The sequence below is a fragment of the Furipterus horrens genome, unplaced genomic scaffold (assembly GCF_987537825.1).
Source record: "Furipterus horrens unplaced genomic scaffold, mFurHor1.1.pri manual_scaffold_7, whole genome shotgun sequence".
Taxonomy (NCBI): Eukaryota; Metazoa; Chordata; class Mammalia; order Chiroptera; family Furipteridae; genus Furipterus; species Furipterus horrens.
Window position 1 is genome coordinate 92,357,572 of NW_028327177.1, and position 120,959 is coordinate 92,478,530.

A 120,959-nucleotide genomic window follows, 5' to 3' on the forward strand; every position below is an offset into this window, starting at 1 on the left:
GTCACCCTTTCATGGGTACATTTCTACAGAGGGCTGACAGTGTGGCGGGCACTTTGTTAAGCTCTGTGGCCAGAGAAGGATAATGACATGCTCACTTTGAGGTGTCAGTGAGATCAGGGAGAGTAGGCACCAGCTCACACTGGCTCACAAAAGCCAATTGTTAAATTTTCAGTAATCAGGATCCAGCTGATAAACACAGCCATTATTAAAAGTTAAATTATTTAATCTTAAAAATTAAATAAATTATATTAAAAAAAGATAATAATACTCAAAACTCATCAAGCCCTAATTATTTTTCTATGTTTTCCTATTATTAATGCTCTTGAAGTTATATACATACATTGTATAGGTATGGTGAAAACTTATACCATTAGTAATTTCACAATGGTAGCTTGAAATCAGCCATAGTGTGTCCATTTACACTGCAGAAGTTGGCAAACACTACAAATATAAGCTTGATTTAGTGCTTTGTTGATTGTATAGACTTAAGAAATGTGATCAAGAAATGTTAATAATGCAGTAAACACAAAATTGTGTCATGTATGTAGCTGATATACTTAAATTAAACAAAAATTAAGGAAATATTTTTCCAGTACTCAAAAACTCTTGTCTGATTCAGCAAAGAAGTCACTCATGTTATTGATGATCGAGTTTTGACATACATTTTCAATGTTTCACTTTAATTTTATTTATTAGCATAAATGAAAATATCAACCACCTTTTATGACAGAACTACACTTGCTCATTCAATGACCTGAAAGGCTTCTTTGCTGAATGAAAAAGAATTAAGTATGTGTCCATAGTCTAATTTTGTCAAATCATAGTTAAATCACAACCATAAATTAGCTAATACAAAATGTCAGCCAAAATGAGTGAAAGCATTCTGTTAGAGTCAGTGACTATATAAAATTTACTATAGAGACTATTGTGTTTTTTATTATTATTTAAATAACAAAGTGTGTTTCATACACATCCTTTACACCAGCAAAATGTAATACACTTATGTATAATAGACATGCACACATTTTTTTTCTGAAGAGTCGGCTGTGAACGTTTGTCAGCACACCACTGGTGGGACAGATGTAGGCGGCTATCAGTGAGTTTACAACAATCATCAAAGTGTGTAGAAAGTAATGAGGCAGGAGTGAGGAGTCATTTTTCTCTCTAACTAAAAGGGTTTGATGGGGTCCCAATTTCTGACCCAGGTCACTGCTCTCAACTAGGTTGGAGAGGGTGTGGCTCTACAGGCTGAGGTAAGCACCAACTTCCCGTAGCACCTTCCCCCCAACCTGGGACAGGCTGCCCCGCACTAGGCCTCCTTCCAGCTCGATAAGGAAAGAGGCATTTGGAAAGCTGCTCCCATTCTAAGTCCTGGTTCCCGTGCTCCCCACATCCTCGGAGATGGGGCCACTCTGCCTGAGGTAGCAAACCCTCAGCATCTGTCAGAGCCTCCTGCAAAGGAGGAGGCAGTGGAATCAAGGAGTTCACCAAAAAGGACATCGCTTGTCAGGGAGGAAGCCTCCTGCTCTAAGCCAGGCTCCGTGCTGTGAGTTTTACCTGCATGACTCATTTAATCCTCATGACAACACGGTGAGGCCATCTCTTACCAACCTCAGCTTACAGAGGAGGAGGCTCGGGGAGAGGAAGTGATTTGGCTGAGCTGGCTCACACTTCTGGTCAGTGCTGGAGTCAGGATTTGATCCCAGGTAAATGGACCACATGCATGCTAAAGCAATGGGTGAGGTCAGATCATTCCCAGTCATCTTGGTGAAGACGAAACGTGCACAAGACAGGACGGCATAGCAACAGAAGGCCTCATCCATAGCCATTACCATGACAGTGGTGATGGCAATGATGATGATGATGAAGTATCTAGAAGAAGCAAGAACAAAATTCTTCCATATCATTTGATTTTCAAATTTCTTTGCTGTTATATTGTTTCCTCTCACTAATAGGAAACAAATTTTTCATTCTCTTCAATATATTCTATGGATGGGAATCACAGTAAAGAACAAGACAGACAAGAAGAAACAAATGACAGAGCCCCTTTGATGACATTGCACACCAGACTATGTCAGGAAGCATGTCTATTTTTTTTAGTCCTCACCCAAAGATATGTTTATTGATTTGAGAGAGAGAGGAAGGACAGAGAGAGAGAGAGAAACACCAATGTTAGAGAGAAACATCAATTGGCTGCCTTCCGTACACTACTCAACTGGAGATCGAACCTACAACCTAGGTATATGCCCTGACCCCCTGACCAAGGATTGAAACACACCTTTTGGTGCATGGAATGACACTCCAACCAACTGAGCCACCTGGCCAGGGCACACATCTATTTTTGCTTTTCATTGTACCCAGGGATCACAGCCAGGTGTCTAGCCCAGAGAAGGTATTCATTAAATATTTGTTGATGAACAGCTGATTTGCATAAGGGTTGATCATACCTGAGTACAGCCTTCCATTCCCCTCTCCAAAGGTGAAAAAGCTCCCACATGTGCTCAGTGTCTCCCTTCCCTAGGTCGCCGGTGGGAGAAGATCCACCAGCTCACATCCTGCCTGACCCACCCACTCAGAGCCCAGCCCCTGAGAAGGAAGCTCTGGGTCACCCACCTTACTCCAGAGCTCCCTGAACCTCTGCTTGCTCCCTCAGTCATGGGAGAAGCCAGACCCCACTGCAGGAGGGAATATTCCAGCCAGTATGGTTGCCTGGAGGCTGGACCGGGTGAGCCCTCCCCTCTGGAATGGAAAGACAATAGCTGTGAGCCCCAATTAAAAAGCTATGAGGTGACCATAGAAACCAGGTTCTTCCTCTCCAGACCACCAAACTCCCAATTCCACCTGAGCCCCATGGCCTAGGAAAGCAGTGACGCCTCCAGTTCACATTCCAAGCATTTGTCTGTGTTGTTAAACCTGTGCCCACAGCCAAAGAGGACACTGTGGTCCTGGGGCACGGGGTGTGCCGCTGAAAGGGAAGGCTGGTGGACACATACAATATTGATAATGATATTTATTGTAATGGTTATAAAAGAGATATCTGTTAACTGTAGAAACTGTAGGGGGGAAGAAGAACTGTGTCAAGAAGAAAATTAAAATCGCCATAACCCACTTCCAAGAGACAGCCCCGTTGGTACTGGCTATGTTTCTCGCAGTCTTCCGTCTACATGCCTGTTTCTTACATTGTGTTAACTGGACTCCTTCACAGAATACTGTTTAGAAATCTGTGCTATGTGGAAAGATAGGGAGATGCCAGATCCTGTTTTCACAACATCACAAATCGTCTCCCACTCCCAGTTTTTGGCAACCAGGAGGATGAAGGGAGCTCCTGAATTTTGGTTGGTGCTGAAGTTGAATTATGGTTGATACTAAAGTTCTCACCACCCTGACAAGCGGAGGTTTGGAGTGAGATTTAACTTGATTTAGAAAAATAAAGAAATATGGCATTTCTTATACCCATGGTATGGAGTAAAATTTATTCCACCTAAATGGATGGGTGGATTGACAGATGGCTGCTTGGATAGCAGGCAAGAGAGAGAGAAACAGAGAAAGGCATAGAACAGGAAAGAGACAGAAACAGAGAACAAGAGTGACACATATATATGTTTTGTATGTGCATAGAAAATTTTAGAAGGATACTTAAAAATTATAAACAGTGGTTCCATCCTGAAGAATAGATAAAACTGGACATTTGAATTGTTATTTCATATAGCTCTGCACTGTTCTGAATATTTTATCATGAACAAGCATTACTTTTATAATTCTTAGAACATTTAAAATGATTTTCCCACTTCAAATATTATAAATATGTTAGGTTTCATGGCAAGGGGAATTAAGGCTGTAGCTGGAATTAAATTTGCTAATCAGCTAACCCTCAAATAGGGAGATGAACTTGAGGTATTTGGATGGGCCCACAGTAATAACAAGTGTCCTCACAAGTGGAAGAGGAAAACAGAAGAGGGTCAGAGAAAGATGTGTAACGAAAGAAGGGTCGTAAAGATGTGACACCGCTGGCTTCGAGGATGGAGGAAGGGGAAATAGCCAAGAAATGGGAGTGGCCTCTTGAAACTGGAAAAGGAAAGAAAACAAATTTTCCCCTGGAGCCTCCAAAAGGGGATGCAGCCCCACAACATCTTGATTTTATCTCAGTGAGTCTCATGTCAGACTTCTGACCGGATACAACCGCACTATCCCTGTCCTCACCCAGAGCAACAGACTCACACTGGGGACAGTTTGCCCGGGTTTCTGGTGATCCACGCCTCCGAGCCCAAGAGCCTCTGCCTGGCTGCCTGCTCCAGTCCTGGCATCAAGGGAAGACTTCCATTCCCACTGTTCATTGTTGCTGTTGTTCAAAGGGACAGCAGGAGCACCGAGAGAAATAACCGGAGGAATGAATTATTAATGCTTGCAGAAGAAATTTCTAACTCTATTTGTATTCTACTCTGTGTCTCTCATGCCAAGGCACTGATTTCATTACACAGCAGATCAAGGTACAAGGTACATGTGACCACATTGGATTTGGTCAATTAACAAGGGTAAAAAGGACTATAAACTGTGGGTAGTTTATTAATGGTGCCACTCTGCATAGTGATGCTTTGTGCCTTTCTCCCCTGGCCTTGGCATACACCCCACTTCTTTTGTGATCAAGGCCCGTGGTTGCTGTGAAAAATGCTGCTGATGTGATGCTGAAGGTTGTATAAAGAAATCCCTGCATAGGTCCTGGTCCAGTTTCTTCTCAAAGATTAGAACTAGAAAATCGATGTGATAGACATTTATCTCATTAGTAAACTAACTCTTTTGTCTGTGGGCCCCCAGAAGGTCAAATCCAGCTCCACACTTAGATACACACACATGCACTGATGCTGCTCTGCCCCCTTGTCTCAGACATGCCAGCAGCGGGTCTGTTCCTCCGAGCTTTTTCCTCTGAGTGAAGAATTCTAATTCAAAAACTACCCTAGCTCTGGGGAAATAATCTTTAGATTAGTTTGTCTACCAACCAGAAATATGCTCAATTTTTAAAAGCACCTTATTTCAAGAAATGCTGGGGACCCTAGGTATCCTGAAGCTGTGGGGGAGTGCTCTTGTGGGATTTCAGAGCCTCTCTTGCTGACTGCAGCTCTCAGAGATGAGTGTGTGTGCCCTGCCTCAAATTCCTGCTTGCTAGCTGTGTCATCATAGGAAAATTGCTTAGCCTCCCTGTGCCTCAGTTTCCTCATTTGTAGATAATAATAATACTTCCCTTGGAGGGTTGTTGTTAGAATGAAATCAGATTATGCACGTGCCTTGTTTACCAGAGCACCAGGCAGATACTAAATGTTCCATAAATGCTGCCGCTGCTATTATTCCAGGTCCCGCACTCACCTAATCTCTCAACCATTTAGAAACTCACACACATGAACACACACCCCAAAGAGGTGGTGCTTGAAGAGGCAGCGATTGAGATCTGGCCTTCTATCTGGACAGCTCTTTTCCTTACGGTTTTGAAAGCACCTTGATATCCATTTTCTCTCTTTTGCCTCATAAAACCTTGTGTCGTAGGAAGGCTGGCATTATTGGTTCTTTTTTTTTTTTTTAAGGGAGGAAATAAAGGTGCACAAAGATCACAAGATATGCCTGCAAAAAATCATTGCAGCACATTTACACACACACACATACTCGCATGCACACACATATGCACACACATGGAAATGCCCAGCAGCCTCGGAGGGTAAATGAAGATGGTGCTTTGTAATATGATCATGTGCGGTCATTAAAAAAATCACATCTATTAGTTTTCCAGGATGTGGGGGACATCTCGTCTATGATGATAACGTGAACAGAGAAGGGTCCAAGTTGGGTGGGTGTTCAGGAAGACTTCCGTTATACAACCTGAGGGAGAAATAGGCCAAAATACTAACCTCATTCCCAGTGGGAGATTATACTTGCCTGATTTCTTTTCCTTTATATTGTCCAGTCTTTTACAAAATTTCCATGATAGGACTGTATTGTTTTTATATTTAAATAAGAGAAACAAGCTACTGAGTCACAATTACTCCCCTGAGTGCTTGCAGCAGCCTGGTGGTAGAGCCATGCCCTGAGTCTGTCAGCAGCGGAAGGGATGGCGACCATTCCCACCACCTCCTGGCCACCAGGCCGACCTTCGGCACCAACACTCCCCAAGGAAATGAATCAACTATCCAATGCCAATAACTGCACTTTCAAGACCTCCTCCAAACTTGACTTGACACTGACCCCAAGTCTTTCGGTGTCATTGTCCAAGAGAGAAGAGAAGGCATCCTTGCCTTTTTCAAAATCAGAGTCAAAAACACAGTCAGAAATTTTTGAGCATCTTCCATGGTGCCCATATTCTCCACCCACAGAGCAGGCTGGTGGAGGGGGAGGGATCTGCTGGCACAAGATGCAGCTGGTTCCCCTCTGAGTGAATACTGAGGAGAATGTTCCCTTGGGTGCCCGCTCAGGTTGAGTGCTTCTGTGAGGCCTTTGCCAAGGAAAGGAAAACCAAGGGATGATCTCACAATGGTAATTAGCTTCTCCAAGACTGAAGCCCTTGGGAGACTGCCATGGGCCTTCCCTTCCTCCCAGGGCTGTTGTGAGGATGCCAGACCACAGGGTCACACAGCTGCTCAGGGTAAAGTGAGGGGTCACAGCTCCTGGCTCCCAGACCAGTGCTGTCTGTATTGACCAATGCAGAAATGAGGCAGCTTTCATTCATTCATTCATTCAGCAAACTGTACTTGAGCACCTGCTGAGTAAGTACCAGGCACTGTTCTAGTGAGCAGCACCAATGAGGCCTCTGCCCTCAAAAGACGCACTTTCCAGTAGAGCAAGGTAGATAACAAATGAGCCAATATTCAGGAAATGTCATTTCAGGCTGTTGAAAGTGCTGTAAAGAGAATAAAACAGGGTTGCATTTGTAATTAGCAGAATAATGGCCCTCAAAGATGCTCAATCCTAAAACACAGAGCCTGTGAAAATGTAATGTTAATTAGATGGCAAAAGGGAATTAAAGTTGCAGGTGGAATTAAGGTTGCTTATCTGCTGACTTTAAGCCAAGGAGAGTGTCTAGGGCCCAGTGTATGCAGAGGGTCCTTGAGACCTGTGAAGAGTTAGAAGATATGAGGACAGAAGAGGGTCAAAGAGTTGCAACACTGCTGGCTTTGAACACGGAGGAGGGGCCCTGAGCCAAGGAACGTGGAAGGCCTCAGGAAGCTGAAAAAGGTAAGGAACATTCTCCCTCAAGCCTCCAGAAGGAAGACAGTCCGGCCAACACCTGGATTTTAGGCTCTTGAGACCTATGTCAGACCTCTGACCTGCAGAACTTGCACTGTTTAAAGCCACTGTTACAGCAAAGCTGGGCACTGGCAGAGCCCCAAAGCTCCCCACCAGAGAGGCTTCCCTGACCACCTACTGAATGAAGAAAGTTCTGCTGTTCGCTGTCACAGGTTCCTTCACAGAACTTATCAGGATTTTAATTCAATGGTCCCATTGCTTATTGACTTTAACAGTAAAGGTGTCAGATATGAATGATGAGAAGTACCAGCCCTGAGCAGAACTGTCCAGGCCGGCAAGAGGAGAGGAGAGGAGGGGAGGGGAGGGGAGAGGAGGGAAAGGGAGGCAAGAGCAGACAGAAACCGGGCCCAAAACCAGTCAGGGTGAAAGAAAGCATGGCCTGTCCCTGGATATGCCTCCAGGGGCCCATTTCCCCTCCCCAGGGACCAGTCGGGCAGCCAGAATACAGGCCTGGGGGCCACATCAGTCCCCAGGAGCCTCATCCTCCCACTAGCTCCTAGGTACTCCGTTTTATTTTATTTTATTTTATTTTTTAATCCTCACCTCAAGGATATTTTTTCATTGCTTTTAGAGGGAGCAGAAGGAGCAAGCAGGTGGAAGAGGAGGAGGAGGAGGAGGAGGAGGAGGAGGAGGAGAGAGAAGAAACACTGATCAGTTGCCTCCCATACTCTAACTGGGGATCAAACCCGCAACCTTTCGGTTTATAGGACAGTGCTCCAACCAACTGAGCCACACCAGCCAGGGCTCATCTTTATTTTCTGAGCAGCTATTTGACCTCATGTCCCTGGATATTCATTTTAAGCAAGCCACACATCCTTTCTGAAGCAATCAGGGTAGAAATCACCAAGTGCAGGAGCATTCCCTGCCAGCAAACAAGTGAGACAGGCCCACAGCAGCCCACAGGGAACTCGGTGCCTCCTGGGAAAGAACTCATCCTAAGGGGGGAATGTCCTCAGTAATAAGAATCATGAATAGTGAGCGACAAGTCTGGGAGGTTGGGTCATGAGCAGGGGACACTGAGTCCCTTTAACTGCACCTGGAGTCCTAGGCAAAGAGAGGCATTAAACACAGCATTCAGTGTTGCACTGAAATTCTATCACATACTGGCCCTTCTCTGTTCTTCCTCCCTCTCTCACCAGCTGTAATTCTAACGCCATGTACCCACACACCAAATACAGAACCTTTTCCCCAAACCACTTCCTCTCCCTATTTTCCTCACTCCTGATCAAGGGGGCCCCCTTTCCATCATCCAGGCTCACAGTCTGCAGTCGCCTTTCCTGGGCCTTCTTTGCCTCCCCACTCCGGCCCACAGTCTGAGCCTCCGCCCCCAGGCTCCCCTCTTCCCTGCTCCCTCCAGCAGCAGCTACCCTGTCCCAGGGCCTCAGAGCAAGTGAAGGCACCTTCACTAACTCACTCTACCCCCACTTTATCCCCCAGGGCCTGGGGAGGTTGTCAGCTTGGGATTGGTTTGGGGAGGAAGGATGCAGTGCTTTGTTGTGTTTTATTTTGTATTTTCAGGCAGCGACTGTGGTCTCTCATTCCTGATTGAGTTGCTCAAATTACCACCCAAACTTCCTCTGCCAAGGCCAAGAGAACTCTGAGGAAGAGAGACTCACAGCCTGAGCCCTAACCAGGGCTCCAGGGGGCTCCTCAGCCACATAAGATTTTAGACTCATTTCCTGCCAGTGAGCCCTTAGATTAACTTCCTCCTTCCTGGTGAGATTGTTTGAAAGGGCAGGGAGAGTTTATGCCAGGCCTCTCTCTAGGAGGGCAGAGTCCAAGCAGGGCCAGGAGGACCTGGCCACGCGAGGTGATCCGTGAGACACTTTGTCCTCCCTCCAGGCCTGCTGCATCTACAGGGCCGCCTGGGAGGCCCCAGCCCCTCTGGGACCAGGAGGCCAGACTCTTAACAGGGTGGTGGTTGGCTGGCTCAGGGATCCAAGACAGCAGCTGGACCCTCTCGCCTTCTCCACTGACGGAAGCAGGGAAGTGGGAGCCTTGAGCCCTCAGGTATGTTTTTACCAGGATGCAGAGGGCAATACCTCCAGGTCCACTTTATTGAGAAAGGAAAATGAAGGTGGGGTAAAAGAAAACAAGGACTGAAAGAGCCTGAGAGAGAAAGATGAGAGGAGAGGAAGAAAGAAACCACATCACGAAAGAGATTTCTGAGACGGGACTGGGGAAGGCAGATTTTATCTGAAGGGCCAAGTCTGGTTAGTTAATGGTGCGCTGTGATGAGGGTTCTGAGGCTGGGTTCAGACTCAGTGCAAAAGTAGCTGTGATTGATTAGTTACATCTGCCATGGGCACAAGAGTGAGGTGGCGTATGCAAGCCAGGGATTTGATAGCCCACATGGAGGCTTTTTTCTTAACCAGAGCAGCCTCTTCATTCATTCACTCATCTATTCATTCAAAAACTACATTTGACCATCAACTATGAGTCACACAAATATTTGAAGAATTGAGTAAAGAAGGAAGGAATGTTGTTCTTTGGCCCCAAATCTCATTTTTCTCAGAAAAAAAGTTCTGAAAAGTTACAACAAAGGTTCATGGTCTTGAGAGACTTTCTAGCTATGCAATGTCAGACTGACCCCTTCCTTTGACTAAGACTCAATTTTCTCATCTGTAAAATGGAAGTGATCATCCAGATATCCCCCCTTATCCCTGTAGTTCTCACTCTCTAGCTTCAAGAATAATAATCACTAAAATGCATACAGTAGCACCTATACTAAGTGTCAGGCTCTGTGCTAAGTACTTTGTATAATTACACATTTAATCTTCCTACCACCTCTAGGAGGAAGGCACCATTACTACTCCCATTTTGTGGGTGGGAACCAAGGCATAGAAAGGTTAAGCCACTCGCCCAGGCGGTGTGGCTTCATATCTGTGTTCCCCACCACCATGCAGCGCTGTCTCTATGATGCAGTTGATTCTAAGTTCGTGGCTGGAAGAGAGCTGGTGCAACAGTATCTTTCCAGGTGATTCCTTCCATGAGCCTGTGAACCTGCATGTCAGATAAAAAGGAGTCAATAATTAGCAAGACAGGATAGTAAAGCAGATATGGTCCTAGCCAGGAAGTAAGAAAACAACTTGCACAGAGTCATTTTTAAACAGTTTTGCATGTTCCATAAAGGAGATAGCCCAGAAGTCAGGACAGACTTCTCTGAGATTAAATCTGCAGAGGAATGCTAGCAGGGTTAGAAGGGCAGAGTTGGTAAGCATGTGGTCCACAGCAGAGCAGGGAGAGGGGGGGAAGTTCTGCTCAGAAAGGGCAGGAGCTGGTGGTGGGAGGCAAGGCACAAGGTGGTCACCCCCAGACCAAGCACCACTGTAGAGGAGCTGGGCTTTTCCCAGGGTTGGCTCCAGTTTGTCTGTCTGTCTGCTCTAGTGCATCTGCCAGCCCCCACTTCCCCAGTCAGGCTGTCCACCGCCCACGTCAAGCCACACCAGGCCAGCTAGTATGAGACAGGCTGGTCTTGTCTGAGCAGGAGAAGCTGCCCCTTGGGTTCTGTGTTATGGTCATCCTCTACACACTTTCTGAGCCCAGCTCCATGTTCACACACAGGCCCAGCAATTCCGTTCTAATAGGAATTTGGGGCCTACGGAGCCAAGGGGCCATTCCAAGGGAGGAGGGGATGCTCAAAGCCATGGTTTGCCAACATGTTGGGCTGGGCAGCTCCTCCTCAGATGGGACCAACCCGTCTTATTTTGGTGAGCCCAGCAGGGCTCTCATTGGGCGGTGGCCAGCCAGTATGAGGGGTGGCAGCCCAACCTAGCCTGGAGTCCCACAGGGCAGGCCCCATGTCAGGTAGGCCTAAGCCACAAGGCCACCCCTAGAGCCAGAAATGGGGCCAGCCCTACATAACTGCATGATGGCGTGAGGGCAATAATTAGAAAGGAGAATGGGTGCTGGACAGATGACCAAAGCAGTAGATGTCCATTACACCCTGGCTCCAACCATCCCTGCTTCACTTAACTAGTTACTAAAGTAATGGGTAGAAACACTGCTAAAGTCATTGTACTTGTATAAGTCACTTTCTACCCGGGCACGTCACTTAGTCTCTCTCAACCCCAACTTCCTCATGGATACAATGCAGTTAGTAAAAGAATCTGCTTCACAAGATTGTTGGGGAGGTTAAATGAAAGGGCACAGGATCCACAATGGGCAGACTAACAAAAATAATACTTATTAGAATCATTATTATGATTATTAGTAAGATTCTTTCTCCTTCAGAGATCTCTGGATCCTGCACCTCCCCAAGGAAGACTTATCTCCCAATGTCTTCCCAAGATCCCACTGACTTCATTGTGAAGGCTGCCATCTTGGTTAGTCAAAGAGGCCAAGCCCCAGCCGCCTCTGTCAGAAAGGAATAATTACCCACTGGGTCAGAGGGGAATTTCCTCATGCTTGACCTGCTAAGGTGATTCAGACAGGCCAAGAGCAGGCCTGCCACAGTCAGGGGTGGAACCCAGATGCTCCAGGCAGCCCCTCCCCAATCCAATTAGTCCTCTCTGGTGACTCACAGCCAGGCAGGCTCTCAGCAAACAGGTACAAACTGGCCTTTTGGGTTCATGTACCCAAAGATGCCCAGCAGCCTCAGATTATCCCATCTTCCCCAGCGCCAGAGAGGAAGGGGCTGCATGTTTGACCAGACGACCTTCTCCTTTCTCCTGCTGCTCTGTCACAGCCTGGAGGAGCTCACTCCCCCTCTGAGCACACTTTTCTCTCCTCCTGAAGGGATTTCTACCTCCTTGGGAGGAAGGTGGAGGGCACAGGGTAGGGCCATCCCCACAGGAGAGAACAAGGGGCCTGCTTGCTTAACAACTGTCAGGAGCTCTTCCTCCCTACCATATTCCTTGGGTGCATTCTCTTATTAAGTCTTCCTAAATTAAAGATTCTCATGGCCATGTACAGACAAGGAAACTTAGGCTGAGAGAGGATTATGTCCACAGATCCATGGCGGAACCCAGATGGTGCTACAAAATCCCCATTCTTAACTGCCACGTCACACCCACTGGCAATTCCCAAGCCAGATGAGGCCTCTGCAAACCTGAGGTGCAAATATGGGTAGAGCTGCCATTTCCTGGGAGCCTCCTGGGGCCCAGGCACTGAGCAAAGAACCTTCAGGTGATAATCTAGCCAGGTGAACTGGGAGGGAAGTCCCCCTGAAAACCCACCTGAGGACAGAGGGTCAGCAGCTGAGCCCTGCAAATTAAGCAGGGGACTGGCTGCTGGATCCTCCCTGCAAGGAGGGCACCACGGGCAGGGAGGGAGGAGGGAGAGAGTATGAGGAACTCTCTCTAATCCCATGTGGCTTTCCCTCGCCACCACTGTGGCTGGCCACACCCAGGCAGACTGAAGCCCAGCAAAGGAAACAGCTGGGCTCAAGTCCACCCTGGGCTAACAGGGGCCACACCCAGAGCTGTGACCCACAAACTACAGCCCACAGCCAAATACGGACTGCCACCTGTTTTGACAAAGTGTTATTAGAACACAGCCACATTGATTCATTTATGCACTGTCCACAACTGCTTTCCTGCTACAATGGCAGAATTGAATAGTCGTAACTGAACACATACTGCCCAAAAAGGCCAAAATATCTCCTCTCTAGTCCTTTATAGAAAACTGTCAAGCCCGGGTCTAGAGAAGTATAACAGAGTGGTTAAGAATATGGGCTCCTGCCCTGGCTGGGTGGCTCAACTAGTTGGAGTGTCATCCTGTACACCAAAAGTTTGGGGGTTCAATTCCCAGTCAGGGCACATACGTAGGTTGCAGTTTCAATACCCATTTGGGGCACATACCAATCAATGTTTCTCTCTCTCTCCCCCTCACCCTATTCCTCTCTCTCTAAAATCAATATACACATCATCAGGTGAGTATCTGGGTTTCTCTCTGAGATTCTTTCTTCCTCTGACTCCTACCAGCTATGAAACCTGACTGCTCTATGCCTCAGTTTCCCCCAATCCTCATTGAGCTGTTTCGGGATTTAGTTACAATACAGCAGGGTCTCACGGCAGTGCCTGTTGTCTTCTTCTGAGAAACATTTCAGAAATGTGGAAGGCAAGAGCTCTGAGAACCCCGTGCCTCTTCTTATCTTCCTGCATCTCCTGCTGTGCGGCCCTGCGTGGCCAATTATTCTACCATTGGCCAGAACTGGAGAAAACCATTAAAATCAATAAATAAAATTAAAACAGGGCACAATGGAAATAATGGGCTTATTTCCTTCTGAAATAAATGTCACCGGGACAAATCATTGGAGCCACCAGCCTTACTGTTTATAGATTTATTCACTGTTTATGTCCCTCTGTATTAGTGACGTGGTCAATAATTGCCTATAGATACTGGGAGTTTACAAGAAGGACCATTTAGAGAATGAGAGGCACCCTCTGGTTACTTTGATTACCACACACAGGCCTGGGACACGATGGCTGGAAATTCAAGGCAAGAGAAAATTGGGTCTGGGCAGGGTTACACACACTCCTGGATCTAGGCCGGACTCAGCAACCCCTGACTCACAGGGGTGTGTGTGTGTGTGTGTGTGCGGGTGCGCGCATGTGCACATGTCTTTCACTTTCCTTCCCTTAGGGCCTTTTCTCTGTTGTTCTGTTCCTGTCTTAGTTTTCTCACTGAGCCGGTCTCCCTCAGACCCTGGCGCTCCCTCTGTGTCTGATGCCCCACACCCACACATGCGGGATTCTTCCCTTGCAATGACTCCATGCCCACGCCTATGCATGGCAGAGCAAAAAGCAGCCAATGGAAAAAGAGATAGTCCCCCTTCTCCCCCGCCTATGATGACATTTAAACCAGGGAATTTCCAGGGATGATGAGGAAAATGACCCAAGTTTGAATTTCCAGAAGAGGCTAGTTAGATTCTAAAGTCTGAGCAGGTCCTCTGGACAGAGTTCAGCTTTGGACAAAAATATTGGGCACCAGGTTAAAAGGAAGTAGCCATTTAGATGAAAGGAGGAGCTCTCATTTTGTCTGTTTGTTTGTCTTCCCTTATTTTCTTTTCCAAACAGAAAGCCACTCGCATCCCTCTAACAACAGTCACTGCACACCTACAATGTGCCTTGGTGCTATCACTAGGGACATGGATAAAGAAGGCACTGAGAGCTGCTTGCTGGAGGAGAAGCCAGCCCAAAAATCAGGGCTGCCCATGAAGCATGACAAGGCTTCTTAACAGAAGGATTCTCAGAGTGCCAGGGAAAGCTTCTTGAAGGAAGGGCTACCTCCTCCAAGCTGAGCTGAGGTTCCATCACTGGCCCTCTTTAATTCTTCCTTTGCTTCCTCACAGCCCTCAGAACAAAACACAAGACCATTCCCCCAGTCCTTAACACCCTAGTAATTCACTTTGGTCTCTACCATCAGAGTAACATGTTCTGTCTCCTCTGAGCCTTCACACAAGCTGCTCCCTCTTCCTGGAGCACCTTCCGGGAGAACTTCATTTGCTTAGATGTCACTTCCTCCAGGAAGTCTTCTCTGACCGCCCCCTAGGCCAGGAGGTCCCCTGAAGGAACCCCTACCAAAGCACGCATTACACCGTACCATAGCCATTCACATACCCCCCCCCCCACTGTGCACTTCTAATAGGAAAGAACCTTGTTGGTTCTCCACTCTGTCCCTGCCCCCCAGCACAGTGATCGCTCAGAGGAGATTCTCAGGAAATATTGTAGGATGAATAATAAAGTTGGATTGTTTTTTTTTAAAGGTGTCACAGAGATCCCCAAATAACTGCTGACCAAGCCGATTTGCAGGGCTCAGACCTGCTCAGGTCATGACTATGTGATGTCTCAGGCTTGTCTGTGAGAAGAGCGAGGTGTCAGGCACATCCACCATCTCTCCTCTGGTTCATGAAGGCCAACGCTGTGGAGGAGACCCGGTTCCAACTCCACGGGTACTATGTGCACACTAAGGAAGTCCCTCTCAGGATGACTGGTCTCTGCTTGCTTTACTGGGTCTGGCATGGGTGGGGTCGCAGAGTGGATGCTCCTATCTGCCATTCCTGCCCAAATGTTCATGCCCTCCGTGGTATTTAATCCTTGTCCTTGAGGTTAGGACAGTTCCTTGGTGTAGGATTATCCTTTGAGCTCCAATTACAAGACCTCTTTTTTCAAGAGTCAATCACGCCTACTCCTGGCACACAGACCTCCCTTGAGCCCATTCCCTTCCTCAGAGGGACATGGTGGGTGAGGTGAACCTGGGGCCTGCCAGATGCCCTGGCCCGTGTTTTCGTGCCCTGCTGTCTGTGGAGCATGGCTCAAACCCAGCTCTGCCGGCACAGCCAGGAGACCCAGGCATGTGGGGTCCCCCATGAGGCCTCAGCCTCCTCCTCTAGGAAGTGAAGGCAATGGGGAGTTGGCAAGATACGTTATGTCAGATTCTCAGCCTGATTCCAGGTATGCGGGAAACCCTCCATAAATGGTAGCTGTTTTTGTTATTTTATTTATAGTTTATTATTTTTATTATCAGTTAAGCAAGTCTTACTCAAGAGCTCACCAAGAAAAGTCTGGTTCCTCTGTCCTGACAGAAGTACAGGGAGGTTCCCAGGGCTTGGGGTTCAGACAAGAAGTTAGAGAAACAGGCCCCCTGGGAAGACACGGAGGGGCGGAGTGACAGGCTGTGGCCCCTAGCCAGAGGTAATGGGGACGGTGAGGAGGCTTCTGATCAGGCCAGGCAAGTTCTTCAGGAGAGCCCTTGGTCTGAAGTGGGGGGAAGAGTGGTGTCTATGGAAAGATGGGGTCTTGGACTGGGAAGCCCAAGGGGAGCAGAGAGAACAGACCGATTTTATGTTGCTTTGAGCTGGTTTCCTCAGAGGTAAACCCTAAGGAAAAGGTACAAGGGAGAGCAGTTTATTTGGGAAGTGACCCCAGATGGCACTGGCAGGGGATAAGGGAAGTATGACAGGGAAGGGCAGGACCTGATAAAGGGGGTGGTAGCCACGAAGCAACTGGGCGACTGAGGCCAGTTCCTCTGCGAGACTCTGGATGACAGCACAGGCCTCACCTCAGATCTGCCCCTGTGCTGGTCTGCTAGGGCTTCCAAACCGAGGGCCGCAGACTGGATGGCCTAAGACACAGAAACGAATTGTCTCATGGTTCTGGAGGCCGGAGGCCTGAGGTCACGGAATCATGGAGCCGTGCTCCCTCTGAAGGTGCTGGGGAAGGGGGCTCTCGGTTCCACGGCTGGTGGCAGTAACTCCATTCTTCCCACGGTGTCCTCTGTGTGTGTCTCTGTGTCCAAACTTCCCCCTTCTCCAAGCTCCATATCTGGGTCAAGTTCACAGCTCCTTAGAAATGACTGGTAAGCAGAGCAGGTTGAACCTGTGGCTGATGCCCAGGTCAGGGAAGACGCAGAGCCTGTTCACAGAGCTCAGTTTCCATCTCACCTGTGACTCAGGGCCAGTCTGACTGACTGTTGGCTGAACCTGGATCCTCACAATGAGCTACGGAACAGCTTCAGAGTTTTGTCTTTCCCACAGCAAAGGCATGCTGGGTAAGGACCTAGGACAAGAAAGTGTTGCCCAAGGGAAGGAGGCAGGGAAGGGCAGTCCAAGTGGAGAGAAGACCATATGCCAAGCTGTAGAAACAGTAACCCTCTACTCATCCATGTTGATTCTGTTTAGAGGGCTCCGAGAAACAGTAAGAAGCTGAGGTCCCAGCTCCTGTAGGCCCATTAAGAAATGTCGCACACAGTCAGGCAGAGAAATACCATGGTAGCATTTTGGTTCTGCAGAAAGAACATCCGCTTGGGAACCCTGCCATGTAGGTGCACTAGCAGGAAGCAGCAGGTGGCGGTGGCTGCCAGTGGGGAGGGGCGGGGTAGATGCCAGCTGGCCAGCAAACTCCTTCTAGACTGGTGGCCTCCCTGCCCCATACCCCTTTTAGGACAAGTAAATAGCATCGCCCCATTTTTTTTCTCTTTTTCTAGCATCACCCTAATTTTACAGAAAAGGAAGCCAAGGCCCGGAGAGGTGTGTCCCAAAACACACAACTAGTAAGTGGCAAACTCAGGTCAGTCTGATTGCATGTCCATCCTCTTTCCCAACATCACAGGCCTTTTACTGCCTGATTCTTTTAGGACCAAAGCCACACGTACCGCCCCCACTGCTCAGCCCCTGCTTTTGCACCTTCTGGTGGGACTTGTGTACAACAGCAGGTTGTGTGTTGTAATGGCTGAGAAAGGTACTCTAGCAGCCCCGACTTACAGATGTCAAGTTTAGCATCATCAGGAGAAAAGAGCTTCTCTTCCCAGTTTCCATAAATCCATCCAAGGAAAAACTCTGATTGGCCTTGCTTGGGTCACATGCTCCTTCCTGAACCAATCACAGGGAAAACAAAATGCTTTGATTGGTTGGCTCCTTAGGACAGGGTGGGGGTACCATGATGAATGTCCCCCAATCCAGAGCCACAGGTAAGTGTTTAACCTTGATTTGAATGGTCAGGGAAGACTTCCCAGAAGAAGTGACTTCTACACTGAGACCTGAAGGATGAGTAGGAGTGTCCCAGACAAAGAGGCAGAACAGTGTTCAGACAGAGAGCCTAGCAATGCAAAGGCCCAGGATGCTCAAAGGGTGTCTCACTCACATCAGTATCTCCCAAACCTAGTGCACAGCCTGCCTTCCCATGAGCACTCAGAGAATGCTTCAGGAATGCAATCCATAATCGGCTGTGTGGCCTTAGACAAGTCATTTGCCCTCTCTGAAGTTCAGCTTCCTCCACTAGCTGATGGCTTAATCATCCTAACCTTCCAGGAATATGCAAGAATCTAATTAATTCAGTCCCCAAATACTCAAGTACTTCCTCAATGCTCAACTTGCACTGGGCCTGCAAGAGACAAAGCTTGCCTGCCAAGGGACAAACAAAGGGCTTATACAGTTGGCCAGGTTTGAGAAGAGGTCCAGGGGAGGGGCAGGATAAAGAGGGAGGCTCAAGGACAGTGAGGGCAGACAATGGGCTCTCCAGTCAGGGAGACTCCCCACTCCCCACCCTCTCACCCAATCTACCAGTGATCACACACTACTCTGGAGCCACCAGATCTGTACCTGAGCCCACCAAGCAAACATGCAGGCAGGGCAGTAGGACATCTCTCCCTGTGCCCTTGCCCCAGAACTTCCTAACCTGCATAGCAGGTTGTGACAATCTCAGCAAGAACAAGGAGGAAAGAAACTTTTGTGTTTGGGCAGCTGAAGGGTGAATTCTTGCCCCACCCTGCCTGCATGCCTGTTCCAGGTCCCTTTCTCCCTCCCTCCCCAGCCCCAGCAGGCCAGCCCTGGGCTCCAAGTCCAGAACATCCACGGGCTGGCAGGGTGAGCCATCTGGGGACTCGGGAGAGCAGAGAGCCCCACAACTGTTGAGTGGGTTGTCAGGAACTTGGCCCGGAGGGATGTCAGGCTGAGAGAGCCCTCGCTGCCCCATCCCACCCCTGCCCCTGCTCTGAAACCAAAGTCCCTGCTTGGCATGGGTGTGATTGCAAGAGGCTAGCCCCCTGCCCAGGTATGTGCTCCCACCCTCTGTTTCCTCCTCCCATGTCTCTGCCATCTCCCACTCCCCCTTGTCCTCGTCTTTGTCTCGCTGATCTCTGTGCACTCCCCCTGGGAGTACCCATGTCTGTTCATTCGCCTGTCTATCCTCTTCTCCCTTCTGGGTGACCCTGTCCCTGTCCTTCCATCCAGTCTTCCCCCAGCTGTCCTAAATCCTCCATGTCGGGGGCACCCCGCAGAATGTGCTTCCAGCCTCACCCAGGGGCCTGGGCTCCTGGACTGTAGGTCACACCCAAGAACATTCAAGAGCATAATATCTTTTTATATCTGGAAAAAGAAAAGGTTGGTCATTTGAATTTCAGGAAGTTAAATCCTACAAAATCTCTGTGAGTGGACCAGGCAACAGCTGCTCAGCCTTTGCACCCAGAGGAGCGGGGCCAGGGCAGCTGGGAGGATGCTGTAACCCTCCAGCAGACATGGATTTGCATTTGCTGTTACTGTTGCTTCAATCACAGAGCCAGCCCAGCTGCCTCAGTACCCAGGCCCTGGCTCATATCTGGATCCTTGGCGGTTGGGATTTGGACACATGTCTGTTGAGATAGATTTTTAGGCTAAAGAAGATTCTGTATGGGGAGGGGACAGGCTGGGTGGTGGGAGCAAATCACTGCCATCAGAGACCCAGCAGAGACCCTCCAGCTGGCTGTGGAGTGCCTGAGCCCTGGGCCAGTTCCCCTGTATCTCCAGAGTCCTGCTGAGGGGTTTCAAAGCTGCCAAATCACAGGTAACTGCCCAGCCTTTGGGGGTTGGCACAAAGGAGAGGTAGGCCCAAGGATGACCCTATCCCTGCCCAGGATTCAACCAGGGAGGAAAGTTCGATATCAACTCTCCTCCGAGACAAAAAGCACTGGCAGTGGGACCCTGTAGGGACTGGGCAGCCAGAGACCTGCACCCAAATTCTGACTCTGACCCTTGCAAGCTGAATAACCCTGAGCTTAACCATGGTGGGTCTTAGCTTACTCACCCCTCAAATGCAGGGTTGTGAGGATTAAAGGAGATAATGCCTATACAGCACCCAGCACAAACTCACCTATAGTATGCAGGTCCTGATTGCTCTTCATTTTGCTACCTCAGCAAAGATCTCTTGAGTTCTGCTCCCTGGTGGTTTCAATGGGGCTAACTAGCTCAATGTCTCTCGGCTGACTGGTGGATGGATGAGCAGATGCACAAATGAATGGGTGGATGGATGGATGCATGTATGCATGGATAAATCAATTCTCCAAGAGACAGTGGCTAGCAAACTGCACCTGCCTCTGTAAAAGATATGTTGAATATAAAACTCCAGGGGCAAAAGTGAAGGAGAGGTGAGAACTGCTCCCCTGTTCTTCTGGCAGATGGTGAGGAACCGAACTGAAGGGATCATGACCTCAGTTAGAAGTACCCATTCCTAATCTTCAGTCTTGTTCACTTTCAAACCCCACGTACTGGTTTCCAATTCAATTTTCTTCTCTCCACAGGCTAACCCTGACCCCAAGTCACTGCTCGCCTGAACAGGATGAGAATATCAGGTAGGACCAGGAATGAGGGTTCTAAGGCCCAAAGTTGAGGTCCGAAATTGGTTTGGGAATCATTTTTCTGTCAGCAGAGTTCACCTGTCTTGGACTTGGAGGTCATTTGGTTGTATCTTCCTCAAATGGTCAGGCCGGAATTCCAGGAGGAAACCAATCCACGGTTAGCCTAGAGGAGTGGAAGAGGCGACTTTCTGCCTCTAGGCTGAAAGGCTGGAGAAACTTTGGCAAAGTGACCCCACTCAGCTGGGACCATGGGGGTTCCTTATTGTGGAAACACCTGACCCTGGTTGAAAATCAGGGACAAAATATTCACTTCAAGGTAGGCTCTTGTAGAATCCTCATATCAGAGGGCTGGGCATGAGGAGAAGCCTCTGCCTTTTAGTGTACACCTTCGTGCTGTACATCCCTTGTACATAGAGAGAAACTGAGGCACCAAATAGGAGATGAACATACAGTAGTTCATTGACATTCCCAAACAGCTGTCAGGGGGTTAAGAACACAAGTTTCAAAGTCAGCTTACCACCCTGGGTTCAAATCCCACCTCTGTCACTTACTAGCCAAGTCACCACCTCTCTGAGCCTCAGTTTCCTCATCTGTAAAATGGGAATGATCAGTAGAATCCAGCCCTGAGGGTTGCTGTGAGGATGAACTGCAATAATGTATGTAAAAGCTGTTGGCACGGTGCCTGGTACAAAATGAATGCTGTGGAATGTGATCCCCAATTGGATTTGTGGGTGCCTATGCCACACTGTGTCCTAGACGATGAGGGACCCCCACACAAACCTGAGCTCCACCCCATAGGATCCAGGGGGCCTTCTTGCCCATCCCAGGTAGCTTGAGGCCACAGAGCTGAATTCAGCACTAATGAGAAGGGCGATGCTGAGAGGGAGGACAGGTGAAGAGTAAGTAGGGAAGTTGCCTGATGGTTCGATTGGATTCAGGAGGCAGCAGCAGGCACCAGAGTCCCTAGGCGGGGAGGTGTGTTGGAGTCCACCTCCCGCCCTCATGGAAGAGTGAGGAAAGGCACCGGGAGCTCAGGGTGGTCCGTCCCATGCGTGGGGTTGCTCTCTAATGATGGCTGGGGGGGGCAGGGGGCAGGCAGCAATCTATCTGTGAGGCAGGGAGGGCCACTGCACAAGGCCAGTGTATATTCTTATCAAGAGCTTCATGTGGTTATTTTTCGTGGCTCTCAGGGGGAGTCAATAGAAAATGTGAGGACCAACCCCACTCCCCAAGCCACCTTGGAGGCTGCCTACCAGTGACGACTATCACATTTCTCCCCATAAGCCATGGGCTCAGTGGCAAGGGTGTTACCACGTCCACTCTGCAACTGAGAGACTCCATCTAAGAGGGGCCAAGCTCCTGTCCAAGGTCACACAGCAGTGGGTGGCTGCCTCAAGCACCAGACACAGCCTTCCTGCCTTCTGTTGCTCACTCCCAGGGCTGCCTACAGCAGAGCCTGCCTCCTGCCCACCTGCTGCAGGTTCCCAGGCCTCACCCCTAGAGATTCTCTCCCTGGGGGGCTCCAGGATGGTACATTTCTAACTTTCTCTCCTGCTGGTCCCACTGGGAGAATGTGGTCACGTCATCTTGCAGCAGGATCTCACCATTGTATCATCGCATGGTTCACACTGGTCTCACCTTGTGGGCCTGTGGACTGGTCCACAGTGCAGGTGTGGTGTGGACCTACAACATGGGGTCTTGTGACGTGGTTTTACTGTGGGGATCCAGCAAGGACTCACATGTGGTCACACTACATGGCCTTGTGATGTGGCCAGGCGCTGTGGTCTCATGCCGGTGTCTCCTTACTCTGCAGTACTGCTTCGTTTCCTGGCCCTCACCTTTGTCCTGATCACCTCGTGGATCATTATCCGCAGCTATAACAGCTTCAGCCTGAAAACCATCCGTCTGCCCCGCTGGCTGGGTGAGTGCAGCTCACTGCTGGGGGCGGGGCCTGTGGATCAGGGCTAAGGGCCAAGGATCCATTTTTCCCTCCATCTCCGGTGACCCCAGAGACACTGACAGGGTGTGGGCTTGCTTTTGGGACCCCAGCCATGGGGGGGTGGAAGGAGAGAGAAGATGTCCCAGGCTGTCAAAAACCTGGAGCCCATGGGGAACAGGGAAGTGTCCCAAGTCCCTGGCCAAAGTATATGCCTACATCAAAGGCTAGTTTGGAAACGTGACCTAAGAAGGAAGGACAGAAGGAGGATGAAAATAAAGGGAGAAGGGAAAGGCAAAACTTGTCTGTGCCCTGAGTGGCTTCCACCTGCACTTGCTGTTCCCTCTGCCTGGGACCCTCTTCAGGCAGATCTCCCTATGGCCAGCTCCTGTCAGCCTTCAGGTGTCTGCTCAAATGTTGCCCCCTCAGAGATGTCTTCCCTGACCACTCTAGCTCCAGCCACATCCCCTCCTCCTTCTACCTGAGCTTCTCTCATGTCAGCCTGTTTCCTTTAAAGCATGATCATCAATGACATTTATTTATTTGTTTACTGGATTGTTTTCTATCTCCACCCTCTGGAATGTGAATTTCCTGAAGGCAAGGATTTTATCTTGTGTATATCTATCTCTCTAGCACTCCATGCAGAGCTGATCTTAAAAAAGAAAAAAAAAAAAAACCAACATTTGATAAGTGAAAGAAAAGTGGATGGATAGATGGGTGATGGGTGGATGGATGAATGAGTGATGAATGGATGGGTGAACAGATGGATGGACGATGGACAGGTGACAGATGCCAGCTGCTTTACATGCATAGTCTCATTTAATCTGTACAAATGCCCTGTGGGGTGATCCACGGTGTGGTTGTGGAGTGGACTCATGCATGACCTCATGTTGTGGCTTTATGTGTGATTTGAGAAAACAGAAGCTGACTAAGGGAAATTAAGAAATTCACCCAAATTCCCCTTGTAGATGTCAGAATAAGAATGGGAACCCAAGATTCACAGATCCAAATCTTATCAAAGAAAGGAGAGAAAGGGAAGGAATTTACATCTCTGACTGTCCTCCTCAAAGACCAGGAACCACCTCCGATGACACAGTCAAACATAATAACCTCTAGTGGCCCAGGTAGCCTCACAGCAGTGGAAAGCCAGTCGCTCTGTTTTTAATACAAATTCCCCACAGCGGAGTTTCAGACATTCCTTACCTCATCCGCTTGTCAACCATGGTTCATACCCAGGTTGGGGTGATTCACACAGATGTAAAATGGCCCCCATGTCCCAGGCCCAGGGCGTGGCTATAATGGACCTGAGATTGACTGGCTGTGCTGATGGCCTTTGAGGAGATGGGCCCAGGTCAGTGATAGAAGCTCAGAGCAGGAGTGGAGATCAGGGGTGTCCTCTAGAGGAGAGAGCCCCAGGCAGAGGTGGGAGAGGGGGCAGTGTTCGAAAGGGGACCCCACAAATTATTTCCCTCTTAGAACTCAACTACCTGACATGTCAACACCTCCAAACAAAATCATCAAGCGCCTAGTCTACGTTAGGTCCCAGACCCTGAAATAAGGAACACGTGGCCCCAGTTGCCGGGGAGACAAACAGACTTGATTACAGAATATACAAAAACAAGAGTGTGTTAACAGGATCCAGAGCCTCGAGAAATGCTTACAGTGGCAGGAAATGTACCCAGTGGGAAAAGTGACAGTCAAAACCCATTAGTGTCCAGGCACAGGAAGAGGTGACTTTCATTTACTGCAGAAGTTCCTAACCTTGTTGCACAGACACCCACTTTGTAGTTTATATGTTAATATAGAAGCACATATATTACTATAGTACAAATTTATTTTAAAAATTTTACTATATATTGATATTTAGTTGGTTCTCTTTCCAATCCAATCTATTTTATTTATGATATAATAACTTGCAACCTGTTACAGTAGGAAGTACTAAGTGTCTCAAGAAATTGGGAATATATTTATTCATTGGCTTTCCCCAATCACCACAGGGGTCAAGAGCACAGAAACCAGGAGACGGAGAACTCCTGACTTACCTGGCAGATTAGGCAGGGTTCCTTCAGCTGGGAGTGACAAACCCAACTCTAACTGGTTTAAACACAATGGGTGCCCTCTGTCATATAATTGGGAAGGCCAAGGATATTGGGCTCCAGGTGTGGCTAGATCTAGGGGCCGCCACAAAGCCAGCAAATGTCCCTGAGTTCTGCTTGTTGATACTAAACCTCATTCCATGGGCATCTTTCTCTCTAAGCAAGTGTGCTGGCTACCACCTGTCCAGATACTCATCTTCAACTGAGCTGAAATTCACACCTCTCTCTCCCCGAGGGCTACATTTCACTCCCGGGAAGGGCTGTCTCCACAGGAATGTACTATTAGGACTGGTCCAGCCTGGGTCCCATCCTAGTCCTGAAGTCTTGGAGACAGGTAGTAGGGACACTCAGGATGAACAGCCCCCCTGATGACCAAATAGAAAGTGTTTCAGTGTGGAGGTGCCCCCAAAAAGGAGAGTTCCCACCCCAGAAGTTCTGTGGCCACTGGGGCCCTGTCCTCTAGGACTCACTGCCAGTGTAGTGGGAGGCCTAACACAGAACCACAGAAACAAGCAGGATACAGTGTGAATAAGGTATCAGGAGGTGAGCATGGGTCCTAAGGCCCAGTGCAGGCAGTCAGTGCTGGGGGACGTCAGGAAAGCAACACTGACATGGCTGACCAACACTGGGGCTGGGCACCGGGCGCTGGGCCGGGCCCTAACAGCTGGCCCTCACTGGGTCTTCTCCGTGCCTGCGAGGGGGTATATGACGGCCCTGCTGTGCAGTCAGGAGAGCTCACACCCATCCCACAGCCAGGATTAGGGCTCAGACTCCAGGGGGTCTCACAACAGAGCCTTGCTTCTTTTTAATGATAGTCACATGTCTGTGTGTTCATGTGTTCATGAGTGCACACATATGTTCTGTGTACATGTACATGCCTTGTGTGCATGTGTGCTTGTGTGGGGGGTGCTGTGCCTGCATTTGCATGTGTGTGCACATGTGTGTGCCTGTGTATGTGCTCGTGTGTGTGTGTGTGTCTGTCTGTCTGAAGGGATGTCAGTGGCAAGTGAGGAAAGACTCTGGATGAGATGGGACTTCTAGCTCATTTTGATACCCACTGTGAGAGGAGGGCTCTGCTCAGCCAGGCAACACCACTCAGAGTTCCCTTCTTCCTGCTTCCCAGCCCCCAGCCCCCAACCTCCACCCTGTAGCTAGGGCCCAAAGCACTTCTTCTCTAACCAGATTCTTCCGTCTTCTCTCCAGCAGGTTCACTCCCCAAGGAGAGCCGTAAGTATCTCCTCAGTACTCTCTTTGCCTTAGAGTGTGATGACCCAGGGTCTCTAGCCCCAGCCTCGCAGGTCCCAGAAAAACCTCCTTTTCCAGAACCTGTCCGGCTCTCTTCTCCCATAGTCCAACGTGTCTTCTGAAGCCCGAGCCCTGTGGCAGGGATGGCTCCTTCCCAGCCACTCACACTGATAGGAGCAGCTCAGCTGTCCCTGTTCCCAGTCCCCCCCACCTTGCAGCCTAGACTGTGGTCCTCTCTCTGACTACCCCCATCCAGCTGGGAGCCCTGAAGATGGAGGCTGTGCTTATTACCACCAATGCAATGACCCCAAGCTTGGTTCATGGTCCCTGCCTGCTTCCAAGTACCATCCAGCACCATATCAGGCACCACAGGCATTCCCAGGGGCAAACAGAAGGGAGTGCTGATTGTCTGTTGGGGTAGAAGTGCCAGTTGTGCCCAGAGAGATGGGGCAAATTGTTCTAGGCTACAGGAGAGCCACCCCTTCCAATGGGATGGGGTCAGGAAGGCATCAGAGAGAAGGTGACTCTTCAGCTGTGCCTTGTGGAGGTGGGAACGGCCCAGAGGTAGGAATGCTGGGGCTTCAGTGGAGACCTTGGCTGCAGAGTCGGGAGTGTGAGGAGTGGAGAGTGGAGAGAGCACAGGGGGGGCAGACACGCTGACACCTCAAATGCTGGACACTGCAGACGTCTGGACAGCAGAGGTGCAGAGGACGTGGAAGGGAGGACAGCCATGGTAACAATGATCGAGTGCCAAATGCATGCCAGACAGTGTATCCAGAACTTTACAGACATCTCATGAAATCCTCACCACAGGCCCATGTAGGTGCTGCAATTATTTATCCCCATTTCATAGATGAGGAAACTGAGGCTCAGAGAGGTGAACCCTCTTGGCCAAGGCAACGGAGCTGTAAGTTGCATAGTGGGAGTCAGCCTCCCCATATAGTCCAAAGTCCACCCTCTCAGCACCTCCTTACAAGGCAACACCACCAGGTCCCCCTCTCTCACCCCGACACGTTGGTGGCTGAGGAGGGAAGCAGCTCCAGGAAGGCGACACACCTGATTGAGAGGCTGGGAGGCCCAGAGGCCCAGGGCACTGTGGGATCACAGAGAGCAACGGCCGCAAGACTGGATACAAACCACACACCCTACACCCCAGCCCCACCTCCCTGAGGCCTCCTCAGTCATCTTCTGAAGTGCACACGGAGTCATAGCATCTTGGTGCTGAACACTCAGATGTCATCTGCTGGGAAGATGGCAGAGGCACACGCTGCCTCCCGCCTCGCCTGCTCCCGCAGTAGACGTCATCAGTCAGTCCCAGCACTCTTCCCTCCAAATCCACAAAGAGCCTCCAATAGTAATCCTTTGACATTAAGAGGAAGCCTGTTTCACAGCTCTCTAAACCAACTTCTTCATTGTACAGTTGGCAAAGGTAAAGGGAGAGATTTCTGGCAAGTCACACCGCCAGTTGCTGAAGAGCAGCCCAACCTTGCTGATGTGCCCCCTCTAGTGCTCAGTGTCGTGTCCTGAGCAGCAGCACTAGGAGCTCCCACAGGGGTGGGGCAGCTGGTGGGGCAGCCCCTAAGCCCAAACCCAGAGAGCAAATCCCCTGCCTCCCAGTGGCTGGGACCCCTGGGCACCGTCCTCTTCATCCCTCAGCTTGGCTGTGAAGGCTGGATGGTCAGAAAATCAATTCTGGGAAAGCCTGCTTAAGTCAACCTGTTGACATCAGGTTTACCAGACTTAGCTGCAGTTGATTAGGCTCTGCGCAAACTCTCAGGTGGTTCCTGGGGCCTAGGAAAACCCCTCCAGCATAGGTGAGACCCGCTGGTCTCAACAGCAAACTGGCCTCTCTGTGATGGGGCAGGTAGTCAGAGGTAGGGCTGCAAGGCTCTTAAAAGAACCCCGTCCCCAGCTATGTCCTCAGCCAGTCCTGCTGGCAGGGGCTGGGCCCCTCTGTGGAGGGTCCTTGTCCCCGTCTCCAGCCTTCTCCCTCCTGAGCCAGAGGCTTGGACACCCACTCTCTCCTGAACAGCCCCTCAGGGGTCTCTCCTCCCAGCCCTCACTCTGGCGATCATGTCCCAGTTGAGCTCTGGTTACACCCCTCAGGTGGGCATGCTGAAACTCAGGGTGAGGGGACAAACAGCCTAGGACAGGCATTCCACTCAGATCACCAGGTCTGCAAACTCAGCCAAGGGGACCAAAACCCAGCAGGGCAACCTGGCCTGGGCTGCATTCGCTCCTAGGAAGGGACACCTTTTCCTAGTCAGAGGTGGATGGGCTTGCCAAGCCTGGCACCAGTGGGCTGTGTCCCCTCAGAGGGGCCCTTCTTCCTGACTCACACAGAGACTTTCCACAAACTGACAAGGGCACTGGAGAGCTATTCATCCCGAGCACATCCTCCCTCCCGGCCTTGGGCTGTGTGTGGTCATCCAATGAACATTTACTGAGTGCTCACTCTGTGCCAGGCACAGGAGCTACTGAAATGACTTCACAAGATAATAAGTCGAAAGAATTTGCCCCCCGTGCCTAGCACACAGCAAGCCCTGGGCCTCTGCCAGCTTCTCCAAGGAAGCCTGTGGGTTTGCCCCGAGCACACACCACCGCAGCAGGGGCTGGAGGGGAGAGGCGCTGCCCAGGCGCCGCTTTCCCTTGGCAGGTGAATTTTCTCTAATGCCATGTTTACCAGTCCTCCCTCGTGTTACCGTCACAGCTTCAGCTGGTGTTAAAAACGCCCATTAGTATAAATTAGAACCTGCCAGGCTGAGGGCGAAAGCTGACAGCCCAGCTCACAGAAAGCCTGCCGAAGGCTGAGTGGCTCCACAGCTGTGTGTGGGGTCCCACCCACGCGTCCCGCCTTTCATGGGCCTCCCGGTCGGCCCTGTGAGGGCCATGTGGAGAGGACGCAGGTCTTAACAGAGGTGCCACACAGTGAGCCCTCAGTGGGTTCCAAGGACTGTGCTGGGCACTGAGTGGGAGGCCCAGCACTGCTACCTGTTCCCTGTGGTACCTTAGAGTCCAGCCCAGAGCAGGTGCTCAATAAGCGAGTGATGACTAGGTGACGATAAGAAGAATAGTCAGTAGTAACCTGTGCTCACTTCTTCCTCACAAGAACCCTGTGGGGAGCCACCACAGTTACCCCATTTCACAGACAAGGAGGTTGAGGTGCAAGGAGGTTAAAGGCTTGCCCAAGGGTGAGAGACGCACCCCCCCACCACCACCACCATGCTAGGCCCCCAGGAGGTGCTCAGCAGGGGCCTCTCTGGAGGAGAGGGAGCTCAAAGGCTGCAGTGGCCCCACAGAAATGTTCTCAAGAGAATCTCTTCTTCTCGGTGACTGTTATTACCACCACTCATTACTCCACATGCACTTACTAAGGGCCTGCGCTGAGCCAGGCACTGTGCCGGGGCTGGGGCTGCGACAGGAAGCCCAAAAACGAATTCAGGGCGGGGGGTCCAATGTACAACTGCTGCCACCAGGGCTGTCTGTTCCCTCCCCAGGGCCCGTGAAGACCAAGTGTAACCTCAGCAAGCCCTGCCCAAACAACGCCTTTGCATTTAAAATCCTTAGTGGGGCTGCCAACGTCGTGGGCCCCTCCATATGCTTCGAAGGCCACATGTAAGTACCAGAGGGATTCCTGTATTTTGTATGTTTTATTTCAGCCATTCATTTGTTCATTAACTCAGAGGCTTCAAGCGCAGGTGCTGAGACCAGCCTGGACCTTCCACATGCTTCCTTTCATTCTAGGTGGTTGAGTCACAAGTAACGATAACGCTAATGCTTTCCATGTCTGCCAGCACCTGGCTAAGTGCTTACAGCATCATCTCATTCAATTCCCCAGCACTCCCAGGGTGTGACCACCTTAATCCCCTTTGTAAAGTTGAGGATGTTTCGGCTCAGGCAGACTCGCCCAGCTAACTAATGGTAGAGTCAGGATTTGAACTCAGGTCTGTATGGCAGCCAAGCTCTGGGCTTCCTACGAAGGGGGATGCTTATGGGGAGTGGTCAAGATCAAGATCCAGGCACCAAAGTCTGAACCCAGGAGGCACCAGAACTTGCAGATGCAAGAGAAAGACCCAGGTAGTAAAGGCCATGGGACAGCAAGTTCATCCTACAGAAGTAGCCGGAGACGGGGGTTTTCATCAGGATTCTGAACCTAACTCCAAATCGCTTAGGCAAAGCAAGGAACTCAGTGGTCCTATGTGCCTAAAAGGCCAGAGACAGTGGGCTTTAGGACCAGCTGCATCCAGGGGTTCAAACAATGTCATCAGGGCTCCCTCTCATATCGTCCTCAGCTCTTCTTTCCTCTGTCATGAAATTGTTTTCTTTACTGAAAATAGGCTCCATCATGTGGAAAGAAGGGAGACCACAGCTGCATTGACACATTAGCCCAAGCTAGTGCCCCACAGGAAAGAGCTTTCCCATCTGAACTGTCCTTGTATAAGTCCCCAGACTGGGTCTCGTTGGCTGGCCTAGTCACTCCAGGGACACAGGAGGCGCTGCTGTCCAAGCCTGGAGAAGGGGTCAGTCCTGAGAACCACGTGGCCTGAGACAGAGAAGGACAGTTTGCCCAAGGAACACCAGAGGACTGGGCGGGCAGGGACATAGGCAGGCTCCACATGGGGCATCACAGACACTGGGGACAGCAGCGATGTTCTGAGTTCTGCCTTCCTCAAGGCCTGGGGGGGCGGGCTGGCACCTCAGAGCCCCAGGAAGGGCTCTTCCCCTTCTCTGAGCAGACCGTTTTGGTCCAGACAAGCCTTGAGTGACTCCTTGGAGAATCGAGCCCACTGTTCATTTCCAGGAGAAAACAGATGGCCCAAACTACTGTGTGTGCTTCCAGATGCTCCTGTATCGGGCCATGTGGGCCTCTGAGTTCCAGAGCCGCGGATGCAGAGGGCTCATTCAATACCCGGGGCTGACTGTGGTATTTTGCTTTGCTTTTCTTCTTCAGGATCATGAGCGCTGTGAAAGACAACGTGGGCAGGGGCCTGAACATCGCCCTGGTGAATGGTGAGTTGCTGATCCACCCGCCAGACAGCCTCCACTCTGGGGTGGGGTGGGGTGGGGGCTCGGAGAAGGCAGGTATGTGTTTATTCAACCGACACTGGCTCAGCTCCTTCCACAAGCCCCGGGTCACAGGTGGTATCAGGAGGGGAGGCTTGGCTGGCCTGTGGGATAGAAGACATGAAAGACCAGTTCCCACCACAGTCTTGGCCAGGCCGCTGCCCGTGTGCCTGTCCCAGAAAGACACACTTCTCCTTGAGGTTTCAACCAGCAACCATGAAACCACAAAGGACAACATGAGATCACAAGCTGAGTGCACACCTTCATTCATTTATTCCACCAACTTTGACAACAGCTACAGTGGGTCAGGCCCTGCCAGAGCACTAGGGGGTCAATTATGATCTAGAACAGGCCCTGGTTTCACAACCCCCTGGGGAGTCCACGAAGTTCACAAACTTCACAATGCAGTGAGCATCTATGAAGAAAGAAGCCCAGCTCTGGGGGCTGGGACACAGAGCAGGGGGCAGGGGCAGTCAGGGGGGGCGAGGGGAGGGTCAGCTGAGGCCTGACCATAGTAGAGGTGGCAGGAGAAAAGTGGGAGAGGCTTCTTCCAGGCAGGGGCAGCATGTGCTGGGAGCGGGAAAGCGAGGAGCGAGGAAAGGGCCGTGGGGTCCACACAGGTCTTTCTGGCGGCAACAGAGAAGCAGGCGGTGGTGAGAGGAGGCTGGAGAGGCCAGCAGGGCCAGAGGAGGAGGGGCTATGCGTCTGCTAAAAAGTGTGGGCTTGAAGCAGTGAACACTGAGGAGCCTCAGTAAGGCTTTGAGCCCAGCCCTGCATTCCAGTAGGGAGGCTAGAGGCCGGGAGGCCCAGGGGGAGGCCCCCAGCCCCACTAACCTGGCATCTCCAGCAGGCAATGAATTGGGAGGCCAACTGCAGGCCAAGGCTGAGACAGGGACGTGTTTCAGGAGGGGACGGGTTTACGGGGATCAAGTAAGGACCAGCTCTGCCCTCAGCTCTTAGATGGGGAACAAAGGCCATTTCCCTGGATCTAAGAGTCACTCCTGGGATGGAGGTCAGGAAAGATGGGAAAAGGGCACAGCGGATGCTCAGGAGGGAAAAGGTCAAGCTTGGGGGGGGCATGTGACCACACCACCACACTTAGGAAGTGTCAGGGCAGGACTTCAACCTCCTAGAGGAGCATTTTCCAGGAGCCTGCCAGAGCGGGGTCTGAGAGCAGCCCTGGACAACTTCCTGGGAGCTCAGGAAGGGTGGGGGCTGGGAGGGGTGGGAGGCCAGGAAGGGTGGGCCTCCTCCAAAGTCTGGAGGAGAGGAAGGCTTGTCTCACTCCAGTGGTGGCCGCCGTGCAAGGAGGGCTTGCTGGGCTGTCTCGGAGCAGCATTCAGGCATGTAGGCTGCAACCTGCTGGTGTTCTCTTCCCCCAAGTGCACCACTGCGGAGAAGACCTCTGGAATTCTGATGAGATGGGCTCTGACTGGGGCCTCCTTCCTCAGCCCTCACAAAGCCCAAAGATAAAACAACCATCAACAATACTAAAAGCTAACATGTATTGAGCATTTACTGTGAGCTAGCTAGTATTTCATTTAACCTCATCATCTTGCTAGAATGGACCATGCTCAGTATCCCCACATTCCAGGTAAGCAATAGAGCTCAGAGAGGTTAGGCAATTTGCCCAAGGTTACACAGCCAATAGAATCACTCACATTTTAACCCAGATCTGGCTGACTCCAGGTCTTAATCACTCCACTGAACTACATCCCTAGATTAGAAATGTCTCCAAACATTTATACAGCACCTACTGTATGCCAGCTCTGGGGAAGTCCAAGGAATCACTTCAACAAAAGGATTGTTAAAGATTGGTGGCTTTTAACCTTTAGGGGGCGGAGATTACTTTGAGAAACTGTTCAAACTACATCTCCTTCCCCTAATTCCAGAAAAATCCACAAATGCACATGATCTCAGCTTAACAGGTTCATATTCCCCCTTCCAATATCCCCAGATGAAATGTCCCAAGGGTTTGGACGTTAGTGGCTGGAAGAATCCGGGAGGGTTTGCAATGTGAGCTTCCACCCCCAACCCCGACACTCCAGGAATTCACAAACTATAGTAGGGGGGAGGGACCTTTGGTGAGATGTAGAACTGCCATCCCCTCTGCAACACCTCCATCTAGTGGCAGAGAGTAAGAACTGCAATTTTCCTCCAGAGCACCTGGCTCCCTTCTGGGTCTGGGACCATTTGCAAAACCCACAAAACACAATTGAGATTACTGAACTCAGGACACTGAGCACGATTCAACCCACTGAAAATCTCTTTCCCTTCAAGAGTCAGAGCACTCCAGTTGCAGATTTCCTATTTGGGTTGGAATAATGATGACTACTGTAGTTATTTTCATTACTATTTTGCCGCTAAAGTGTGTCTTGTATGCTATGTACTTTAAATACACCTCATTTAGTTCCCCCGGCCCATAGTTCAGATGCAAAAATTGAGGTTAAAATCCTGAGTCGTACATTAGGAAGTAGTAAGGCAGAACATAGACCCAGATTGGTCAAATTCGATTCATTCCAGAGACCTTCCTCCACTCGCTCTTGTACCTCTCGCATCAGCCCAGTAGTCATTGGGCACCTACTTAGTTCTGCATGCTTTCCACAGGACCTGATTTTATTCCATTATTTTTCTATCTCTAGACCTTAGACTAAAGAGTACTCATTTTCCACAAAATGACAAGCAGAATGACACATTAAAGCAAATAACCGTTCTGTTCTCTCATCCTTTAGGATCCACAGGAGTGGTGGTGAGACAGAGCTTTTTCGACATGTACTCTGGAGGTAGGCACCTCTGCTGGCCATGCGGCCGAATGTGGGCTGAGCTTGCTGTGGCGCGGGAGCTACCGGGGTGCCGGAGGGCTTGGCTCGTTTCCACAGGTGACAACCAGAAAGGCGTGTGGGGGCGTTCGCGCCGTCCTACCGCCTTTGCAACTCCTTTTTCCTGGCTCCTGGGCTCTCCAGGCACAGATCCCGAGACAAGGATTCAAGTGCAATGTTTTATGTGGGAGGAGGTGATCTCAGGAAATATCAGTGGAGAAGTGATACAGAGAGAGGAAAGCAGCCTGTACAGTGTGTTATCAAGTGATTGAACAGTGCAGGCAATTGGAACTCGGGAGCCAGTGTTGAACACCTGCCTCAGAGATATCCCGGAGGGGCAGGGGAACTGGGGGCTCCCACCCCTAATTCCGCAGTCTTCCCCAGGGTACAAAAATAGATATGGAAACCAAAGATCTTCAGGCAAAGAAATGCAGGTGCTGGCAGTTGGAGGCCAGGCATCTGTGCTACGGATGAGGTATACAGCCCAGTTTGCTCTGCTCAATAAAGGGAATTTTATTTTCAGACCTCAGAGGTCTTCAGTGGACCAAAGGACAGGAAAAGGCCTCCCAAGGCCCACAAAGGAAGCTGTGAGGCTCCAAGCTGTGTTTCTGCAGCTGTCTTTTCTTCTCTCTCCACACAAGCATGCTTTCTGAGCTTCCCTATGTACAGCTTACCCCGCAGGAAGCCACGGTCCTCCCTGCCCTGAGCAAAGCCAGGCGACAGGGCACTGACCTGCCTGGGCTGGAGGCAAGGACATCACAGCAGCTGAGGTGGGGCAGGACTCTGTCCCAACACTCCTGACATCCTCCAAAATGTGGTAGAATTAGTCCTGGGCCTCAGCAAGGAATGAAAGGCAGCAGGGTGGCCCTTTGCAGCTGGGCTGCAAGAGCTGGTTTCCATGGGAACAAATGAATTCAGCTCAGCCCACTTCTTGGAGCCCAGGCTGACTCAGTTTCCCTCCATGTCCCTTTGATCACCAGGCCAGCTCTGGGCTCAGACAGCACAGGGTGCCGAGCACATGACCACTTTTACCCCAGCTCCTCACACAGTGGAAGGATCCCTGCTGCCAATTACCCGAGTTCCTTCTCCCCTGAATCCCATCTTTGCCTCCACCTCCAGGGAAAACCTACCTTACTGCACCCACCTAAACACGTGAGCCCAAGAGGGTAGAAAGCCACCAGGCAGCAGAGAGCAGGAAGCCTCTGGTATTTGCGAACAGGGGAGGGGCTGAAATTTGGAAATAGGAACCTGCTGCCTGGAAGTAACAACTGGGGCCTGTTTGGAAGGTGATCTAGAGCAGCAGCCTTACAGACTGGCAGCTGGGACCATGCCCAGGCCCAGGGCTTCATAGAGTCCCACAGTGGCCCTCCCCCAGCTACATCCCACCTGGAGCCTGCCCTAGGGCCCACACAGATGTCTTCAGGCAAGCCCCCAGGACCGAGGGGCAGCTGTTGCTGAAGGGGTTAACATAGATGGAGCTTACATAGGAAGACTGGGGTGTCCACATGCAGGCATGCAAGGCCCCTTCTGGTGCAGGATGGAGCAGAGACAGGCGTGAGAAGCGTCAGGGGCTGGCCGTGGGCTGAGGGCCAGAGGTCTTCATTTGTTCTCTGTGTGGGACCCTGAAGATGCTCTGGGTAGCCTGGGGCCAGGTATATGGAAAAGGTCCAGTCTCTAGAGTCAGAGACTTCAGGCTGCATAACCTGAGGCAGGTGGCACCTCTTGCACCTCATCATCTATAAAATAGAGCTAACTACAGTGTCCACTTCATAAGATTGATGTGCGGATTAAATAACTTGCAATAATTGGTGCACATTCAAGAACATCCTGCTCAAGTTCCACCATATCCAGAGAGCCATCTGCATTATTAGTATTTTCCTTTAAATTGGCTCACTTTTATAACCAAATAAGTATTTCTTCAAAGGAAATTATATTGTTGCCCTAAGTAGAAACAAATTATTTCTTTTCTAGTCATAAAAATAAGCACAACAAAACTAATCAGTGCCCTAGAAGGGAGCAGGGAGCTGATGCTCCGCCCCCCTGTGTCTAGGCCAGCTCTCTGTCAGATGCAGATATTTCACAGAGCAGAACAGTGTCAAAGATGCAAATAGAGCCTTGTTCCATGTTGTAAGCTGGAGAGTTGTAGGAGCCTAACATTCTCTCTCAGTGACCCAGTTGCCTACAGCCCAGTGGATGTGCCCTCCAAAGAAATCCCAAAAGACATATGCACTGTTATGTTCATTGCAGCATTATTTACAGAAGCCAAGATATAGAAGCAACCCGGGTGTCCATCACTAGATGAATGAATAAAGAAGAGTGTGTGTGTGTGTGTGTGTGTGTGTGCGCGCGCACACATGCGCGTGCAGTGGAATATTACTCAGCCATAAAAAAGAATAAAATCTTACCATTTCTGACAAAATGGGTAGACCTACACGATATTATACTAAATGAAATAAGTCAGACAGAGAAATACAAATACAATATGATTTCACTTACATTTGTAATCTAAAAATCAAAAACAAAATAAACAAAACAAAACAGACTCAGGAACACTGAGAACAGACTGATGGCTGCCAGAGGGTGGGGGTAGGAGGATGGCTGAAGGTTCCAGGGAATAAGAAGTACAAACTTCCAGTTAAAAAATAAGTAAGTCACAGGAAGGTAATGTGCAGCACAGGGAACAGAGTCAATATATGATGATAACTTTGCACAGTGACAGATGATTACTAGACTTATTGTGGTCTAATGTGTATAAATGTCAGATCACTGTGTTATACACGTGAAATTAATATATGTTAACTATACTTTAATTAAAAAAATAAGTAAAGTCAATACAGACAAGCTAGGCTGGCTCTTAACCACTATAGAAGGAGGTAGCTGGGGTAGCCCACAGCTCTGAGAGAGAGACTGAGCTCTGTCCCCCGAGGAAAAGCCCCTCACAGCCCTTAGGTCAGCCGCTCTCACCCTGGCTGCACACCAGAATCCCTGAGGAGCTGTCAGACCCCAGCACCACCCCCAGACAACCTGAGCGAGGACGCCCTCACTCCTCAGGTGGGATACCACCTCCTGCTGGGCCCTGAGTGGCAGATGGAGCCTGGATCACTAGGGCACTAAGGGAGAACAAGAATGACTACCGGCCTCTCCCCTGAGTGACCAGCACCTTGCTTTCCTTCCTCCCCCAGATCCCATGCTCCTGGTGAAATTCCTTAAGGAAATTACAGAGGATATGTTGGTGTTAGTGGCCTCCTATGACGACCCGGGGACCAAGTAAGTGGGGGTCTCCACCCGCCAAGCTCGGCGCCAAAGGGAACCAAATGCTCCCAAACCTGCCATCCCTTTTCTAACTCCCCACCAGCCCCATCTTCTGGAAACTTCTTCCAAGGAAATAACCAGACAAGCACACAAAGAGAGGCTCTGGGAGGTTCATTACAGCCTTGGTTATGACAGTGAAAACGGGACACACTCTCCCGGTCTGATACAGCGGCCTCGCTGCAGAAACCATGCCATACCGCCGTATGTGCCTGAGAGCGTATGCTGCATCAAAAATGGTGACGTGGGAAATATTTAAGGACACAGAAGAATACTTCGGTATTTTTTATTTTATTTCTTATTACAATTTACATTCAACACTATTTTATATTAGTTTCAGGTGTTCATCCTTTAGTATTAAGTCAAAAAAAAAAAAAAACAGTAGGTAGCCCTGGTTGGGTGGTTCAGTTGGTTGGAGCATTGCCCTGTGCACCAAAAGGTTACAGATTTGATCCCTGAACATACCTAGGTTTTTGGTTCAATCCTCAGTCAGGGCACAGATGGGAAGCAACTAATCGATGTTTCTCTTACATATCTTTCTCTCTCTCTCTTGCTCTCGCTCTCTCTCTCTCTCCCCGCCTCTTCCTCCCTTTCTCTCTCCCTCCCTCTCTCTCTAGAATCAATGAATGTATCCTCAGGTGCGGATTTCTTTTTTAAAGCTGGTTATAAAAGAGTTGGTATGATCCCACGACACATGGGGGAAAAAGACATGAAGGAAATATATTAAAATTTTACAATGATTAATTATGTCAAGGGGGTGAGACTGTAATTTTTAGTTAATTTGTGATGATCAAAATTTTCCAAATGAACATGTATTACATTTGTAAATAGAAGCAAAACTGTCCTAACACCTCTCCAGCTCCCTTCTCGTGGCCTTCGGAGGCGAGTCCTGGCCCCTCCACCCTGTTTCTCCTGCGGTGACTCCACAGGCTTGTCGCACACGGTGAAGGGGCGTTGAGCCCTTGAGAAGCTTGCCCTTCTCCTGGCCACTGCCTGACTGTCCTCGCTTGTCCTCTGCAGAATGAACGATGAAATCAGGAAGCTCTTCTCCAACATGGGCAGCTCCTATGCAAAGCAACTGGGCTTCCGGGACAGCTGGGTCTTCTTAGGAGCAAGAGGCATCAAGAATAACAGCCCCTTTGAGCAGGTGGGTTCCTGGCAGCCTCCCTAACCCAGTGACAGGGGGTGGTGTCAGGGATGGATGATCAGGACTGGAGTGGCTTGGGAAGGACACACATGGCAGTGTGGGGAGGACCACACGGCTGTCGTCCACCCCAGAGGTCAGGGTGGCCTGACTGGCTAATCCCCCAGCAGGAAGTGGCCTTGACCATTTTGCAAGGAAATATATATATATAAATGCACAGATACTTAAGTACCAAAAGGAGGAAGAGGACAAAAGTGTAAAAAGAAAGTGAGGCGTGGAAAAAAGAGAAATGGATATAGAGGTGAAGCCTGCATCGGGGGGAAGGGAGCCCAGAGCAGGGGTCAGGAAGCCTGACTTCTGGTCCCACCTTAGCCACACCTCTCCTCCCCCAGGGCCTCAGCCTGCCCATCTGTAAAGAGGAGGGTTTGGACTAGGGGAGCCTGACGCCCCTTCTGAGCTCCCCATGGAGAGGCAAACTTACCCCAGGAAGGGAACAAGGAGAGGCTACCTGAGCATGCAGGAGTCAGGAGGGGTCCACAATATGGGGCTCACAGCCACTGCCCAGGGTGGACCGAGGAGAGGGGTCAGGGAGGGACCTGGAAGCGGAGTTTGAGGAGCACTCACAGGAGGAAGAGGGAGTTGACAGAGGGTTGGGGGCCCCCAAGGAAATGCTTCATCTTCTCCCCTGTCCTGGGCAGACCCCATATATGTATTCCCAGCTCAGAGCAATTCTTAAACCCAAGAGAACTGGCCAGGCCTTCCCCAGCATGGTGATGAGAAGGTTCAACTCTGCCCAGATCCAAGATGGGGAGCAAGGGGTCAATGATTCACACATGCAGGGCCACTGAGGGGCCTGGACCCTGTGCTGAAGGTGGTGGGGAGCCATGGGAAAAGAGGGAAAGTGACAAGAGCAGATTGATAATAAGAAAGCCTGGCATTCAGCAAATGCTTGCTCTGTGCAGGCACCAGAGAAAATTCCCCAAAGGGTTGTTTTTTTAAATCTTATTTGTGTTTTTTTTCATTATCATTTAGTCCTCTTATGCCCCTCTTTTGCCAGCAATCACCACACTGTTGTCTATGACCATGAGTTCTTTAAATTTTTTTTGCTAAATCCCTCTTCCCCTTAACCTCCCCTCACCCACTAGCTGTCAGCTTGGACTCTATCTATGAGTGTGTCTCCGTTTTGCTTATTAGTTCAGTTTGTTCATTAGATTCCACATATGAGTGAACTCATATGGTATTTGTCTTTCTCTGACAGGCTTATTTCACTTAGCATAATGTTCTCCAGTTCCATCCATAGTGTTGCAAAGGATAAATTTTTCTTCTTTTTATGGCTGAGTAGTATTCCATTGTATAAATGTTCCATAGTTGTTTTATCCACCCATCTATTGATGGACACTTGGGCCGCTTTGCACCCCTATGTTAATTGCGGCATTATTTACAATCCCCGAAGGGTCTTAGTTAATGCCCACCATGAAGTAGGCACAATTAGGATCCCATCTCACAGAGGAGGATCCTAAGCCTTGGAGACGTTTTAACCAGCTTGCTCAGGTCTCAGGGATGCGAATGGATTTCTCATTCAGGTGTACTGCCTCCACAAATGTTTCCTGTCCTGACTACTTTTAGAATAGCCACCCTGGCTGAGCAGGGGAGGAGGAGGTGCTGCAATGATCAGACACCTGGCCAGCAGCCCAGAGGGGCAGGGGCTGCAGGAGCAGAGCAGGGGCAGAGTCAGGAGGCCACATGCTGAAGACCAGGGAGCGGGACCATGATGGAACTGCAGGGGGTTTTGCCCTGTCTGGAAAATGTGGGCCTGGTTTGTATGCCTGTGTTTCTAAGAGAATGTATTCAGGTAATTAGAAATTACTTTAAAAAAAAAACAAAAAAAGAAATAATATGAAGTAGCTTGTGCTGGAAGCAAAAAGGAAAGGACCCTCTGTTTATACCTTCTGAGTAAAGAACTCAAGAGGCTGGGGCCAGGATCTCCAGAAGGTCCCTGTGGGAGGTCCCTGGGTGGGGCGTGGAGGGGTGAGCACAGGACTTTCTAGGAAGATGCAGGGCAGATGCCGCTCCTCCTTAAAGCACAGCTTCCAGACCGATCAAAGCTGGCCCGAGACAGCAAAGGGAAAGCACGGAGGTAGAGAAAAGTCAGCACCATCTTTCACCTGAATCTTATAATCAGCTGTCTGGGACCCATCACAGAAAAATGAACCAAAGATGGTGATGTGATTAAAACCATCGTGTAATGTGTTGCCACACAAGGGACACTAGGGGTGAGAAGCAGCATCTAGAATCTATTCTTTCTTCCTAAGGGTTAGCCACAGTTATTCCAGCTGCAGATATTGCCATTTACACTTTTGTCTCATAAACTAAGCCTGGGCATTTTATTTTATTTTTTGTAAGTATATTTTATTGATTATGTTGTTACAGTAGTCCTAATTTTTTTCCCTTTGCTCCCCTCTGCCCAGTACCCCCCTTCCCCCAGCAATCTCACTCCCCTTTAGTTCATGTCCATGGATTGTGCATATAAATTCTTTGGCTTCACCCTTTCCTATATTATTCTTAACTCCCCCTGTCTATTTTGTACCAACCAATTATGCTTCTTAATCCCTGTACCTTTTCCCCATTTCTCCTACTTCCCCCTCCCAGCTGATAACCTTCCAAATGATCCCCATACCTATGATTCTGTTCCTATTCTGGTTTGCTTAGTTGGATTTTGTTTTTATTTTTTAGATTCAGTTATTGATAGTTGTGAGTTTGTTGTCATTTTCATGGTCATAGTTTTGATCTTCTTTTTCTCAAATAAATCCCTTTAACATTTCATATAATAATGGCTTGGTGATAATAAACTCTTTTGCCTTGTCAGGAAGCACTTCATCTGCCCTTCCATTCTAAATGATAGCTTTGCTGGATAGAGTAATCTTGATTGTAGGTCCTTCCTTTTCATCACATTATATACTTCTGGCCAGTCCCTTCTTGCCTGCCAAGTTTCTATTGAGAAATCAGCTGATAGTCTTATAGGCACCCCTTTGGAGGTAACTCTCTGCCTTTCTCTTGCTGCATTTAAGGTTCTCACTATATCTTGAATGTTTGGCATTTTAATTATGATGTGTCTTGGTGTGGTTCTCTTTGGGTCTAGCTTGTTTGGGACTCTGTGCTTCCTGGACTTGTATGTCTATTTCTTTTGCCAAATTTGGGAAGTTTTCCTTCATTATTTTTTCACATAGGCTTTCAATTTCTTGCTCTTCCTCTTCTCCTTCTGGCACCCCTATGGTTCAGATGTTGGCATGTTTAAAATTGTCCCAGAGGTTCCTAAGCCTCTCCTCATTTTTTCCAATTCTTGTTTCCTCATTCTGTACTTGTTGACTGTTTATTTCTTCCTTATGTTCCAAATCATTGATTTGAACCCCAGCTTCCTTCCCTTTACCATTTGTTTTGTGTGGATTTTTCTTTGTTTCACTTAGCATAGCCTTCACTTCTTCCCTTATGCGTTTGCCATACTCAAGCATATCTGTCAAGCCTGTGAGCATCTTTTTCACCTGTGTTTTGAACTCTACATCTGTTAGGTTGGCTATCTCCTCGTCGCTTAGTTCTCCCACTGGAACCTTGATCCGTTCCGCCTTTTGGGCCATACTTCTCTGTCTTCTCATCTTGACAGGCTATGTTTGTTTGCCTCTGTGTTGCACCTGTTACATTGTGAGGGGTGGAGCCTTAGGTATTTGTCAGTATAGGGTGACCCATTTCACCACATTGTAAGCCTGGGCATCTTAAACACAATCTTAACTAATTTTATTTCCTTTATACATCATTTATATATATATATATATATATATATATATATATATATATATATATTATTATTATTAAACAATATTAGACAGTAGTTCCATTATGTGCATATCAGATGGGTGGCCAGAAGCAGGCCCCTTTGCCTCAGTTTCCCCATCTGTATAACAGGGTGATAATAGTATGCACTTCTTAGGGCTACTGTGGGAATTAAATACATAAAGTACCTTGTACCTGGCATAGAGCAAGCATTCAGTAATTGCTAAGATGCCTTTTTAATTGTTATTATGATCTAGAGTGGAGAATTTGGCAGAAAGGCTAAACTGTGCAGCCCCACCCCTATCCTTACTGTCCCCACTAGGCTCTGATCCCATCTCTGAAATCTTGGGCAAGTTTCATCCTCCCTGAACCTCGGTTTGCCCATCTGTGAAGTGGGCTAGTAATATCCAACACAGCTCCCGACGGGGCAGTGGTGAGAATAAAGTAAGTACAGGCACTTAGGTTTTAAAGCACAATGCAAAAGCAGGTGTGAGTCCCGAACAGCCTCCCCCATTGTCAATGTTTCTCCCTCTTCTCTCACTCTCCAGTTCTTAAAGAACAACCCCGAAACAAACAAATACGAGGGCTGGCCAGAGCTGCTAGAGCTGGAGGGCTGTGTGCCCCGGAAGATTGTCTAGGGCTGCTGCAGTTCCTTCTGTGTTGCCGCGAGCTGGACTGGCTGGAGCTGAAGGACAGCGGGGGACGAGGGACTGAGAGACCGGTCATAGCAACATGGAGGTGCTGAGGGTCCTTGCACTCTCTGTGCACCTCCCCTTTTCAGGAACAAAAGCGTCCCCTGGGCTGAGGCGGCTATCCTACCTGGAGGTAGCCAGCCTTGGAGGGTCCTTCCAGAGCTGCTGTCTGTGGAGAGAACAGGGGTGCTTTCCCTCAGAACTCTGACCGTTGCCCCCAAGGAAGGATGGGCTGCCCACACGGAGGCAGGATTAAATTATATTGTTGCTGGTATTGAATGAACTTTTTGAGAACTCAGTGTGCAGTGTTTCTTCCTTCGATCAAAAAGGCCTAGATTGGGATTACTTAGGCTACAAATTTGAACAGGCTGGTGACAGCTTCTGCACCTAGTTTGCAGCTGGAACAGTGGTCGATTTCATAGGGACTTCTGTTTAGGCATGAAAAAATCTGGTTCCCAGTACAGGGTGTAAGACCCACATGAACAAAGCCAAGGGCTGGACGCTGGACGCTGGACGCAGAGAACATCACACCTGCAGTTAGAATGAGAGCTGGAGGGGACAGGGAAGAAAGGGGTTCTGACAGAGGTGGGAGAGAGTAGCAGGCTGAAAGGCAGGCTTCAGGGAGAACATCCTAGCTGTCTTCATGAAGTTCCCCAGGAGAAGCCCCTAAGATTTATTTGAGAAGTGGTTCTAAAAAACCAATAGGAGCCTGGGGAAGTAAGACAGGAAAGAGGAAGGGCCAATAAAGGGTGTGCTGTGAGTGAGTGGACCTAATCCATGGGCACCCCTAGGAATCCATGGAGAGCACACACCCCAGAGATCTCTTAGTCAGGGTCAGGGTGCTGGGATCCTCATGTACTACCTCCCATCAGCCATTGTGGGAGGGTTGCTGGTGTTGGGGCCCACATGAATTCCTGGGCCCTTCTTGTCTGTGCTGTGTAGGGAAGAGTGGTCATCTGAGCTTCACAGAGAGGCCTTAGCCAAGAGGTGTTGATACCAGCCATCAGAGCCCACAGAAACAATGAGGCCCAAAGGATAAGTTGCTAAGACCCCACCTGGGGTCTCTGATGAGGGCCAGGGGGCCCTAGACCAAATCCTGGGAGCAGAAAGCACTAGCCCTCAGGCTCCTGAAGTGTGTGCCAGGAAGACTGCAAGGCTCATGGAGAAGATGTCCACGCCCCAATGCAAATGCCCCAAGCAGTAGAGCAGCAGAAGCTGAAGTCCTGTGCACTTCACTGGTGTGGGCTCACCATTTCCCAGCCCTGGGGACAGGCAGGGCTCCAAATGTGCCTAGGGGATCTGAGGTAGAGCAGGACAGAGCATGGGAAGCTTTGACAGGAGCCACGCAGGCTGGGACATGAGCTGCAGTTGCAATGAGCTCAAGATCAATGATAAAAGCTTGATGGGACGCATTGACCAGGCTTGGCTAAAGAAGGAGCCTGGCCAGCCACCTGGCCAGGCCCATGACCCCCTCCTGCCCCACCCACTTGCAGATCACGCCCAGAGATTAAAAGTGGGGGTTGCTGGCAGCCCCAACTACCCACTTACATGGACACCCACATAAGTATAACACTCGGCAGCTTTACATAAACAAACAAACCAGCTCCATTCCTCCCATTTTGTTCCAAGTGGCCAGGCCCTCCGCCCACACCAGACAGTAGGCGCTGACAAAGGGCTCCCACTAAACCCCAGCGCCTTCCTTCCTGACCCCCAGGACTAACTGAAAAAAGCTGCAGGAAGGGCTTCCAAGCCCTCCTTTTATGTCAGCTGACTCACTGCTGCTCTACCCAGTCATGACCCACCACAGGCCACGTGGCTGAACGGAAAGGCAGAGGGCCTGGCCCCGAGCGCTGGCCTGCCACTCGCTAACTGAGCCAGCACGCCGTGTCCCCTCTGTGAGCCACAGTGCCCCCTTGTAAATGGGAGATTATGTCAGTTTCTCAGGGGCTGGTGTGCATTAAATAGGATGAAATAGCCACATCACCAAAAGCTGTCAAAAAAGAGAAATAAATAAATAAAAACATCTGACCAGATACCCATTCTGGAATGAGGGTAGCAAGAAGTTCTTTTTATAAACATAAACTACCTCTGTACGGTTGATTTTTTTTTTTTCTTTACAACAAGCAAGAATACCTTATGAAATTTTAAAAAGACACCTTAAGGATTTCCAAGAAGAGTTCATGGCCAAGAACTAAGCAAAGCTCTCGGGACCCCAGTGTTTTTCTGAGTCTGCCTGCCTGCAAGCACTGGCCCAATGACATGTATGAGCAGGGGTTTGCAGTTTAGAAAGATGGGGAGCTTATGCTCTGAAGATAGGACTCCCCAATGGCGTGCAGGTTACAGGTTACATAGGGCAAAGTCACAAGACACTGTGGGATAGGGGCTTGGGGCCATGCTGGGAGCTGATTGATTAGAGGTGAGGTAAGGGTAATAAATCATTTCTTCAGGTCTTGAGGACAGTTTAGAGATCTTTTCCAGTGTCTCTCTGTCCAATCTACCTTAGGGCTCAGGAGCTGAAACATAATGTAGGTCAAGACATTATCTTTAGCCTATCAGAGGTCCAGACCCTGTGACCACTAGTCAGGTCTGGGCTCCTTCTTTCTGCTGCCTTGGGGGTTGCTGATTATCCAGGAAAAGGGCTAGGTCTCTGAAGGAGATAGGTAGGTAGGTAGATGATTTCTAGAGCTAGAATTGAAAGCTAAATTTAATTGAAGTCATAGGGACCATGGTTTCGGTAGCCACTATTTTAAAAGGACATGGGTGGCCACCTGGTTGTAAGAGAAACCACATAGTACTTTTCTAGACGCTACACTGCACAATGCCTCATGGGAGACTGAGAAAATGTTGGGATGAGGCAGTGGGCACGGCCCCCTGGATGGGACTGAGCGTGGGTCTGATCTAGGAGATAAGACCACTGGTCTGCAGGAATTGTTGGCATTAAAAGATCAGTTCTTGATGAGGAAAAGCTCAGAGCAAGGAGCCTGTGAGAGAGGCCACGTGCTGCTGCTCACTGGGGAACTCAAGGCAGAGATGGTGGGCCATGCGCCTCCCACCCAACCCCCGACCAGGGCCGGGCTCAGTGGATCAGCCTCCAGATGGGGTTATGGAAAAGGAGCCCAACAGACCATCAGCTATACCACCAAAGCCGCCAAGGAGACAGCGTTCCAGAGCCAGCCCCCTGGGCCCTCCTGAAATAGGCATCACAAGGTGGCCAACATCAGTCAGACCCTCCACATCATTTCCAGGGCACTATAGGGACCCCCAGCCCAGCTCAGCTCAGGATGGGGCAGGTCAGAGTCCCAGAAAAAGGCTGTAGAGAGTTGTCTATATCATTGAGACTATTATTACCTGTTAAGAGCCAGTTTCCTCACTCAACAGTTGTTATTCCTCGGCTACATGGCAGCGACTAGGTGGGCGCTGGAGATACTGTGGTGAGGAAAACCAGGCACAGCCCCCACTCATATGTTCATAGTCTGGGGGCCGGGCAGGGGGCGGTGCAGGTCAAGGAGCAGCATGCTTTGGTAAGGGCTTGCTGGGGAAAGGACTTCAGATTCAGGAAAGGCGTCCTGGAGGAAGCTTTGGGAATGCTAGGCATTGGCCAGGCAAAGAGGGGAAGAAGGAGTGTGCCAGGCCAGGGAGCAGCGTGAACAGGCCTGGGAGGGCAGAGGACAGGTGAGAAGGGTGGAGTGCACAGGAGTGAGACCTAAAAGGCCTTGTGGGCTGGGAAGAGGGGCTTGGACTTTGTCCAGGGTCCACGAGGACACACTGAGAGATTAAAGCAGGGCAGCAGCATGATCAGATTTGCAGTTTAAAAAAAATTTCCTCTGGCTGCTAAGTGAAGAAATCAGTAGAGGCAGGGAGGCCAGTGAGAAGGGTGGACTCATCCAGGGAGAGAGGATGGTGGCAGTGACCAGGAGATGGCGTGGGGACGGAAAAAATGGGACCAGTCCTAGGGACATTCAGAAAGTAAAGTTGACAAGACTTGGGGACTGATTTTCTCATCAGGGAGGACAAGACTTCAGGAATCACTGCAAGCTACTCACGGCCTCAGAATTTGGGGCTTGTATTTCCCTACCCTCTTCTGGTCAACATGTCTTTCTTTCCTCTCTCTCGGGGGAAGTGAAGATGGGCAATGAGGGGGGAGTTGGTCATCTGTTCGCTCAGTCACAGCACTCTTTCCAGTGGCTGTAATTCCAGCCCTTGCCAGTAGGTGGGAGCCCAAGATAGAAAGGGAAGAGCAGCCAGGTTTCCCAAGCCCACCCAGTTATTGGGAAAGATGCTGTGTTTAATGGATTCGTGACCCTGGACTTGCCGATGGGCTGTGTATTTCCCATCACCATTATTAACAGCATTGTAACAGCAGCACCTAACTTCTATGGAGAACTACTGTTGTCCAAAGATGCTCGGTGCAGAATGTTACATAAATTACCTCATTTCATCCTCACTGCCCCATGGGGTACGGGGGCCATTGTTATTCCCTTTTACACCTGAGGAAAATGAGGCTCAGAGAGGTCCAGTGACTTGTCCAAAGTCACACAGCTAAGAAGCCTGAGAATAAGGATCAGAATCCCAGTGGATCTTCATCACTAAAGGAGACAGGCTTTCCAGAAACACTAGCCCTAAAACTATCCTGAAAGATACAATGAGCCCACCACCACCTTCTCCTCCCCTCTCTCCTCCCCCTCCTCTTCCTCCTCCTCCCCCTCCACTTCCTCCTCTTCCTCCTGAATGCTTCTGAAGACATTTGAAAATTGCTCAGGACCTCTGAATCAATGTTCTCAATATCCACCATCATTGCTTGAGGAAAGGTAGAGAGGGAGTGAGTTTGAGAGACTTAGAACTCCTCTTCAAAACCTTCCCAAATTTTTCAAGCTTGCTTCCTTCTACAAGGTTACGGATCAAGAAGGAGAAGATGTTTATCCCCATTTTGCAGATGGAGAAAGTGGGGCTAAAAGCTGTGCCCAGGTCCCACAGTGAGACAGGGCAAAGCTGGACCTAGAACACCCACCTGGTCCCTGACCCTTCACCACCAACTGTCATTTCATAAATCGTGCGTCTGCATCTCAAGCACCTCCTCCGTGCAAGGCCCGAGGCTAGGGTACAAGACCACCACTCCCATCTTTCCTGCCCATAGCATGGGGTTCCAATGTTGCATTTTGGACCCACATCCTGCCAGGTGCCAGGTTTCAGACTTCCAGCCAGTCATGGACTCCAGTCAACCAGGCTTTCAATGCAGCTCATAAGTCATATTTCAGCAGGACTCCAAGCACATGGAGAAAAATTAATAAATGTATAAAATTCCTTTTATCTTCCCATCCCACCAAGAGCCAAGCTAGTGGACACTTTTGGGGTGGCTGCCAAAGGAGCTTGGTCTTCAGGGTTGACTTACGGCATTTTTACTGCGCTGGCTGACTGCCCATCTTGTCATTGCCCTTTACAACATGGGGGACACTCTTCCTATGGCAGAAAATCAGAAGCTGTGCCCCAGCTGTGGCTGGAAGAGAAAGAAAAGGAACAGGGAACAGCAGCAGCAGAGGCTAGACCCAGAAGAAGAGGCAGAAGGAAGAAGCCACGTCTGTGCTTGACTGGAGGGTGCATGGGTGTTGGGGAAAATATGACAACAACAGTACTAATAATTGTCCTGCAGGGAGCACTGGAGATGAGTCAGGGCTGTGTTAATTACTCTACATACTTACACTGTTTATTTAATTTTTCATTCATTCAGCATTATTTACTGAGTGACTGCAATGTGCCAAGCACTGTTCTGGACCCAGGCGTAACCTGATGAACAAGACAGACCAGGTCCCAGTGTTTGTGGAGCTGCCATTACTGGTGGGAAGACAATGAACACAGAAATGATATCATTTGAGTTGCTGATAAATTTTACAAAAAATAATAAACAGAAAGACTAGGATAGAACTTTGCATAGCAGGTTAGGAAAAGCTCTATGAGGAAGTGATAACTGAGCCTGAAGGATAGAAAGAATTATGTAATTTTCAATAAATGGAGTCAAGGGAGAGAGATGGGAAACATTCTAGGCAGAAAGGACAGGAAATGCAAAGGTCCTGAGGTGAGGAGAAATATGGTCAGATCCAGGAACTGTCAGGGAGATAGGTAAGAGGGAAGTGAGGTCCGAGTGGAAAGCAAGACTTGACAGATTATGTGTGAACCATGATCATCTTGTGAACCATGGGGGGGGCGCGGGGGGGGGGGCATTCCGTGGGCAAGTCGGATCTAGTATGCCTAACCCTTGACTCTTCACCACACTGCCATTTCCTAACTCTTCACGACCACCTCGGGCCAAGCACTGTGCCAGAAGAAAGGGAAAGGTGACTAGTTTTCCCCCTTGCAAAAGGGATTGTGCTTAATGGATTGGTTACCTGGGACTTGCCAACGGGCAGAGGGTTTATCAATAGTATAAACACCATCATAACAGCAGCACCGAACTTCTATGGAGAACTGCTGTTGTCCAAAGATGTGCGGTACAGTTCCACATAAATTACTTCATTTTGTCCTCACAGCCCCATGGGGTGGGGCCATTGTTCTCCCTCTCTGGTCAAGAGGAAGATTATAAAACAGGGAATGACATGACCTGATTTACACTTTAACAAAGCAATGACTTCAGCTACACACACCCTCCTGTTTCAGCCCTCAGAGCAACCCTGTGTGGTATGATTATCCGACCCCACACACAGACGATGAAATTGAGGCTCAGAGGTTAAATCACATGCCCTGGGTCACACAACTGTGAGGGACAGAGCTGTGGCCAGTGGGATCCCAGCCTTAATGTTGCCCCATGTTGGCAACAAAGAGGAGGAAAAGGCTGGAGAGTGAGGAGCAGGGGACTGCCAGGGGGGACTTTGAGAACTTGGCCCCTGGCCTGGAATCTGGCATCCAGATATTTTCCTGGCCTGAGCTCAGACCTGCCTGCCCGCCTGCCCTCCCCACCTGGCCTGCTGCTGCTTGAATGGAGTATTCTACTGTCAGAATCTGCCACAAGTTTCTTCAAAGACCTCTTATTAGTGGGCCACTCCAGCCTGAGGTTTGCATCCCCGCACATCCCTCCAGAGCCCGTGCCCCGGCCGCCCCACGCAGCCTCCGCTGTCCGGGCCCCATCTGCTGACCGGTGCCCAGCCTGGCAAGAAGGCCAAGTCCTGCCCGCTGGGCTGGCCAGATGTCACCTGCTGTGTCTGAGCTGCTGGCTGACTGCACAATGGAAGAATTGCTTTGCTTCTCCCCAATCCCAGCTGCCTTGGTTTCCCTTCTCGAGAGAGAGGCAGAGGTTTAAGAAGTGACGAGCCACAGAAACTCCAGGAGGGAGTGTGAGCCACCTGGGGACATCAGGCCCTTCTGTCAAGACCAATCACCCTAAGTCTGTCTGAGCAGCTCCAGGCTTAGGAGCAGCTGTGAAAGCCGCCTTTGTGCCTGAGGAGAATGTGCTGCAAGAGGATGGGGGGCGCTGGCCCAGGGAGCCCCTTGGGCCCTGGCTCCTGAGATCAGCACCAGCAGGAAGGACCCCCAACCTGGCCCCCGAGGCCCACCCAGGCCTGGTGCCCACTTCGTGTCATGGGAGCCACCCAGGGGAAAAAGGTAGGAGCCCCGGAGGGTCCTGTTGGGGTGCTGGACAGGGACAGGGAGACTGGATCTGCCAGGTGGGAGCCCTCACACACACCGGCCAGCTCCTTGGAGCCTCAGCCAGGCACTGCCCACCAGTCTCCCTCCCTGAGCTCACAGCCAAGATTTGCATCTAGAAACCTGGCTGGGGCTCAGGGCAAAGCCAGTGACTGATCTTTGCATCTCTGGAACAGACCTGGGGGCTGCCTGATCTCTCAGCTGCCCAGTCTTACACACATGGCTCTCTACCTGCCTGCGGGCAGGCTCCCTGGCCACCTCTCCCATGTGCCAGGGCAGTGTCGGCACAGGTGGATACAGGGGCAAAAAATAATAATAATACTAATTAATAATAATAATAATGGTCATTATAATGGAGTTAGCTAACTGGTTCTTACCAGATATAGGGCTGTGGGCAAGTTATTGGAGCTTTCCATAACTCATTTCCTCACCAGTAAAATGGGGACAATAGTGGTCTCTACCTCAGAGGCTTGTGGTGAGAATTAAATGAATTAAAATACGTTAAGTATTTGAAACAGTGCCTGGCAGATAGTGGACTAAGTGTTACATAACTATACTCTGTTATTATTAGAATGTTCTTCATACTAGTATCCAGAAGTTTCTAAGTTTGGGCTCTCAGTGGGGGATTTTAGAAAGCACAGCCGGTGCTATGTTTCTGAACATGTGGTCTGTGGGTGCCCTGTGCAGCACTGGGGATGGCGTATGGGAGGGGGCTGCTTCAAAGGTCACCTTCTCAGTCCGGCCGAGTGGCTCAGTTGGTTGGAGTGTCATCCTGTGTGCCAGAACCGTTGCAGGTTTGAGCCCTGGTCAGGGTGCGTAAGAGAGTCAACCGATTGGCACGTCTCTCTCACATCGATGTTTCTCCCCCTCTCTCTCTCTCTCTCTCTCTCTCTCTCTCAGATCAATATATATGTCCTTGGTGAGGATATTTTTTTTAAAAGGTCACCTTTTCGAGGCCCACACCAAGCCTTTGGGGACTGGAATTTATTCACCAGCTGTCCAGGAATTCTCGTGCATGCTCAGAGCCCACATGGGCCTGGGGATGTGACCCCAGCAGTGTGCGCAGGCTACCCAGGTCCCCTCTGGATCTCAACTCTGGCCGTGTAAAGTGGAGCTGGTACCCAGAGACCTCAGTAAGCAGGGGTTCTAATCCCCACACAACCCTTGGCGACCTAGTACATTAAAGCCAGGGAACAGCTAGTGGGCCGGGGGAGAAGGGCAGGCTTTTGGCCCCATTCTTCTGGAGGCCAAACTTTCTGCCAACCCAGCATATCCCACATTTTTAAAACTTAATGTAAAACACATCATGAACCCCATGAAGGAAGTTCTCTGGACCTCAGTTTCCTCATTTGCAAAATGAGGGTGGTCGTCCAGAAAACACCTAGGGCCTCCTAGCGCGGGGTCTGCTCCTGCTGCTTTCATTCCCCCACCTTCGTTTCCCTGAAGCTCACTGTCCTGGAGCCCTCGCTGTCACTGCCCGTCACAGTGCTCACTCCTGCCTCCAGGGGCCAGTGTGGGTCACCTGCAGCAGGGGCAGGTGGATTACATGACTCAGCCTCAAGGGAGTCCCAGAGCTGCCTTCCCGGCTGGGTGCCAGCCCTGGCCCCAACCAATCCACTCTTCCTGCTCCTCCCGTCTCCCAGGGGAGAATGAGCTCAGTCTCTAGATCCTGCCTCTGCTGAACATGAATGTGGGGAGACAGTCACCTTGGAGACCAGGTTCCTAGGCCCAGAAAAGACCCTACCAAGGTCTAACCCAGGAATAGCAAAATGTCTCCTGTACTGCCTCTCCCACTGCCCTCACCCATGGCAGACATCACAGATCAATCCCTGCACCTGTTCCCACTAAATCTAGACAGCCTCAGAATCCTCCTCAACACAGTATCTCAGGACTCTCCCCTCCCCCCATAAGTCAGTCAGAACTAGACCCCAGGTTGAAAGCCATGCCTGTCCTGGGCAGGTCCCTTCCCCTGCCATCAGGGAAAAGGCCCCTGGGGAGAAGGCAGCAGAGCACCATGGTTGAGGACATGGGCTTAGAGTCAGGCAGGCCCCTGAGTCAGTTCCTCCACACCCTCTGTGACCTTGGGCAAGCAGCTGCCCCTCTCCAAGCCTCAGATTCTGCTCAACAAGCTAAAGACAATAATCCTTATCAGAGTGTTGTAAGACCTAAATGACATCATGTCTGGGACAAAACACTCTCAGTCAATGTTGTCTTTCCCTGAATTTGATCCTTTCACACCTGCATCCTCTTTTGAGCTCACAACTATTCCTTTGAGCCACAAGGGCATCAATATCACCCCCAATGGCAGATGAAAAAGCTGAGGCTCAGCAGATGTGACTTCCTCCAACTGGTCAGTTGTGGAACTAGACTGGAAAAGGGCTGTGAGCATGCCAGGCCGGACCCCTCATGCTTCCTGACCTGTGAACCACCCCCACCCAACCCAACCCCCACAGGCCTCTCTCTCTCTCTCTCTCTCTCTCTCTCTCTCTCTCTCCTCTTCTCTCCTCTCTCTCTCTCCTCTCTCTCTCTCTCTCATCTCTCTCTCTCTCTCTCTCCTCTCTCTCTCTCTCTCTCTCTCTCTCTCTCTCTCTCTCTCTCTCTCTCTCTCTCTCTCTCTCTCTCTCTCTCTCTCTCTCTCTCTCTCTCTCTCTCTCTCTCGATTTCCAGAGGCAACAGCCCAGCTGGCCTCTGAGTGATCTGTGACAGGCCGGTTGTGTGGAATGGACTGCCCAGTATCCAATTATTTATTCTCCCACTAGCTCATCATATAAAGGTTACTGTACTGTCCTCAGACCCATCCCCACAATTACAGCTTAATCATAGTTATAAAATGAAAGCTCTGTAAAATCCTTGGCGATACGATCCAGTCCTCTCCCCTTTACACACTAGGAAGGCTGAGGCTCAGAGAGGGGAAGCACCTTCCCAGGGCCATGCAGCCAGGGCCAGGCTTTTCCACAAGGCCTGGCATCTCCAGGCAGAACTGCAGAGCGCACAGGAAGGCAGTGGTTCTCCTTCCCCAGCAGCGTGAAGGGCAGGGCCGAGCTGCCCCTTGGAGAGGACTCCTGCGGCACTCTCCTGGCACATTACTATCCACAGAATCCTCGTTTGCTCCTGCCCCAGCCTCACACAGAAAAAACTCACTGGGTCTGTGACACCCTGTACTGGGAGCTGGGCCAAGGGTGGAAAGCCATGGTCCCTGCCCTAGCGGCCTTCCGTGTTGGCTGGAGAGACTGATGCATACGAGTAACGGTAATCACAGTGGAGATGGGGGTGACTGGTCAGATGAGTGTTAGGATCATCTCTAGCTGCAATGTAGGGACCAGGTGTGAGGACTCCAGGTAGCAGACAGCTGCGGAAATCCCATAACTCAGATGTGTTATGTAAGATGTTGTCCACTGCAAAGAATGGAAACCCCAGCTCCAGCCAGTTTAAACAGTAAGAAAATGTATTGGGTTCTCTAAATGGAAGCCCAATGACTCAAAAATGTCTCCAGGACATTTCCCAGAAGCCCCCAGCTAAGGTTCTCTGGAATTTCATTGGCTCCAATTAAGTCCTGCTCTCATTCCTGACTTGTCCCTTGGGACATTGGTTTTGCCTGGAATCCTGAACTTGTCGCTGGCAAGGAATGGAAGTGGGTCGTGTGACCAGAGCCCCACTTGAAGCTGGAGATCAGCTCACAAGTGGCAAGGCTAGTGCTCAATGGGAGGGGTAGGAGGGATGCTGGACGTTTAATCATAATGCTCAGCCGTGAGGGAGAGGGGATAGTGTCTCTGACCACTGTGTAGACAGAGACAAAGGAAAGAACTTGAAAAGTTTGCACTGGGGTGGCACAAAGAGTCAAAACACAGACGTGGTTGCTTATATTCATCCTCAAGGACTTCCCTTAGACTTGGCACTTTTTAATCCGCAACATTGTTACCCTGGCCACTATCAGAATTTTTGTAAGAATCTAATGAAGGTATTCTCAGTACATGGAAACAATGTATCTGTTTGGAATATTTTAGAAGTTGCAGACATGAGCCAGTTCAGCATATGTTGATACGAGAGTGATGAGTGCAGGCAACATGTCCTGGATAGAGCCTTGTTTTAAGCCCTTCCGTTACATAATGAAGCCACAGTTCCTTGGGCAGCAATGGCTCTAGAAAAAGCAACTCCTATGACTTTGAACATTCACAGAGACCACACAGGGACTGGGCACCCCGTCCCCAGCCCCCACTCAGCAGCCAGTGTCTCTCCCCCAAGAAGGGGGCAGGCCCACAAACTTCTATAGGCTATTCCTATACAAGTTCAGCACCCCCAGGCAATGATCCTAACCCACCCTCACAGAGGTTGATACTAAAAAAAGACAGTGAGTGATACCCCAATACTAATATATGTGTGTGCATGCGTGTGTGTGTGTGTGTGTGTTATTGACAATGGCTCACATGCTTTTTGGCTTTTGCACTAATTCTGACTGAATTTTCCAATGGCTCTTGGAGGTGGGTACTTTTACTACCCAAACAACCCGAGGCTTGGAAACATTAATCAAGAGGCTTAGGGCCACCCAGCTAGAAGGTGGTGGAGGCAAGTTTTGAAGCAGGCAATTTAAAGAGCCTGACCTCTTGGCCAACAGACTTCAGTACGAGCGCTCATGGAAGTGAGCTCCAGAGCAGGCAGAACAGTGTTCAAATCCCACCTGGGACACCCTATCGGGGCAACTTGCTTAGCCTTTCTGAGTCTTACTCTTCTCATCTGTCAAATGGGACAATGACTTCACCTCCCACACTAGGGTGAGATGAAGTGCCTGGTATACAGCAGGTACCCGGGGAATGGTGGGTGAAACTGTTATTGTTGCTCTAGAAGCTGCAGGTAGCACTTCAGCAGAGAGGAGGCCAGCTGTGCCCCAAAATCCACAGTGTAACCCTTGAAGGCTTGGGCACTCAGCATTCTCTAAAACATTTCACCAAACTCAACACTATCCAGGCTTTTTACTTCCCTGAACAAATCCTGTTTTCGGACTGTTGATGTTTGCCAAGACATCCATCACTTTGCATCCAACTTCATTAGAAGAAAGTCTCCTTGGCTGAAACAAATGGAAAAAAATATGGGAGATATGGCCAAATTTGATAAATGGCCTAGAAGAGAGTGTTTGTTCTTACAGAGCTCAGAAAGCACGCACGTGGCTGGGCCCCACTGGCTCCAGGAACAATCACCCCGGCAGGTGATGGATGGGTCCTGCTGCAGCGCCCAGCTCTGCGGGGTGTGAGGACCTCGTTAGGAGGCTCCCCTTGTCCATGCCACGCCATGGCCTCCACTCCTCCCACTGCCTCAGACTGCTCCTCTAAGGAGTTCCAAGCACCCCATTCCTCAATGCCATGGGGAGTCCACAGCTGAGTTTCCAAAGGGCCCAGAATGGGAGGCTTGGGGACAAAAGGAGAAGGCTGTCAGGAGCCCACGGGGAATGAGGGAGAGAACACCCCCTCCTCCCCCACCCTCACCCCCAACAAAAGCAGAGCTCAGGCTCCTCGCTGAGCCCTGCCTCCCAGTATAACTCCAGCCTCCTGGCCTGAACTCACACCAGGTGCCCCCTGGACTGCCCTCCAAACCCCTCCCCACAACCCAGCCAGCCTCTGCATTCCGGGCCCAGCACCCGCCCACCTGCTCTTGTAAGTGCTCTTGGACAGGTGTGCACTGAGTTCTGGCCGTACACCTGACAGCTATTCCGTCACAAGGAGTGAGGGCAGATGAGGAGGGGGAGGGATGTCAGCTGCTGAGCAGACCCTGATCCTGCAGCCGCTGTGCGAAGTGCTTTCACACGCTGTCCCTCCAGCCATCTCCACGTGTGGTGGACAACGTTCGTGGGTGGGTTCCCCTGCCCTTCATGCCTGCTCTGGGCCTCAGTGCAGGTCCTGAGGCCTATGCCCCGCCTGATGCTGACCGGGACACTCCACCTGCTTTTCTCATATCACCCTCACAAATGCCACTTGAGGCAGCTACTGTTCTTACCCCCACTTTAAGACCAGGGCCCTGAGGCTCAGCGGTCACCAGCAAGGAAGTGGCGGGCTGAGGGTGCACTGACATCTGCCCAGCCGAGTGGCGCTCACTCAGGCCAGGCACACAGCATCCTTATCTCAAACCCTGCCAGCGCCCATGACACAGAGGAGGCAGCTGAGGCCCACGCGTCAGCTTCAGTGTTCTTTGGAAAGTGCGTGGCCAGGGCAACAGAGGGCAGGCATCAAGGTGAGGCTCTGGCATGCCCTCACCGGGTGACCGCCCAGCCTCGAATTCTTACGGTGTAAGGATTAAGTGAGGAAGCACCTGAAACATCTCAAACACATTCTTTTATCTTTGGGTCTCAGTTTCCCCATATGGGAACTAAGGGGTTGAGTCAAATGATTCCCACTGCTCCTCCCAACCATGGCAAACATGACAAACTCCAATTCATTTTTGGGAGGGGTTGGGCACCTTTCCAGATCTTTCAGCTGGAGCCCAGAGACGGAGTTCAGGGCACTGACCTCGTCAGTTCATCCTTAACAGGAACCCAGTGTGAAATGAAAATATGGGGCCCCCTGTTTAAAAATTAATACGAATCATAAGACAGTGACAACAGAGGACTAATCCAAGCATGGGATCCTTCTGAGGGCATTTGTGACTGCACAGGTCACATGCCCAGAAAGCCAGCTCTGGTCATTAGTACCAGGCAGGGGATGTCCGTGCATGGAAGGTCACATTCTTGGGGTTCTGGGATTAGGCACAAGCACACAGCTGGCATTGTGAGCACAACTTTCCAAACCTGGACTTTGTCTCTCCGTCCCGGGCTCCCCTTCAACTACATCTGCTCACCCCATGGATTTGAAAGCCCCTGAATGTTTTCCTCCCTGGCCTGAGCAGATTGGTGAACACACTGTTTTTCCCTTTGCTGGGAACTGTCTTCCCCACCTCACTCACTCCACCCTCAGAAAGGCCCGGCCAGAAACCCTCGGGAAAGCTGGAGCTGAAATTTCTTCCCCGGGGAAGCGTAGGGACAGGGTGGGGTTGGAGACTTGCAGGGGGTGCACTGGCAGCAGCTGAAAGGGGCATTTGAAGGCAGGAGGAGTGACATTTGGAAGTAGGGAAAGGGCAATTTTCCTGTCCCCCAAGGCCACCCAATGGGGCTTTCATTCTCTCCTGCCCTTGGCTTCCCCAAGCGTTGTTCAGGAGTTGAATGCCCAGGGCTGCCTCAAACAGATGGACAGGCCGGGCACTGCACAAAGGCAGTGAGCGGGTGGGTTAGCAGGGTAGAAACCCTTGGGCCCTCCACCAGTGGAGCCTTGTTCCCAGGCACTGGATGGCTCTGCCCAGGGGAAGAGATGTTACAATACTTTGTAAGGATACTGTGAGATCGCTTGGAGTCCTGCAATCGCCTCTTCAAGGTTAAAACTTACTCTCCATCCTCATGGCTGGAAGCCCAGCTTGGGAGGGAAAAAAAATCAAAGAAGGGAAAGGAAGACAGCAGCCAGCTCTGCCGACACTTCTAGGAAGTCTTCCCTGAGTGGATCTCAAATATCTGCACAGGGTGAGGGGCTTAGGTAAGAGGGGAGGGGGGACAAGCTTGTCTCAGACCTGCCCTGCATAGCTAGGCCTCAGCTGTTACTAAACCTGGAGGATGATCATGGGTAGCAGGGAAGGAAGGGGCCAGAAAGATTAGAGATTAGAGATAAGAAGTTTCCCCCAGGGACTCCATGGCACAAGCACTCACACCGAGTTCCCCAGATAAGGACAAATCCCACTCTGACCTCAACAGTCTCTACCACTCTGACCACAGTTGTAACTTCCTGCTTAATTCTGTGATTTATCCATGAGGGAAGAGAGACCGCATTTGATTTTTAGCTCACCATTGTGGCCCTGGTACTTACCACATAATAGATGCTCAATAAATTCAGGAAGGAAAAGAAAGAGAGAGGGAGGTTGAATCCCCTGGAAATAACCCAAGGGTAGGGTTGAAGACCAACTCATGAAAGGATCCACAGAATCTCAGGCTAAAGGGAAGGATGTCCTTTCTCCCACATGTCCTCTCCTTGCCTTCCAATAGCTTTAAGGCTTTGACCCAAATTCCCACATTCCCCACTCCGCCTCCACCTGCCGACCACACACACACACACACACACACACACAGAGACTTCACCTGCACCCTGCACAACTTCCTGGCCAAATGCAAAATCCTCATTGGTTGTTTGTTCATCATTCATTCCACAATGCAGACTGGGCACCTACTGGGGCCCACAGTCCCAACACCAGAGACTAACCAGTGAACAGCGCCCAGGTCCTGTCCTCAGGGTGCACAGCCAGCAGTAGAGAAAGAAGTCACCGGCAACGGCAGGGCAGGTGCCAAGTGCTCTGACTAGGGGAACACAGGACCCAGGACGCAGAACAGGGCCTCCAAGGGAGAGGAGCAATCAGAGAAGCCCCGGAATGTGCACACTGTGATCTGAAGAATGCAGAAGGGTTAACAGGTCAGGGGGCGGGGAGGAGCTCCGGGGGCACAACAGCATCTCAGAGTCTGAGAGGCATGGCAGTCCCAGGGACCAAGACGGCCTCTTGGTTGGCCAGCCCCTCCAGCTTCCTGGTTCCGGAGCTGGTTCAATTGGGGCCTGAACTCCCAGTCCCCGACCCACCCCTCTCCTCCCCCCGGCCACAGCCCTCTGCCCCCAAAACCCAACTATGCATCTGCCTCAGGCTCTTTGATCAAGAAGAACATTTTTCTCTTCTTTCTTTTGCACAATTATTCAAAATAGGGGTGAGAGAAAAAGAGAGATAGAGACAGAGAAAAGGAGAAAGACGCATAAAATCTCCTGACAGCAGACTGAGGAAACCCCACCCACTTCTGCCTGACCTCACCTTCCCGCCCACCTGGCTTCCTTTTCACTCCCAGATGTTTAAATGCCTCCAGGCAGGAAAAGGGGAGAGGGAGCTGAGATTGCTGCCTTTACCCACTCCTCAGGCCCCAGGGGCAAATCTCCATTCCTGGATGTTAGTGCAAAGGACATTATTTTCATTCTTTTTCCTTACCTCCTGCACCGCCTCTTAATCCAATGCTCTCTGCCTACTAATATGGAAAAGCCTTTGCCTCAGAGTGACCCTGGGCAAGACCCTCTTCCTCTCAAGGCTCCAAGGCTCCACCCCTGTCAGGTTTGGCAGCTGTGCTACCCACTGGTTTTGGGGTAAATAAGTTGGGGGAAAGAGAACATGGGGAACCACCACCCCCAAAGGACATAGGGCCAGGACCCCTAGCATGCAATGTCATTAGCCCCTCTCAGTGGCCTAGCCTGGGTTGTTTTCCCCATTTCACAACCATCACGGGGTCAGATTAGACCACTGAGTTCACACCCACAAGAAGGACTGAAACCCCCAAATGCTTAAGCAGTCACAATTCCTCTCAGGCCTCCAGCCGTCTCATCTGTAAAATGGGTGCTTCCTAGAGATAAAAATAAGAACGCTTTCCAATAACTGAACTCCCACAGAAACCTCATCACAAGCCCAACCACAAAGTTGCAACTTCCCCATTCACCAATGCAAAACCACACTCAGAGAGGCTGAGTTCAGCACTCGAGATCAGTCAGCAAGCACCAGAACTGGAACTGGAACCCCAGATACATCTGGCTCCACAGCCCACGTTGTCACTGACTTGCTTTTCAAGTGTCAGGATGAAACTGTGCGTCTCAAGCCAGAATAAGTCTCCACCTTGCTGGGCAAGGTTACTAGCCCCTGGTGGCTTTGGTCCCCCTGGGAGCATCAGGAGCAGGCTGAAGAAGGGCCTTAAAGTTCAGAAGAATTTAATTTCCATCGTGAAAGGGCTTGGAGGTGGGGCAGGAGGGGCCAAATCAAAAGCTGGCTTTTGAAAAGGCAGAAACCCAAAAAACTCACCCTCCACCCTCGCTGGGCCCCAGGGATCTGCTTTCAGAACATTGTGTCTCCTAAGCTGACATGAACGAGAGGCTTTGTTTAAGTGAGAGATCAGATCTCAGGGCCTGGGGTGGAGAGAAAGGGCGAGGAGCTGGGACTCTGATTTTGTGATCTAAAAATCTAAGAGGAGGCCAAAAACAATCTGCAAGGCCTCTCCAGGGAAGCTGGGAGAGCCTGGCTTGGTCTTGGTGACATCTTGGTCCCGAGGAAACACAGGATGAGGCCTGGGATGTCCCACAGGGATGTCACGCCCAGAACCTGCAGAACCCACCCAGAAACTGGGCGGTGATGCTGTTTTGAGGAACCACCCAGGGTTTTTTCCTTATGCACCTGAGCTCTTGGGAACCCCTTGGGGTCATTTTGGGGTATATGATGCAGCAAATGTCCATGGCAAATCTATGCTGTAGCAAAAGCCCACCTAGTGGACTTCCTTGTCTCTTCCCAGGACTGGTTCCTTCTGGTCTCAGCTTAGAGATAGAGCTTCCCTGGCCCCTCCAGCTAAAGTAACCCCATCTTGGTCCCCAGTCCTGGAGTTGCTTCTCAGAACTTATCACCATCTGAAATTACCTTCTTTGGTTATTTCTTTAACTGTTTCATATCTGGCTTTCCGAACCAGCATTCAGCTCCATGAGGGCAGGGACCTTGCCTGTCACTCAGGCTGGATGCTTGGTGCCTGGCACAGGTCTGACATATAACAGGCATGAGAGAACCTATTGCTACCACTCCTTCAACCCACAAATATTTCCTGAACATCCACTTCTGAGCCAGATGCTGCCTCAGGCCTGAAGTACAGAGGGCAGCCCAGAGCCAGGAACACTCAGCAGTTACTCTGCTCAGTGGGGACAGATAGCACAGGCCACAGTGTGGACTGACTGACGGGGATTAGAAAAAGGTGCCCTTCCTCACAGACCTTCACCATCAGCTCCCAGAAAGTTGTAAAGTCAAAATGTATTATCCACCATGACTATGGTTGCAAGGAAATGTCCCCTGGGACCAGCTGCCCCCTTCCTGATGCCTAACACCCTCCTCCCCATACGCCTTCTACCCTCAACAGCCCTGGAGCAGAGGGAGAAAAAGCAAGATCTCAAAATGATGGAAATGTAGTTTCTGCCAACAGCCCACTGAGGACTTGAACTGTCCTTTGGCATCCCTGAGAAGGTCAAGTCTGCCCCATGACTGGCCCATTGCAGCCTCGTTGGGTGGGCTCAGTCCAGGCCTGCTCAGGGCCACACCGTGCGAGGGAGCCTCTGCTGTGGGGAAGCACACGCTGTAAGCCCTAGGGCCCGGCTTCCTCGGGGCAGGCCTTACTGCGTGCAAACCCCTAGCTCAGCCCTGCCCAAGTGAGATCACACCTAAGGTTAGTTCTTTTCTTTCTTCCAAAATCCCCATGGGGGTCCTTTTACATAGCCAGATTCAGGTTTTCCTGGGGAAAGAGTACAGAAGGAACTGGTCCTTGCATAATGTCTGTCACATTATTCCTCAAAGATGATTTTGGATAGGTAAACAAATTTTGTATTATAATTATTACATTTTAAAAATTATTTAACTAAACATTAGTTACAGAAGACTGCATGGAAAACATATATATATATAAGGTATAATGACTCATGGCCAACAAACACCCAGTATCTGACCACTTAGCTAAAGAAAAAAGCACCTGACTATTGCCCAGAAGGACCTGGGCCCCTGTCCAAGCTTCCCCTTTCCTCCCTCTCTGAGGCCACCTTCCCGTCAGGACCTGGTCACAGAACCCCTCAAACTATTGGGGTTCCAGCTGTGCATAAATGGGATTGGTGTGCATTGTCTGCAATTTGCTTTTTTCATTTACTGTGTGTTCCTAAGATTCATGCACATTGTTGTGTGTATCTGAAAGGTATGTGCAATGCTAGATAGTGTTTCATTGTACAAATGTGCCACAATTCACCTATCCGCTCCACTGCTGATGGGCACTCAGGATGTTCCCAGAACTTCACCGTCATGAAAACGTTGCTGTGGACTTTCTTGAGCATGTCTCAGAGTGGCCATGTGTCTCTCATGCGTGGGTCAAAAAGTAGGGCTGCTGAGTCTGAGCACACACACATTCTCACCTGTCGGGAAGGTACATAAAGTCTCACCTGTTGGGAAGGTACATACATTCTCACCTGTCAGGGAGGCAAACCTTTACCTCTACCCTCAGGGTCTCTCCACTGGGCCTGGGGATTAAATTGACCCAAGACAGATTAACAGGAGAAAAACTTGCAGATTTTTGCCTGTGCCTGGGAGTCCCCGTAGGAGAATGAGCACCCCAGAAGTAGATGGGCCAGCTTGAACAAAGAATAACAACTGAAGAGAAGTAACTGAAATATGTGGAAAAACTAACAAGGTCTATTCACACAGATTTCTCTCGGCCTCAAGTCCCTGTATCTGGTGATAAAACTCTTTCTTCCCTCTGGTAAAGGAGGATAGCTTTCACAGGGGAGTTCAGAGCACCCTCCTCAGAAGGAAAGGTCAGAGCACTCTTCTTACCCCTACTGTTTTTAATGTGTCTTTACCTCAAAATAGTCTTTCTGCCCAAGTAGCATATTTCAGGGCAGCATTTTCTACCATACTTCACACCTCTACTAGATAAAGCTCAACTGGTGATAGCAAGTCACATCCCGCTGCATTGTGTTCAACTGCCCCACAGTCTTCCCTACATTTTCTGTTTTTTTTTTTCAAATATCTTCACTTTTCTGAAGCTCATACATGTGTACTGGTATCTCTTTATGGTTTTGCTTCCTCTTTTTTAAAACAGCAGGCTTGATTTAAAAGATACACTTAGAAGCCTATAAATTTTTTCTCAAGTACTCATGGAGCATTTACAAATGCTTCACATTCTAGGTTACAAAATAAATCTAATTACCAGAGAATCAGTATCAGACACATCATTGTGTGTGTCTACAACATGATTAAAGGACAATCACTGACAAATAAAAAAGAAACTGAGTCCTGGTTGCTGTGGCTCAGTGGATTGAGCGTCCAGCTTCGAGCCAAGTGTCACTGGTTCGATTCCCAGTCAGGGCACATGACTAGGTTGCATGTCAGGTCCCCAGTTGGGGGTGCGAGTGAGAGGCAACCACACAGTGATGTTTCTCTCCCTCTCTTTCTCCTTTCCCCTCTCTCTAAAAATAAAATAAACAAACAAACAAATTAATTAATTTAAAAAAAAAGAAACTGAAATATGTTTGGAAGACATATAACACTTGTAAATTGACCAAAGAGGATATCACAGCAATACTTAGACCCAAATAATAAAAAAATATATTATATATCAAAATGCATGGGATGCAGCTAAAATGATATTTAAAGGAAAGTTTATAACCTTAAATGCAAATAGAAAAAAATAGCTGAGATTTAATTAACTAAATGTCAAAGTTAAGAAGCTGGTAAAAGAACAACAGAATCAATCAAAAGAACACAAAGTAAGGAAAAAATAAGAGCAGAGACTAAAGAAGCGGAAAACATATGTATAATCATGAAAATCAATATGGCCAAAAGTTGGCTCTTTTAAAGATGGTAGAGAATGATATGGCTGACTTTATGCCTATAAAACTTTAAACTTTCTAGAAACATCTAGAAAATACTGTTGAATAAAATTGGCTTAAGGACAAATAGAAAACCTGAATAATTCATAACATTTAAAGAAATTGAATCATGAGTTCATCTTTCCACAAAAAAACCATTAGACCATCCATTTTATAGGTGAATTCTATTAAACTTTAAGGGAATTCATCAGTTTGGTTTTATAAAAAGTCTCTTAGATAATAGAAAACGAGGGAACACTTCCCACCTCATTTTATAATAAAATAACTTTCCCATCAAAGTTAAACAAGGACAGTGAAGGAAAAGTAAATTGCAGGCCAATCCACACATGAACATTGATGCAAAAAAATCCTAAGCAGGACTTCAAAATAATCCCACCCAGGACCTGGTGGCTCTGGACCCATTTTTAGCCTATGTGCTCTGGATGCCTCCTCTCTGTGAGTCCAGCCTGGGCCAGAGCAGCTAAGGAGCTCAGGACTGAAACAGCCACGGGCTCCTTCTCCTCTGAATCCTGCCTTTACAGGGTCAGGCCAGAATCAATGGAAAGTTCATGTGGCAGTTTTTCCAGGGATGTCTCAGCCAGGCTCAGCCAGGTGAACACTGGAGAAAGGGAGGGACAGCCAGGGTGACTTGGCTGGCCCGGGCTGCAGGCACACCACTGGCCCTGCCTGCTCTGCCCACAGCCAGCAGCCACAGGGCTGCGGAGCCCTGGCCTGCTTCCCTGGGAGCCACGGGCTGCAGGGAGTTATGGTGCTTGTAGGAGCTGAGCCAGAAGGTTGTCTGGGCACATGTGACATGAAGACCTCAGACTGGCCATAAGGACTAAAGCTGCCAGCCTTCTGCCTTCTGCCTTCTGCCTTCCGCCTGGCAAAGGCTCCACCATCCCAGGACAAGGTCTTGGCAGCCATGAAAGGCTGAGCATCCCCAGATGAACGGGGAGGGACAGAGAACAGGGTCTCCTCCAAGCTCACCCTGCACAGGTGGTAATGGCCCTAGGGTATAAAACCCTAGGGAGGCGGGCATCAGGGAAGGCTTCCCAGAGGAGGTGCTATGTAAGCAGAGTGCTGGAGGAGGGAGCCAGGCCAAGAGGAGGGTGACAGCATTCCAGGTGGAGAGGATAGAGGCCTTGACACCATGCAGGGGACTACAGGGAACTCAGTAGGAGGCAGAGGCTGGACAGGGCCAGGGCAGGGGTGAGTGCTGTAGGATTAAGGGCAACAGGGGCCAGAGGTTGACAGGGCCTGCAGAACCAGGCTAAGGAGCTTGGCATGCGAGGCCTGAGGTTGGCAGTTGGAGTCAGTTCTAGCATAGCATTAAAGGCCTAGGACGTAAAGTCAGGAGAACTGTGGTTTGACTCCTGGCTTCCCTACTCAGTAGCTATGTTACCTTGGCCACCTCCTTGACCTCTGTTGGCCTCAGCTTCCTCATCTGTGAATGGGTTAAAAACAGAACCTATTGAAAACCATATGTGGCACACAGTAAGAGGTCAACAAATGGCAACTACTTCTGTTGTTATTTTATCTAGCCAAAGAATCAGTCACTCCCTTGGACTGGCGTTCAGAGGCAGTCATGGTTTGGGTGATTCAGAGCTGCTAGCCAGCAGCCCTATGTGTCCTTCCGAAGACACTATCCTGAAGCCCAGGAGTAGAGAGGTGATGAAGGAATGCGGGAGAGAAACAGATTCCTGAACTTCACCCATTGCCAAAGACTGACAGTGGAGGGTCATGCAGATTCGCTGCCTCCGAGAGAACAGATTCCACACAGCTGCTATCCAATCAAAACAAACCTGACTCCTAACAATGCATTAAGGTGGGTGATAACAGGCATGATGAGAAGAAATTATAGATGTTTTGTTTTTTCCTCTTTATTTTCCAAACTTTCTACAATACTCCATTTCTATCATTTAAAAAAGTAAACTTTGCACCTGTCATTTTTTAAATTTTGTTCTTTATTACTCGAATAATACATTTTTGTAGAAAAATCAGAAAACACTGATCAGAAGAGAAATAAAATCACCCACCATTCTTCTGTCCAGAATAACCACCCCTAACATGTGATATGAATCCTGTCAGACCTTTGCCAGCCACACCATCACTGTATTGCGAGACCCATGTAACGACTTTCTCCCCACACTCCACAATAGAACCATGCATACCCTTTCCATCGATACCTTTTTCATGGATGCATAGTGTTCCACTAATTTGGATAGGTCACAATTTATTTGGTCAATCCTTGGTTTGGGTGTATTTAGGTTCTTTCACATCATAATAGACATGTTATATTTTGGTGCACATCTTCTGTCTTCTCCTGGGGACAAAGTCCACGTTTAGGCTCATGGATGGGTTTCTACGGAGTTTGGTACAAAATGCTGTGTGCACACGAGGTTGTGAAGACTTTCCAATAAGAGAAAGCATGGTCACATTAGATCCTTAAGGAGCTCGTTTGCCAAATCAAGAACCTCTGCTACAGAAAACACAATCTGCAGAATGTGACTTGTCTCCTCCCTTTCTTTATTCTCATACAGAACGCTTGGGCAGCTCGGACCACAGGGCTTCATTCAACTTCATTTCAAGGGAATAATAATTTCCCATTTGATTAATAATTATTTTTAAGTGTATTTTTTTGATTATATTGTTACAATAGTTCCAATTTTTTCCCTTTGCTCCCCTCCATCCAGCACCCTCCCTCCCCAAGAAATTCCCCGCCAAGTCCATGCCCATGGGTCATACATACAAGCTCTCCCACTTCACTCTTTCATATCTTCTTCTTTTTTTTAATAAATAAATAATTATTTATTTTAACAATAAAAAATAACAATCCCTCCCTCTCAGACTTATAAAGGACAATGGGCGAAGGTCTCAAGCTCCTCTAGCTGCTTCAAGCTGGACATGGTTGTCGTCCTACCTACCCTTGGGTCAAGAAATCACTAATAAGAGTGGGGGTGTGGAGGGGAGGGTGGCCTTCCCACATGGGGAAGGATCGTGCAGACTCCAGGTCAGTTGGCTGTCCCAGGACAATGGCGTGCTTGGTTTAACAGGCTGGCATCCTTGTTGTATTCTGGGGGCAACAGATTTGGCAACAGGGTTAAAAGACATCATTCAGTATATAACCACTAGATGACAAAAGGCAGGGATTAATTTTTCAATGTCCCACATTAGGGAAAAAAGGGGGCTTCTTTGGAGGAAGGTGTGCCAGGCACATCCCACCTGTCCAAAACCCTTTTGCCCATTATACTTAGTTTGGGCTGAGGAAAATATTTTAGGTTTCCCCCCTCTCAGACCTCTGGGCCCTTTCTGTCCAAGCCATTAGGATAGAAAAGAGAAACCAGTTTTAAAGTGAAGCCCACAGACCACCCCATACTTCACCAACCCAGCCACTTAGTTCAGCCAAACCGTTGAGTCTCAGGAGGCAGCGCTGCAGACAGGATTAAGTGAGGCCTCTACGTACAGACAATCACTCAGTTAATGAGATCATAGGCTTATGCCCTTTGAAAACAGAAAACACATGTTAATTTCTGTAACATAACCCACAAACAAGTCTCTAAATCTGTAAGACTGTCATATTGGAAAGACATCCAGTTGCAAGGCATTTGACATTCTTCTTGCCTGTAAATTAAACATCTTTGATGATACCACAGACATAGTTTAACTTTCAAATGAAAACAAATTTTAAATGAAAAGAAACTTTAAAGACAGTTAGCTGCACTACTTTATAGTCTACCACTGATCATTGTGATTTTTCTTGAATAACAATTTTTCTCCCTAAGATTACCCTCCTTGTCATTAAAGGGACTGCATTAAGTCCATTTTTAATTTATCCTGTTCATTTGCATAAACACAACAGGAGCAGAAAATTATCACTTATGATCTTTAGTTCTGCTTTGCTGTAACTTACACAAGGAACATTTAGGGTGACCTTCAGTCTGCCCTTCAGGGCACAGAAGCTGAGCCACATACCTGGCATTCAGCCTTGCCTGTACACACCTGTCTTTTCCAAGTCCTTCTGGTTTTCCATTGTGCCTTAAGGTCCTTTCTAGCCATCTTTCAGGAAAACAACCTTTGTTCCTTCCCTGGAAAGATTGCCATGGACCACACATCCAACCAAGGTACCAGGCCTTTTATCTCATGGGCTTTTATTACCTTCGAAAGTCATTCCCAGTTCCTCAGGGCTTTTTGGTAACAACCTGAGCCCAAGCATGTCTCCTTTAAGCATGACATTCCAGTCAACGTCTTGGTCAAAAAACCCCTCTATTAATAACTGGTCTTATTAGTTTGATGCAAAGAAACATATGTCATTACTTACTTCTTTACAATGCCAGACTCTGGAGGGATTAGATAGGGAGAAAAATATACAGTGTGAAAGAAAATCCTTGCCCTTCTAATATTCACTGAACTGGCATTTTCATTCTTCATATTTTCATTTTTCCCCCACTAAAATTTTTTGGTTTGTTTTTCCATTAAAGTTGTCCCACTTTTTTCCCCCTCTTGCTTCCCTGCACCCTGTCCCTCCCTTCTCCCACAATCAGTCCCCACTCAGTTGTCCATGTCCGTGGGTCATTTATACATGTTCTTTGACTAGACCCTTCCCCTTCTTACCCTTGATTAATAATTATTATATGCCAGGCACCATCAGAGTACTTTGCATGCACCATCTCACAACAACTCCAGGAAGTCAATGCCACTGTTATCCCCACTTCACAAATGGAAACAGCTCAGAGAGCTTAGGTGCCTTGTCAAGATCACACAGCAGGTCAGTGGTGAACCCAGGAATCAGAGCCCACCACCAGGACAGTGGGGTGGGGGCAGGGGTGATCCCAGAGCCCAGGAAGCAAGTCCTGGAGCAGCAGTGTCCCTGTTTCTCCCCACCAAGTAATCCTGGGCTGATCTCTGTCAAGGACCTGCCTATACACAAGTTCTACAGATAATCACAGTATCTCCCTGATTGAAGGAGCCATCCAGGGTGGGCAAACATCACGTTGGCCTGGCTGGTCCTGCTGACACTCCACTAAATACACCTCCACCTGCTCAGAACAGCACCATCTCTGCAAATACCAGTTGGCTGTCAAAACTGTTGGAACCAGACTGGGAGGGGAAAGTAGAGTGGACAGGGCAGATGTTGGGGGTTTTTGGGAAGGTCCCCTCTTCCCTGCTGCCTCCTTTCACAGTGGAGCCCGTGTCTGCAGCATCTTGGGCCAAGGGCAGTGTTATCTGGCACAAAGCAGTCAATTCCAACTACTGGGTAAGGCCAGAGCTTCCCTGAGCTAAGCCACCCCACTCCAACCATTGCTCAGGTAGAAAGGAAGGCGGCCCTTGGAAATTCAATACATCCTCTGGGAATATTAGTGGTAAAGTTATTAACAGCTGTATTTACTGAGCACTTTCTATGCTGCATACCTACGCTAGGAGATTATCTACTTTCACCCTCTCAGCAGCACTTTTATTATCCCCATGCTCCAGATGGGAACCTGAGGCTTGGTGAAGTTAAGCAGTGACGGCACTGGGAGATGTCATAGTAGATGTCAAGACAGTCTGACCCCAGAATCCACATCCTCCTCCCTCTACCACTCAGCAAAAACAGGTCCTTGGGGAAAGTTCCAAATTTGGGCTTCTGACACCAGTGAGCTCCCCAGGGGAGCTTCCTCATCCTGGCAGGCTGAGCCTCATGTATGAGGGATCCTGCATCGGACAAACCTGAAATAAAGTGTCTGTTTGCCAACTACCAGCCATGTGGCCTTGGGAGGTTTATTTAATATCTCTGAGCCTCAGTTTCCTCATCTGTGAATGAGAATTAATGAGGCCCATTTAGCTTGGAGGCTGTAAGTAGCAAGTGAGGTGATTTAAGCACAGCATCTGGCCATGGTGTTGTACCTGATAAAGGGAGGTAGTTGCCATTAGCAATGTTATTTCTGTCCTGCACATGATTCACTGCTGTCTCTTCACGTTCATTACAAATCAGCATTTCCAAAAGGAAATGACCTCAGGCTGTCTAGATCCCAACTTGGAATAATAATGATGTAATAGTCAGATCTGCGGCTAAGTTGTACTGACTGCATACTGTGTGCCTGGCTCCAAATGTAAATGCTTTACTAGTCTTGACATTAACTAGTCAACACGTAGCCCCAGGAGACTTACAGCCAAGATGGAGGTGTAGGTAGACGTGCTTCGTCTCCTTGCACAACCATAGGAAGGATCACAACTAACTACAAAGCAAAAAATACCCAGAGCTGCCAGAAAATCAAACCATATGGAAGTCTGACAACCAAGGATTTAAAGAAGCCATAGTCATCCATACAGGTAGGAGGCACAGAGACAGGGAGCCAGGGTGGAAAGGACACGGTGAAGCAGCAGCAGCTGCGGCCAGTGGAATGGGTGGTCCCACATTCATTTTTATGTGGTAGATAAAAATTGGAAGGGATACCTGGAGACAGAACAATCCCAGTCTCAGGCCAGACCATGCAGCCCAGGGTTCCAGCACTGGGAAAATAAAGCCTCATAAATTCTGGCTATAAATACTAGTGGGGGTTGGGGCAGCAGAAGAAACTGCCAGTCTCTCAGGAGAGTCTGTTTAAAGGGTCTTCACAGTCCTAGAATGTACACAAACCTACCCACTCTGGGAACCACCACCAGGACAGCAGCTAGAGGAGTGCCAGTTGCATACGGGGAGGGGGTGAAGTAACTGGAAATGGGGTGAGTGCCAAGCAAGCCTCCAGCAGCCAGACAGTGGCATTGTCCCCTCTCCAAACCCTCCCCCACATACAGAGCCACAAAGCTTGAAGTGGATTGCCCCATCCTGGCAATTAGTTAAGGCTCTGCCCCATACAACCTAACAAGTGCACCAATACAGGGAATCAAAGCAGCTCTACCTACTGCACAGAAACAAACACGGCAAGGCTGCCAAATTGAGGAGACCAATAAATTTGGCCCAAATGGAAGAACAGAACAAAACCTGAGAAAAAGAACTAAACAAAATGGAGATAGCTAATGTATCAGATGCAGAGTTCAAAACATTGGTGATAAGGATGCTCAGATAACTCACTGAGTATGGCAAAAACAAGGGAAGAAAAATGAAGGCTACACTAAGCGAAATAAATAAAAATCCACAGGGAACCAACAGTGATGGGGAGGAAGCCAGGATTCAAATCAATGATTTGGAACATAAGGAAGTAATAAAGTCAACCAGAACAAAAAGAAGAAACAAGAATGCAAAATAACAAGGAGAGAATAAGAAGACTCTGGGACATCTCCAAAAGTGCGAACATCCGAATCATAGGGGTGCCAGAAGGAGAAGAGGAAGAGCAAAAAATTGAAAACTTACTTGAAAAAATAATGAATGAAAACTTCCCAAATTTGGCAAAGGAAATAAACATACAAGTCCAGGAAGCACAAAGTCCCAAACAAGTTGTACCCACACCAAAACACATCATAATTAAAATGCCAAAGGCTAAAGACAAAGAGAGAATCTTAAAAGCAGCAAGAGAAAAGCAGAGAGTTACCTACAAAGGGGTGCCTATAAGACTAACAGCTGATTTCTCAAAAGAAACTTTGCAGGCAAGAAGGGACTGGCAAGAAGTATTCAATGTGATGAAAAGCAAGGACCCACAACCAAGATTACTTTACCCAGCAAAGCTGTCATTTAGAATGGAAGGACAGATAAAGTGCTTCCCAGACAAGGTAAAGCTAAAGGAGTTCATCACCACCAAGCCCTTATTATATGAAATATTAAAGGGACTTATTTAAGAAAAAGAGGATCAATACTATGAACTTTAAAATGACAACAAATTCACAACTATCAATAACTGAATCTAAAACAAACAAACAAACTAAGCGAACAACCAGAACAGGAACAAAATCATAGATATGGGGATCATTTGGATAATTTTCAGTGGGGAATAGGAAGGGAAAGAATGGGGTAAGAAAAATAACTGGTAGGTATAAAATAGACAGGGGGATGTTAAGAAGAGTAGAGGAAAGGGAGAAGCCAAAGAACTTATATGGATGACCCACAGACAGGAACTAAGGGGTGGATTACTAGAGGAAAGGGGAGTATCAGGTGGAGGAGGGCAAAGGGGAAAAATTGGGACAGTTGTAATAGCACAATCAAAATATACTTAAAAAAAAAAGATATAGCCCTGGGAAAAGGCAGCACCTTCCCACCCTGACCCTAGGGGGAAGAGAGACAGGGGTCAACAAGCCATGCACAGGCCAGCCCATCTGTGCACAAGGCCTGCTGAAGGAAAAGGTCACAGATGACCCCATCAGGAGACTCCAGGCCCCAACTTCAGCTCCACATCCATGTCCGGGACCTGGAAAATAGCTTTCCCTCCTCATGATCCCTCAGGTGGCTCCAAGTGGGGACTCAGGGTTGGGAGTTGTCATCAGAAAGCTGGTAAACAGAAGGAGGGTGTGGGGGTATTGGGGCCCAGGGCCTAGGGCCCAGGGCAGAGCTCAGTTTGTTGACTGACTCTGAGTGAGGGTTCTATTTTTAGAGCACAGTGTCTGTGCGATGGACTCTACCAACCATTTATGATAATTTTATGCTCTGAAGAAAATAAACTTTTCTATGAGTTTAGGACTCATCCCATTTTACAGAAGAAGAAATGAAGGCCCAGAAGGGTTAAGCCATTTGCCCAAGGACACACTACAAGTAGGGCGTGACTGGGACAGATCCAAGTCTTCCATCCCATCCCCTGTACCCCTGAGAACTCAGGCCCAGAACTGGGACCACCTCCTGCTCCTGGATGGAGCCTTGTTTCTCCTTTTCCCACACCACACCCTGAGAGCGCCCCCACCCCAATTCTGCCAGCTCCCCCATCTCCTGACCCACTCCCTTGAGAGAAGGATCCCTGCAGATCCCAGGAAAGTGGCCAGTGGAAAGAAATACACATGACCCCCCCAACTCCAGCTCCACAGACTCGCTGCTTATTCATAAATAAAAGAATGCCCAGGCTATTTTGGGCACCTGTAATTTTCTACTTGAATAACTAGGGAAGTGGCTGCCTGCCCGCTTCTCTGCCCTGCTCACAGAGCCGGAACAGGGGAAACGCGATCTCCCCTGGCGTAATGGGATCTGGGGCCAGGCCTCACTGCTGATTTCCTTGCCTTTGCCCCGTTCCAGAAAACCCAGGTGTCCCCCCTGCCACCTCCTTGGGGGTCTGGAGTGGAAGAATCCAGGCCAGGTTTGAATCTATGGACTAGGTGTTCCTCCCAGGTGCAGGAGGTAAATCCCAACTCTGCCATGTGTCAGCCGTGGGACTTTGGGCAAGTGACTTAACCTCCCTGAGCCCAAGTGTCTTCATATGGGACATGGAGATAAGTATACCACCTTGCAGGTTTGGTATAGGTGAGGGGCTTTAAGGTTGTTGCTGCGGCTGCGGCTGCTATTTCAGATATGAAGAAGAGGCTGTTCTGGGAAGAGCCCGAAGAGGATTTTCAGGCTGTCACCTGGCTCTGCTGCTGACGAGCTCTGAGCTCTTAGATAAGTCAATTCTCCCTTTAACTATTTTACACAAAATTATATTTTTTATTTACCAACATAATCCATGTTCAGTTTTTAAAATTTAGAAATATGAAGAAAATTTAAAATCATGATAACTATTAGCTGCCACTATGTATTGAACACCTACTCTGTTGCAGTCTGCATGCCTGGTGCTCTCCCTTCACCAGCTCTAATCCTCTCAAGTCTGCACCTGTCTGTAGGAGAGAAAACTGAGGCTCAGAGAGGTGATGTGACTCGTGTAAGGTCACACTACTGGTAAGCAAGGCAGAAATCAAACCCAGGTCTCTCCCTCTCCACACCTCATTGCACTGTTTTTCTATAGTGGTATAAAAAATTATCACAGTACCGCCCTGACAGGTGTGGCTCAGGGGGTTGAGCACTGTCGCACGAAGTGAAAGGTCATCAGTTGGACCTGGTCAGGGCGCATGCCTGGGTTGCAGGCTGATCCCAATTGGAGCCCGTGTGAGAGGCAACCAATCAATGTTTCTCTCCATCTCTTTCTCCCTTCCTTCCTCTCTCTTTAAAAATATATAAAATATTTTTTAAAAAAATTACCACAGTATCAACAGCTTCAGACAATGCACTTCGATCGCAGTTTCCATGGGCTAGAGTCCAGGCCTGGCCTGACTGTGTCCTCTGCTCTGTCTCACAATGGGGCTGGTCAGGCAGTGTTTTCATCTGGAGGCTCCGCTGGGGAAGAACCTGCTTCTGAGTGCCTTCAGGTTGTCTGCAGAATTCATTTCCTGTGGTTGTAGGACAAAAGGTCCCAGATGTTTGCTAGGTGTTGGCTGGAGGCCGCCATCAGGTCCTAGAGGCCACCTGCAGCTCTAGAAGCTGCCAACAGTTCCGGCCATGTGGGCTTCTCAGCATGGCTGCTCACTTCATTGAGTCAACAAGGGGAATCTCACACACACACAAACACACATAAATAAAAACATATCCTACCATAATTACGAGAGTGGCAAGCCATCACCTTTGCCATAGTCTATTGTTAGAATCAAGTCACAGATCACCCACACTCAGAGGGAGGGGATCCCACCAGCGGGATGTAGGGTTAGTTCACAGTATTTCATGCTCCTTTCACCACAGCCAGCTCCTCATTTACCACCATTTTCCTCACCCCCACCCTCCAGGAGAAAGCAGAGCTGGTAAATGTGAAGTTATTTTCACCTTGTAAACATCTGGTCATATCCTGGCCCAGGGAGAGCAGAAGTGGACAAGACAGAGATCTCAATCTCAGAAAACCTACCAGAAGGTTGGGAAGATGTACCAGCCAAGTATTCTTTTGGTACAGGAGCCTTTAGTTAGGGGGAAGAAAAGATAATTCATCAGCTCTTATAGCTTAAAGTTTGGGGATGATGGCTTCAGACAATGCTGGATCCAGGGTCAATGAAGTCTTCAACACCTAGTCTCTCTCTTCCTAAGGCTCCACTTTCCTCTGGCTGATCCCATTCCTGGGCTAGTCTCCCTCATGAGAACTCCCATCAGTTACAGGCTTTTATCATTCTTACAGCTAGGACGTATGAAGGTCGGAGAGAGAGGGGAATGGTGGCTTGTGACAGAAGTCATGGGAAATGAAATTGAGAGTAGATTGAAATGTAGAAGGACTGGAATGCAGACAGAAAAGACTAGTCTTTACAGTGTGGTCCAATGTTTTCCAGCATGTTCTACAAGATTGTAATTAGTGTCAGGTGAGCCAAGGATTTCAAGGCCAGGAGACTGGGTTCAGCCCAATTAACCAGGTTTCCTTCCTGCAGAGTCTCTATGTGTTCACACTTCCAGCCGTAAATTTTCAAAAGGAAAGGTGTGAGCTGCAGCATTCCCTAAGGTGACATTCTCAATTCTACACTTTGGGAAATGCCACTGTGGGTCATAGGGGCCACTGAAGGCAGTGGAGCAAGAGAGTAAGACAGCAGAAGTTTTCTGGGAAGAACATAATAAAAGCCCACATCCACGTGAAGGGTGATGAGCACTCCAACCGGAACAAGGGTACACACTGAGAGCTAGGACATGGGAAAATACACAAACTGGCTCACAAAAGGCAGCTATTTTGGTGATGGCAACAGTGAAATTTAGTTTGGGTTTTAGCTTTTCCACTGAAGGCAAGGGAAGTACAAGGACAAACATGGACCCTAAAGTCCAGCAAACTAGTTTTCAACTGTATCACTTTGTCATTTGGGCAAGCTTGTGCTCCCTCTGACCCTCAGTTTCCTCGCTCATTCAATGAAGATATTAAGCCCCTTTTCCACAGGGTCCCTGCAAGCATTCCAAGGTATATATATATAGACATGGATATAGATATAGATATATAGACATATAGATATAGACATAGAGCGCCTGGGTATGAGCTGGACTTTTACTTCCAGCCATGATGGTACCAAACCAGCTCTGCCACCAAAAGTAGCATAACACTTGACCAAACAAGACAATGTTGTCAGGCAGTGGAGAGCAGGCAGTGTATAATAGATGCTGCGATTCGGAGGGAAAGGAAACGCATCAGGGAGCCCCATCCTCACCTGGGCTCTCTCCCTGGAACGATATCACAAGCATGGCACAGGGCAACAGGGCACAAACGTGGCACGGCAGTCTGTCTGAGCCCAGAAGGCAGAGATCAGAGTTTGGGTCACTGGGGCAACAAAAGCAGAAGGAACCTACAGGAAGAGGAGGAGTTGGACAGACAATGGGACCCCAGAAGTCTGTGTGAGGGACCCCCAGGATCCACAAGTCCTTGCCCAAAGCCTGGGCTACAAGTGCATAGGGTGAGTCTATCCAAGGTTTACCAGAGAGCGTCTGTTATGGGCTTGAGAGTGAGCTCACTACAGGTCCAGCAGTGCTGGGAGTCCCTGGAGAGACCTCCATCCCAGGCATCGAGCTGAAACACCAGAAAGGCCATGCCTTAGCAGTGAGGACCACGCACTAGTGTAAGGGCTGCTCTAGACCTACCATAACGAAGCCTAAAGCCAAATCCTTCAAGATACTTAGAGGACAGGGTTTGGAGGTGAGTCTTGCCAAGTTGGGGAGGCTTGGGAAATAGCTTCAACTTTACATGAATCCTCCCTAACGAAGTGTAAAACTAAGCCCACGAGATTTCAAAGGATCAGCCAGTAACTGTACTGCCTGCTAAACCAAAAATTTAACACTCTTCAGAAGAAGAAAAAAGAATCCAGGGTCGCTACAGCACACACACACCACAGCCAGCATACAATCAAAGTTTTCCAGACCTGCAAAGAAACAAGAAAATGTGATCTTTAGTCAAGAAAAAAAAGGCAGTAGAAACTGACCCCAAGAAAGTCCAGAAGTCAGATTTAGCAGATTAAGACACTAAAGAGCCTAATCCATGGTTTGACACATAGTAGATGCCCAGTAAATGCCAGCTGCTGATCTCCATTTGATCAAATTAATCATTTGTCCCCCCAAAGGCGTTGAAACCCAAAGATGAATAAAGGGAAATACACCCAGTCCTCATACACTGAATTCCTGCGGTCTCACCATACAGGACTTGGAGGTGGGGAGCAGGGGGCTGCCTTGTGCATCAATGAGAGACAAATCATGATCCCTCCACTAACTCACTATGTGAGTCTATGAACTCCTTGTGCCCCCAGTTTTTCTTTTTATATAATGAGGAGGGTGGGCAGGTCATCTCAATGGGCCCTTTGTCCCCAGGATTCTGAGTTCGTCTAGCATAGGAACGGTTTTCAGCCAGGATATTCTCCAAGCTGGGGCCTGGAAGAACCATTGGATCTACTTCTAATACCTTGGGGAAAACACGTGCTGTGGGTGTCTCTCTCCCAGGTAAAATACACGGGGCTGTGGGCAAAGCCTGAGCTCATTTTCCAAAGGAAACTTTCTTGAGAAATGTCTCCTAGCAACCAGCTCCACCAACAGACAACCTTCAGGGATCTCTGCAGAAACACAAAGGCCTTTTGTGGTTCCCTTCTTCAAAACCCCAAGTTGGAACTGCTCATTTGCTGCGATGCTAATGTCAAACACAGAGAGTAGATGGAGGGGCACTTGGTGGGGCGGGTGATATTGGGAGGATATCCACCCACAGCCTCAATCTCCTTTCCCTCTGTAAAATTACCAGCAGTCTAGTTTCAGGGCTCAGAGCAAGGACTAAGACCTAAGTTCAAAATCCAACTCTATCTCTTGATAGCTGGGTAAGCTTAGGCAAGTTAATTAACCTCTCTGAGCCACAGTTTCCCCATATGTAAAATGGGCATAATAATATGTAGGAGGCTGGTGCTCTACCTGATCCCCGTTACTGGTCCAGCACACCCAGCCCCCCAGTTGCTGTAAGTGTTGGCTGCTAGTAGCCAACGATTGCCCTTGGCTGATGGGAGGTGCCACACCCAGAGATACCTGGAAGGTTGACCCCATCTTCCTGGTTATCCCTTTCCACACTGTCCTATAGCTAATGACCAACTGATATGGAGGAAGAAAAGCTCAGCCTCCTTGCCTCAAAGTGGGACAGTGCTGTGGTGTCATGTACAGCCCAGCACTCCTCGTGGCATCAGGCTGACTAGACTTCAGCTGAACCGCCTCTTTGCTTAGCCTCTCCTACTCCATCCTGCTTCCCTCCCTGACTCCTTTACAGATTTCCCATGAGAGTTCTCCCTCAATACATCACTTGCACAAAGTCCCCATGCAGGATCTCCTGGAAAACCCAAAGATATGCGAGTACCTGCATCTCAGGCCACTGTGAGGACACAAAGGAAGAACGTGCAATGAAGTACCAGCCAATGGCTGGCACGCAGTGTGTGCTAAGTGCATGGACATCATCCTCATCCCCCTCTTCACTGTTTTTATTGTCATCAAAGTCAGTCCTGGGATCAGAGGGCTTCTGATGTGGACAAGAGCTGGGACAGTATTGGTATGAATGGATAACTGCATTTAGACTGGCTAATACAGTTGAAACAGAGTTATCAGCTTTTGAAATTAACACATTATTTTTCCTGTTATACAAACAATACAAGTTTATTGCCAAAAAGAAAACCCTCAGAAATTTAAAGAATTACAAAAATGAATTAGTGACTAAATGAATGAATGAAATTCCCCATCACTTAATATAATCATCGAGGACATTTTTATTCATATCCTTCCAAACATTTTTCATATAAATTCACATAATATACAGAAATACATGCACAATATAATCATATAATATAGGCAAACATATATACATATCTCTACATACAAACATATATTATTTATATATGTAATACTATATTTGTGTATATATATGTAACACTAAGTTTAGAGCAAAGCACTGCATATGGCCCTGGCTGGTGTGGTTCATTGTGTTGGAGTATTGTCCTATACACCAAAAGTTGCTGGTTCGATTCCTGGTCAGGCACATATGACACTGTGGGTTGGATCCTCGGTCAGGGCTCATATAGGAGGCAACTGATCCATGTCTCTCTCTCTCGCTCGCTCTCTCTCTCTCTCTCTCTAAAAATCAATAAATGTGTAATAAAAAAAACACTACATATATAACCAATTTTGTTTCCAAAAAATAGAACAAGTACTGTTTATTCTATAACCTGTTTTTTCCTGCTAGATTTCCTTAAATAACTGGAGGGCATCTGCCATGTTGGTAAACACAAATCTACAGCATCAGTTTTAGCCACAGATTGCTATATTTTATGGCGATAATGCAGTTTATTTAACCAATTCCCCACCTCTGGATGTTTACCTTATTGCCAGTCCTTTTACTATTATGACCAATGCTGGTTCATGCACATCTTTGACCACATATCTTTGTGCATATCTTCAGTCAGGTCCTTTAAACTCACTTTTAGAGGCAGAGTAGCACCGATTTTAGAATGCCCACATTTCCTGCCGGCCCACGGTCCTTTCAGCATTCCCTCCACGAATGCACCTGTATGCCTGTTGCCCCACACTAGAATCCAACACTCTCCAACACTAGGTATCATTTTGTTTTAATTTTTGCCCATCTGATAGGTGAAAAATAATACTCCATTGTTGCTTGAGTGTGCATTTCTTTGGTTTCTGGGGAGGCCAAGCATCTTTCCTTACATTTGTGGGCCGTCTGGATTTCACCTGCTGGGAACTGCCATTGTCGGTCCTTGGCAAGGCCCTCCTGGGCGTCTCCTCCCCCCGCCCCCATAGCTCCCTGGAGTGTTATTCCGTAAGCAGTAAAGCCCTGCTTCCTACAGGACTGGCCTCCCACGAAGGAGACTTTTGGCCCTCAGACCCCAGCAGCCAGCCAGGGCTGGAATTAGTGGGGATCCAGTTCCTTGACCTCCAGGTGCCCCCTGGCCAAGTCCCCTCTCCTGGCTCTGTCCACATCTCTTTACCACGGAGGCTATAGAAACCAGATCTGCTTAAAGAAAAATATGTTTTCTGCAAAATTCCAAACCCACCCAGCAAATACAATCCAGAAGTGATTATTAGCATGACTTAAGGAGTCTTTTCAGAAGAACATACCAGAACATTCCTTTAAAGTCCAATGCTCCTGAGAGATTTAAAATAAAGATCTATCACAGTTGAAAACACCCCAACCGTTGACTCAGGGATTCTACTGGTAAGAATTTCCTCTCTTACGTGGGTGCTCTTGCCCATGTACAGAATAACGTGTAAAGTGCTCATTAAAACATCACTCACAGCAACAAAATAAATGGGTAACAACCTACATGTTCATCAGTATTGACCTGCAAAATTAGTCATATGTGACCTTCACCAGGAAACATTGTGCAAACAGGAAAGTATTGTGGTTGAGCTGAACATGCATAGGTGGAAAGATGCCCTTGAGATAGCTTAAAGTGACAGAAGCGAGTTACAGAGTAATGCATTTAGTGGAGTCCCTTTTGTGCTTTTCAAAAGGATAGATTGGGCCCTGGCTGGTGTGGCCCAGTGGATTGAGCGCTGGCTTGCAAACCAAAGGGTTGCCAGTTCGATTCCCAGTCAGGGCGCATGCCTGGGTTTCGGCCAGGTCCCCAGTTGGGGGTGCATGAGGCAACCACACATTGATGTTTCTCTCCCTTTCTTTCTCCCTCCCTTCCCCTCTCTCTAAAAATAAATTTTAAAAAAAAATTTTTTTAAAAAGAGGATGGCTTGGAATTGTTTCAGGTCTTTATGGAAGTGGAGACATCCTGGGTGGGGGCATAGGAAACTACTTAAAATGATTTCATCTGGGAGGGAGGCTGGGGGTGAAGTACTTGGAGATTTTTAGGTCGCACTTTATATGCCTCTGCATTGTTTAAATTATTGCCATAAAGATGCTTTACCATTATATAATGAAAAAAACTTAAAAGTTTAAAAGTGAGCAAATAATTTATAATAACAACAATAGTGATAATAGTATGGCTGCTAAATAGCTCATTGAATGCCAATTATGTACCAGGCCCTGTGTATTCTCTCATTTCATCTTAAAACCATTTTATACAATGATACTCATTTTATACATGAGGAAATTGAGTCTTAGGTTAAGAGACTTATTAGAGCCATATCTATTGAAAAGCCCTGGCCATTTCCACAAGGCATGGTTCTCGTGCCCACAATGAGTGGGCTTTTTCAGAACCTCTACCAGTGTGCCCCTCCTGGTGGGCTGGGTGATTTCCCACAGGGGCAGCTGCTCCATCATCTGTGCCCCACAGCTTTTCTCCTCGTGACCTGACTCCTTAGAGTTGGCCTGTCCATTACAAGCTACTTTAATTAATTAAAATTTAGAGTAAAATTTTGGTCGCATGGTAGCACCAGCCACACCTCAAGTGCGAAATATTCTCATGTGGCTAATGGCTACCATATTGTCAGCATAAATATCAAACATTTCCATTATTGCAGGACATTCTATTGAAAACACTGCCTTTTCACAGCTTTAGAGCCAGGCAGATGCCCCAACCTTGCTCTTCCACTCATGGGTTGAGCTGAGTAAGTTATGTAACCTCTCTAAGACTCCGTGTTCTCATCTGTAAAATGGGATGACAGTATAGCTACCTCCCTGGGCAGTTCCAAGGATTAATGAAGATCATGCCTTTTGCACAGTTAGCCCAATGCCTGTCACATGAGCCACTTAAAGGGTAGCAAGGAGGATAGGACTCCACAGTCAGATAAGTTCATGATCTTGGGCAGATCACCTCACTACTCCGAGCCCCGCCTCCTGTCTTTAAAATGGGGTAAATGGCACCTACCCTGAAAGACTGCTGTGAACATAAGAGCATACTCAGTGCTCAGGGAGGGTCAAGTCCCTTTTCCCCTTCTGAAAGGGAGTTCCCTCTGCTGGGTAAAATGTTCTCACAAGGCCCAGAAGTAAAGTATTCCGGAAGAAGGAATCCAGGAGACCAATGTACCAACAAATGAAGACCCAACCTCCAAAATAAAGTGATCATGACATACTATTTTGTTACCCATCATGTCCGGAGAGGGAGGAAATAGGAACTTTTTATCAAAAAATAATATACATATAGAAAAGTGCACCTGTCATAAGTATACCACTCAATGAATTTTGACAAACTGAAAATATCCGTGTAACCACTACTCAGATTAAGACTCAGAACATCAACATTACCACAAAGCCCCCTGTGCCCTTTCCATCCACTCTCACTCCTGACAGAGGTAACCAGTAACCTGATTTCTAATGCCACAGATTAGTTTTTAGTAGACAAACTTAAAGATTCATAACACCCAGAAACAGAATCATAGATACAAAGAAAAGGCTGGCAGCTGTCAGAGGGGAGGGGTTGGGGGAGGTCTGGGTGGAAAAGGTGAAAATATTAAATAAAAAAATAAAATAACTCACAGTATGGTGATAGCCAGAGGAAAAGGGGGGCAGGGAGAGGTGAAGGAGGGCAGAGGGGGGATAAAAGGTGGAGAAAAGAGACTTGACTCTGGGTGGTAAGCGCATGATGCAGTGTGCTGATGATATGTTATAGTTGTATACTTGAATCCTGTATGGTTTTATTAACCAATGGCACCCCACTAAATTCTATTTCAATTTTTTAAAAAAATTAATAACACCCAGAGGTAGGGAGGTGTACACAACGCAGTAATCTCAGATACTGATGATGGGTGTGTAAAGTGATACAGCCATTCTGGAGGGTTGCATCTACTAAAATTTTAAATCAACAGGGGTGGGCAAAAGTGGGTTTACAGTTGTGAGTATACAAAATAGTTTCCTCTTGTATTATTATTTATTATTTATTAATTATTGTATTATTTATTTGCATTATAACTGTAAACATACTTTTGCCCACCCCTGTATGCACCCCTTGGCCCAACATTTCCACTTCACAGTGTCTGCCTAGAGAAACGCTCACAACTGTGCAGCAGGGGTGAGCACAGGGATGTTGGGAGCAGGGTAGTTTGTAACTGTGACGTTGCAAACAACCTAAGTGTACAACTAAAGGGAACTGGTTTTTTTAAAAAACTACAGGCATCATGCTGAATTATGCATTCTTGAATCAAAAGAGAAAAAATGGCTCTCCATGGATTGATATAGAAATATCTATAGGACATGAGGTGGAGTTTAAAAAGCAAGCTGCAGGAATATGACCAAACACACACACAGACCAAAAACAGTGATAACTCTGGGGACAGGGTGAGATGGGAGTTGAGAGGGCACAGTGAGAAGAAATGTCACTTGTAAATGTATATGCAGTTGGGTTGTTCTAAATGTTTAAAAGTAGTGATGGATTTATATATTACTTGTGTGAACTATCTTACAAGCTTTTAAGGAGAATTAAACAGCCCACCCACCAAGTCCAGGCGAGGAGAGGAAGGCGTCCTGAGTTTCCGGGATTGGGGTTGGTTCCTCACCACATGCCTTAGCATGGGTCCCAGGAGGCAGTGTTCTGGGCTTTGGCTGGCTGAGCACTAGAATGAATGGGGCAGTGACAGGACTCTGATGATTCCATTCCTCAACCTCTCTGAGCCTCAGTTCCTTTTCTGTAAAAGGGGGTGCAAACTCTTGCTACTACATACACATACATACATACACAAAGACCTCATTTGTGAAGGTGGCTAAGACCGCAGGCCCTGAGTCAAACTGTCCAATCTGATTGCAGGGCTGCTGCTTGTGAGTTGTGTATCTTAACCTGTCCAAGACCTCAGCTTCCTCCCTCATCTGTAAAACAGGAACTCCACTCTTCCCTAATTTCAAAGGACGATTATGAAGCTTAAGTGAGACCATATGCATCAAGTCTTATCACAGTGCCTAGCTATAGGACATGCTCAATAAATGTTTGCTACAATTAAGTTGTTTTTTTCTTTACTAAGCACTCATGTGCCAGGAACTGTAAAGAAATCCCTGAACAAGTCACAGTCCCTGTTCTCACAGTGTTTCCCATTTAATGGGGGGAGTGGTGAATAAAAGACACCCAGAGACATACTTCCCTTGGATTCACTCCAGGTTACAAGGACAAATACTCTAAGATTCTACCTCATCTCTTCCAAAGTCAGAATTGAAGTCTGTGTTCATCTAAGCTGTAAATTTGCTAATACTGCCTACATCTACACACCAATCCAAAGCATTATGCAGAGAAGTGACCTCAATGTGTCAAAAAAAATCTATGTTGTGAAGATATAAAAACACAACACATAAATTGATACAATCACTGTTGATAGTATCTACTATAAACATTCACCTATCTTATAACCCAGCAATTCCATGGCTGAGTGTGCAACAGAAACCACACTGTGTTCACCTGAAAATTCATAGAAAGGTGTTCATAGCAGCTTTATTAGTCATGGCCTAAACTGGAAACCACCAAATGTCTGTCCACAGGACAGACAGCCACACAGTGATGTAGCCATAAGATGAAATACTACTCAGCAATAAAGAGAATGAACTGCTAATACAGGAAGACAGCATTGATGAATCTCAAACATACTGGTGAGTGAAAGAAGCCAGACCCCAAGGAGTAAATTTTGTGATTCTGTTTCTATAACATTCTAGAACCAGAGACAAATCTATGATGATAGGAGTCAGAATATTGCTTACTCTGGGAGAAGGTGAGCATTGACTGAGAAGAGGCTCAAGGGAGCCCTCTGGGTGCCATGAACATTTTATATCTTGATCTATGAGGTGGTTGTGTGGGTGAAAACATGTAAAACTTCATAGAACTGTGCACTTGAGATTCGTGCACTTTATGGATGTGTGCTATACCTCAATGCTTACAAATAAACCAAGCAAGGCCCCATAAGTGCTACCTGTTGCGTGCATCTTGTGGGAAAGACTAAGGAGGATGTGTAATGGGTCCATGGTCTCCTTGGCCCTCCTCAAATAGAGGCCTCAGCCTCCAAGAGAAGCAGTGGAACAAAGTGACAAAGAGTAGACTGGGGATAGGCTCATGGAAGGTCACCAAGGACCAACTCCAAGAAAATTTTCTCAACAATCAGGGCATGAAAAGAAAACAGGTGTTGGCCACAGGAAGGACAGGAGAAACGTAGATGTCTTTGGCTTCATCAGCACTGAGTTGTGTTCAGCCATAGTTAGGCATCGTCGGCAGCCGTCCGTCTCGAGAGACGATGGTGTAGCTTCTTAAGAGTCTATCTGCACCGCCGAGAATGGTTGTGCAGTCCGACTCGGGAGTGACATGGTATCTGTCTCCTCCCGTGTTGAATCGACATCTTGCGATGACGCTGGAGTATCCTCTCCAGTGAAGCTGAAGCTACAGAGCCTGGGCAGGGTGATATGGAGGGTCTGCTGTTGCCCATGCAGCAGACCCCCCCTCTCTTCGCAGCTGAAGGATCCAAGGGAAAGACGGAGTCAATACAGCTTGGGTTCAGGTGCGCCGCAGGAGTTGCCGGTGTTGACTACAATGTCAAACCGCCTTAGGGACTCCGGCTCCGGATTTTCTGTCGGGGTTTACTCCCTTAGCCTTTCCCCTGAAGAGGTATGCCGCAAGGCAGCGGAGGTTTTTTGGAATCAGAGTTTTCCTTCTCTGATAGTTAGGCATATTGTACAATATACAATAGTATCTACTCTGGTATTGTATTTTGTGTGCCAGCTCTCACTAACCAAAATTATAACTAAGTCAGCACCTTCCTGCCCCTAAACGCTGTGAACGAATGAGAATTGGCTATATTTCACAGGACAGTCCTTGGGAAAGACTATCCATTACCTGTAATACGTCAGCAAAGATCCAGGTGGCTTTTCAAATTAGCTTTGCCTTCACAAGTGGTTGCATGTCAGTGTATATTTTTCTCACTCACCAAACTCCAGTCATTAAAGGGAGAGAGGCCTATTCCTTCCCTGGTCACTGAGGTTTTTACTGGGCATAGGCTGGCCTGATATCTCAACAACTCTTTCATGCAAGGGACAGTTCTTTGAACGCTAATTCTGGGAGCTGCTCCTTATGCAATTCTGGTTTTGTAATGCTAATGTTGCCCTTGGCACCCAGCCCCACTTCCCCAGTGTGAATGGGGAGATGTGAGAAGAAGCTCAGAGCCCCTTAGAGCCCTCTGAAGTAGGTCTTTTTTCTAAGTCCTGGAATTTCCTTTCACAGATGAGGTTACTGGTCTGCTCTATCCCTTTGTAAAAACCACAAAAGAGGCTTGGCCAAATCCCTAAAACCCTCCCTCTTCTGTTGTCTCCTTGGTGGCAGGGCTCAAAATGGGAGCACCCCGGTAAACGTCAGGACCCCAGGCCCTTCTGCCCACCTGAATAATCCCTGGAGAAGCAGCAGGAGGCTTCCCTCCATTCTTACCTTCTGTGGAATTAGCCACTTCCCCTATGGAGCCCAGAGCTCCCCATGTGGCTGCATTCAGTCATTCACTCACTCACTCCATTCATTCTTTCAGTAACTTGTTTTGGGGCTTCCAATCCAAGCCCAGCGAGGGAGCAGGCGCTGGGGAGACAGCTGCGAACAGGCAAGTACAGTCTAGTGCAGGAGATGAGGCTGAAACAATCACAATTCGGTGGTGTACATTAATATAGGGAAGTCTGGGGCACTGTGGGAGCATGTGATCAAGGGGACCTCCTTGAAGAAGTGGCATTTCAGCCCAGACTACAGGATAGGAAGGAATAGCCAGGCAGAGCTGGGGAGTGCATCCTGGGTGGAGGAAACAGCTTGTGCCTAACCAGGGAGTGAGGAACAGCATGGCTTCCGGGGAACCCAGTAGTTCTAGTGACTCGAGTATGAGAGATGAAGGAAAGTAACCCCCATTTCCTCACTGACCTTCTCTCATATGACTGTCCCTGTATCCCCTCCACTCCAGCCACCTTGGCCCCCTTGCTGTTCCCTGAACATTCTGGCACACTCCAGCCTCAGGACCCTCACTCTGGCTGTTCCCTCTGTCTGTGACACCCTCCCCCAAGACCCCCTGCTCTGGTAACACGCCGCTTCCTTCAAGGCATGTGCTCACATCTCCCTTTCCCAATGACCTCCTGAACAGCCACTTACTGCCACATACGGCCCACACTCACCACTACCTCTCCTCTAATCTTCCTTTGTTCCACAGTCTCTATCACCTTCCAACATACTTTCTACTTCACTTATTCATTGTCGACTCTCTCTCCCACTAGCATGTCAGCTACACAAGCTCAAGGGCCTTTGTTTTCTTCACGGAGGCATCCCGAGCCCTTGAACATTTGAAGAAACAAACAGATGAGATTTGAGAGGCTGGCAGGGAGGGTCCAGGTTGAAGAGGTTTTGAAGGTCAAGGAAAGGCATGCGAGTTTGATTCCAAGTGCAAGGGAAGGCACCCAAGGGTTTTTGGCAGGACAGGATCAGAGTCTGAGTTACATTTTAAAAGCTTTCTCTGGAGTCTCTGTGGACCATGACTTGAAGGAGAACAAACTACTGCAGGCCTCCAGGCGTGCAGGAGTCGGGGCTGGGCTCGGGGAGAGGAGGAGGGATTGAAAAGATCCCAGGAGGTAATCCCACCAGGGCTCAGTGACTTGAGCACTACACAGTTTCAGAAAGACAGGGCAAGGCAGACCCCCAGTTTCTGTCCGAGGGATAAGGCCAGGAGCCAGTTGCCAAGATGGAGGTATAGCATGGAGGTATAGCAGAGGAACAGGTTGGGGGCTGGAGTGGTCAAGGGTTCTGTTTGGACTACTGTGAGTTCAGCCTATTAGACTTTCTTTTTTTTTTTTTTCTTTTTAAGATTTTATTTATTTTTAGAGAGATGGGAAGGGAGAGAGAAAGAGGGAGAGAAACATCAATGTGTGGTTGCCTCTTGTACACCCCCAGCTGGGGACCTGGCTCACAACCCAGACATGTGCCCTGTCTGGGAATCGAACCAGGGACCCTCTGCTTCACAGACCCATACTCAATCCTCTGAGCCACACCAGCCAGGGTTAGCCTATTAGGCTTTCAAGTGGAGATCCCAAGTAGCCTATTGGACAATGTTTAAGCTCAAAGTGAAAGTCTGGATTGGAAATACACATTTGAGGATCATTGGTTTAGAATTGTCCTTAAAGTCACAAGTGTAGAGGGAGAAAAGATGAAGAACTGACCTTGAGAACTAAAACCTGAACCTTTGTGCCTTGAGAGATGAGGAGTTTGCCAGGGAAGTAGGGAGAAGGCAGACCAAGGAGAAGAAACTATGTGGATAAGATCCCAATGTAAAAAAGGACATGAATCTCAGTACTCTTCAAAATTGTCAAGGTCATCAAAACCAGAGTCTGAGAAACTGTCAGAGCCAAGAGGAGCCTAGGGAGACATGGCTTTAGTTAATAATAATATATCAAAATTGGTTCATTAATTATAACTAGAGAAACTGGGTGGAAGTATAAGAAACTCTCTGTACTATCTTCTCAATGTTTCTCTAAAAAAAAGTATGAATCTCATAAATTGCCCCCAACACACACACACACACACACACACACACACACACACACACACACACACACTCCAACGAAAGTAATTTGTTTCTCTGGTGAGGATTTTGACCCTGACCAGTCCCTTCTGTAGTCAAAAGACTCAGAGACACTATGAAAATCTCATCACTTCTCCCCTACCAGGGAACAGAAGGGCCTCACCTCCACCCACTTTCTTTCTGTTCACAGAAAGAATACTCACCTCAGGCCATATTTCATAATGAAAATGAGAAGCAGAGACTAAATGACTCAGGTAAGTCGGACCTACCTAAGAATTCCTCAGGAGTGCAACCTGAGTGAATCCTTTTGGAATGCTCTGTAAACACACATTCCTAGTCACAATTTTCCTGAACCCCCACCTTGTTCAATAGCTGGCGTGGCTTTCCCCCTGCGGCAAAAGCTTCGGTGCCATCTGGGTTCAACTGACAGCTCCACAACTAACTAGTTATGGGATCTTGGGCAATTCACTTGAGCCTTATTTTCCTCATTTCTGAAAGGGGCATAACCATACTTGATCAAAGAGTGGATTAAGTGAGATGAATGGTAAATTGAATGTAATTTGATCCTCTGAAGAATGGATATGAGGTAGCAAATGCCAGATGTCTGGCATTGTGACTGGCATTCATGGTGGCTGGTTGTTGATGAGAAACATGATCAGTCGGGCTAATCAATGAGGTCTCAGAAGATCAAAGTGTGTCACTTGGGTCCTTGGGACCCTAGGTGGTGACTGGGGATCAGAGAAGTACAGGGACCTCTGAATCAGAGCAGAAGCTGGGACTGAGCAATGGCCAAGGGCCAACCAGAGAGGAATTGGCTGGCAGTTGGCCTAGGAGACAGCAAGGCTGGAAAGGACACAGAGGCAGATGGAGGTGATACTCTGTGACCGAGGCCCCAACAGCCAGCTCAAGATTCCCTGGCCCATACAGATACCACCTTAACGGCTGCCATCTAGTGCGTTGGACAGCTCCAGGGGGTCTGTTGATTTCAGGGGCACTAGTTTTGTGGGTAGAGACTGGGTTGGGCCTTGGCTCCTCCAACTAGCTGTGTGAACATGAGCAAGTCACCTCACCTCCCTGAGTCCGAATTATTTCATCTCTAAACTGGAGATAATACCCACCTGTCAGTACTTTTATAAAGAGTCAATGAGATAACAGAGAGGCCCATGTCTGAGGTCAGACCGTCTGAGTTTGTATCCCAGCTCCATACTGTGATCTCAAATTGTGTTACCTCTATGAGCCTCAGTTTGCTTATCTGTAAAATTGGAAGACTAATAGACGCTAATTCACAGGGTTGTGAAGATTAAACAAAATAGGATGTAAAGCACACAGTAAACATTAGTGTTTTGCTTTGTTTTGTTTCACTTTAGAAGAGTCTTAACACAGACCAGACGTACAGTAGATAATCAAAACTGTCATTTTCTCATATCTTCCAAATCCACCTGGTTGATTTTGCCCCCCACCCCCACCTTTAGACCCTTTTGGTTGGTCCTCCCATCTCTTCTGTTAAGGAGAGTCCACAAAGCCAAAGAAATCAATCTATGGAGTCCACAGGTTTCCTGCCACAAGCTTCTTCCCTCAGTGCAGTTCTCTGCTTCACCCCAGGATGCCTTGGAACACCTTTTGAAAAATACCAGTATACAGTGTTCATTCTATGCTAGCCACTGTTCCAAGACTTATCAGTTACACTTACAACCCTGTACCCATTTTACAGATGAGAAAACTGAGACTCTGCAAGGTTAGGTAATTAAATCGTGGAGTCGCACAGCTGTTAATTGGTGGCTCTGGGATTCGACCCTAAGGATGGCACTTCAGGCCCCCACACCTGCTTGTAGCATTCAACGAGGCCAGCAGCCAGGGAAATGAAGAGTAGGTAGGAGACCAAAGCTTGAAATCAGGGCACGCGGTTCTCGTCTTGGACCTGGAACAGCGGTGCCAGGAGTCCTCATACCAGACGCTTACCTGCGCCCTGCCTGCTGCCTGAGCGGGTACACGTACCCTTGCCCTTATCCCCTGTTCCTCCCCCCCGCGGCGCCTCTGTGCCCGGCGTCCGGAGCGCCGCGGTAACCTGATCCACGGCGGGGTTTTAGCCTCGGAGCCGCGTCACAGCAGCGGAGACGCTCCGGCTCCGAACTACGCTCCACCGTGCGCTCCCGGCCCGCAGTGCCCGCTCCGCTGTCGGGCGCGCGGGAGCATGGCGCAGAGGCTGGGCGAGCGGGCACGGGGGCCCGCCGAGGCCACGGGGCTCTACCGGGCAGTGCTGCTCAGGTCGGGTAAGTGGGGGCGAGGCCACGAAGCCTCCGACTCAGAAGAGCTCGAGGAGGGCATGGTGGGCGCCCCGAGTTCAGCTCCCTGCCAGCCCGCCGCAGGGCACTTTGGTCTTCCCCTGCTCTGCTTCCCTCCGTTCCTTTCCTTTCCTTTATTCCTCTTTTCTTTCATTCTTCTTAATTACCTTCTACCATTCTTCTTTTTTGTCTTTCCTTCCTTTATTCCTTCTTTTTGGGGATCTTTATATTCTCTCTCCCTCTCTCTCGGAAGGAGAGAGAGCAAGTTACTGGAAAACGAGCAACCGTTTTTTCTATGTGTCATTTAAGGAGCAAAAGACTTGGAAGGAAATACAAGAGCCGTCGTTTTGTAGGGTGAAAGTTAGATGACAAGTGTGTTTTCTCCTATTTGTCTTTTGGTTTATTTGAAGTACACATATTACTTTTCTGCTCAAGACAGAAAGAGGGTTGTTTTTCTTTTTTAATTTAGGAAAATGAAACAAAACGTAACATATGGTCAGTGTACAAATAATTTGGAAAACACAGGAGTGTAGAGAAAAGAAAAAGAATGCCCGCAGTAAGCGTTTGCGGCGTTTTCTTCCGGACTTTGTGCTCGAGAGAAGGTGAAGATCGGTCTCCCGTAGGTACCTGCCTTTGAGGGGTACGTGATTAGAAACCATCAAGGGACATGCGCTCACCGGGCAGTGACCCTCTGCGGTGGGCAGGGACCGCCCCCACCCCGTAGTCCTGCCCGCAGACCCCTGGAGCCCAAAGCGAGAGACCAAAGGTTGGCTGCACGTCTGCAGCGGTGGTACCGGCCCCTGCAAGCCGTGTGCTGTGGGACCGATTGCCTTTCGCACTTAGACTGGCTCCGCCCCGGGGACGTCCCGCCGGGGAGCTACTGCTTGGGAACACTGGAACAACGAGTCTCTAAGTCCAAAAGCAAGGGCTGGCCAAGACTTCAGGGCTGGCGGCGCCTTCCTGGGGGAGGGTCTTAAATCTGGCTGAGCTGGGCGGCAGAAAGGGAGGAGCTCTCTGACTCCGACTTCAAATCCCAGCTCCAGTGACTTCGCCACCTAGCATTCACTCCTAAATGTCCCCACACAGTTCCTATCTTCTCACAAAGATGAGGAGAGAGTGTCTCTAACCTGAAATGCTGTTTCCTCTAACTTGGAGCTGCGGCTATGAGCCTCATTCCAAAGGTAGTATTTTTCGCTGGCAACCCGATCAAACTAGCAGACACCTTAGAGTCAGTCCAGGGGCTGCATGCTTGCTTGCCTGATCACAGTATTCACACAGCGACAGAGCCAGGAGGGGAGCAGAGGCCTGTGGCTGTGGCCACTTACGCTGTGCTAGGCATTGTGCCTCTGGCTCATTCTGTCTTCACAGCCCTGCAAGGTCACTGCTAATTGTCATCCCCATTCAATGGATGAGCAGACTGGGGCTCAGAGAGCTGAAGCAGCTTGCCCATGGCCCTGCTAAGGAACCTTATTCATCCCACACAGGGTAGAATACACATTCAAACTTGGGCCCATCTATGCCAATGTCTGCACACCTTCTGAGAATAGTAATAGCAATGGCAAATGATTGTTGGTCACTTGTTATTGCCACTCTCTGCCAAATGCTGTACATCTCATGAACTTCATTCATTTAATCATTCAACCAATATTTATTAACCACTGTTATTCACTAGGCCCTATGCAAGGCACAGGGATGTACTGATAAATAAAACAGATAGGTCCCTTCCTCTTCTCAGGGAGGTAAGTAGTATTAACTCCTATTTAAAAAATAGAAAACTGAGGCTAAGAAGGTAACAAGACTTGCCTATGGTCATGCAGCCAATCAGGGGTAGGCTGTGTGCTCTGGCTGTCTCACACAAGGGAGAGCAAGGAGCCACTGGGCCATCTACGGAAGAGGCAAGAGCCCCTCCCCCCTCAACCTTCAGAAGCCTCCAAAGACAGTATTGTAGAATCAAACCCAAAATGGCAGCCATTTTCATACAGTAGCCTCATGTGCTCCCAAAGTAATATAACACTTTTAGAAAATGTCATCCCAAATTATTTTAAAATAATTTCTTAATATTAAAGTAATACAGGCTCACCATGAATGTTTTGAGAAATCAAGACTAAAGAGAAGCCTTACCCAAAATCCTACTAACCATAAGCAGCCACTGGGGACACTGGGGATGTCTCCTTCCAGTCTTTGCTATGCATAGTTTGTGCACGTGGTAGTGCATTTGTTTTACATTGCTGAGACTGGACTGACTCCAGCCTTTGATCACACTTTTTTCACTTGGATGAACATCTTTCATGTTCTTAAATGGGTTATTGAAATAACAGCTACCGCTTTGCAGCCCAGACTCTGTGGCAGGCACTGTGTGAAGGGCTTCCCATGCAGTATCTCCCTTATTCCTCAAAAGAATGTCTGCCTCGTTTTAGAGATGAGGAAATGGGGAGCTGAAGTTCACCTAGCTGTCTGGCCGTGGAGTCAGGAGTAGTATCTACGTTGACACCAGAGCCCAGGCTGTGAACTACTGAGCTGAAAGGATCACCTCTGGGGAATCACGCCTGCTTGGCCATGTCTGGTGGGCTATGCGGTTCTCCAGTAAAGGGCCCTGCGCTTCGTCACCAGCTTCCTACCTGGAGCTCAGGCCAAGCTTCTGGCAGGGAGGGAAGCATCTCTCTGCTGCATGGGCATCAGCGACTGTACTTCCCCTCTGTAGCCAGAGGGGCAGCCAAAGCCTCCATCCCTGCCTGCCAAGTAAGGTTGCCCTGTGAAATAGTGCCCAGTTAGATTTTAATTTCAAATACACAAACAAATAATATTTTAGAGCCTAAAAAATTATTCATTACTTATCTGAAGTTCACATTTAACTGGACATGCTGCATTTTTTTGTTTTTTGTTTTTAATCCTCACCTGAAGATATTTTCACTGACTTAAGACAGAGAAACATCAATGTGTGAGAGAAACAGGGCTCTAACCCGCAACTTAAGTATGTGCCCTCACTGTGAACCTGTGACCTTTTGATGTGCTGGACAAAGCTACAGCCAACTGAGCCAACAGGCCGGGGCTGGGCATGCTGCATTTTTATTTGCTTTGTCTGTCAACCCCACTGCCCGGAATCATGGAACTTTGCTTGGCTTGAAAAGCTATGGACTGCTCAGGTTCTTCTGTACACATACACACACACACACACACTCACCCTCACACACATCCCTCTCTGCATCCCTAGATCCAGTGTCCACCTCTTGTGTGGCTACAAGTGAATTAAAATGTGCTAGGGTCAGGGGCATCCCGGGGTCCTTCGGCAGCTAAGAGACCAGATTAACTGTGTCTGATTGCAGCTGGGTTGACAGCCAGCTTTCTGAAACAAGACTCAGTTCTTCCTCACTCCCTCGCACTTTCCTGTTTTCACACTTGAATCCCTCCACCGGGTAAATTCTTCCTAGTTCAAACTTGTTGTAAAGGCAACTCTCATTACTTTTATAATCTCTCTGTGGATCCCATGACAAGTTTTTCCGCCAACACAGCTTCTCCCCCCATGTCCTTTCAGCCCAGCAGGTAGGGGGTGTTGGGGGGAGGTTGGATCTTAGGGTTGTTGTGGGGGTGGCTCTCAAAACCCTCATTGAGGCCTTGAAAAGTGGCCTTGAAGAATTAGAATGAATACAGGGCTGGAGAGGAAGTTTTGAGTTGCCATGGAAACTTCTTGTCTGATGTTTGTGGGCCCAGATAAACTGTTCCAGGCGCCTGTCGGCTTGGAGAAAAGGGGCAAAAAGGAAAGGAAAACCGTCTTTGGAGGGTTTTTTTTTTTAATGCAAGCTGCAGCTACAGTCCACTGTAGTTGCAGGAAGATTGCCGAGCTTGCACTCACACCTGCCTCTCCAGGTCTTCACTTCTCCTTCCTTTCGTTCCTCTTGTTCCCCCAAAAAATAAATCTCAGAGGGTTAGGAGGAAAGCGTGGGAGGGATGTGCTCAGCACTGGGATCCCCCTTCAATCCTGCAAGGATTGAATCTGATACCCAGGCCCCTAGTACACCTGAGTCCTCCTTTCAGGAGAACAGGAAGGCCTCCAGGGAAAGCCACACAGGCCAAGGCAGGAGGCAGCAACCGCGGTAGAATTTGACCATTACCTGGAGTAAACTGCTAAAAGGCTAAGTTCCCAGAAGGTCTCTACTTTCTGATGTTCACTCTGAACATGACTGAACCAAATGTGAATCATAACTACAGTTAATGGGAAAAGGTTGCTCTTTTTTTCATGTTTTTAATCTTTATGGCTTTTTTCTGATAGCAAAAGAAAGCTATGCTTGATTGTCTTTTTGAAGCCCCAAACATTACAAAAATATGGAGACAAAGGAAAAAAGCCTGTAACTTTATATCATAGATTAGTGGTTCTAAAAGTCCCAAATATAAACACATCCCCAGGGACATATGTTAAAATCCAGATTCCTAGGCCCCTCCCTCATAGGTTCTGATATAGCAGTCCAGGAGCATGGCCCAATAATTCCACTTTAACATTCATTCTAAATGATGTCTAGTACTGACATTTGAGATACATTGATCTAAAACTGACCTCTGTTAACGGTTTAGTGTATAATGCCTCCAGGTTGTTTCTCTATGTATATACAGTTGACCCTTGAACAATATGGGATTTCAACAGCACAGGTCCACTATAGGTAAATTTGTTTCAATAAATACTGTAACTGTATTTTTCTCTTGTTTGTGACTTTTCTTAGTAACACCTTTTTTCTCTAGCTGACTTTCTTGTAAGAATACAATATTAATACATATAACATAAAAACATGTCTTAAGACTGTTTAGGTTATCGGTACGGCTTCTAGTCAACAGTAAGCTATTAGTTTTGGGGAGTCAACAGTTATAAGGGGATTCTGACTGCACAGGGGGTTGGTGCCCCTGACCCACTCGTTGTTCAAGGGTCAGCTGTACTAACTTTTTTATCTTGGCAAAAAAGGGGGGAAGTTGTAATACGTGTGGTTTTGCAGTTTGCTTTTTCACTAAACATGAAGTGGACATCTCTTTGGCTCAATACATAGACATGCTATTGACTGCATCGTATTATGGGGTGTAGCTAAATCACTTACTGATGGGATGTGACTGAGGAAATGGTGGCTCTTGATCATTGACCTCACCTACAGTTACACACACATGAACATACACAGCAAGAAGGTGCTATAACAAACTCAGGGATGTCAATGCTTTAGCTGTCTGCAAGTCAACAGTTGTAACTAAGCACCTGGTGCTGGGACAGAAATACTAAGAAGGAGAAGGGGAGGCCCCTGCCCTCAGGCTGGGGGTCTAGTGGGTGAGACTGATGGTTTTGTACACAAGTTGAACCGTGAGAAGAGCTTTAGTGGAAGAAGTACAGTGAGTCCCAACTGCCTGGGGAAATGGCTCCCAACTTCGGGGTCCCTGCATAGCTTCCCTCGGCTCTCAGTTGCTCTGGGACTACCATCAGAGTCTTCCAGTAAAGGAAACACAAAGTAGGCTTGGAGGTCGTGCTGACATGGGGACCGACAGTCTGTTCCTCTGGAGTGAGCTGGGTTATGGAGCTCTGTCTCCTCTAGGTGGTGAGAGAGGCTGTCAGTGGTTCCGGTTCCCTACCCCAGGCTTCCTCGTATTCCTCCAGCTGTCAGCAGGCACTGGGGTTGGTTCAGAAAAATCACTGTGGCCCCAGGAAGTGCCCATATAGTCATTTGCGGAGCAGAAGAGCATGGGGGTGGGACCAGAGGCGGGAAAAGTCGTTTGACAAGAACTTAGTTGTTGTTGTCTATGTCAGAACTTGATGAAATTAAGCCACAGCAGGATGGAAAGCTGGGGGAGGCTACCATTCAAAGTACCTCAAAAGAAGCAGAATTTAGGAGGAAGAAGCAAAAAGGAACACTTGTTGTTTCCAAAAAGTTACTTTCCACCTGAGCACTTGTGACCCTCTGAGTGTCGCCAGAAGGGCCAGCTTGGCCAAGGCTCCCAGGACATGCCTGACCTGCCCCCAGCCCCGCCCCCAGCCCCGCCCCCATCCCTGTCTCCAGCCTCATCTCCCACCTTCTCCTCAGGCCCAACACTCCAGCCCCGCTGGCCTTCCTCCGCCATACCAAGCTCATTCCCACGCTGGGACCGTTCCACTAGCTCATCTTACTCCCTACAATGCTCTCCTATGTGAACGGTCTTCACCTGTGACTCCTTCTCACAATTCAGGCCTCCCTAAAATGTCACCTCCTCTGTGTCCACCCTTACTAAGCTCCAGCCCCTCCCTTTCACCTCACCCAGCCTTACTGTCATCAAAGCATTCATCAAAGCTCAGCATTTTTCTTGTCTTCTTATTATTTGTTTGACCCCCACCTCCTCCAGCGTAGGTTATTTGAGCACAGAGATATCATGTCTCATTCACATTGTAGCTCCAGCACTTGGAACAGTGTCAAAAACATAGTAGGTACTCAATAAATGTTGGTTAAATGAATTATAAGAGGCAAAATTGCATTCCTAATGTCCCTGTTCATGGTTGGTGTACGTCCTGTGCTTCACCAACTCCCAGACAAAAAGACTCTTCATGAGAAAGTAAAGGTGAGAAGAGAGCCAAGTTTAACTGCTAGATGCCAGCCTCCTTGCTAGGCAACTAAGAACAATGATAGAAAGCTAGAAAACACTTCCAAAGTTTCAAGTGAACACTGATTCTGAAAATAGAAGAACACCTCCATTACCTATAAGCACCTAGGTTGGCCTCTGGCATCTACACACATTCCTTTTGCTTCCACACATTCATCCCCTGAGCCAGGACTTACCACGTGCCTATCCTGCCAGGCCCACTGCTGCACGCTGGGGCCTTGCCCTCAGGTCACATCGAGTCCAGTTCTCCACAGGAAAGGCCCTGCTTGCTGAACATTGACTAATTACTTTCACTAATGAGATGTCATCTATGTTTCTCCCAACCACCTTGGTATTCTCCACATTTGACAAATACAGAAACCTAGGCTCAGGGGCATTGAGTGGCTGTCAAGGGGGCTGGTGCTCAAGCCAGGACTGACCCAGGTGCCTGGAGCTTCCACTGCCCCGCATGCTTCCCAGGAGGACGTCCCGTCAGCACCTCTCTGAAGTTCAGATGAAGTTCAGGGTACCCAGTAAGAAATGTGTGTGGAGTTTAGGATCCATCACTGGGTGGCCAAGAACTGACCCAGTGTTGTTTCCCGCTCCCTTTACACCCCAAAAGACCCCGGGCCAGCAGCAGGAAGCCTGGCTTCCTTTGCATCAGGGATGTGCCAGACTGCACTCTTGCCGACCCTCACATTAGAAACAAGGGAAATGCCTCCAGAGAGCTGCCTGCTCAGAACAAAGCTTTGGCATGTTTCTTAAGCCGCACCAATCTGACAAAATAGGTGTTTATTTGTGTCCGTCAAACGTGTGGCTTGGACACGGTGTTCTGCATTGTGGAAGTGGCTGTGCACCAAGTGAAATACTTGTTACTATAGTAACAGTTCCTTTTTATTGATAACAGAACAAACAGGAGCGCTAAGTGGCCTTGCTTGCTTGCACATTTCAGCTGCCTGCATTCCCCAGGGCTTTAAGAACCGCCCTTTGGAGGCGGCCCTCTGTGCTAGTCTGGGACTTCTCAGTGGAGTGAGGAACCCAGCAACACCATCCTGAGTCCCCTTCCCGCTGACACCGAGAAGTAAGACCTTTTCTCTTCTGTTTCACCTGCTATGGAACTGGGTGCTCTGCCAGGAGGAGGTGTGAGGTTAGGAGGGCAGCCCTGGAGCACTGGGGTGAGCTGGGAGGGGAGCAGACCTAGTTGAGCTTAGTTACCCAGGCTATGTTCCCCATCTGTGAAATGAGTGGGGAGGTACCTCCTTTCTCTCTGGGCTTGGAGAAACGATAGGAGACAAAGTGGAAGGAGCTCTCAGATACAGCCGTCCATTCTTGTTGATCTCTGTCTTCTAAATCCTCAGAGGAATCTGAGTTCATCTGCATGATTGACTCGCCCACCTTCATCGTTACACAGTATGGCAGTTTAATTCTCTTCATCCCTGATGGACAAAAGGCTGAGAGAACACAGGCTCTGGCATCAGACAGAGCTCTCCTCAGATTCTAGCGCCTTCTTTTGCTGGCTGTGTGACTGGGGAAATTACATGGCCCCTCAGAGCCTTGGTTATTTCATCTGTAAAAAGGGATAACAATAGTACCCACCTCCTCAGTCTCCTGTAAGAATTTTATGAAATGTGTCTGTGAGGTGCTTAGCACAGCATGTGGTAGGCACACCGCAACGTTGACATGCCAACCACCTGCCTTTTGGTGAATTTGGCTTTTGTGTTCTGTGGTACAAGGCCAGAAGTCTGGGATTGGTCCAGAGATCAGGGATTTCAAGACTGGGCGTGTCACTTTTGGGAAATGCTACTGAACCCAGGTTGTTTCCCAGTTGTGAGGCAGCCCAGCACCTGTATCTCTGAGTGACTTGGATCCTGAGTGGTTTTTAGCTCCATTGGTGGTAACTGCCAGCTTTCCCCTGAGGTATCTGCCAGGTGGAGTGGCTGGCATCGTGCCACTGGTGGGCTAGCAGGAGTAGCTGGTCAGCTGACACTTGTTCCTTGATCAGCTGCACAATATTGTGCACCAACCTTGCTAAGGACCTTCTATGTCCAGCCCTGGGACTGGGAGGTCCCAGTGGCCCCAAACAAAATGTTCAGGAAATTTGTCTCAAGTCATTTTCTCATGGGGTGTGGAGGCTGCATCCAGGCCACAGCTGCTGGGAGATGTGGAGGTGGCTCCCACACGCACAGTTCTTTGGTTGCTGGCCAGTGAAGTACAAACGGGCACTTTCCCTACTTTCCCCACAGGGAGGGGAGAAAGCGAGACGTGTTGGGAAATCCGGTGGCCCCGCTTGTCACTTTCACTGAATGCCTCTTTCTCCTTTGCCAGTGGTTGTTTTCACAGCCTCTCTTCTCCTCTGCCCCTGCACTTCATGAAATGGTGAAGCAAGAAAGTCCGGTGTGTTCTGAGCCCAGGAGCTTGAACAGCAACAAGGAACAAGGGTATGGGGAGGGAGGGCAGAGGAGTGAAGACTGACCAACACCCCAGGGAGGGAAGGCCACCATCTGCTCCCCTCCCAAACAAAGACCAGCCATGGGCAGACAGGCCTGTGGAATCTGGCTTAAGCCCAAAGCTTCTGGGGCTGGGCTGCCCAGTGAGAGTTGGTATTCCTTATGAGCTGGGTGTCCTCCAGGTACCAGACCTCCATTTTCTCATCTATAAAATGGGCTCACATTGCCTCTTCATTGGGATTTCTTGACTATCCAGAGAGAGAAAAGGAATGTAAACCCACTTTGTTGACTGAAAATCACTTTGCACCTGGAGGGTAGTGGAATGATAGAAAGAGCACTGAATCTGGAGTCTGAAGGTCCCAACTTTGCCATTTATTCTGTGTGCCCTGGGACAAGTAGCTTGACCTTTCTGAGCCTCGATTTTCTCATCTGTGGAATGGGAATAATACAACAGTACTGCTGGCCGCCTCCTAGGGTGATTGTGAGATCCAGATGGAAGTGGGTGCACCGCCAAATGCCAAGTGTTCACCACAGGTCCCTCAGGATAGGAGTTTTCCTTCAGTGGGCACTGCTCTGCCAGGCACTGGGCTGACCACATCACACACTTGTATCATTTTACTCTCCACACAGCCCTCTGAGTAGGTGTTGCCATCATCCTCACTGAACAGGGGCTCAGAGAGGTAAGCTATTTGCCTAAAGTAACATAGCTAGGAAGAGTGTGGCCATGATTCAAACCTAGTCTGTCTCCTCCAAAACACCTGCCCTAATCATGTTGCTTTACTGGTTTATGTGACGTCTGTTATCATTGATATCATCCAAGACAGAGCCAGAATCACCAACAGGGGAAAGGCAGATGAAGGGGCCGTTAAAGCCTTAGACAATTTTAGGGTCCCGCAGCTATTTTCAGGATGAAGTGCGACCTGGGTCTCCATCAGTGCCACTTTTCTTCCATCTCTTCTTATTGCTCTCCAGTGGGGGGGGGGGGGATTATTGCCACTCTAACATTAGTCATGCCTGCCCCAGCAGCCTGGTGAGCTCACCCTGGGAGCAGTTAGTGATCCCAGCAGAGCCTTGTCTGGAGTGGGGCTGGCATCCTGCAGAGCTTCTGGGGAGGAGCCGTGGGATCTTTTGGGTCATCAGCAGAACCAGGGAAGAACCAAGCAAGAAGATCCCAATCTCTCCTCTGACTTCTTATTAGCCTCCCCCAACTGCCCACACACACACACACACACACATACACACTATGAGGTCAGTCCCACAGTCTGCATGTTAAGAGTGAATGATTTGCCCATCTTGTAGTCAGTCAAAACATTCAATTTAGCTGTCACCTACTGGCTGCCTCAACCCCTGTCCTGAACTTGAGCTCATCCAATCTTCACAGCATCTTAACTTTACAGAGGATGAGGGGTCCATCCAAGGTCACAGAGCTGCTAAGAGTGTGACTTTAATCAGATGCACCCACAATAACCAGGCCAACAAGTCAGCTGAAATCTCTCAGGCCAAAGCAAAGAAGCTTGCTTTTTTTTTTTTTTTTTTTTTCCTTTTTTTCTTTTTTTTAACCCCATGGTTTACAAAGTTGGCTGACTACTGGAATCACCTGGGGAGCTATTTTAAAATCCTGATGGCCAGGCAGGGCATCCCAAGCCAATTTAATCAGAATCCCTGGGGTGAGGCTCAGGCACTGGTATTTTTCAAACTTCTTCTGGTCATGCCAATATTCAGTCAGAGTTAAAATCCCTGGTATAACCAGTTCAGTTTTGCTTTTGTTTTTTAATCCTCATCTGAAGATATTCTTACTGATTTTAGAGAGATGGAAAGGGAAGGAGAGAGAGGGATAAAAGCATAGATGTGAGAGAGAAACATCGACTGATTGCCTCTCGAGTGCACCCCAACCGGGACCAAACGCACAATCTAGGCATGTGCCCTGATCAAGAATCAAACCCGCAACCTTTTGGTTTACGGGAGGATATTCCAACCAAACTGAACCACACAGGCCAGGGCTAACCAGTGCTGTTTTTAAGGAAGATGAGAAAACTTAATCCAAGACAAGCAATGGGATTGATTAATGATAATTGTTAATAGCTAACGGGGTGGCCATGTTGTGCAATTCTAGGGGCCCCACTCATAGTTTAACCTACAGGAGGGAAGCCCCGGGTGGTGCAGTGCACAGGCTGCCTTGCTATACGTGGCTGCCCTGGTAGCCAGCACTTAGAATCCTTGACTCTGTGCTAGGCACTTGTGAAGCAACTTGCAAGTATCACCTCATTCATTCTGCAGCAATCTCATGAAGGGTGCTAATCAAGGGTGCAGAGGGTAGGTCAACTTGCCCAAAGCTAAGAAGGGGCAGCACCAGATTTAATCCAGGTTCTAATGGCTCTGACATCCATAAAATTTAGCTTCATTTTGCATTTCTTTGACAACCAGTGAAGGATATTCACTAGCCACTTAACTTTCTCCTCAACTGCCTCTTCCTCTCCCCTGCCAGCTCTTCTTTGGACATCATCTTTTTTCTTTTTGGAGATGAACTGATGCTCACCTCACCTCACCTCGCCTCTTTGCCCATCATGGCCATTCCCCCAGAGTCTTGATCTCTCAGAACACCCTGGCAGCCTCAGAGACCTGGCCAGCGCAGCCGTGAGATGGCCCCCACCTCTGCTCAGGAGGCCCAGCTGACCCCAGGAGAGCTCAGATTTTCTTGGCTTAGCACATGCACTTCACAGAGCAGCCTCCTTTGTTCCAGCACCTTGGTGAAGCTCTTCTACACAGAGGCTTCTTTTGATGAACAAAAGTCAGGAAGGCTGGCCCAGTAGCTCTCTAAGCCCTGTCCCTCCCGTCCACCACCGCTACCCCACCCCCGGGTCCACCGATCTCACACGTGTTGCCTGCTAGAGTTCAGCACCCTAACTAGCAAAGGCAGTGGTTTTCCCAGCCTGCAGCTCTAGGATGGAGAACCAACCCCATCCTTCCCGATCCCTGTTCCAGCCACCACACCACCCTGGCCTCCAAGAAACACCATCTGCTACAGCTCACCGCTGGTTTCATCTTATTTAAAAAGTCCTGGAGCAGATCTTGAGCCAGAGCTGCTCACTGATTGGACCTGGGGCGCAGAACTGGCTACATAATTTGCAGGGCCCAGAGCAGAACGAAAATGCAGGAACCCTCTTCTCCGCAGAGGCTGAGTGCCCGCCTCACCGCGCGGTGGGGGCCTGGCCCCGGTGCAGCAAACCCATTGGCTAGCAGGTGACCTATGGGATGAAGATTCTCCGCCTAGCCAATCAGGTGTTTTCCCTCTGGCATTTAACGGGACAGACCGAGGGTGCCCACGGGCAATGAAAAAAACCAAAGTCAGATTTAAAAAAAAATTCTCCAAACCTGCTGACAGCTTTTTTTCCCCACACAGCAGCGAGAATGGCCTTTTTAAAATCTAATCAAATGTGATCTTTCCCGGACTTGAACCCACCCGTCAACCCTCACGCCACTCCAGCCACACTGTGGCTTTTTGTTCCCTGAACAGACCAAGCTTGTTCGAGGTACATGAGTCACACACCCTGTTCCCTCTGCCCCATACAGCCTCCCTCCTCCTTCCAACCGTCAGATCTGAACGGTCGCTTCCTCAGAGAGTTCCTACCCCTGCACCTGGCTGAAGGTGGGTCCCGGTGTTGGTCCCTATCGCAGCCCTTCTGCTTCCATCAGCAGGCTCCTTGCAAGTTGCAATCATTTACTTTTATTGACCTGTGTACGTGCTACTGTCTGCTTCCCTAGGAGACTGTCGGGCCTGTGAGAGCAGGAACCTTTCGTGCTTAGTTCACCTCAGGGTGTCCAGTGTCTACCACAATATGTGGAAGGTTATAGAAAACCTAACATTGTAGGATGAATGTTTATTATAATATACTTTCTCAGTGGTCATTCCTGTTATGTGGGAGCTCTTGGTTCTGTGCAATTACTTTGTATCTGGGCATATTATTAAACTCTCTCATTAGTCCCAAATGTTTTTCTGTTAATACATTTGGGAATTCTGGGTAGATAGTGATATCTCGTTTAAATATTAATTCTGCTCTCTCCTAAATTTATACAACTTATTTCTGTTTCCTGCCTTGTTTGAGGCACAAAGGACTAAGGAACAAATAGCCAAGAAGCTACAGCAGGTAAGTGTGGTGTGATAACAGCCTGGATGGAATGCAGCTGAGAATTACTCAGCTAAACAATTGGTGGGACTTGGCAATGGGAACAGGCATCATGGGGTGGGGGAATAATTCCCAAAACTAAAATCTAAATTAGGGTATTCTAATAAATTGACTCCCAGACAAGTTAATCCCAAAGACTAAGAAAATACATTTCTAAACAGGGAGGGAATCGCTATAGCCAACTGTTTATTTTGTCAAATGCCCATTTTAACTAACTACTAAATATTACCACGATCATTTTTAAGAACCAAAATATTAGGAAAGATATAACCTGGAAACAAACAGCCTTATGAAAAAAAGGATAAGAAAGGAAATTCATTAGAATTCTCATTTTACAAAGAGTTCTAACAATGTGAATTAAAGAAAAAAAATAGCAGGTATGTCTCTATGCTCTGATACTTAATCTGGCTATGTTAAAAATATCTTCTAATAATTAACACTTTTTCCAGTTTACACGGCACTTTAACAAATGTGGTCTCTCTGCAATACTCCTAAAAGCATCCTACAGTGGGTAATAATAGAAATGCCAAGCGTGTATCTGGAGTGCCACCATTTGCCAAGCGTAGTCTTCCTTTTGATCCTGATTTCCCTGGCATGTCACCTTGCAATTTACAACCCATCAAATCCTCCACTATTTCCAACCCCACTGAGATATCACCCACTTCCAGGTTTTGGCACAGACCCTCCATCCCTGTCTAGATTACTTGGAGAACCCCTGCTTACACATAAAACTCCGGTCAGGCAGAGAATGGCTTTTATTTTCCTCCCAGTTGGGGGGGGGGGGTGATGGTCTGTCCAAGGGCAACATGGTGGTCCTCAAGAGAGGGGACTCACCTTGGTGTGTTAAGTGGGTACACACCCCTTCAGTTGCCTCATGGAAACCAAATACCTTAAGGCACTGGTTCCCCAAGATCAACCTCTGGGAGCCTTGGTTTCCTCATTGGTACAATCTCAAAGCTTCTATTATCAATTACCAAGAAATATTAATTGAGTATCTACTACATACCAGACCAGACACTGCCAGTGCCTAGCATATAGCAGAGATCAATATCAGAAGAGCAGGACTCATGAAGGGGGCAGAGCTATAAATTTCTACTCTAATTACTATAAGCAGCTAATGGCCAGGCTGTGTCACCTCCCTGAGACTTTTTAAAAGAAATATCTACCTGTCTTTCTCTCGCTGCACTTACCTTTGTGCACTTCAAGGATATGTAGCCAGCTTGTAGAGGAGGAAGCCTGAATTTCAAGTAAATTGACAAATTTCAAGCTGCTATGTTAGAAGTGAAGCCATCAAGAAGCCAGACATCTGCAATAAAGATGACAACTGTCCCTTTGTAATTAGAGACATAGCAGTCTCGGGATTTTAAACTCTCCTCTCTGATCTGGAGAAAGAAAAGCTGGATACTTTCAAAGAGGAATTTGGAATTATGGAGAGGAAAGTTGGACAATAAGGAGTGATATTTTCTTTTAATTACATCATTTACCCAAATTATCTTTAACAAGTACATATTGCTCCTTTTAACTATCTTTTCTTTTCCTGAGCTCATTGAAAAGCAAACTCAAGTGTAATCCCTTTCATAGGAGGGCAATTGCCTTTTTTTTTAAGTCAGGCCAAAAACATTTGCATGTGTCACCCATATTTTGTGATGCAGTAGCACTTTGCCTCTATACCCCGCTTTACAAACATCATCTCTGGTCCTTACAACAACCCTGTGCACAAGTTCAATTGTCTTCATCTCACAACTGAGGAAACTAAGACTCTGAAAGTCAGCTAGTCTACCCAATGCTGCATAGAAGCAGGTGGCCAAGGTTCATCTAACACCAAAACCCTTGCCCTTCTACTGTGCCCAAGGGGACTGGTGAGATTGTGACCAGCTCTGACCAACTCCTCTGCCTATTTCTACAGCCTCCATGTACTCAGAGATCCAGAAGGAGCGGGCGGACATTGGTGGCCTGATGGCCCGGCCCGAGTACAGAGAGTGGAATCCAGAGCTCATCAAGCCCAAGAAGCTGCTGAACCCCGTGAAAGCCTCCCGGAGCCACCAAGAGTTGCATCGAGAGCTTCTCATGAACCACAGAAGGTGGGAACAGAGCTCAGCTGCCTCTCAGCCTGGCAAGCACCTCCTCAGGCCTACTGAGGTTTGAGGAGGTGCCTCTTGTGGAAGGCAGGCCTGGTGGTAATCCTGGGGCTTCTGAGAGCTTGAGGAAGGCTGGGGGTATCCCACATGGTCACCAACAAAAAATGTGAAGATCCAAAAGCTACTCACTTTGTGCTTTGCCTCCACATATATTTACTCAGCACCTACTATGTGCCAGGCACTGTACCAGACCTGGGGGTACAGAAGGAATGTTCCTGCCTTAACAGAGGGGATGGATGCATAACCAGGTGGTGTGATGGGTGCTTTGATAGGGTATGTTCCCAGCAGATAGATGAGTATGTGCAAATAAACAGGAAGCACCAACTGCTGGGTGTGGCTAGGGCATAGATTGTGAGGTATGCCAGAGGAACCATGTGGTCCTGGGAAGGCTCTCAATCCTGGAGGGAGCATGAGTGGAGTAGGCAGGCCGGGGGATGCAGTGAGAGAGACAGGCCTAGGATGGCAGTGCTAGAACCCAGCAATTAAGGGGATGAAGACTAGTGGAGAGGGAAGCTGAGCCTCTTTCCGCTCCCTGGCCAGAAACTAGTCCCAGCTCACCAGTGCCAGGAGAAAGGTGGCAGCGCCTTCACAGCTCCCTCTCCTGGCCGCTTCTAGTATTGGCGCAGGCTGTGATTGTCATTCTTATTTTCAGCTGTGTACAAAGGACCTTCCAGCAGGTAACATTTTATACCATTGATGTTGTTTGTTTGTTTTCTTCTTAGTACATCATGAGTATTTCTCGGGTTGCCTTTTACAGTCATCATCACAATTTTTTAAAAACCTAAAGACAAATCAGAGGAAATACCTGCAATATAAATAACAGACAAAAATATATACATACCTCTCATAAATTCATAGGGAAAAATGAACAAAAGATGGGTGTAGTTAGTTCAAAAAGAAAAATGCAAATAGCTGGTAAACATCTCAAAGACTATTTGATGTGATTAATAATGAAAGAAACAAACGAGAACCATGTATTATTTCTTGCCTACCAAGAATGTAAAAGGATTGGATGGTGATGGTGGGGAGAAATAGAAGACAGAAGTATAAAGAGGATAACCTTTTCTAAGGGGCAGAAGAAAATGTGCCCAAAATCTTTTAAATGAGTCTGACCCAACAGTCCCACCTCTAGAAACATATCCTGAGAAAAAACCTGAAATAACATAAAACCTGGCCTCTGCAGTCCAACAGGCCTGGATGAAAATCCTCATTCAACCCCTTTGGACCAGTGTCTTAAGTCGTAGAAGCCTCACTTCCCTTCTCTGTATAACGGGACACTAAGGGTTCCACCCCCGGGTCTGCCAGGAGAATTGCATGAGATAATGGTGTAGGTCAGTGTCACCATAGGGTGCAGCCCTGAGAATGGGATGGGAGGAGCTCGGGTCTCCTGACGGCTCCCCCTACCCCAGGGGCCTGGGCGTGGACAGCAAGCCGGAGCTGCAGCGAGTCCTAGAGCACCGCAGGCGGAACCAGATTATCAAGAAGAAGAAAGAGGAGCTGGAGGCCAAGCGGCTACAGTGCCCCTTTGAGCAGGAGCTGCTGAGACGGCAGCAGAGGCTGAACCAGGTGAGTGAGGGGCACCCAGCCTGTCTTGTGCCTCCAGGAATGTCAGTTGGCCCAAGGAAGAGCTCTACATGTGGCTGCAGCTGGCTAGTTGAGCAAAATGAGGACTGACCATGAGTCCACCATTGAGTGGCTTGAGTCCTCATCCTGCCACTCACTTCACTGTGTGACTTTGAGCCAGTGGCTTCCCCTCTCTGAACCTCAGTTTCCTCAGCAGCCCAATCTACTGCACACTGATTCTGACTTCATTCTCACAGCTGCTCTCTGAAACAGGTGGCATCCCCATTTTAGAAATGAGGGACCTAAGGCCCAGGTAAAGTAATCAATATGAACTAGGCTTCACAGGCAGAACTTAGTCTCAGGCTCTGTCCTCCCAGCCACCAGGCTGGTGGCAAAACTGATCACTGATTCTGTTTCCCCAGAGAGGGCCTTTGGTCCAAACACAGTGACTTTTGAAATTCAGAATTCTCCTAGCCGCATCCACTTGACTACTCTCCTCTTTCTCTCAGCTGGAAAAACCACCAGAAAAGGAAGAGGATCATGCCCCCGAATTTATTAAAGTCAGGGAAAACCTGCGGAGAATTACCACGCTGACAAGTGAAGAGCGAGTGCTGTAGAGCTGGCTGGTGGAGCCTCAGCACACCCACGGCCCACCCCTGGCCCCATACCCTCCTCCAGCACTTCTGTACCTGGCAGCCCTGGGCCCCCAGGCCTTGGGACATCTGTGATGTTCACACTTGCTCCTGTAAAAAGGCATTGTCCCAGAGGGCATACCTCTCCCCTCCTCCCCCATCCACAAAGCTGGGGGTCCCTAAGCCCCATGATTTTCCTCCTGAGCTCCCACCCTCCTGCTCCAAGAGGAAGCCATTACTGGGAAAACTTTTACATGGCACCTCTGCCTGAAGGGACTTCTGATCCCTGACGAGATTTGCCTGGCTGAGTGGGGAAGGAAGGACAGGGGCCTCCCTGGCCTGACAAACCCTCCATTCTGCCCAGGGGGCTCTGCTTTTCTGGGCAGCCTGACTCGGAGGTCTCAGAGAATTTCCCTGACCACGGTTTTACCTGCAGCCAGGTGTGAAGCAACTAACTGGAGCATTTCAGGACACCTGCCTTAAAAGCCAACTGAGGGGGAAACGATTCAAGTACAGCCATCCTTGGTGAGGAAGGAAGGGCAGTGCAGCCCGCAGGTCGCCTTCTGGCTCACATCAGGGCAGGTGGAAAGGGTACTAACAAAGACAGCTTCTTAGAGTTTGCCAGCCTTTCACCCACACCCTCTGCTCTCCACAGCTCTCCCCGTCTGGGCCTTGTAGCCACACCTAGTCAGGGCCGCAGTCTTCCTGCTCCCAGGCATCTAGAACAGTGCTTCTCAAATGTTATCGTGCCTACAAATCACTGGGGATCTTGTTAAAATACAGCTTCTGATTCAGTAGATCCTGGGGTGGAGGCTGAGATTCTGCATTTCTAACAAGCTTCTAGAACCGCACTAGGCAGCAAGGCTGAAGCATCCGGGGGCACTAATATTGGAAACATCATCCCTGAAACCATCTCTGCCCCCTCAACTCCCATGGGCCTGTGCCCAGGGGGTTCCCACCCGCCTCTGCAGCCCTCAGGTTTTTTATTATCCAGCCCACCCCACAGACCCCAGGCCTCAGAATACTTTTAAGGCCTAGCAAATTGTGTCAGCTATGTGATTGTAGTTTTCACCAGAGATGTATATAATTGCCAATCTACATTACTTACCTGTTATGATGAAATTCTAGCCAAAAAAAAAAATTTCTTACCTTTCCCTAAAATCTATGGAGAGCAAATATACAGTGGTTTCCAATAGGTTTCTGGAGATATAAACAGGGGATTGAAGACCCCACTGCCACCCTTATGGACGCCAGTCCCCATTTTCGGCCTCTGAACCTGGAACCCACCCCCACATGGTTTTTATCACCCGGGCCAGCTCCAGTGACTCTCAAAAACTTCTCCCATGTGAGATCAAATGTTTTCACCTTTTGCCCCCATTTTTAAAGATTTAAAGAATAAATCAGACCTCTTTCTTTCTCCCTGAAGAAGAAACCCTGCCTCTGGCTTTGTAAATGCACCGTTTAAGGTGACTGAGCAGTGCTAGAAAAGTATTCACCCCCAAAACTGCCAGAAACAGCTGCCACCGGGGTGCTGTTTGGTTCTTGACCAGCAGTGGGACCTGCACAAGGAAAGGGATCATCCTCGTCTTCTTCCTGACTGTGTAGTTTGAGGGTGGCCAGAGACAGCCTTTCCTGCGTGTGGTTCTAGCATAGGAATGTGAACAGAGACCTGCTGCGCGTGCACATTTGTGTGTGTGTGTGTGTGTGTGTGTGTATGTATGTAAGTTGAGCTCTAAAAGGGTCTTGAAGGTGAGAATGTGGTACCAATGTTTTAAAAGACTGCTGTGGGGAGGTAATGCTCAAGATGTGTTCTCCTTCATAAAGACCACCACTTCCCCACAGAAGCCACCTCGGAGGTTGATGTGTTGTTCAGACGTGTGAAGAGAAGCATGAGAGTGTCTAAGCTGGAGTAGACCCCTTAGCATTTCACTCAGGGGTTGCCAGGGATGCTTCATGGAGGCGGCAAATCACGGAGACAAAGCCCTGGAAGTAGAAGGGACCTCAGGTACCCCTCGTCCAGTGGAACCACAGCAGACTCTCTTGTTCTTTCTCCAGCGGTCAGACCCAACTCCTCTCTAGCAAACTCCCACTGTTCCAGATTATCACTGTCCCAACCTCCTTTGCGGCTTAGGGTGAGCATGTGAGCAGGTATGGGCAGTGACATTTAAGAGGACTTCTACAGGGACTTTTGGGAAAGCTTATCCTCTTCTGATAAGAGAGATAGACAATTGGTAACCCCTCCCTGCCCTTCCCTTCTTCCTGTCTTGATTGATGATGTGATGCCTGGAGCCACAGCAGCCCTCTTGCTATCAAGAGGATCTCAGTGACATTGACCCTATCATCATTTGACCAAGCCAATGCCAGCAGCCATCCTCCTCCAGGATTATTATAAATAAAAATAAAGCTTTCTTTGTTTAAGCCATTGTTGCTCAGTCTCTATTATTTGCAGACAAAAACATTACTAACTGATACAGAAAGCCAGCCCTGCCTGCTGCCCAGAATTATCTGCAGACTGTACTGAAAATCCATATTCCTCTCTCCATCAGAAACCTATTGGATCAAGGTCCCCAGCAGCAGTACCTGGGATCTGTTTTTCCATACCTTCTCCATATAGTCTACATGGCACCACTCTGAAAACTAGCATTTGGACATCACTAATTCCCACATCATTCAATAAATATTTGTTGAGTGCCTGCTCTGTGCCAGGAAGCATGCTGTGTGCTAGGGGCACAGTGGAAAACAGCATCTGGAATATTGCAGTGGCCTCTTCCAAACTGGTCTCCTTGCTTCTGCCACCACCCCATATAGACTGTCGTCCACAGAGCAGCCAAATGATCCTGTTAATCTAAGGCAGATCTTGCCATTCTTCTGCACAGAGCCCTTCATGGGCTCCCAGTAGAATCCTTTCTGCAATCTAGAAGGTTCTATAAGTCTAATTCCCTCTTCATCTCTGACCTACTTCCCACTGCCCTCCCCCTACCCTGGCTCATGCAGCTCCAGCCAGCCTAGCTCCTCCGACCCAGCATCCACGCCCCACCTCAGTGCCTTTGCACTTGCCATTCCATGGCCAAGAGTGTTCTTCCCTCAGAGAGCCACACAGCCTGCTCCCTCACTTTCTCCAGATCTTTTTCATGCTCTTGGTAAGCGAGGTCCCCCTGGGTCACCTCATCAAAAATTTCAACATCTACACACTTCCTATGCCCTCCTGTCCTGCCTTATTTTTCCTCCTTATCATTTATCACCATCTAACATATTTTACTTACTGATCATGTGTCTCTTATAACAATAATGTCAGCACCATGAGGGCAGAGAATTTTGTCTCTCTTGTTCTCTGCTGTTTCCCAAATCACCCTCCTCCCTGCTTCTTCCCTGCCAGCAGGTGGCTTGGCTCATAAATATGGCAAAGTGGGACCCTGGGACTAGAATCACAGACTATCCCACTCCCAGCTTTGAGAAAAGGCAATGGTCAAATAGGGCATAGGGCACATAGTAGGTGCTCAATAAATGTTTGTTGCATGAATGAGAAACACTTTCTTCCCCTTCTCCAGCTTCCTCCCAGGTCCAGCCCCTCCCATCCCTATCACCTACCTGCTTCCCTCCTCCAGTTTTGGCCCTGGCCCAGAGATGTCAGTTTGGTCCAGAAGCTTTCCCTTGGCCTCTTGGGCTCCCATCAGTACACCTGGGCTGTACTGGCATTTGTGCCTGCAGGACCCACATTGGAGCTGCGTGGCTATTACCCAGTTCTGGAGACCTTGGAGAAGGAAGGGGCTGCTGCAGCTCCGACATCAGACCTACCCAAATGGAGACAAAAAGCAGCAAGCCCTGTTCTCATGGAGGCCACTCCCTCACACCCACCAGACCACAAGTCCTGGTTTGGCTTTGGAGAGCATCCTCTTCAGTGGCACACCAGCACTAAATGGAGAGCCCAGGAGAGAGACGGAAGATCTTAGGAGGTGAAGGTATCTGCCCCCTATTCCATAGTGTGTGCTCCTGGGAAGCCCTCAGATCCTAGGACCTTTTGCAAGGCAGCCTTTCCACACTTAATAATTATACTAATTCCTTGGCCATGTGGGCAGGGTCCCTGTCTGATTCTGCTCACACTTACCGGTCCTAGCCCAGGACACTGCATATAGCAGGTGTTCAGAAAGGTTGTGAATGGGTGTCAGTAAAGATCACTGCATTTATGGAGAGCCAGAGACGTCACCACCCATGACAAGTCAGGATCATCACACCCATTTTGCAGATGAAGAAACCAAGCTCAGGTGAGTTTAAATTAAGGGACTTGATGAGTCATGAAACAACACCTGGGGAGAGATGCGATTCACACAGAGCCATTTATCTACCAAGTCTGCCTGGATTTGCTCTTATCAAGGGCTCACAAGAGGTCCCTGTGCCATCCTGACCTTTTACCACAAGCTTCAGGAACATGTTTCACCTTCCATTTGTCATTTGTCCATCTGAATGTGAGGAATTTGACTTCCACCTATAAAAATAGACTCAGGCCAACACAGGCTGCTGTGAGTCCTGGGGCAAGGACCATCCACACACAGCCATAACCCCACCCTTAATGTCATACCCCCACTCCCAAAGCCACCAGTCTCTGGACCCAGCCAACAGGTTAGAATCTATCATCACAGTGGCATTTCTGCCCCCTTGCAGGATGGGATCTATTGGCTGAGCAGTGGCTTAAATAACTTGCTGTTTCAGTGCCCCGAAGACCCACCAACCCCCTCCCACCTTGCTCCCGCCAGGCCTTTCCTTACGGTGCCCCCTTCTGCTGGGCTTCACAAGAACGGAGCCCTCGCCCTCCTGGTGGTTAACTGCCTTCATCTCAGCCTGTCACAATTATGTGAGCTGAGGATCACTGGCACTCTGTCAGAGAGGACACGGGGCTGGGCTTGTTTTCTGAAACTGGCCCTCTCATTAATGTGCCCATCTGCTTCCCAGAAAGGACTTGTAGAGAGACAAGCATTCTGCCCAGTCAGGGCTCCCGTGTTCCAGGAAGGGCCTTCCATGGGACCAGGGCACCTAACTCACCCTTTTGGGTGCCTGACCTAAAAAACTCATTCCCACTGCAAGGTCACTGTCAGGCTTGCCCTGTAAAGAGAGTTAATTCTGTGCCCAGGCCTGGATTTAAGCCCCAGGCCTACCAATCAGTATTTGTCACAAGCCTGGGAAACTTGCTGGACCACAGTTTCCAGATCTATGACACAGGTAATAATATCTGTATTTATTGAACATTTAGTATCTTGCCAGGGACTGGGCTAGATGTATGAATTCTCTCATTTACTCCCCCAGGACTGTCATTACCTCCATTTTACAAGTGAGGACTCCAAAGTTTAGAGGCCAAGCCCCTGCCCAAAGGCACGCAGTCAGCAGGTGGCAGAAGATAGAGGTGAACCCATGTCTGCCTACTGGCACCCACACATTTATCCTGGCAGCACTGCTGGTGGAGGCTGCAGGAGGATGTTTTGCAAAGCACCCACACATGAGCTTTCCCATCTGTCCCAAGAAACATTCTGCAAATATGCTGAGGCCAAACAGCCTTCCTTCTTCCTCTTCCAAGCCAGCAGGTGGCCTGCTGAGTGGGCTCCGGGGACAAGACTCCCAGCTCCATCCCACTCACAGTTTGAGAAAAGACAGTGGCCAAATGGAACACAGGGGTCCACATGCCTGCCCTTTGCCCAAGAAGTTCAGGAAGGAGCAGGAAGGAGAGAAATGTGCATCAAGTACCTTCTACATGTCTGGCAGGTCCCGAAACATTAGAAAATAGATTGTGCAGCCCAGGGCCCGGCACATTTCAAGGGATAGAAGTTTCTTCTGTCTCTTTCTGTCTCCAGTTTAAGGACATCTTGTGTACAGCGTGACTATTAAGAGCCCAGGCTACAAAGTCAGACGGACGTCGGATTTGGGATTGGGGGGGGGGGGGTCGGTCCAGCGCTGCCACTCGCAAGATGGGTGACCTTGGACAAGTTACTTAACATCTCTGAGTTTCTTGTTTGTTAAATGAGGAATCCACTAGTACCAGCATCACTGTTGTTGTGAGGACTGAGTTAACAAACATCAAATGTTTGACAAGTACCAGGCACATGGCCAGCACTCAATAAAAGTTAATTATCGTCTTCCCTTTCCTCAGTCATATCCGTCACTGACCTGACCTCTGGGTCCTATTCCCACTTGATTATTTCTTAGTCCGTAAGCTTGTCTGACATCTATCACTTTCTCATGGCTGGTCACCCCAAGACCCTCTGCCCTTCTCTCAGTCCTCATTGTTGGGGGAGGTGTCACCCCAGACTTCCTCCCATCCCATATCTTCTCCATCTCCACATATTATCTATTCCTTTTACTGCTATTTTTAAACAGCTCCTGAGAATTCCTCTGCTGCTTTAATCCACTAAGGACCCCTCCAACCCCAAAGAAGCCAAGAGCACGTGCATAGCCGGATCACCATGGCTTCCTGCGATCTGTCTCTCCTCTGCTCCCTGGGCAGTTGGAAGACTCTGCTTCCCATGCCCCTCGCCCTTCGGCAGGGCCCTGTGACCAGCCAGGTCAGTCAAGGGAGAACAGAAGTATGATGAGGGCCACTTCCGGGCTGAAGCAGTGAGAAGCCCCAGGGAGACGCCCTGTCTCTCTCTTCCCCTCGGCAGCAAGTGCAGAAGCTTCCAGTTAAGCTGGAGGAGGGACAAAATCCAGGCAGCCTGGCTAGTTAAGTCCCCAGTCAAGGGCAGCAGACCAGGCATGAGAAAAAACTAAACATGCATTTAGCCGTTCAGATGTGAGGGTGGTTCGTGACCGCAGCACAGCCTAGGCCCTGCTGCCTGATACGTGATACAAGCTAAAGCCACAGAAGTCTGCGGCACTCCTATCTTGTTGTGCACAGCTAAGCAAAAGGATGATGCTCAAAATTATGTTTTAAACAAGTAAGTAAATGACATGGGTGCTCATTTAACTCAAAATCTAATTTATTCCAATAAATTATTAAAACACTAATAGGATAAAAGGCACAACAGGGAAAAAATGGAGACAAATGTGGTCCCATGAGTTGGGAAGATGGACTGATGTCATAAAGGCTGTATATTAATCTAGGGAGATTGTTATCTTTACTAGATTTTAAGTCCCCAGGAGATACTGAGCCTTTAAGGAATAGTGAAACTGTATTACTCAAGACTCTTTTGTTGGCAAATAAAAGAAATCCAACTCAAACTGAATTTAAGAAGAAAAGGAAACCTGACCAGGTGGCTGGCTGGAGCACTGTCCTGTACACCAAAAGGTTGCAGGTTAGATCCCAGGTCGGGGTGCATATGGAAGGTAACCAATTGATGTTTCTCTCTCACATCAATGTTTCTCTGTCTCCCCCTCTCCCCCCCCCCCATTTCCTCTGCCTCAAATCAATAAATATATCCTCAGGTGAGGATATTTTAAACATTTAAAAAGAAGAAAAAGGAAATTTATATTTCAAAAGTATAAAGTCAAGTCTGAGGTATGGCTGGATCCAGGCACTCAAGGCATCAGCTCTCGTTTTCATTCTCTCTTTTACTCTTTTTATTTCTTTTAAAGATTTTATTTATTTATTTATATTTAGAGAGAAGGAAAGGGAGGGAGAAAGGAAAGAAGAGAAACATCAATATGCGGGAGACACGCTGTGTTGCCTCTCACACACCCCCAGCCTGGGCGTGCATCTGCCATGGTGGGGAATTGAATTGGCAACTTTTTGGTTTGCCAGACAATGACCAACCCACAGAGCCACGCCAGTCAGATCTCTCTCTCCCCCTCCCTCTCTCTCTCTCTCTCTCTCTCTCTCTCTCTTTCTCTCTCTCCATGTGGAAGGTGAGATGACTCTGATAGTCCCTGACCTTCTCCAACTACCGCAGAAAGTAGCTGTCCCAACTAAGAACCATTAGCAGGGAGAGGGTGGGTAGTCAGAGAGGAGAGTTTCTATTGACCTAACTTAGATTATGTGTTCATTCTTGAACCAATCACTTTTGACCTGGGAGTTAAGATACTATGAATGATCATGATTGGGCAATATGCCCACCCATGTGTCCCCAGGGAGGCAGAAGCAACCCTATGCAAAGCATGAGGGTTCTTCAGAGGAAAGAAGGATTTTCTTACCAAAATAAGGAGAAGGGTTGCTGAGCAGGCAAAAGCAATAGATTTTTTCTACAGAAATTCAACTCAAAAAATAAGCAAGCAGAAATGCTGAAGGGGGAGATTGAACAAATTACATGCACACACATACACAGAAATGGGATCAACTCCACCAAATTTTAAAATTTCAAAACATAACAAAAGGGTAATTATAATGCCACATGATATCAAGTTAAGGCAGAAATAATGAAACACTGACACAGAACTGATAGTTCCAAAATAGGATCAAGCAAATATAAGTTAATATATGAGGTGCTAAGAGTAACACAATACTCCTCAATATTTACTTATTCATTCATCAAATAAATTTGCTCTACTAAAATAACAATAAATGTCTCTGTAAGAGAATAACAATATAAAAGAAAGAATTTAGACCCTCACCTTCTACATACACAGAACACATTGCAAATGAAAGTTAAATATTTTTAAACTATAAAAATAAGAATACAAAATAGCATTTAATCATACCTTATGAGGAATAAAATTTCTGTCAAAACTGGATGTATTTGAATAAACAAAAATAAAAATGTTATGTGTATGAGGTATGAAAAAGCAAATAAAAAACATCAAGAGCTTGGCCTCAGAACGAATTCAAATTGAAGCACATTCTAGAAAAACACCTGACAGTACTCTTCAAAGTATCAAAGTTATAAAAGACAAGGACTGAGGAGCTGTACAAATTAGAGGAGACAGGACACTTACTTGCAATGTGGGATCTGGATTAGAAAAAATTGGGAAAACTGGCAAAGCTCAATGTACAGTACATGGCTAACTCAGCAGGATTTCAGACCCTGCTCATCCCAGAGAAAAGACTGGACCTTGACAGCTCCTGGGAGATAACCTCTAGGCTCTTGGAATATCCTATGTGAAGAGTGTCTCTGTCTACCTGGGGCCTTGGGCCATGCAGTCAGTTTACTCTAATAGTGTGATTCATGTGGGGCCGTGGGCCACATGGCATCAGTTTGACCTCTGCAGAGGCTGGAGATGAGGAACTATGCTCAGTAATACCAGCACGCCAGGCCTCTGTGACGGTCGCCTGATAACTCTGGGCACCACGGCTGGGTGAGCTTCCCTGGTTGCTAGAGCTTCATGTGTGTTGTCACACAGAGAGAATTAAATGCTGTCCACACAACTCCACTGGGAGAGGACAACTGGAAGCTCATGCCTGATCTCTCCTGGCCTCCACCCTACATGTCTTTTTCTTTCCTGATTTTATCTGTATCCTTTTGCAGTAATCAACCTTAACCATGAGAATAACTTTTCTAAGTTCTACAGGTCCTTTTAGCAAATCATTGAAACTGAGGTTGATCTTGAGAACCTTCCAACACATGCAAATAAGTTCTGAAGATTAGTTAATAGTACTGACTGCATCAGTGTTCATTTCTTGTTTTCAATAATTGCACTATGGTTATGTAAGATGCTAACATTGGAGGGAGCTGAGTGAAAGGTATACAGAAATTCTGTGCTATGTTTTGCAACTTTCTGAAAGTCTAAAGTTATTTCAAAATAAAAAGTTAAAGAATATAAGACAACAATTGTGAAAGCTGGGTGTTAGGTACATGTGGCTTCATAATATTGTTCTCTCACTTTTGTACAGGTTTGAAATTTTGTACAAAAAAATTTTTTAACTAGAGAATTCAATAGGTTGGTGCACCAAATTGAAATGATCACATCCAAAACACATAAGTCAGGGTCAGCTCAAAAGTTGATGAAGAAACTATTTAAACATAGAATTTATCAAATATTAAAAGACCATCAAGTATCTCTCACACATCAATCTTTCTCTCCCTCTCTTTCTCCCTCCTTTCCTGCCTGTCTAAAAATAAATAAATAAAATTAAAAAAAAAAAGACCATCATGATTTTTTAAAATAATTTTTTATTTTTTAATTAGAGTTGACATATGATATTACATTAGTTTCAGGTGTATGATCCAGTAATGAGACATTTATGTAACTTACAAAGTGATCACCTGATGAAACTAATACTCATCTAACACCATACACAGTTATAACAATATTATTGACCATATTTCCTGTGCTGTACTTGACATCCCCATGACTATTCTGTAACTACCTATTTGTATTTCTTAATCCCTTCACTTTTTTCACCCATCCACCCAACTCCCCTCCCATCTGACATCGAAATGTTCTCTGTGTCTATGAGTTTGTTTCTATTCTGCCTATTTGTTTGTTTGTTTTTTAGATTCCACATACAAGTGAAATTCTGTGGCATTTGTCTTTCTCTGTCTGACTCATTTCATTCAGCACAAGGCTCTGTAGGTCCATCCATGTTGTTGCAGATGGCAGGATTTCATTCTTTTTTAAGGCTGAATCATATTCCACTGTATATACGCATTACTTCTTTAACCACTCACCTACTGATGACAGTTAGGCTGCTTCCATATCTTGGCTATTGTAAATAATGCTGCAATGAACATATTGGTGCATGTCTTTTCAATTTAGTGTTTTGGCTTTCTTTGAATAAATACTCAAAAGTGGAATTGCTGGGTCCTTCTTTGTTTTAAAGTTTATTTAGCCTGATGTAAGTATTGCTACTCCAGCTTTTTCATTTTGTTTCATTTCCATTTTCATGAAATATCTTTTTCCAGCCCTTTACTTTCAGTCTGTGTATGTCTTTTGATCTGAAGTGAGTCTCTTATAGACACAGCATATGTAAGGGTCTTGTTTTCTTATTCATTCAGCCACCTTGTCTTTTGCTTGGAGCAGTTAATCATCTGCATTTAAAATAATTGTTGATAGATACATATTTATTGCCATTTTATTATTCATGTTTTTTATCTCTTTTTTTCTTCTCCTTCTTAATGAAGACCCTTTAACATTTCATGTAATGCTGGTTGAGTGTGATGAACTTTTTGTGTGGGAAGCTCTTTATTTATTCTTGATTCTAAATGATACCTTTGTTGGGTAGAGTAATCTTGATTGTAGGTCCTTGTTTTTTGGCACTTTGAATATTTCGTACCAATTCCTTCTGGCCTGCAAAGCTTCTGTTGAGAAATCAGTCTTATGGGAGCTCCCTTGTAGGTACCTAACTGCTTTTCTCTTGCCGCTTTTAAAATAGTCTCTTTGTCTTTACCCTTTGCCATTTTAATTATAGTGTGTCTTGGTGTGGGTAAAAGGCCATCAAGATCTTAATCTCAAGACAATTGAGATGTGAAAACTATGGCAGAGAGAAATGAAGTAATTGCCATGGGCAGTCATAGCTCAAATCCTTGGCAAAGGCCAGGTTGGAACCCAGAACTTTCCCCTCCAAACAGTGGGGCCAAGGCCACCTGCCCTGACCATCATTTATCACCTTGTGTACAGCCACTGACAACAGCAATAGAGGATCCAGGGGCCCAGGCCCCCCAGTCCCAACAGGGCCTACTGAGTGATGTCTCAAAACTTGAGTCCTGCTTCTTTCTCAAAACACAGGCTAGACACTACCTTGGGGACATTGTGCGGAGTTGTCAGGCCCCTTAGTGAATGAACACTCCACATCTAGGTCCCCTGACTTCTTTCTGAACCTTGCACAAATAAATTAAAAGTCAGTCTTTATCATCATGAGGCCTTGCTCAAATTGCAGCTCTGCAATCTATCTACTGTGTAAACTCAGGCAAGTAACATACCTCTTTGAGCTTATTTCCTCTGATGCAAAACTGGAAGGTGCACCCTACTTTTCAGGGTTGTTATGCAGTGGCAATGAGGAACCTATAAACATCCCACCCCACCCCCCTAAATCTAATTCTCCTCTGGGTCCCACCCTAAGCAGTGCTCAATGCACTGCAGGCGCTCCAAAAATATTTGTCCAGGGAATGGTGTATAGGGCCATATGAATAGTAATGCTAAGCATAAGACAAGCTGGATTTTAGAGCAGAAATATGGGGAGAGAGAAAACTCATTTACCTAACAGAGCAGTCCTTTCCCTAAAGAACTACCCTACAGAAGCCTTTTTAAACTACTGGGGTGTTAGCTTGAATTTCCCATAAGCCATCAGGAGAGATCAGGAGAGATCAGGAAAAGCAGCAGAAAGAGCAGGATTATTTTGGAAACACAGCTGGGGACACAACATTTTGGTACAAGTAGTCCCAAAGGAATCCCACCTTTGAGACTGGAGGGCTGGATCTCATTTTGGGGCATGAAAACTTGTACAAATAGGGTGGACACACACACACATATACACACACACCCCTGCCTTTAAAAAAGTGCCAAAACTCCAGAGTTGCCCTTGAGGTTGAGAATCCGGATGGCTCCTGCCAATTGTTTATTCATTCATCCACCAAGACTTTGTTGCGCACCTTCCCTGGGTCAGGCCCTGGGCTGGGGCTGGGGTGGGACTGTATTGATGACCAAGAGCAACACTGTCCTTGCTTTCAAATGTAATTTAGACAAAAACCAATAGTTTAAAAGTAACCACCAATGTAGTGAGTGTACCAAGGTCATGGCGTCTCTTTCTAAGACCACTTGTGACACCAAATAAGTGATTTTCCACACCAACAACCAATTCTCCAATTCTCTGACACCAACTAGCTGTCAAACAATTCAATTCAATTCAGTTCAATTCAATTCTGACACTAACTCCTGGGGTTAATGCAGACCCTATAGGTTTAGGACAAGAAGGTTTTCAGTTCAAAATGTTATAAATTCATTAGAAGTGGCTGTGAGTATCCCGTCTAGGGTTTCCTGCTCATTCCTACTGTGATTATCTGTCTCCCTAAGAGCTCCCAATCCCAGCCTGGAAGCTTCCCAAGAGAGCTAGTCCAGTTTAGTTTAGTTTAGTTTAGTTTAGTTTAGTTTAGTTTAGTTCGGCTTCCTGCTTTATGTACCCCAGTGCTTAGGTCATTGTGGGCACTCAAAAAGATGTGCTGATAAGTAAACTAATTGATGCATCATGTACAAGCTAAGGACTCACACACCAGCCCATAAATATCTCACCAGCAGACTGCCCCAGAAATCAGAGATGCCACTATTAAACATCACTCTGGAGAATTAAGAATTCTCTTATGGAGAACCAAGAAAGCCATAATAATCTCAAATTACAAATGCTTGGGGTTTTACAGTTTAACAAGAGCTTCCCTCATAACCTGTGAGTTGTAGACAAGGGAAGGGAAACTTGGAGAATAGGTGAAGTAACT

General features: G+C 48.2%; 2 protein-coding genes across 5 annotated transcripts; both read left to right on the forward strand.

Moving 5' to 3' along the window:
* The first annotated feature begins 9,012 nt into the window (after positions 1-9,012).
* Positions 9,013-42,765, forward strand: FAM3D (FAM3 metabolism regulating signaling molecule D). The gene is made up of 10 exons (XM_090282943.1): positions 9,013-9,297; positions 20,281-20,331; positions 22,151-22,258; positions 25,573-25,596; positions 29,112-29,229; positions 30,566-30,624; positions 33,411-33,461; positions 36,680-36,764; positions 37,827-37,953; positions 42,324-42,765. Exons 2-10 carry the CDS (start codon positions 20,319-20,321, stop codon positions 42,411-42,413), a joined length of 675 nt encoding a protein of 224 aa, XP_090139069.1. The 5' UTR covers positions 9,013-9,297; positions 20,281-20,318; the 3' UTR covers positions 42,414-42,765.
* A 7,090-nt stretch (positions 42,766-49,855) lies between these two features.
* FAM107A (family with sequence similarity 107 member A) lies at positions 49,856-108,922 on the forward strand. 4 transcript variants are annotated; one of them, XM_090283909.1, is made up of 5 exons: positions 49,856-50,057; positions 88,048-88,111; positions 105,253-105,427; positions 106,894-107,050; positions 107,557-108,922. In XM_090283909.1, exons 1-5 carry the CDS (start codon positions 50,034-50,036, stop codon positions 107,662-107,664), a joined length of 528 nt encoding a protein of 175 aa, XP_090140035.1. In that variant the 5' UTR covers positions 49,856-50,033; the 3' UTR covers positions 107,665-108,922. The 4 variants fall into 4 exon arrangements, with proteins under 4 accessions (XP_090140035.1, XP_090140037.1, XP_090140033.1 ...); XM_090283911.1 differs by lacking the exon at positions 88,048-88,111; XM_090283907.1 differs by lacking the exons at positions 49,856-50,057; positions 88,048-88,111 and adding an exon at positions 89,820-90,127.
* The last annotated feature ends 12,037 nt before the right edge of the window (positions 108,923-120,959 follow it).

Excerpts from the sequence above, each read along its gene's own strand:
- FAM3D (XM_090282943.1), top strand. Across the intron at positions 33,462-36,679 it reads TTTCGACATGTACTCTGGAG|ATCCCATGCTCCTGGTGAAA; the intron begins GTAGGCACCTCT and ends TTCCTCCCCCAG. Across the intron at positions 36,765-37,826 it reads TATGACGACCCGGGGACCAA|AATGAACGATGAAATCAGGA; the intron begins GTAAGTGGGGGT and ends TGTCCTCTGCAG.
- FAM107A (XM_090283909.1), top strand. The coding sequence starts at position 50,034 with ATGGGAGCCACCCAGGGGAAAAAG. Across the intron at positions 50,058-88,047 it reads GAGCCACCCAGGGGAAAAAG|AAAGAATACTCACCTCAGGC; the intron begins GTAGGAGCCCCG and ends TTCTGTTCACAG. Across the intron at positions 107,051-107,556 it reads GGCAGCAGAGGCTGAACCAG|CTGGAAAAACCACCAGAAAA; the intron begins GTGAGTGAGGGG and ends TCTTTCTCTCAG.